This window comes from Apodemus sylvaticus, chromosome 12 (genome assembly GCF_947179515.1).
Source record: "Apodemus sylvaticus chromosome 12, mApoSyl1.1, whole genome shotgun sequence".
Taxonomy (NCBI): Eukaryota; Metazoa; Chordata; class Mammalia; order Rodentia; family Muridae; genus Apodemus; species Apodemus sylvaticus.
This window is the reverse complement of record NC_067483.1, coordinates 67,351,972-67,496,150: the sequence shown is the minus strand read 5'-3', so window position 1 is coordinate 67,496,150 and position 144,179 is coordinate 67,351,972. Positions and strand designations below refer to the sequence as shown.

The 144,179-nt window shown below is 44.1% G+C and overlaps 2 protein-coding genes across 8 annotated transcripts; one reads left to right on the top strand and one right to left on the bottom strand.

Annotated features, from left to right (window-relative positions):
* Positions 1-28,146: 28,146 nt before the first annotated feature.
* On the top strand, positions 28,147-99,353 carry Tnn (tenascin N). Of its 5 annotated transcripts, XM_052200620.1 has the most exons (22): positions 28,147-28,218; positions 38,083-38,524; positions 39,728-40,102; positions 40,747-41,010; positions 45,385-45,570; positions 46,770-46,859; positions 55,139-55,402; positions 57,136-57,399; positions 58,124-58,387; positions 60,988-61,251; positions 63,146-63,409; positions 65,252-65,515; positions 67,515-67,778; positions 69,046-69,309; positions 73,488-73,751; positions 76,872-77,002; positions 78,462-78,594; positions 79,025-79,176; positions 85,678-85,774; positions 86,656-86,823; positions 95,713-95,876; positions 98,277-99,353. In XM_052200620.1, exons 2-22 carry the CDS (start codon positions 38,116-38,118, stop codon positions 98,415-98,417), a joined length of 4,686 nt encoding a protein of 1,561 aa, XP_052056580.1. In that variant the 5' UTR covers positions 28,147-28,218; positions 38,083-38,115; the 3' UTR covers positions 98,418-99,353. The 5 variants fall into 5 exon arrangements, with proteins under 5 accessions (XP_052056580.1, XP_052056581.1, XP_052056583.1 ...); XM_052200621.1 differs by lacking the exon at positions 60,988-61,251; XM_052200623.1 differs by lacking the exons at positions 60,988-61,251; positions 63,146-63,409.
* A 6,119-nt stretch (positions 99,354-105,472) lies between these two features.
* On the bottom strand, positions 105,473-140,329 carry Kiaa0040 (KIAA0040 ortholog). 3 transcript variants are annotated; one of them, XM_052199887.1, is made up of 4 exons: positions 139,980-140,329; positions 137,540-137,590; positions 111,381-111,567; positions 105,473-108,967 (listed from the first exon to the last, which is right to left on the bottom strand). In XM_052199887.1, exon 4 carries the CDS (start codon positions 108,835-108,837, stop codon positions 108,535-108,537), a length of 303 nt encoding a protein of 100 aa, XP_052055847.1. In that variant the 5' UTR covers positions 108,838-108,967; positions 111,381-111,567; positions 137,540-137,590; positions 139,980-140,329; the 3' UTR covers positions 105,473-108,534. The 3 variants fall into 3 exon arrangements, with proteins under 3 accessions (XP_052055847.1, XP_052055846.1, XP_052055848.1); XM_052199886.1 differs by lacking the exon at positions 111,381-111,567; XM_052199888.1 differs by lacking the exons at positions 111,381-111,567; positions 137,540-137,590.
* Positions 140,330-144,179: the final 3,850 nt, after the last annotated feature.

Here is a 144,179-nt window from a genome sequence, read left to right as displayed (position 1 = left end):
GTCTGCTTTCTCCTTGCCTTGGGCCATTTTCTTTGTTTGTGGGACATTGTAATGGAAAGGTGAACAGACATTTTTCTGCTCTTGTCTGATGGCTTCTCTGGAATATAAACCAAAAGTCCCAGGATTCTCTGTGGCGCCAAGACTCCATGACAGAGGCTCCTCACAGAGGCTGTGGGAGAAGCTGCAATTGGTTTTGGACTTGGCTAGGCCAGCAGGATTCTTGGGGAGCCTGTCATTGTCACTGGCAACATGCTTATGAGAACTAAGCAAAAATAATGACAGCTCTTGAAATTCTGGGTTTTCCTTGCCAGCTTCTTCAAGTCAGTGGTGCTTGGGTTTAGGTGACATATGTCAGAGGCAAATATATCCATTCTTTTCAAAAAAAATTTTATTTATTTGTTTTTATATGTATAAGTGTTTTGCCTACATGTATGTTTGTGTACCACATGTGTGCCTGGTGCCCACAGAAGAGAGAAGAGGGCATTGGATTCCCTGTACCTGGAATTCTGGATGGTTTCTGACCTGCCACGTGGATGCTGAGGATTAACCCTAGGTCTTCTGGAAGAGCTGGGAGTGTTCTGAGCTGCCGAGCCCTCCTTCCAACCCCATGGTCTGGACACTTAAATGACCCATTTTGCTTCTAAATTCTCCTACAGGGTTAGGAGGCTCAGCTCACAAAATCCAGCACGTGTACAGCTGCTTTCACCAGTGATCACAGAGGAGGTGGAAACAGTTGATTTCTTTGTTTAACATTTAGTGACCTCCAAATTCTGGCTCTGATTTACCGTTTCAACATACTACTTCCCTTTAACTCTTGCTTTGATCAAAATACCTCTTTTGTCTTCAGATAATTTCCCAGCATTGTAATCTTTCTAACAGTATGCTCCCAGACTCTCCTTTCAGAAGTGTTCGTCTCCCAAAGACTCGGCTGTTCTGTCTGGTTTTCCTTTGCTGATTTTATGACTGTTCCTTATGCATTCTGATAGCTTCAGCTACACTGCTATGTCCGCATGTCTGTCTCCATTCACACATATCTCCTGAACTTCAATTTCTCGGCAACTACAGATCCTTAGCATCTCATTGCATATTTTGAGTGTATCAGACACATCAAACTGAATTCCAGACCGAACTGACTTTTGTCCTGGAGTCTCATCTACTGGCAGTACTTCTAGCTCAAGTGAATGAGTCCTAAGGGAGAGCTGGGGATTCACCATGGTATTACTTTCTCCCTTCACACCTGCCTTCTTATCTCAAGATCCCTTGCTCCAGTTGTTCGGGACCTACATGAAGACCAAGCTGCATATCTGTTACATATGTGTGGGGAGGCCTAGGTCCAGCTTGTATATGTTCTTTGGATGGTGGTTCAGTCTCTGAGAACCCAAGGGATCCAGGTTAGGTGTTCCTATCCCCTTAAGGACTGCAATCCTTCCTCCTATTCTTCCTAAGAGTCCCCAAGCTCCATTCACTGTTTGGCCATGGGTGTATACCTCTGTCTGACTCAGTTGGTGAGTGGATCCTATCAGAAGACAGCCATGGTAGACTCCTGTCTGCAAGCATAACAGAGTATCATTAATAGTGTCAGGGATTGGTGCTTTCCCATGGGATCGGTCTCAAGTTGGGCAGGTTATTGGTTGGCCATTCTCTTAATCTCTGCTCCATCCCCAATCCCTGAATTTCTTGTAGACAGGGTAAATTTTGGGTTGGAAGTTTTGTGGGTGGGTTGGTGTCCCTGTTGTTCTACTGGGGTTCCTTCCTGGACAAAGGAGATAGCCTTCTCAATGCTGTGAGTCACAGCTGGGACACCCCCATCGATTTTCGGGTGCCTCCCCAATCCCAGATGAACCTTCCCCTCCCCTCTGGATCCCCTCTCTTACCCAGTTCCCTCCTGCCATCTGCCTTCCACAACCATTCTATTCCCCCTTCCAAGTGAGGCTCAACACTTGTGCCCTCCTTCCTGTCCAGCCTCCTTGGGTCTATGTAGTATAATAATATGGGCATCCGTATTTTATGGCTAATGTCCACTTATAAGTGAACACATACTGGTGCATTTCCTTTTGGGACTAGGTTACTCCACTCAGAATAATATTCTCAAGATCCATCCATTTACCTGCAAAATTCATGATGCCTTTTTAGGAAAACTTTTTAAAATTCATGCTTGCATTTAATCCATTAGCAATCTCTAGTAGTTCTCCCTAGAGAATATGCCCCCATCTCTGCTTTTTTGTCAAAAGAATACAAGCAGTTACTGGGCTGTATAGATTCTATACCATATCGTCTCCATGCTCTTTTCCCTTCCCCATCACTCTTCCCTGCCTCATACATATCTCTGAGACCACATCTTCACTGATGTACCTCTCTCCAGACTCATGGCCTTTACCGCTGTCATAAATTCATCCCAACAGTGTTTGTCTGGCGGAGACAGCTGTGAACAAGGCAGATGTGCTGCCTGCCCTTGTGGGGCTTCCATTTTGCTAGATGGCTGGCTTCAGGTACTGTAAGAATGGCAAATGCGAGGAAAAGCCCAGGGAGGGAAGATGGAGGGAACTTCCTACACACAGTTCTGGGTTTGATCTTTCTGCCTTCTTTCTTGAGACTTTTTTTCTTCTCTGAGAAATGTAATGAACACCCACTGTGGGACATTTGAAAATACCGAGAAACAAGAAAAACAACAAAGAAAACAAAACATATACTTAGAGTCTCACCATCTTTCAGCACTGAGGTGTTAACCCTTTCAGCTCTGTCTACACATTTTCAAAATATTCCCCATCATGTAAGTGAAGTAAACCAGACTGAGAAAGACACATATTGCAAGCTTTCCTTCATATATAAAAACTATATCTGTGTCAGTGTGTGTCTATGTGTGTGTGTGTGTGTGTGTGTGTGAGTTGTAAAAGTAGAAGGAAGCCTATAAGCGGGGGAGGAAATGGCCTAAAGGAAGGGGAGAGGAGATAAAATATTACATATTTACTCATATATGACAGAATAAAAATATAATGAGGATTTAGAAGGGGAAGGAGACTCATGAGAGGGTGGAGGAGGGGTGGGTGGGGTAAATATGAGCAAAGTGGAATGATGTATGTGTGTGTGCAATGTCATAATGGGAACTAATATACTGTGTGCTAATTAAAAATTAATTTAAAAATCTTCCTACATTAAAAATATAATATGATTTGTTTTTTTAAAGAATCTTCAGTAACTTCCTGTTGTCTAAAATCCCATACTCTCAGCCCAATGTTTAGCAGTAGATATTAAATAGGACACTAAAGCTTCCAACTTGTGTGACAACATCTGTATTTAAGCACAGATTATATTAAGTCCTCGGTAAAGATAAAGCTGCTTTGGAATGTTGTTTTTCTTTCTTTTTTTTCATTTTAATATTTTTATTTTCTATATTCTTTGTTTACATTCCAAATGATTTCCCCTTTCCCAGATTCCCCCTCCCCATATGTCCCATAAACCTTCTTCTCTCCACCCATTCTCCAATCACCTCCCTCCTTATTCTCTGTCCTGATATTCCCCTCCAACACTAGATCAATCCTTTCCAGGATCAGTACCCTCTCCATACTTCTTCATGGGAGTCATTTGTTATGTGATTTGTGCCTTCTGTATTCAGAGCTTCTGGGCTAATTAATATCCACTTATCAGAGATTGCATTCCATGTATATTCTTTTGTGATTGGGTTACCTCACTTAGGATGATATTTTCCAGATCAAACCATTTGCCTAAAAATTTTGTGAATTCATTGTTTCTAATTGCTGAGTAGTATTCCATTGTGTAAATATACCACATTTTCTGTATCCATTCCTCCTTTGAGGGACATCTGGGTTCTTTCCAGCTTCTGGCTATTATAAATAAGGCTGCTATGAATATAATGGAGCATGTGTCTTTATTGCATGCTGGAGAATCCTTTGGGTATATGCCCAGGAGAGGTATAGCAGGGTCCTCCGGAAGTGTCATGTCCAGTTTTCTGAGGAACCGCCAGACTGATTTCCAAAGTGGTTGCACCATCTTACAGCCCCACCAGCAATGGAAGAGTGTTCCTCTTTCTCCACATCCTCACCAACACCTGCTGTCTCCTGAGTTTTTGACCTTAGCCATTCTGACTGGTGTAAGGTGAAATCTCAGGGTTGTTTTGATTTGCATTTCCCTAATGACTAATGATGTTGAGCACTTCTTAAGGTGCCTCTCAGCCATCTGAATTTCTTCAGGTGAAAATTCTTTGTTTAGATCTCTACCCCATTTTTTAATAGGGTTATTTGGTTCCCTGGGGTCTAACTTCTTGAGTAATATATTGGATATTAGCCCTCGTGTTTTTCTACGCTTACACTTTAAACTCTGTGGTGCTAAAATATCTAGTGACAACATCATGTCATCTCGATGCTGCCTTTCATTTATTTATTTTAATTACATCATCATCATCATTAGTATTGCATGTGGTGTGTGTTTGTGTGTATGAGTATATATGTGTGTACATACCACTGCATGTGTGTGAAGGTCAGAGGACAACGCACAGGAGTCTTTCTTCTTTGACATGGGGGTCTGTGTTCAAATTTAGAACTCAGACAGTTGGGCTTGACAGTCCTTAACATACTGAGCCACGTCACACCAGCAATCCCTCTACTCTGGCGCAGGTGGCTGAGAGCCAGGAGACTGCATTTCCTGAGCCCTTTGCAGTGATGCTCCTGTTTTGAAATTGATTATGAAAAAGCTGCTTTTGCTGAGAAGTCTCAAATTCACACTTAAACCCTTCCATTTGGCTCTTGGGTTATCAACTTTTCTTCACTTGCAAAATTGATGTATTTAATAGGAATGCAGAGTCTATGAAAGTTTGTACTATCCACCTATAGGAAGAATAGAATTATACACTTTGGCCAGTTGTGGCTTCCTGTGATGGTCTCTGTCTGCTGTAAAAAGAAGTTTTTTTTTTTTTGTTTTGTTTTGTTTTGGTTATGGGTGGGAGCTATAGTTAATTGTGGATATAAAGATAAGTATTTGGAAGCTATAATGGTTTAGTTAAATGACAGTAGTTGGTTCATCTCTGGGATCCCTGTTCTTACCAGCTACAGGTAGTGACTATGTTTCTATCATGCCTGTAATGAATTCCCCCCTATTGAGCAGGCCTCAAGTCCAATTAGGATGGCTATTGTTACCCACAGGATTTGAGTGCTGCTATTGTTCCCTTTAGAACATCTTGCTACTCTGGTCATTGTTGATGTTCACAGGACTATTGATTGCTTTTCTCCCTTAGCAGTTTGCGTGGCTCCTTCTGGTACCTGAGAACTTGTCCTCAAGGAGAATGCTTCCATGTCTGTTCCAGCTCAATTCCAAGTCCTCTGTCTGAAGTATGTAGTGTCTACAGTAACAGGGTTCTACAGTAACAGAATGCTATCTTCAATTTCTGTGTGACAACCAAGGGCTGTGGCAATAACTTACATTGGGTTTTTTTTTTTTTTTTTTTTTTTTTGGTGGGGTTTATCTTAGACTCCTCTGACCAAGAGCTTGAAAGGAGATTTTGCCTGTCCCAGCAGATCTATCTACAACACAACTTTTTTTTTTTAAACTTAAGGCTGAAGGAATTTTATAGAGGAGGGGCCAGAAAGACTATAAGAGCCAGAAGACTGGGACAGGACTTCTGCTGAGACATGGTGTCTTCTATCTATGACAGGGCTGCTATACACAGGAAGTCTCAACAATATGGTTGTCTAAACAGGCTTAAAAATGACATCACCAATTGACATGCTGGTATTGTTGGGGAATTCTCACAAGGCTTCTCTAGAAGAAGAGCTACAGGACTGGTGGTTTCTAAGAGAGGAAGAATAAGTCTTTTCTATGGATTAGCAGTCTTCTCACAGTCTCCTCTCTGATAGTTTAGCTAAGGTTAGCCCAAAAAGTCATCCTTAAACATGTATGAGCAACATTAAGTAATCTCAGCACGCTGTATATGTATACACACACACACATAATAAAAAGATAGGAGATGATGAATTTGAGAAGGAATGGAAGGGACACAGGAAGAATTAGAGGAAGGCAGAATGAATGATGCAACGACAATACTCAGTATAGAATCCTCAAAAAAGGAATTAAGCTTCTCAGGGTCCGAGAGGCAGCTTGACTCCCAAGAGCTTGGACACACCCAGGAGTTCAGGATCCCAGGATCCCAGGATCCTAGAATCACAGGACCACAGAGACAGGTTGACTCTGAGGAGTTCTGACACAACCCCGATAACAGGAAGGACAGGCTCCAGTCAGATATAGCAAGGGCAGGTAGCACTAGAAATAACCAGATGGCAGGAGGCAAGCATAAGAACATACGCAACAGAAACCAAGATTACTTGGCATCAACAGAACCCAATTCTCCCACCATAGCAAGTCCTATATATACCATCACACTGGAAAAGCAAGATTCGGATCTAAAATCACTTCTCATGATGATAATAGAGGACTTTAAGAAGGACATAAGTAACTTCCTTAAAGAAATACAGGAGAACACAGGTAAAGAGCTAGAAGCCCTTAAAGAGGAAACACAAAAATCCCTTAAAGAATTATAGGAAAACATAATCAAACAGGTGAGGAAAATGAACAAAACCATTCAGGGTCTAAAAATGGAACTAGAAACAATAAAGAAATGACAAAGTGAGACAACCCTGGGATTCGAAAACCTAGGAAAGAGATCGGGAGTCATAGATGCAATATCACCAACAGAATACAAGAGACAGAAGAGAGAATCTCAGGGGCAGAAGATACCATAGAAAATATTGACACAACAGTCAAAGAAAATGCAAAATGCAAAAAGCTCTTAATCCAAAACATCTAGGAAATCCAGGACACAGTGAGAAGACTATAGGTATAGAAGAGTGAAGATTCCCAACTTAAAGGGCTAGTAAATATCTTCAACTAAATTATAGAAGAAAACTTCCCTAACTTAAAGAAAGAGATGCCCATGAACATACAAGAATCCTACAGAACTTCAAATAGACTGGCCTAGAAAAGAAACTCCGGGATAAAGGCAGGTCTATCAGAATTACACAAAGACTTCTCACCAGAGACTATGAAAGCTAGAAGATCCTGGGCAGATGTCATACAGACCCTAAGAGAACACAAATGCCAGCCCAGGTTACTATACCCAGCAAAACTCTCAATTACCATAGACAGAGAAAACAAGATATTCCATGACAAAACCAAATTTACACAATATCTTTCCACAAATCCAGCCCTACAAACGATAATAGATGGAAACCGCTAACACAAGGAGGGAAACTACACCCTAGAAAAAGCAAGAAAGTAATTGTACTGGCTGGTTTTGTGTGTCAACTTGACACAGGCTGGACTTATCACAGAGAAAGGAGCTTCAGTTGGGGAAGTGCCTCCATGAGATCCAGCTGTGGGACATTTTCTCAATTAGTGATCAAGTGGAGAGGGCCCCTTGTGGGTGGTGCTATCCCTGGTCTGGTGTTCTTGGGTTCTATAAGAGAGCAGGCTGAGCAAGCCAGGGGAAGCAAGCCAGTAAGAAACATCCCTCCATGGCTTCTGCATCAGCTCCTATTTCCTGACCTGCTTGAGTTCCAGTCCTGACTTCCTTTAGTGATGAACTGCAATGTGGAAGTGTAAGCTCAATAAACCCTTTCCTCCCCAACTTGCTTCTTGGTCATGATGTTTGTGCAGGAATAGAAACCCTGACTAAGACAGTAATCTTTCAACAAACCCACACAAACATGATTCCACCTCTAACAACAAAAATAACAGGAAGTACTAAAATCAGGGACTAGACAGGGCTGCCCCCTTTCTCCTTATCTTTTCAATATTGTACTTGAGGTACTAGCTCGGGCAATTAGACAACATAAGGAAGTCAAAGGGATACAAATTGGAAAGGAAGAAGTCAAACTATCATTATTTGCAGATGATATGATAGTCTACCTAAGTGACCCAAAAAACTCCACTAGAGATATCCTACAGCTGATAAATAACTTCAGCAAAGTGGCAGGTTATAAAATCAACTCAAGCAAATCAGTAGCCTTCCTATACTAAAAGGTTAAGCAGGTTGAGAAAGAAATTAGGGAAATGACCCCTTTCACAATAGCCACAAACAGTATAAAGTACCTTGGGGTGACTCTTACCAAACATGTGAAAGATCTGTATGACAAGAACTTCAAGACTCTGAAGAAGGAAAAGATTAAAAATTCGGGAGACAGCAGGTGTTGGAGAGGGTGCGGAGAAAGAGGAACACTCCTCCACTGCTGGTGGGGTTGCAAATTGGTACAACCACTCTGGAAATCAGTCTGGCGGTTCCTCCGAAAACTGGGCACCTCACTTCCAGAAGATCCTGCTATACCACTCCTGGGAATATACCCAGAGGATTCCCAACCATGTAATAAGGATACATGCTCTACTATGTTCATAGTAGCCCTATTTATAATTGCCAGATGCTGGAAAGAACCCAGGTATCCCTCAACAGAAGAGTGGATACAAAAAATGTGGTATATCTACACAATGGAGTACTATTCAGCCATTAGAAACAATGAATTCATGAAATTCTTAGGCAAATGGATGGAGCTAGAGAACATCATACTAAGTGAGGTAACCCTGACTCAAAAGGTGAATCATGGTATTCACTCACTAATAAGTGGATATTAACCTAGAAAACTGGAATACCAAAACATAATCTACACATCAAATGAGGGACAAGAAGAAAGGAAGAGTGGCCCCTTGTTCTGGAAAGACTCAGTGAAGCAGTATTCGGCAAAACCAGAACGGGGAAGTGGGCAGGGGTGGGTGGGAGGACAGGGGGAGAGAAGGGGGCTTACGGGACTTTTGGGAAGTGGGGGGCTAGAAAAGGGGAAATCATTTGAAATGTAAATAAAAAATATATCGAATAAAAAAAATGAAGACCTCAAAAAATGGAAAAACCTCCCATGCTCATGGATCAGCAGGATTAATATAGTTAAAATGGCCATTTTGCCAAAAGCTATATACAGATTCAACGCTATACCCATCAAAATCCCAACTCAATTCTTCATATTAGAAAGAGCAATTCTCAAATTCATCTGGAATAACAAAAAACCCAGGATAGCTAAAACCATTCTCAACAACAAAAGAAATTCTGGGGGAATCAGTATTCCTGACCTCAAGCAATACTACCAAGCAATAGTGTTAAAAACTGCATGGTATTGGTACAGTGACAGGCAGGCGGATCAATGGAACAGGATTGAAGATCCAGAAATGAACCCACACACCTATGGCCACTTGATCCTTGGACAAAGAGTCTGAAAACATCCAATGGCAAAAAGATAGCCTTTTCAACAAATAGTGCTGGTTCAACTGGAGGTCAGCACGCAGAAGAATGGGAATTGATCCAATCTTGTATCCTTGTACTAAGCTCAACTCCAAATGGATCAAGGACCTCCACATAAAGCCAGACACTCTGAAGCTAATAGAAAAGACACTGGGGAAGACCCTTGAGGACATCGGTACAGGGGGAAAGTTCCTGAACAGAACACCAATAGCGTATTCTCTAAGATCAAGAATTGACAAATGGGACCTCAAAAATTACAAAGTTTCTGTAAAGCAAAGGACACCATCAAAAGGACAAATCGGCAACCAACAAATTGGGAAAAGATCTTCACCAACCCTACATCAGATAGAGGGCTAATATCCAATATATACCAAAAACTCAAGAAGTTGGACCCCAGAAAGCCAAATAACCCTATTAAAAATGGGATACAGGGCTGGAGAGATGGCTCAGCGGGTAAGAGCACTGACTGCTCTTCCAGAGGTCCTGAGTTCAAATCCCAGCAACCACATGGTGGCTCACAACCACCCACAATGAGATCTGACGCCCTCTTCTGGTGTATCTGAAGACAGCTACAGTGTACTTACACATAGTAAATAAATAAATCTTAAAAAAAAAATGGGATACAGATCTAAACAAAGAATTTTCACCTGAAGAAATTCGGATGGCCGAGAAGCACCTCAAGAAATGCTCAACATCATTAGTCATCAGGGAAATGCAAATCAAAACAACCCTGAGATTTCACCTTACACAGTCAGAATGGCTAAGATTAAAAACTCAGGAGCCAGTAGGTGTTGGCGAGGATGTGGAGAAAGAGGAACACTCCTCCACTGCTGGTGGGGTTGCAAATTCGTACAACCACTCTGGAAATCAGTCTGGCGGTTCCTCAGAAAACTGGGCACGTCACTTCCGAAAGATCCTGCTATACCACTCCTGGGCATATACCCAGAGGATTCCCCAGCATGTAATAAGGATATATGCTCCACTATGTTCATAGCAGCCCTATTTATAATAGCCAGAAGCTGGAAAGAACCCAGGTATCCCTCAACAGAAGAATGGATGCAAAAAATGTGGTATATATACACAATGGAGTACAATTCAGCCATTAGAAACAATGAATTCATGAAATTCTTAGGCAAATGGATGGAGCTGGAGAACATCGTACTAAGTGAGGTAACCCAGTCTCAAAAGAACACTCAAGGTATGCACTCACTGATAAGCAGATATTAGCCTAGAATCTTGGAATACCCAAGACATAATCCACACATCAAATGAGGTACAAGAAGAACGGAGGAGTGGCCCCTGGTTCTGGAAAGACTCACTGTAGCAGTATAAGGTAAAATCAGAACAGGGAAGTGGGAAGGGGTGGTTGGGAGTACAAGGGGAGGGAAGGGGGCTTATGTGACTTTCGGGGAGTGGGGGGGCCAGAAAAGGGGAAATCATTAGAAATGTAAATAAAAAATATATCGAATAAAAAAACAATAAAAAATGAATAAATAAAACAGATGGTGACAAAACTTAAAAAAAATAACAGGAAGTAACAATCACTTTCCATGAATATTGCTTAATATGAAAATTAATATTACCAACATATCCTAATTGATTGAAATTCAAAGACATGAGGGATTAGAAATCTGTTGGCTCTTACCTAGTGGTCTCTTTAATTTGGTAATTGGAGAAATATGTCCAATATTGTACAATTCATATACACTTTATGCTTGTTTGTACGTGACAATGTCTTTCTATGTACCACATGATGGTCTTGCAATCATGCTTCTATCTTAGTCTCTCTATTAGTAGGATTGCTTATTTGATTTTTTATACTATACTATGGTTTTTAGAACAGCTTACATATTTCAAAATTATTTACATAGCCAAAAGGAACCTAGACAATTAATTTGGGAGATGGCTTGTAAGAGAACAACAAAGAGTAAGACTGAATGTTTTGCTTGATATTTATAATTATTGTATCAATTTTGAAGAAGATGACCTTATAAGTTATTCTTTTTCTGAGATGAATGCTTTTCAAAATTATTACAGCCAATGAACTGGAATCTTATCCTCACCTAATGTCTGTGCCACCCTCCAAGCAGAACCATTGTTCATTGAAACAGCTGATGAATGACTTCTTGGATAGACCATCTTAATCCACACATCATTTCTTAAATGAATGTAACCTGTTCCCTCTGAGCTGAGAATGATGACAATCACTCAAGTCAAATAGCTTTGACCATAGCAGGAAGTCTGTATCCAAATAATTGTGCCTATGGAGGTAAAATCCTTTGGTAATGTGAGGGACATTGAAGTACAGCCTTATACCAAAAACTCCAATGTCTAAAAATTATTCTTATTTTGGGTTTGTACCACAGTAAGAGCCAAGATTTTAAGTTCTACTAAAAACAAAACAAACAAAAGACTATCTTTTTATGTTCATGTAATAACATTTCCATAATTTTTATGATATATATATATACTGTTGAATATAATAAAAAATAAAAATTAAAAAAATAAATTAAACAACAAGCATTTGAATTATGGACAAAGACCTTTCCCAGGCCCAGAAGAGACGGCAAACCTGCATCACCAACTCATTTACACCAACCATTTTCTTTTAGAATGCAAGAACTCTTAAACAATGCTTTTTTTTCTCTTCCAAGACTTAAATTTAACCAACCAATCAACCAACCAATCAACCAAATAAACAAAAACTAAGCCTGTTGGACACAACCTGGTGCCCAGGTCTAAATCCCCACCCCTACCAATTAGGACCAATTAGCTTATTTTACTGTTTACAGTTAAATTTACACATTTTCTGGTCTTTATAAGATGACTATGGGTTCAATGGGGAAGAAACTAAAAAATGCTTTCTTTGGATAAACTGAATATAAATCTACTTTTCCTTTCTTAGTGTCTGTTTCCTCACCTTTTAAAAACATAAAACCATGAGGTGAGCTTAATGAATCTACAGGTCCAGTAAGACATGTACCAATGAGAGACACTCATCTGAGCTTTGGAGTGAGGAGGGAGGCAGAAGAGCATCACTGGTCCTCTGATGTTGGAGGTACATGTGAGGCATGGTGTTCCTCTGAAGAACTTGCTGCTTTGATGCCACAGGCCGCAGGGATCAACAGCGCCTGCCTGCCACTCTGGAAGCTCAGGGTTTCCTGAAAGGTAGAGGCAGATCTGCATGTCGGCCTTTGGACCCTCTTGTCTTTGATCTGTGCCTTAGCTCTCTTGTGTCCCCCAATGGTTTTCTACATCCTGTCTGAGCTATGGCTGAGTCTTCTGCCTTTCATACCTTTGTACCTGGCTTCGTTTCTGGATCTATAGCTGCTGAGACAGACAGCAGCCTCTGACGCTTCATTACTTCAGGCAAGACATCTTATTCTGTGAACAGAGCTGTAATTTTTAGTGATTTAACTTTCTCCTGTACAGTGGTCTATTGACGATGCATGCAGTTACACGAATACAAGTGAGGATTACAAGACAGGTGCCTTAGTCAGGGTTTCTATTCCTGCACAAACATCATGACGAAGAAGCAAGTTGAGGAGGAAAGGGTTTATTCAGCTTACAGTTCCAAATTGCTGTTTATCACCAAAGAAGGTGAGGACTGGCACTCAAGCAGGTCAGGAAGCAGGAGCTGATGCAGAGGCCATGGAAGGATGCTTCTTGCTGGCTTGGTTCCCCTGGCTTGCTCAGCTTGCTTTCTTATAGAACCCAAGACTACCAGCCCAGGGATGGCACCACCCACAAGGGGCCCTCCATACTTGATCACTAATTGAGAAAATACCCCACAGCTGGATCTCATGGAGGCACTTCCCCAACTGAAACTCCTTTCTCTGTGATAACTCCAGCCTGTGTCAAGTTGCCACACAAAACCAGCCAGTACAACAGGAGAGTATCTGTAAGTAACTCAGCACATGAGAATTCCAGGGTCCCTGGTAACTGTTGTGTCTGCAGCTGCATGGATACTCGATGGAGTCATTTTTAGGTGAGGCTGTTCCCCACTCCATATTCTGCAAAATGATGGTTTTTCAGGCAGTATATTGCCTCAGGAGACTCCTTTTAATGAGGAGGTTTTAAAAATTATTTTATGTGTATGAATTTTTTGTATGTCTATGTGCCACATGCATGGCTGGTGCCTACAGATGTCAGAAAAGAATATCATATACCCTGGACCTGGAGTTACAGATGGATGCAAGCCACCATGTAGGTGATGGGAATTAAACCCTGGTTCTCTACAAGAGCAAAGAATACTCTTAACCCCTGAGCCAGCTCTCCAGCTAGCTGTGCGGGCAGCTTTTGACTCCATTTTGAGTACAAGCAGTGAGACAAGAAGACTGTGTGTTGGTGGGTACACAAGTGGCCCAGGCACCCTCTGCAAGACACAGAATGAGAAACAATTTAGTTCCAGAAGTAAATAGTGCCACCGAATAAACCTATCAAGGCAAACCAGGACCACATGGGTACATGGGCATATTGAGACAATTTCAGGAAAATGGTGCCCAAGACCTTACAAGTATACCAGACTACAGAAAGACTACAAGTCCCTCATCGACCCCATGAGGAGGAAAATTACTGAGTCGGTCAAAGCAATATCACTGGTGTACACATCAAGAGACTGGCAGTCCTGACCAGCCAGGGCCTTCAGTCCAGCTTAGGCCCCTCAGTTGACACTGACTAGTCAAATTGCTACCTGGCCACGTGCCTGCTCACCTGTCTGGACATGTCTCTTTTTTCTGTCCACTCATCCTCTGCAGACTTCTCAGCTTTGTACCTGCTTTGGCTGCTTGACTCAACCCTGGGGCCTAAAGCCCTGAGTTTGTAGATTTAAAAAGAAGAAACCAACCTCAGTCCCATGGCTACATCAGTGTTTCCTGATTTCCGTTTCAGACACTGGAGTATTTCACATCAGAGACTTTGAGATTAGGGAGACTCAACCAGCGATGTCTCTGGGAACATTCTGAATTTAAAAGCAATTCTGAATCACCCCTCCTCCAAGCATCTCAGGTAAGGGACCCTCAGCCCGCACCACAGGCCAAACAGCTTTCACAATCAGAGTTTGTTTTCTCACAGATTTACAGGGCTCAGGGTCAAGACCCAGGTCGATTCCTTCGGAGGTGCCTTCTGTCATTTACCGGTGGCCAGCTGCCTTCCGACTGTGACTGTACGGCCTTCCCTATGTGTTCCTTTACCTTATTTTCCTTTTCTTATAAGGACACCAGTTATGTCTGATTGGAACCTACCCCAGTGGCCTATTCAAATTAGCTATCTCTTTGAAGACCTCATCTCCAAATACAGTGACATTCTGCGGTACTTAGAGTTGGACTTCATTTCAACATATAGATGTTGGGAGCCCACAGCATTTTCTGAATTGAACCTCAAAGGATGAACTACTCCCAACAGTCCCAGTAAGGTCTTCCATAGAGTTTGGCTACCAGAAGATTGGACATACAGATTTAATATACGATAGAATAGTTTAGGCATTGTTGGATGCTAACCAAATAGACCAGTAGACCAGAGTGGAGAATGGAGAGGCTGAGCTATGTGTGTATGTGGCCTCGGAAAAGGAAAGGGGACGCGGAATACCAGAGGAGCAAATACATATTGTTCTTTACAGATGTCCAGTTCTTTTAGCATTATCTATAGTCTCTAGATATCCATTTGGAAAAAGTACTGGCAATTTTTGTTTTTAGCCTTGGATAAAAGTACATTTCAGACGTGTAATAGACCTACATGTGTTAAAATGCAATTTAAAAATCTCTGTAGAACAATATAAGCTGACAATCTTCATGACCTAAGGATTGGAAAATGCTTCTTAAATAAGCCACAAACAGAACAAACCATAAAAGGAAATGATGATAAAGTTGAGCAAAGGAAAATGAAAAACATCTGCATAATAAAATACTAGACAGAAAGGAACAGAGAAGTGCAAATAAGGAGAAGCCACCATGTGAAAATATATTATGCTCCATGCAAACAAATTAGCATGAGATGACACAGAAACCACCTGAAAATATAGCCAGTAGTTTGCTAGCACACGATGGATGGGTTTAAATACCAGTTCAGTATGATGAGAAAAATCATTTCAAACTTGTTATTTTCAAAATTAAAATGTTGGAGTATATGAAAATGAAATGTACATCAGAAAAGAGGTTGTATTTGAACTTTATATAGACTTGAAATAAAAATATAAAGAGAGCCAGGCATGATGGCCCAGGTCTGTAATCCTAGCATGCTTGACTAAGGTGGGAAAATTGCCTTGAGTTCAAGGCCAGCCTGGGACACACAATGAATTCTAAGCCACCTTGAGCTACAAAGTGAGACCTTTTGAGGGGAAAGTAAGAGAATAAATAATCCCATCCAGAACACAGTTTCTGCACCTGAATGCTCCAATGTGTACTTGTGCAAGTGTGTGGAGGCCTGGGGTCAACCTCTGGTGTCATTCCTCAGCCGCTGTCCCACTCATCCAAAAGCAAGCAAACCAAACCAACCAACCAACCAACCAACCAACCAACCAACCAACCAACCAACCACAGGAACTCTCACTGAGTTCATTGGCTGTCTTGCCTGCCAATCCCAGGGCTATTCCTGTCTTTGCCTCTTGACACTGGGATTTCGAGAAGGTGGCATCAAACCTGACTTTTCTTTTCCCCACATGGGTTCTAGGGATTGAACCAAAGTCCTTGTGTTTGCATGGCACACATGTTGTGGGACCCAGCTGCCCTCCAGCCCACACGCTTCTCTCTCGGAGGGGAGAAAGCATGAAGGATAAGACTGCACACATAGAGACGTTAATAGTGTTTCTATTTTACTTCTGAAGCTAGGCAAGGACATTAGTGTCTTTTATTCTCTTCAATATGTCTTTCCACGGGCTTAAGATATTCCACACCTTTTAAAGGGATCATCTTCAGCTTCAACATGTTGATAATGAATTTTGTCTACTTTTTGACACTTTTACAAATTCATATAGTAAGAGTTTTGATATCTGAAGGCAAGGATGGATATGGGACAAGCTGGAGCTAGAGGCAGATGGGAGGAGGCAAGGGTGGCAGTGTGTCAGTCTGCAGAGGTACCTGTTGGGCTCCTGTCCCTCAGTCACACATGGAACTGCTCCTGTACACAGATGGCCTTAGATGGGTGACCTCAGAAGTTCCACAGGAAAAGTCATGTGGCTTTGCCCTTATGTGGAATGGAACAGTTGCTATAGTGTGGCCTAGCTGTACAAAACAAGATGACAAACACTGGCTATTAGGGAATTAAGGTTGTCTTTTTCAAAAGCATGAACAGCATGCCTTGGAAGGAACATTAGAGTTGAGAGCCTGGGACTCAGTGGCTAAAAAAGATGATGGAATTTTCCTATTGTTATAGCTGTTAATCATCTTCAAGGAAGTATAGTGGAGTCTCTCATCTTTTTAATTTACATCCTTAAAGTTTGATAGCTATTGCTATACTTTGGTATAACCTGTTAAAAGAACTTTTGGTAAAAGTTCTTTTTACCCCTAGAACCAACTTAGAGGGGATTTCCACTAGTATTCAAATAATGATAAGCAGGCAGCCTTACAAAGGACGAAGGCTCTTTTACTGAATTCCACACTGTAAATATTCCCACAGTGGCCTGATTTTTACATGACATCTCTGAATATGGCTTTTGAAAGTCCAGCAGGCTGGCTTTGACACACTACATCAAAGTTCCTTTCAAGCAGAATGGTGAACCAGTGTCTCAGCTGTAGAGAGGAAGACCACCAGGGCCAAGGAGACCTCTGCATCCACAGACTCCTCCCATTGCCTTTCAATTAAAAGTATTGAGATTTCCTTGTTCCACTTAGAATATCAAAGCACTTCCTTCACAGCCAAGCATTTTTAGAGGATACCTAAACTCCATTTTTGTTTAGAAAGGAAGTAGAGGTTTGTTATCCCTCCTGAAGTCAGCAATGACCAGAACCGGTAACAAAATTTGCCTTATATCCAGGCCTTTACAAATCATCACCTGCCAAGAGGACATGTATCTTTGCAAAGCTCAGGGAATCTTCTAAGCTAAAGAGCTGTGCTGGTTAAAGTGACCCAAACACAGCTAACAAACACCCTGGCTCAATTTTCTTGTGAAACAAAGACAGAAATGACCATACATAATGAGAAACCTCAAGATAGGAAATTGCCAAGACTGATTAATTCAGGGGATCAAGAATGCCAGGAAGAATTCAGGTTCTCCCATGTTTCTGCCATGTTATCACCCTTTTCCTGTTTAGGACCACCCACAGCTGGAGGATGGCAGCCGTGCCTCCTTCAAGCAACCATGACAACACTATCTAAGAAAAGAATTAAAGCCATTTAAAAAAAATAAATTAGACCTTACAAAATAAAATAAATCTTTGTGCTCCAAAGAATGTTATCAAGAAAGTAAAAAGATAATCCAATAAATGAGAGTGGATATTTGTAAGTTATTTTCCTATTAAAAGTTTAGAAGCCAGGCATGGTAGTACCAAGTCTTGAAAGGCTGAGGCAGGAATGTATTGAGTTCAAGGTCAACCTGGGCTATGTAGCAAAACTGTGAAAACAGAAGACCAAAACAAAACCCTAGAATATTTAAAGAACTTTTGAAATTCAACAATGAAAATACAAATAACAAATTTAAAATGGGCAAATGATTTACAACATAATTTTCTAAAGAACATGCATTAACATCCAATTTACATAAGTAATGTTCAGTATCATTAATCATTGCACAATGAAAATCAAAACTACAAGATTTTGCTTTACATTTAGTAGAGTGTAAAATAATAATAAAAAAGGACAGAAAATATCAAGTACTATGGGTCTTGTAAAAATTAGAATTCTGGTAGTTTGCTGGTTGAATTATAAATGGTACAGCTATTGTAAAAGACATAGAATTAATATACATCCCAGAACAATTATATCCCAAGGTAAATAATGAAAATAGACAAAAATACATAGCCACACAAAACTATATACACAAATGTTCACATTTACATTATTTATAATAGCCCAAGTTGGAACTAGCAGAAGTATGCATTAACTAATTAATGGGCAAACAAAATGTGGTAATTTACAATATGGTATACAGTATATAATATAATAAATAACATAATATAATATTATTCAACCACAAGAAGGTTTGAAATTTCTATGTGTGCAATAAGAACAAAACTTGACAACTCTGCTAAATTTAAAAATCCAGACATAAAAGAACATGTACTCCATGATTCCATTTACATGAAGTGTCCAGAATAGGCAACTCCATAGGCATAACAGACTAGTAGTTGTGTTAGACAACAAGAATGAGACACAATTGCTAATGTGTTTGGGGTTTCTTCTGGGGTTTCTGACATGTTCTCAAATTAGCTAATGGTAATGGCCACGCAGCCCTATGGATGCACAATTGCTTCAAACCACTTATAGCACACGTTCCAAGATTAATGCAATAGCATATGAATTGTGCCCCAGTAAAAAACATTTACATGCCCATCACATGGCTTTGGGGGAAAACAGGACTGTCAATGGGATAACAAACATTTCGTTTTGTAAAATTTATAAAAGTATTTTGTGATTGTGACTCTTACTCATTTTAGTTGATGTCTTCCTGACTCTTGGTCTTATGACTTAACTGGGTCTAGGGATTCTCAGCCCAAAGGGTACATTTTAGAACCACAAAGGGAGCTCTTACAGAGCACTGTGCCTGGCTTCCATCCAAGCCCAGCTAGATGTTGGTGTCGGGTTTGCTACCCACACTGTTGCTGTCTACCTTGGTTAGAATCTCCCAGTGAGAGAGCTGGGGAGATAGCTCAGCGGTAAAGTGCTTGCCAAGCACATGTTTGCAATCCTGGTACAAGGGAAGTGGAGACAGAAGGATTCATGAAGCCTGCTGGCTGGCCGGCCTGGCCAAATCAGCGAGCCATGGATCCCGTTAAGAAGCTTTGTCTCAACAAAACATGGTGGTTAGATCTTGAGGAATGAAGACCTATGGCTTCTACACACACACACACACACACACACCTCTTATAATTATTCCTGTGTATTGATAAGACTTAGATAACCAAGGAGCATCCGAGAGTATAGGCAACTCTGGGGCAAATTGTATGGGGATCTTTTAATGAACACCTTCTTATTCTTAAGTCATGTTGTGATAATTTGAATGTGTTAAATTCTGTTTAAAGTATTCATTTAAAAATACTTATTTTCATTCATGTGCATGTGTGTTTTGGGTGCCTGCTATGTGTGTGTGGTGTGTGTGTGTGTGTATGCACATGCAACACATACATGTGCACATGTGCCCACAGAAACAAAAAGCCAGAAGAAGGTGTAAGATCCGGTGAAGCTGGAGTTACAGGTGATTGTGAATCACCCAGTGTCAATACAGGGATTGAAACTGTGTTTCTCTGGAAGAGCAGAGTCTTCTAGTCCATGGAGCCATCTCTCTAGCTCTTCAAGTATGTATTTTGATGAATCCTGACAGATAAACAGTTCTGTAATAACTTCTATGGTCAAGACACAGAGCATTTCCATACCCAACCCACATTTCTGTAGTCCTTTATAGTCATCTCTTTCTGCGATGTATTAGATATGCACTTGAGAATGTTAGGCAACATTAGAAAGCAAGTCTTGAAAATGTAGGTAAGAAAACAGAGGACAAAACTGTTATACAAAGAGTAAAAAAAAAAGCAAAAACTCCCATATACTGCAATGTTAATTTTTCTAGTCGTTGTTGAACATGTGCATAGATCTGTGTATTTCTCCATGCATGTATTCATTTGCAGGAAAAACATTAGTGATTATCTCTGATGTTGAGAATTATAGGAAATATTAATTTTCTTCTTTCTATTTTCTGCATTTCCTATTTAGACTATAGCAATAAATTGCATTTATAATGAAAAAATAATATTTAGAAAATAGCAATCACTGCACAAGTGATACACAAAGCACTTCCTGAGGGAAGCTGTCATCCCCACTGGGTTCCACACCCCTAGCTGTAAATCAGCTCTCTGGCCTCACACACCGCAGGCAACTGGCTTGTAGCAAGCACTATTGCCAAACGAAATTAATAAGAAGATATTGACTTCCAGTGGGATGGCTATCAAAATATATTGACCTAGGAGGAGAAAATATTGATGGGAAAAGAATCAAGGTCTTGCATTGCCTTGAAAAGAATAAGAAACCTTCCCACTCTGCTGAATTCCACGTTCTGTTCATTTTTACAGGCAATTGCACATTTCGAGTCAAAGATTGCCCATCCCGGGAAACACTGTGAGAAGCTCAAATTTAGGGTTTACTAGGCAGGAAACAAGGAAGAAAAAGACAATCTTGTAGGTACAGAATAAGTGTAATTTACAGAATGGGAGAGAGAACGTGTGCCAAGAAATCTTGACAATAGTCTGTTCAGCTTTGACTTCAGCTCTGTTGGGTTCAGTAGCACACTGCTTAAAGACGTTATACCTATAATATGAGATGGAGCACAGCAACCATTTCAGACAGACCAGCTTCAGCTTTCCATGTGAAACATAACTGATTTAGTCTCCCTCAAAGCCAGTGCACCAGTCTATTGTGTTGACGGTGATTTCTTAGGACAAATACAATGGGGAGATGACTGTAACTGGAATGCTTTCTTCTACATACTTTTCAAATAAAAGAGGATGATATAATAACATGTTGGTCTAGTCATTTGAACCAGAGATGTTTTTCCAGGTTCTTCTAGAATGAGCTGTATTTTAGTGCTGCTAGACAAAATGATGAGTTGAAATTCATTTCATGTTAAAGTAATCCCTGGTTGTATATTTTGTAGTAGCAGTTTAACATTTGTGTCGTTGTTGTAGTTTTGTGTTGTGTTGTTGTTGTTTGAGACAGGACACTATGTAGCCCATGCTGGCTTTCACTGTGCAATTCCCTTACTTCTGCTTTCTCATTGCTGTCATTACAAGTATGGGTCTCCAAGCCCAGCTTTCGGTATAGGTTCTGATGTCATTTTCCCATTGTTACATTGAAAATGTCTCTAAAATGTAGAAATTTCAAATAATCATCGCTTTCCCACGGTCCAGTGTTTGGTGGTTGGAGTCAGCTGAGCAGGGATTTTCCAGCAGGCACCAGCTGAGGTTCCTCAAATGTCTGGTGTTTCTGTGGGGATGGTCAGGTGCCCCTCCCCCATCTCATCCTCCAGAGGCGCTGTAATCTTCAGGGAATAACTGAACCTGTAGGGCCAAGGAGCATAAATCTTAGAGTTATAATATCTATCCTTTAGCTTCACTCTATTGAGAAAGAGAAGCCAACAGAGCTAATAATTCTGGCACAAGCAGTGGGTAAATAGACTCATTCTGTGTGAGGAGAAACAGTGGAGAGTTCATTTTCAGCCATTGTGAACTTAATTGCAGAGAACACAGTGGACTGATAGAACAATAAACTTTGGGATTGGACTTTGCTGTGTCTAAGTTATGGACTGCTACTAGATGTGACTCCATCTCCTCCTGAAGTCTATTCTATGCTCTTTGCAGCACACCAATAAACTCAGTTGCTAACAAAAAATGCAATTTTTTAAAATGTAAATCTTAGAAAAGTTGTACCTCTAAGAAACAAACTCCTGAATTCAGAAAATTCTGATATAGGGAAACACCAGGGGTCATTCATTTACTAGCTTGGCAATGTCGTCATTAAAACCCAGATCCCTTCTAGTTATTCCCTTCCCACTGTCTCTTTCCCTCCCTCCACCCTCTCTTCAACAGTGTCTCCTGAGTAAAGGCTGCCCTTGAACTCTTGGGTCTCCTTCTTTTACTTCCCAGCGGTGGCTGTGATTCCAAGAGTTCCTTCCTTGTTCTGTTCTGTCTCTCTTGACATTTTTTCTTTGTTTTGGCCAGTACTCTTTCTGGTCAGTAAGGTGATAGATATGCCACAACTTAAGGCAATTGGGAGTGTGTGTATGTGTGTGTTGCCAATATATTCTTCTTTATATCTAGTTTACTCTGAATGTATTTCATGTTCTTTTTAAAAAAATATTTATTTATTTATTTATTTATTTATTTATTTATTTAATGTATGTGAGTACACTGTAGCTGTACTGATGGTTGTGAGCCATCATGTGGTTGCTGGGAATTTGGATTCAGGACCTCTGCTCTCTGTGGTTGGCCCTGCTTGCTCTGGCTCAAAGATTTATTTATTATTCTAAGTACACTGTAGCTGTCTTCAGACACACCAGAAGAGGGCGTCAGATCTCATTAAGGATGGTTGTGAGCCACCATGTGGTTGCTGGGATTTGATCGCAGGACCTTTAGAAGAGCAGTCAGTGCTCTTAACTGCTGAACCATCTCTCCAGCCCAACCAACTGAGCCATCTCTCCAGCCCACATTTCATGTTCTTGACTGAACTAGTTGCTAGAAACTGCTGTGGAATTATCCTGGTTGGCTTAGAGGAGTAAAAAACAATTTCCTATTCTGCTTCTGCCTGTATCCAGATAGGAAGATTTACAGGTGCATGTGCCCATTGACAGGAACTCTGATATTCTCCTTCCCCATAGTGCTGAATCCTATCCTCTCAAACCACAAGCCAAAATACATTTCTCCTCCTCAAGTTCATCTTGTCAGGTGTTTAACCACAGCAAAGAGAACTAATAGTAATATAGAAAATTGGTCCTGAGAAATGGAGATATTTATGTGACAAACCTTTAGCATGTGATTCATAGGAATTCTGAACTGTTTTATGGAAGGAATGTTGAAAAGAGTTTGGAGCTGAGGGCATGAGAATATCTGGAATGAGGGGACTAGAGAGATGGCTTAGAGGTTAAGAGCACTGACTGCTCTTCAGAAGGTCTTGAGTTCAAATCCCAGCAACCACATGATGGCTCACAATCATCCATAATGAGATCTGACCCCCTCTTCTGGGGGTCTGAAGACAGCTACAGTGTACTTACATATAATAAATAAATCTTAAAAAAAAAGAAATTCTGGAATGCAATAAGCTGAACTCAATGGAGCCAATCATGGAAGTCTGAAAGACCAGAATGCCAATAGAAACACAAATACTAAAGACTGTGTTCATGTGGTTTCAGGGGATAGCAAGAACTCTACTGGGAACTGGATTCTAGACCATTTGTGTTATATTTGGCAAAGATGTTGGCTATGCTTTGTGTCCTGAACACATGATTGAGGCTGAATTAAAAACTAATGGACTAAGTTGTTTGGTGAGAGGAACTTTAAGACAATACAACCCCCAGGCCAGGAGTAGCTGTTGCTTGCTTTATTTGCCATAATTTACAGTGAGGTGGAGAAAGAGCAGAAAATGAGATAGAAAAATGAGCAGCTTAGCAAGGAAGAGTCCAAACCTAGGTTAAGTGGTGAACAGTATTTATTTGCCCAAGTGTCTATAATTGTTGAAGAGATTAATGCCAAGGAGAAACTTTGGACTTTGCACTGGGAAAATAAAAAAGGTGCCTTGAAGGCAAGACTCCACCCATTGAAAAAGTTTAGAGTTATCCTAATGCAAATTAATTTGAAAGAAGGATGTCTGAAAAGCTAGAGCCTTCAAGGTGCCCTGCTGGAACAGGAGAGGCAAGGTTGCTGGGTATATCATCTACTAGTGCCGACCACTGTGGCTTTGGCTCTGCTTGTCTGGTGTTTGAGGACTTTTCTTTGTTCTTGGGTATCTTAGGGAACAAATCTGACAAGATGTGATTATAGGTAACTGAATACATACATTGGATAAATGTTAAAGTAGTGAAGGAAAACAGGTTCCTCTTTCTTTTTTTGAAGAAACCTCTGCAGGGACAGACTCATCTAAGAGCCTTGGGCACGGAAAGTGTCTAAACGGGATTCTCAGAAGGAATCCTACAATGCAAAGGGCAATCAGGGTTAAATAAAATCAGGCCCAACCTCTATCTCACAGCCTTTGAGAAATCAAAGAATCCCCTCTCCCTACCTCTGTTACCAACTTCTGTAACTTCTGTCCTGGGCAGGGCAAATAGACTCTGAATTCTGTCACAGTGTCTTAATCATTTTGTCGCCTCCTGCCCTTTGGGCAGTGCTGACCATGACATGACCCAGTTCCCAGTTTGGTTTATTTATGTTCCTCAAAGGAATTGAAAAGTATTGGTGTGTATAGAAAATAACCAAAGTTTGGGGCAATGGAGAGAAACTTATATAAAATATAAGTAATCTAATACTGAAGAGGCATTCTTGTTCTAAAAGTAATTTGGCTTTTTGTATTTGTTTGTTTGTTGTTTGTTTTTCAAGACATGGTTTCTCAGTGTCACATTGGCTGTTGTCCTGGAACTTGTTCTGTAGACCAGGCTGGCCTTGAATTCACCGAGATCTGCCTGCCTCTGCCTCCTGAGTGCGGGGATTAAAGGTGTGCGCCACCATGATTGATTATATTAAAGGTTGTTCTTGATGACATCCTCCCGCCTAATAAACACAGACAGAGGGATCTGCATCAGCTGTCACCATGGCAACTGCTTCAGGTGGGAATCAGCAATAGTTAGCAAAAGCTATGTATGAAAGTTGAAGATGTGGGCTATTTAAAGGTTTCAAGATCTATAATTACAAAGGGACAAACATTCACCTTGGTGAAGCTTGGTGGAGACCACCTGAAGTAAGTGACCCGAGGTCAGACAGCCAAAAACAGAGTAGCCTGATATCAGGGCCTTCTGATATAACACGGCGAGGACTCCCAGCACACAGTCCAAACTGCAGCCTAACTCTAGGCATGAAGAAACATTAGCTAGAAGCAAACTGAGAATGTTCTGCTGAGTAACTGACCTCCACTCTCATAGCTCCATTACAGCTACCAAGGCTCTAATAGATAAAGGCAGAAGAATGACTCTAGGTTGAAGCAGGATGAATGCCATCCTGGATTGGGTCCTAGAACAAGAAAATCCAAAGCCCCATACCAAAAACCAAACATACAAACAAATCCCCCTCCATAACAAAACAAAACAAAAACCCCAACCAACCAACCAACCAACCAACCAACCAACCAACCAAAAAACCAAAAAACCAAATCAAACCAAATAAAAAACACTTAAAAATATATAAAGAACAGTAGAGAGAATGTATAATATATAATACAATGTATAAGACAGATAACCAACCCATTGTGTCAGTATCAACTCCTGATTTCTGTCATCATGAGGAAGTTATGGGAGAGTTTGTTTCAGCTCAGAGAAACTGCTATGCACTGAAATCATTTACAGTGAAGAAGCAAACCACACCCTTAACTTAGTCTCGAAAGCTTTAGAAGAACATGGGTAGATCAGAATTCATTATAATATTTTGCCATTTTCCCTTAATTCTGAAATGACTACATCATTTCAGATAAAGTAAAGATAAAGTAGTTCACTTGGGCATGCGATGGCTGTGCACTCCTTTGCTGCTGTGCCCCTGTCACCGTGGCTAACCGATGGCCCTAGCACTGCTCTACCTATCTAAATGGCCTTGTGCTATTGCATGAGATGAGCCTTCTGTCTTGTTAGGTTGCTGCAGTGGGGCACCAAGGAGCTTCCTTCACTGACTCACTCACATCTACTGAAGAAAGTAGAAGAATACAGAGAGAAGGAAGAGACTGCTTATGGCAGGGAGAACTAGCAAACGGAAATTAAGGATGAGAACGCCGTAAGGGGCATCTGGCAACAGGAGAACCTCCCTGAAGGTGGCTTGCAAAGTTAAGAAGTAGAAAAGAAGATCCAAGGGGGAAGAAAGATGTTTGGGAACGGGGAGCTTCCTGGCCATTTGCCATTTCACCACACTGGTCACTTTTGTGAATATCTGGTCCTTAGCCAGATAGCAGAACTGGTTGTGGTTGTCAGTGCAGAAGAGCAGGGAACACCTGGACTGAGATAGAGACCCTCGAAGGGTATGTAGTGGGATATACAAGGACCAAAATGGACAATAACCACAGTAGCAACAGCAGTGATATGGGAGGGAGCCTCATCTTGTCCTTTTGACTAGTCTACAACCTTAGTGTGTTTCATTTTGTTCCCTCTGCACAATATAATCAATGTTCCTATTTCAGAGTAAACTGAGGCACAATGAGGCCCAGCCAGGGGTCATCTGCCAGCTACAGAAACAAGTTTCAGACTCTAAACTGAAGCTCAGGGGAATCCTAAGTGACCCCTTCAGACTTAAGGCACACCCCTCACGTTTAGCTACTCACTTTTATGAGCAATTTTAGAGATTGTGTAGCTAAGGGATATATTGTTAATATCCAGATGTCTGTGCTGTGTTAGACAAAAGGGAAAACTTGCTTAAGTTCTTTATTTCAGAATTTGGAGGTCACGTTTGCTAGCTCAAATCGGTAGAAACTAGTAGTCCCTATCCCCCTGGGCCTGCGCAGAGTGAGACCCTTTGATGTCTGCTTTTTGATCTTACTTACGCCTTACGTACATACTTAACTTCAATTTCTGAACATGTGTCGCATGAAGAGCAAGCATGTTTGTTCTGCATATGTTGATCCCTGATTGCCTCACTTCTCCCGACCTCTAGCTAACCACCTTCCCCATGCCTCTTGCCTACTCTGCTTCTTTGAGGGATTCAGTAGGATTGCGGCTTCCTTTCTCAACTCCATCCTTACCTGTTGCACTAGTTATTTTCTCGTTGCTAGGACAATGTGCCTGAGAAGTGGGACTTAAAGGTGGATGAGTTTATTTTGGCTCTCAGTAGTAAAGCCCAGCATGGCCAGAGAGGTATGGCGGCAGGAGTCGATGGAGCCTGGTCACGTGGGGTCCTGTGATCAGGAAACAGAGAAAGACAAATGCTCTTGTTGCTCATTCAGTCTGGGACCCAAGTCCATGGACAGAGCCGCTCACATTCAGGGTGGGTCTTCCCTCTGCAGTTAAGCCTCTCTGAACACATCCTTACAGATCCACTAGGCTGTTCATCTCCAAGGTGCTTCGAAACCCCATCAAGTTTAAACGTTCAGACTGACTTTAGCATCAGCCCTTTCTCTTTTGAAACACGCCTTGCTTCAGTATAGCGCCCGGGTGGATGAGCAGACCGTCTCCGGGTCAATAACAGATCTAAAGATAACTCTTTGATCCCTTGTTTCTTTTGTTCTCATCCTTCTTCTTTCCCTCCAGCAATCTGTGCTGGCAGAATCAAAGACTGGAAAGCCCGGACCTTCTCCGTTGTGTGGTGGATCTGCCCCCCGGAATGGGCTCCGGGCAGGGCAGGAGAGGCCTGGCAGGGAGGACGAAGCAGGTTGGCCTGTGACCCACTGGAGCATCATGGGAAGGATGAAATTCTGAGTGTGTCTGATGGCAAGAGACAACTGTAGCTCAGAAGGGTGCTGCTCGCCTTCCCTGGTTAGAGTTCCCTTGTAGCCAGTGTGTGGGAGGCACTTGGGGAGGTGTATGGCAGAGTGGGCCCCACAGCCCCAGGTGGCTCTTCTGGTCCTCAGCCCTCTTCAGAGCCCTGCCTCTCACCTGTGAGGTGATGGCGAAGGAGGTTGGGGGTGAGTCAAAGCAGGGACTCCCTAGGGAGCCTCTGCAGACTTCTTTCTTATTTTAAGAGCAGTGGGCAGCAAGTTGCAGAATGTCTGAAACGTGAAAAAGAGACTCAATAAATATACTTTAAAACCCGAGACTCAGCTCCTGGCCAGGAGACATGCAAACGTTGTAATATCCTTGTTCTGCATTTACTTAAATGGAAACAGCCCCTGGTATTTTTAGCTGCTGTGTAATCAAAGTAAGAAGGAAAGGGGAATGTATACTTTTTTTCCTTCTCCTAGTTAGAATAAGAGAATGAATTGCTCAATTCTCAACAGAGTCCAGGAAGGGAGGAAAATCCCGGAGTCCCATTGATTGGCTCCTCCTCTGTGGTAGCCTTGATTTAAACCCAGGGAGGGAGAAGAAATTGAGGGACAGACCAGCACTGAAGTCTACAGTACCAGGACCAGCTCACGGGAGGCAGGAGGTTTAGAAGTGGTACCCAGCAGCCTCCCAGGTAAGAGAGCCAACTCCTGAGGATTTATCAGAGGTTGGGAGGGGGATGGCCAACATGGGGGAGACTGTAGACTGAAGTGCATGGTTGGAAATCCAGGCAAGGTAATATAGATTAGGTCCGATCTATCTCCCAGGACCTGTGAACCATGTCCTCAGCTGGTATCAGACTCTGCTCTTCCCAGGCCAGGAGGCGCCAGCCCCTTACCTGCCAAGCTCAGTATAGGGCACCAGATTCTACACAGAGCAGTGCATTTTAGATGAAGTGTTTTCTTTACGTCTACTTGTGTTTCGTCTTACACAGACCCCTTCTCTCCATCTTATTTCTTCCGTGGTATAGCTTGGTATTCTCTTAAAGCGGAGCTTTCACTTTGGTTGTGTTTGGGAAACTATATCCAGCTTTGCCGTCTTTGAGATGTTCATGATGCTTGTAGACTCCCACGAAGGGGCTCATTGAGTTGCATGTGTTTAAATCATTAACTGTGAGAGGAGACTTTCTCTCCCCCTACGTCTCATATGGTTACCCTCACAGCACCTCAGAGTGGGCATTTTCAATCACTTCAAGAGTGACATGGGAGACTGGCTTTTGAAGATCTGACTTTTTATTTGTAATTTTGTGGGGTGGGAGAAGGCTGGGTGAAGAGGGAGGAGGGAGACAGGTTTTCATCCCTAAGGATCAGATTAGCTTACATAAGCATTGACAGAATCATAACTTCAACATAGAAATAATAGATTATCCATATCTGCACAGGTGAGCCATGGCTCTGCCCTGGTGCAGACTCAGGGTGACAGTGACAGTATCAAGAGAAGACTCAAGAAGAGGTAGCAAGTATCAATACCAGGGTCCTCTCCCTCAGAAACAAAGGAGACACAGGGCCTAGATTTCTCTCATTCTACTCAGAATTCTTTTAATGTCTTCAAACGCATTGCTTCCCAAAGCAGGGAAACTGGGGCAGATGATTTCCATCCCATCTTGTGGCTTCTGGCTTTCATTCTGGTGCCGTGCTGTGGTTTGACATGTAGGGTAGACCAGCTCCTTTATGTGATGATGCCTGAGGAAATTATACCCAGGCCCATGGAAACTCTGCCCCTTCCAGAGCCCTGGCTCCCACAGGATTTGGCTGCAGACATGAGGTCATGATTTAGGTTCTGTTGGAGCATTTGGCACCACCAGTTTGCAAGCTGATGGTGTTGAGATATCAGGCCTGGCTCCTGATGGTCAGCAGCTTGGCCTGATTCCACCACAGACGACTCAGGCAGATGCCAACCAGCTGCCATCTAAATATGTGCATAGCCAATGTGGGTAGAACAGTGTAAATTCCTGGAAATTAGCATTGGCTATTCAGCTTGCTAGAAGGCTGGAACTCTAAAGTTGCTTCAATGTGTGGAAAACCACACTAAACTAAAGAAAGAAATTGTAACTTTTCCTTATGAGTCTCTCCTCATTAGCATTCACCAGAAGCAAGTGCCCATCGTGGCTCTGGAGAATAGTAATCATTGTAGATTAGCTGACACTTTATCATTTTGGGCACTTCGTTGGTAAAAGAAGTTTCCAAAATTTAGATTTCATGTCTATTTTATCTTCCCATTGTGGATGAGCCTGGTCCATGGAGGCTAACAGAAAACCTTTCTGTAAGAAATTAATTCATTTCCACAGGGATAAATGACCATCTTTGCCTATTGTTCACAGACAGCTTTTAAAGCTCTTGACATAGAAACTGGTATATAAGGAGTGTTTAGAAAATGGTAGCTATGATTATCATCATTCTTTGGGCCCTTTGCAAAAGGCAGATTAAGATTTAGTTGATAAAAGAAAATGAGCCTGTCGAAACTCCTGAAAAAGTAGTTGAGCTCCAGGACTGAGCTGGGTGTTTCATTTGTTGTCTTTTCTGGTGGGTAGGCAATGTATATAGACAGAGGGCTTGTTGGATAACAGGTGAGGAGGACTCTTATAATCACTTCCTAGGGACTCATTCAATGGACCCAGCGAACCAGGAGCACAGCAGCACACAGCCTGGAATGTGCTATCATATAGAGCCACATCTTCATCTTTGAGCTGTCACTCATCCTGTGCAGAGTCACAACTAAGAATGTTTGTATGCATTTGGCTCAACTGGAGACAGACCAAGAAGGAATAGTGTTGCCTCGGATACTAGATTCTCTTGCAAACTGGAGAATGGGAAATGGGGACATTGGTTGTCTGAGGTCTCACATCCAGGATGGGTCATTCCACAGTAGTTGTTCAGCTCCCCGAGAACGTGATTTTCTAGACCAAGTATTCTAGTCACAAGACTCAGAACTACTCAGAGGCCAGGCTGTAGAGCGCTGGCAAACTGTTCAAGAAGAGTAAAGGAAGGAGTGAAGGTTGCCAATGATATTTGTGACATCAGGACATCCTTAGTCACCCACTCCTTCATTTGTCTTCATTGTTTAACTAGATCTACCCTATTATTTGGGGGAGAGAATATCTTCTTAGTGACTCTACTGGAAATCCACCGTAATATAGCTTTTCTAAGACCCAAAGCAGCACACTCATTTGCTTGTGGTTAACCATTAGGCAGGATGAGGTCATGAAGGAACAGAGAAAAGCCTGAATTTAAGTGCAAAGCTTTTCGCCAGTGGCTAGAAGCTGGCAACTGCTCTGTTTGAGGTAAGTAGTATTTTTTTCCTGACTCAGTGTGTGTCTTTCTTTGGAGAGAATGAGGTGACACAAAGGCCACACAGCCCTAATGAGAAGTCCTTGGGAACTGAGAAACATTCTCTCCTGCTAAGGCTTGGTTGACATATGCCCTAATGGACAGAGGCCTTGATATTCTCTGCTGTTTCCTGCCATGTGGTGGGAAGTGGCAGGACGTAACCTCCCCGTGAGGAAAACACAATTCGTCTTCTCAAGCATCAGCCTGCTCTGGCCAAAGGCCAAGCGAGTCCAGGTTTCCGTTCCTGATTTATTAATGTTTTGTTGAATACCTGGTATGCCTTGGCTTTCCTTTCCTTTCAGAGCCCCTCTCTTGGAGGAAATATAGCAGGAAAGAGGATATTTGGTGTTTTTCTTTCCACATCTACAGTTTATATTGCAGAAAGATGAAGAATCCAGACATGAGTGGACAGACCTGGAGTGTGATTCCAGCTCTGTTGCTTAACTAGTTGAATGCCATGACCAAATTATTTAGCATTTTGAGTACTCATGACAAATAATATTGTTGATTGACTGCCATCATTTTGAGGAGTAATTCAAGTTAATGATTTTCAATTGTTTGACCCAGTACCCACCATCTAATAATCACACACAAATCTATTGTGCCGTATTATGTAACTCACAAACTATTTGGCCAGAGCTATGCTATGTGGCTAGGAAAACACGAGGGACATGTGCCATCCCAGCCACTGCCACCCATGAGCTGACATCGTCCTAGCCATCTATGAGTGACAGGCATTTTGGGCTGGGAACAGACTTGGATTTGGCTGTGATCTATTTTGGCTAGAAATTAAAGCCACCGGAGTAGCTGCAGGTACTAATATGAAAGAGCATAGAACCCTGTGATGCTAGTGTGTCTCAGGCAGATGCAGGGGACCATCCATCTAGGTGATGCTGAGCAGTAAATCCTGAGCAAGGCCTTTCTCATGGTGGCCACAGTGGCAGCATTTATTCTTGCCATTGTCTCTGTCCTCCTCACTCCTCAGTGCTCCTCCTGCAATGATGCTGAGCCTCAGTGAGACAGTCATTCCTGGGGGAACCCTGGTTTCCATGGTTTCCTGTGTATAAATGCCCTTTGCCTCACGAATTCCTCCAGCATCTCCCCTGCCTTCCTATGTCACAAACAATCATCTTTATTCAGAAGTGTCTCAACTGCTGTTTTTCTTGGTGAACCGTCTGTGGTGTTCCATGAATATTCATACAGAGGATGAAGTCATGCCTTCCTCGTGCTGTTCAGTAAGGAGAGGCTCTCTCCTGCCCCACTTGGGCTCCCTTCTTGCTCACACTTCCTAGTGCTAGACTGAGGATTTCCCCTGCTCATCTTCTTTCGAGCAATCACTCTGCCCAGGAAAATCTGAGTTCAACATGTGCAATCTGAGAGGCTGTGACTAGCAAGGACATCTTGTTGCAATTCAGGACAGGGCGACATGGAGGGCTCCTGCAAGAGCTTCTGGGCCTTCTCATATTCCAGGCTTCAAAAACAAACAATGTAAGACAGGGTTTTGGACAGCCTTGCTGTGGTTTATGGCAGGAGTTCCCCATTTTTTGTTTTTTTTTTTTCATTTGTTAGGAACTTCTTTAGGGAAAAAAAAAAAAAAAACATCTGATTCCATTTAGGGCTCAGGAGCAGTGAGCATGCGGAGGAAGGTGGCCCTGGATGGTAGGAGTGAGCAGAGGAGTTGATGTTGTTGGCTCTGTGTTGCCCAGAGGGGATTTGCAGTAGTACAGATCATGCCTTGCTATACCCACAGTAGGTGCTTGAGTGGACACAGCAGGTCCCAGAAGCGAAGGCTCCATTGCTCTCTGGGTCCAAATCTGTGGCCTTGCACTTGGTAGAAACTTAACCAGCAGCAGGTTGTTATGGCCACCACTGCTCAGATCCCGGCTCCAGAGTCAAGTGGACAACTTGTGTTTGGTTGCTTTATCACTGGGGTAAACTTCTGAATGAATCTCTGTTTTCTATTTCTGTTTCACACCTACCCTCCATCTCATTTTGCTGGCTCTCCTGAGCCCACCTTTTCAGTCACAGAGGGCTCAAGCAGAGTTCCAGGCTTTCCTATTAAATCACTTTGATGAATTCAAATCCTTTTTCTTTACAGAGCCGTCATCTACTCCCGTGCACAGCCTTTCTTCTCCCTGGCTCAGGTTGCTAGGATCCACATAGTATGAACGTCTGTGATGGGTTTATGTGTACCTGGATGTAGCTCTTTCTCTTCTCTCAACTTGTACAACTGTTCTGGCTTTTCCAAGCTGCTTTCTGAGGTGTATTGTTATGTGGGGAATAGGACACCTTTCTACCAAAACTCTATCATTAAATTGCCCCTGGCTAGTCAGGTACCCATCTTTTTGTCTGCCATCCAATTCCCTTCATCCTGGCCTCACCAACCTTCCAAACTTTCAGTAGATGCATAGATGCTTGCTACGTACTCATTAATAGAATCCCTGCAGTAAAAGATATCCTTTGACCATTCCATTTCATCTGGAGAGGGTCCCAATGCCTGAAATATAGAAAGAGTTTGGAAATGGTGAACTCAAATTTCACTGCTATTAATAACCCGTGCCTCAAATGGCAGGCAGGACTGAGAGTAAGGACTGAGTAGCACACGCGAGTCATATGAAGACCCCTCCTTTGCAACATAACTAAATGTAAATGAAATCCCCATCACACCAAAATAGCTATAGTTTAAGGATATGGAAGTGTTTCCGTCCTCCATTGGATCATTACACACTGTACACATGTGTTGAATTACCACACTATGCCCCACAAAGAAGTTACAGATATGACAGCAAAAGAGCACCAGCTGGGTGCCATTCTGGTTAGTTCTCTGTTGGTGACATATCCCTTCAGTACTTCTGATCAAATGAGGACAGCATGTGGGGATGGAGGTGTCTGCATCCGCAATGCATGTGGATGTAGACCAAGCACATGAGTGCACTCCAGCTCCAGGGGTGAGAGAGGGCAACAGAGAGGGCTTGAAGGTGAGGTAATCTCCTTAGAAAATCTTAGTCTCTGGGGGTTGGAAGGCAGGGATCTTGAGCAGGAACTGGGCAATCTCTGCACTTCCTAGCTGTGGTACCCAGGACAACTTTCTCAACCTTTCTTTATTTGTGCACAAAAACATGGCGTGATGGTGTGCAAGGGTCTGAAAGTCAGATGGCTCAGGTCCAAATCCTCCCACTGGGCTGGAGAGAGATATAACTTAGTGATAGAAATTTACAAAGTAAGTGACAGACCCTCTTCTTTTTTTTTTCTTTTTTTTTTATTCGATATAATTTATTTACATTTCAAATGATTTCCCCTTTTCTAGCCCCCCCCCACACTCCCCGAAAGTCCCGTAAGCCCCCTTCTCTTCCCCTGTCCTCCCTCCCACCCCTTCCCAGTTCCCCGTTCTGGTTTTGCCAAATACTGTTTCACTGAGTCTTTCCAGAACCAGGGACCACTCCTGCTTTCTTCTTGTATCTCATTTGATGTGTGGATTATGTTTTGGGTATTCCAGTTTTCTAGGTTAATAACCACTTATTAGTGAGTGCATACCATGATTCACCTTTTGAGTCTGGGTTACCTCACTTAGTATGATGTTCTCTAGCTCCATCCATTTGCCTAAGAATTTCATGAATTCATTGTTTCTAATGGCTGAATAGTACTCCATTGTGTATATATACCACATTTTTTGCATCCACTCTTCTGTTGAGGGATACCTGGGTTCTTTCCAGCATCTGGCAATTATAAATAGGGCTGCTATGAACATAGTAGAGCATGTATCCTTATTACATGGTGGGGAATCCTCTGGGTGTATGCCCAGGAGTGGTATAGCAGGATCTTCTGGAAGTGAGGTGCCCAGTTTTCGGAGGAACCGCCAGACTGATTTCCAGAGTGGTTGTACCAATTTGCAACCCCACCAGCAGTGGAGGAGTGTTCCTCTTTCTCCGCACCCTCTCCAACACCTACTGTCTCCTGAATTTTTAATCTTAGCCATTCTGACTGGTGTAAGATGAAATCTTAGGGTTGTTTTGATTTGCATTTCCCTAATGACTAATGAAGTTGAGCATTTTTTAAGATGCTTCTCCGCCATCCGAAGTTCTTCAGGTGAGAATTCTTTGTTTAACTCTGTACCCCATTTTTTAATAGGGTTGTTCGGTTTTCTGGAGTCTAACTTCTTGAGTTCTTTATATATATTGGATATTAGCCCTCTATCTGATGTAGGATTGGTGAAGATCTTTTCCCAATTTGTTGGTTGCCGATCTGTCCTCTTGATGGTGTCCTTTGCCTTACAGAAACTCTGTAACCTTATGAGGTCCCATTTGTCAATTCTTGCTCTTAGAGCATACGCTATTGGTGTTCTGTTCAGAAACTTTCTCCCTGTACCGATGTCCTCAAGGGTCTTCCCCAGTTTCTTTTCTATTAGCTTCAGAGTGTCTGGCTTTATGTGGAGGTCCTTGATCCATTTGGATTTGAGCTTAGTACAAGGAGACAAGGATGGATCAATTCGCATTCTTCTGCATGCTGACCTCCAGTTGAACCAGCACCATTTGTTGAAAAGGCTATCTTTTTTCCATTGGATGTTTTCAGCCTCTTTGTCGAGGATCAAGTGGCCATAGGTGTGTGGGTTCATTTCTGGATCTTCAATCCTGTTCCATTGATCCTCCTGCCTGTCACTGTACCAATACCATGCAGTTTTTAACACTATTGCTCTGTAGTATTGCTTGAGGTCAGGGATACTGATTCCCCCAGATTTTCTTTTGTTGCTGAGAATAGTTTTAGCTATCCTGGGTTTTTTGTTGTTCCAGATGAATTTGATAATTGCTCTTTCTAACTCTGTGAAGAATTGAGTTGGGATTTTGATGGGTATTGCATTGAATCTGTAGATTACTTTTGGCAAAATGGCCATTTTAACTATATTGATTCTACGGATCCATGAGCATGGGAGGTTTTCCCATTTTTTGAGGTCTTCTTCCATTTCCTTCTTCAGAGTCTTGAAGTTCTTGTCATACAGATCTTTCGCATGTTTGGTAAGAGTCACCCCAAGATACTTTATACTGTTTGTGGCTATTGTGAAGGGGGTCATTTCCCTAATTTCTTTCTCAGCCTGCTTATCCTTTGAGTATAGGAAGGCCACTGATTTGCTTGAGTTGATTTTATAACCTGCCACTTTGCTGAAGTTGTTTATCAGCTGTAGAAGCTCTCTAGTGGAGTTTTTTGGGTCACTTAGGTAGACTATCATGTCGTCTGCAAATAATGATAGTTTGACTTCCTCCTTTCCAATTTGTATCCCTTTAACCTCCTTATGTTGTCGAATTGCCCGAGCTAGTACCTCAAGTACAATATTGAAAAGATAAGGAGAAAGGGGGCAGCCTTGTCTGGTCCCTGATTTCAGTGGGATTGCTTCAAGTTTCTCTCCATTTAGTTTGATGCTGGCTACCGGTTTGCTGTATATTGCTTTTACTATGTTTAGGTATGGGCCTTGAATTCCTGTTCTCTCCAAGACTTTAAGCATGAAAGGATGCTGAATTTTGTCAAATGCTTTTTCAGCATCCAATGAAATGACCATGTGGTTTTGTTCTTTGAGTTTGTTTATGTAGTGGATTGTATTGATGGATTTCCGTATATTGAACCAACCCTGCATTCCCGGGATAAAGCCTACTTGATCATGATGGATGATCGTTTTGATGTGTTCTTGGATTCGGTTGGCAAGAATTTTATTGAGTATTTTTGCATCGATGTTCATAAGGGAAATTGGTCTGAAGTTCTCTTTCTTTGTTGGATCTTTGTGTGGCTTTGGTATCAGCGTAATTGTGGCTTCGTAGAAGGAATTGGGTAGTGTTCCTTCTGTTTCTATTTTGTGGATTGTTTGAAGAGTATTGGTGTTAACTCTTCTTTGAAGGTCTGGTAGAATTCTGCACTGAAACCATCTGGTCCTGTGCTTTTTTTGGTTGGAAGACTTTCTATGACTCCTTCTATTTCTTTAGGCTTTATGGGACTGTTCAGATGGTCTAGTTGGTCCTGATTTAATTTTGGTATTTGGTATCTGTCAAGGAAATTGTCCATTTCCTCCAGATTCTCCAGTTGTGTTGAGTACACGCTCTTGTAGTAGGATCTGATGATTTTTTGGATTTCCTCAGTTTCCGTTGTTATGCCTCCCTTTTCATTTCTAAGTTTGTTAATTTGGATACTTTCTCTGTGCCCTTTGGTCAGTCTGGCTAAGGGTTTATCTATCTTGTTGATTTTCTCAAAGAACCAGCTCCTGGTTTTGTTGATTTTTTGTATGGTTCTCTTTGTTTCTACTTGATTGATTTCGGCCCTGAGTTTGATGATTTCCTGCCTTCTACTCCTCCTGGGTGAAATAGCTTCTTTTTGTTCTAGGGCTTTCAGGTGTGTCATTAAGTTCGTAATGTATGCTCTCTCCATTTTCTTTTTGGAGGCACTCAGGGCTATGAGTTTTCCTCTTAGCACTGCTTTCATTGTGTCCCATAGATTTGGGTATGTTGTGTTTTCATTTTCATTGTGTTCTAAAAAGTCTTTAATTTCTTTCTTTATTTCTTCCTTGACCAAGGTATTATTGAGTAGAGTATTGTTCAATTTCCACGTGTATGTGGGTTTTCTGTTGTTTCTGTTGCTATTGAAGACCACTTTTATTCCATAGTGATCAGATAGGAGGCATGGGATTAGTTCTATCTTCTTATATTTGTTGAGGGACAGACCCTCTTCTAAGCATTGATAGAAACACTGCAACCCTCTCAACTGTGTGCCTACGAGTGTGCTTCAGTCTTCCTGTCTTTAAATAGGGGTTAAAAATAAAATGTCAGTATAGCTCACCTTGAGGGCAGTAGCCTAGCACATGCAATGTCAAGGCCAATGCTCAGACTTGAAAACTTAATGGGGTCAACAGTGGGGCTGTTGTGATGACTGAACCAGTTAGGGGATGTGAATAGTTCCTGTCTCAGAGCAAGCATTCTATGTGCAGCTATTACTATTGATCAAAGAAGCACTTGGTATTCAGGCTCCTATAAACACCAGGGATACTAAGAAATAAAAGGCTGGCGCAGGTGAATGTGAGTAGGAGCCCTTCCTGATACTGTGGACAGTGTGTGGACTCTTAGAATCTGCTAAAAAGGGGTAAGTTCCTTTCAGCCAGCCTCCATGACTTTCTTCATTTTTTTCCCCTCTGGATCTAGGCTTCCTGGAGTGTCTGATCCCTTTCTCCAAGAATGGGTCTCTGGGGGATGCTTGCCTTCCCCCTGGGATTCCTGCTTGCTTCCCTGCTGCTGGTGGCTTCGGCCCCAGCCACTCCGGAGTCTCCGAGCTGCAGCAACAAAGAGCAGCAGGTCACTGTGAGCCACACCTACAAGATCGATGTGCCCAAGTCTGCTCTGGTTCAAGTAGAGACTGACCCACAGTCGCTCAGCGATGATGGGACATCACTCTTGGCTCCCGGGGAGGATGGGGAGGAGCAGAACATTATCTTCAGGCACAACATCCGTCTTCAGACACCACAGAAGAACTGTGACTTGACAGACAGTGTCCAGGACCTGCTAGCCCGGGTGAAAAAGCTGGAGGAAGAGATGGCAGAGATGAAGGAGCAGTGTAGTGCCAACCGCTGCTGCCAGGGAGCTGCTGGTGAGACTACCATCTGGTATTCAGTCCACAAACATTTAGTGTGTGCTATGTGCTGGGTCCTACACTAGACTCATGGGGCTGTGAGATCCTGGTGCGTGCTCCTTTCACACTCGACTTTTTAAAGGTACAGGCCATACCCCTCCTGCTTTTTCTCTGATACAGCGCTAGGGGCATCTGGAAGCCAAGGCAGGGAGGGCTCAGCAAGCTGGGCTCCTGGACTAAAAACGCGAGATGGGAAAGCTCCCAGGGCTGTTCTGCTGACAGGCCAAATTGCTATCGAGGAGGGAAGGGACGGTATAGAAAGGAGAGACAGGAAGCCAAATGTGATGTTGAGGAATTCCCGAAGTTTCTTCAACTGTCCAACAAGGCTGGTTTTATCAGCTAGCACAGTTCTGTGACCTAGAGAAGGTGTATGTTAGAGTCTTGGTTCATAGTAAGTATCCAGAAAACTGTAAAGGTTGTATTAGTAACAAAGTACAAAGAACGCCTTTTTTTTTTCTCAGCTCCATTGTTTAAAAACATATCTGCCCTTGGGACAATGAGTGGTGCTTTTTATTGTTTTAGTTAAGAGTACCCCTAAATGCCAGGTGTAAAACTAGGGACCAGGAACAACACCATTGTGAAGAAGGCAGCATGATAATCCCCCTGCCCCAACCCCTGCCAGTAGTCCCACGTTGGAAGTTTCCATAGGAAGGGAAGGCGACATTCCAAGAGGCAGAAGGCACTGCATTGGCTGGCCTGGCTTCCAGCTCCCTGAGCTGTGTAGGAGAGCCCTGGTCAAATGCCCTGGCTCGCCCTCACTCGCCCTCACTGAGCCTGGGCTACCCTGCAGCTTCTGTAGACTCAGGTCACAACCAGCAGTGCTGGGTCCAGCTCCATTCACCAGGATAAGATAAAGTCCCCTGCCTCTCTCTCTGGAGCACTGCCCCTTGAGGCTGGAGCCCACAACCAATGAGGACCATTTGAACATTTGAAGCCCCTTTATAGAAAAAAACAAAAACAAACAAACAAAAAGCTAGTCACCACTATCCACGAGGAAGGAACCCTCTTTTAGGTAAACAAAAGAGAAGCTGAGATTTGACTCAAGAAGAAAACATTTTCCTCACAGAGAACCCCACAAAATCCAGAAACTGTCAGTCCTCTCTGACTAGTCTCCAAGGAAGGAAACCTCCACTCCTCACCCGTGTCTTCTTTTCCTGGCAGATCTGAACCGTCACTGCAGTGGCCACGGGACCTTCTTCCCTGAGACCTGCAGCTGCCACTGTGACCAGGGCTGGGCCGGCGCTGACTGTGAGCAGCCCACCTGTCCTGGGGCTTGTAGCGGCCACGGGCGCTGCGTGGATGGGCAATGTGTGTGTGACCAGCCCTATGTGGGGATCGACTGCGCCTACGCCGCCTGTCCCCAGGACTGCAGTGGGCATGGCGTGTGCGTGCAGGGTGTCTGCCAGTGTCATGAGGACTTCACAGCGGAGGACTGCAGCGAGCAGCGCTGTCCTGGCGACTGTAGCGGCAACGGTTTCTGTGACACTGGCGAGTGTTACTGTGAGATGGGCTTTACTGGCCCCGACTGCTCCCAGGGTGAGAGCCAAGATGCCCGTTGAGGGCCACCCTTCCTACCCTTCACGATCTCAGTTGCACTAAGTCTATTACGCGTTGTCTTACTCAGGAGTCTTACCCTTTACCCTAAATCATGATCCAATTGGTGGGTCTACCAATAGAGCTGGCTGGTGGGTAAGGGAGGCCCCAGTTCTCACCAATCCCTGCTTGATGAACCATGCAATTGATGGCGGCTGAGTGTGACTTCTAGTGGGTTGCCCACTCGTCAGTGGCCAGGCCACATACCCAAGTGCAAACAGGAAGCACTAACTGGATTAGTCAAGTATATGCAAAAGGAAAGAAGGGAGGCAGCAGCGGTGGGGAGGGCAGGAAGGGGAAAGGGAAGCGGGAAGGAAGTACAAACAGCTGAGAAGGAGGGGAGGAATGAGGGGTAGATATGATCGAGATACATTGTATCCTTGTATGACATTTCCACTGCCAGAGCTTGCCACATAGAGGTTCCTGGGAGGGCTCTGAAAATACGCATTTGCACATATTCCTGACTCTGATGGGATGCTCCGGCCACCAACATAGCATTAAGTGCATAGTAGGTGCTGGAGATTATTCACTTGGCCACCAAGTCTCACCGTCCCCGCCCTCACCTCCCGCTCCTCTTCTGCCCTCAGTGGTGCCTCCTCAGGGCCTGCAGTTGCTCAAGAGCACAGAGAACTCCCTGCTGGTGAGCTGGGAGCCCTCCAGTGAGGTGGACCACTACCTGCTCAGTTACTACCCCCTGGGAAAGGAGCACGCTACAAAACAGGTCCCGGTGCCCAAGGAGCAGCACACCTACGACATCACCGGCTTGCTGCCTGGCACCAAATACATCGTCACCCTGCGTAACGTGAAGAAGGGCATTTCCAGCAGTCCCCAGCACCTGCTCGCCACCACAGGTGAGGAGCCTCCAGATAGAGGCTGTGTGCCTCACCCCTGCATGGGGAGTAAAGACCCGTGGCAGGACCTCTCCCCTGTTCTCTGATCTATTGCTGGCACCTTCTGGCTGAACCTAAGGAGGGCCTGGCAGACTTAATTCACAGAGTCCCCAAACCTTGGATGCAGAACAGGGTGGAGGATGCAGGAGCCTGGCGAGACTGGCTTGCGGGGCACAGTCTCTGCCGCATCATTAGACAACACCAGACTGACAGGGAGAATCAACGTCACTGCTTATGTCACTAATGCAACAGCTTCATGTCTCCGTGAACATCCAGGGAATTAAAAGAGTAGTGAGGGGTTGACGACTTGCATCAAATAAGGAAAGCCCTGGGAATAACTCTTGAAGCAGTGTTCTTCTCCAAACAAAGAAAGCAGGGGTTAGGGTGGGGCACTTATATTCAGAAACTTATGTAGATTGCTCCATCACACACAAGTAATGACAGCCTGACATTCCTGAGCATGGAAAAAATAAAACAAAACAAACAAACAAACAAACAAACAAAAAATCGGCTAGGGACTTGGGAGTCCTTAGAAACCATGTTAAAAAATGGTTTCTATGCAAGCACTTATAATCCGAGCACTGGGAAGGGGGAGCCGGGTGGATCAGTGGCCAGCCAGCCAGCCAGCCAGCCTCCTCAGAGAGTGCAAAACCAGTGTGAGGCCCTGTCTCAAAAACCAAGGCAGACCGTTCTTGAGAAAGAATCTCTGAAGTTTTCCTCTGTGTAAAGAACCTGGAATTATAATGCAAACAATGATTCAGGGTGACTGGACCATCCTGACTGGTTCCTTGTTAGTTGCTTTAAAGGCCTTTAGCTCCAAAACCACTACACCAATACCAGCACCATCACCACCTGCAGCTGTAGCGGTGTCTGTAATCCTAGCCCTTAGGAGGAAAGTACAGAAAGCTCACAGGTTCCAGGTCAGCTTGAGCTACCCTGTGAGACCCTGTCAGTAAATTAAGTCATTTTAAAAGGTGATTTTTATTCCTCTAGGTATGGGGAGGAGCTACACTATGTAGCTGTCTAGCAGCTAACACATTAGAAATCCGGTTTTTTATGAATATTCTTTTTTTTTAAAGTTTCTATTATTACTATATCATCATCATCATCATCATTTAATCTTTTATTTATAGTCAGTCACTATTCTCTCCCAGTCAGTCCTCTGACTGTTCCTTGTCCCATTCTCCCCCTTCTCCAAGGGGATGTCCCTACCTCCCCATACCCACCCATCCTTGGGGCCTCAAGTCTCTAGAGGGTTAGGTATGTCTTCTCTCACTGAGGCCAGACCAGGCAGTCCTCTGCTGTATGCGTGTCAGGGCCTCTTATCAGCTAGTATATGCTGCCTGGTTGGTGGCTCAGTGTCTGAGAGATCTCGGGGTCCAGGTCAGTTGAGACTGCTAGTCTTCTTATAGGGTTGCCCTCCTCCTCAGCTTCTTCCAGCCCTTCCCTGATTCAACCCCAGGAGTCCCCAGCTTCGGTCCATTGGTTGGGTGTAAGTATCTGCATCTGACTCTTCCAGCTGCTTGTTGGGCCTCTCAGAGGGCAGCCATGCTAGGCTCCTGTCTGTAAGCACACCATAGCATCTGTAACAGTGTCAGGCCTTGAAGCCTCCCCTTGAGCTGGATCCCAATTTGGGATGGTCACTGGACCTCCTTTCCCTGAGTCTCTTCTCCATTTTTAGACAGTTCTTTTAGACAGGAACAATTCTGGGTCAGAGTTTTTGACTGTGATACGGCAACTCCATCCCTCCACTTGATACCCTGCCTTTCTACTGGAGGTGGACTCTACAAGTTCCCTCTCCCCACTGTAGGGTATTTTGTCTAAGCAGCTTTGACTTTTGAGAGTTTGGACTAGTCTAGTTGTCTGAGTGACTGATTCCCTCCATTACCCAACACCAGGTGCCAGGTGCTGTTCTAGGTGCTGATAAAAATGCACCATCTTATCCTACTCTAAATTCCTGGGAAAGATCTGGACTGGTAGGATGTTGGCCTGTAGTCGTCTTTATGGAAACCAAAGGCTGCCTCATCTGTATTAGTAGGAATATGGTGAACTATAGTGGATCAGTGTCATAAGGGCTTTGAGGGGCGTGGCAGCTTTAGGGCAGGCTTTTGCTAGTAATCACTAGAAACACTCCTATAGCTGAATAAGTTAGTTCATTTTATCCTAGGAAAACATACATCATGGGGGAACTCCAGGGGTGTCTCAGTGAGAATGTAAGGAAGGGCTGGTTCTAGAAGATGGGGTTCAATTAGATAATCTGGGGGAACAGGGATTTGCTTTGATTGGGATAGTGTCTAGAAGTTTGTGTTGGGGGGAGAAGGGGACAACTGTGCTTGGGCATCTTAGGGACTCTTCTCTAAAAAGAGGGCCCACTAGAAGCAGCCAAAGCTGTGGTTGTAAAGAAGTAATCACCTTGCCTGTTAGTCAGGAGAGGGGACATTTTGTCATTTCTGTGAACAATAGTCTTGCTTTTGTCTGTGTTCAGACACGGTCATAGAATGGTTTTGTTTTTGTCTCAGTCTTGCATGTTTGCAGAGTGTCCTTGGCTAATGCTAATGTTCTGTGGAATGACTTATGAGCACGGGAGAATACTAAGCATAGCTGTGAGAGCCAGGCCTACTTCTGAGCAGAAGGGGCTGCTTTTGTCTGTAGCTACATCTGCTACAGACGGGATAGTGCTGAGACTCCCAGGGAAGGGCTGGAACATCTGTTTGAAAGCCTCAGCAACTCTTCTCAGAGCCTTCCTCTGAGGATTTGTAAAATCTTGCTACTGTGAAGTTTGTCTTTCTGTCTAAACAGATTCAAGTTCAAATCTATCTCCCCGGCACCTTAGGGAGCTTTAGACCTATAGGTTCTTATTCCCATCTTGAACATTCTCCTTAATCCCTTGCTTTAAAAAAAAAAGTGCGACTATTTCCCAATTCTTTTAAGCCATGTAGGACCTCTTCCACAGTCCTGGACTCACCTTCATTAACTTCCTATTGGCCTTTCACTTGGGGAATTCTGTCTTTGAAAGGAGTCTCAAAGCAGAGCCTGGGCCTAGCAGGTAGGAGCCGCAGGTGAGAAGAAAGGCTCGGAGAGGTTCTTGTCTATAGAAGAGAGAACCAGAGATACTCAGAGCAGAGGGACCCTGGGATAACTGAGTTCATACGCTGCCATTATGAAAGTTCTTTGTCATACATCCTTGACAAGTGGTCAGCCACAGTGGGTGGGAGTGCCTCCAAGGTAAAGGTGACAAGGCCTTGGAAGGGGGCAAGGCTGGGAGTAGTCTTGGAAACTAACTTTCTTTCTTTCTTTCTTTCTTTCTTTCTTTCTTTCTTTCTTTCTTTCTTTCTTTCTTTCTTTCTTTCTTTCTTTCTTTCTTTCTCCCCCCCCTTCTCTCTACCTCATACTTTAAGAGCAAACTCTATCATCCTGGGATATAGCTATTGCTATTCTAAGTGTTCAAAAAAGCCCTCAGTTGACCCCTTCCAAAAGTTTTCCCCTTAGAATGCCATTCATTTGAATTAAAATTTTAGGGTCATTTTCCATTTGGATAGGGTAAATGTTTAACCCTATTTGTTTTACTGTGAACAAAGGCATATGTTGAGTGTCCTTTATGAGACAGAGCAACGGGGCAGCGGGAATACACTGGGGACCTTGTGGAAGTATTATAAGTTGATAGAAGGTTCGGGGAAGATGAAGAGTAAGAACAAGTTAAAAATAATCTGCTTTGCATTTTTGTTTTGGGTTAATGTACAGAGCATATGAGCACCATGAACTTGTTATATTGTGCACACCTGTTATCCCAGCACTCGGGAGGCAGAGGCAGGCAGATTTCTGAGTTTGAGGCCAGCCTGGTCTACAGAGTGAGTTCCAGGACAGCCAGGGCTACTCAGAGAAACTCTGTCTCGAAAAAAAATGTTATATTTTGAAAAGTTGAAATGTATTGCCTTAGTTTTACATGCACCTATTCCCACAGCTATTGCCAAGGACAGGGACTCTGTTGCTAAAGGGAATACCTGTTAAGAGCAGCTGAGCCTTGGACTGGGAATCTTGGGTACTGACCCAAGAGAGCAGCTCCAGCTTGGCCAGAGTCTGTATGGAAGGATGGGATTCACAGTGCATAGTGGGATGAGGAATGGAGTCTTTCTAGGAAGAGTCTGCCTTCTGTGGAGATTGCCAAGAGCAACAACCAGCCATTACCTGGGGGAGCTCCAAGACTAAATCCTTAACTGAAGCCAGCTCTCAGTGTGCCAAGAAAGGGAGCTGACTTAGTGGCCAATGGACTGTTTCAGACCTTTGTGACCTCTGCATTCAACCATTTTCTCTTGTCTTCTCTGATCGCTGCTCTAGATCTTGCTGTGGTGGGCACAGCCTGGGTAAATGAAGAGACGGAGACATCCCTTGATGTGGAGTGGGAGAACCCTCTGACTGAGGTGGACTATTACAAGCTTCGGTATGGCCCCTTAACAGGGCAGGAAGTGACAGAGGTCACTGTGCCCAAGAGCCGTGATCCCAAGAGTAGATATGACATCACTGGTAAGAGTCTACATTGGGGGATTCCAGATGTCAGCTGCAGAAGCAAAGGTGGAGGGGACAGTGTACACAGGGCCTTAGGAACCACACTTGATTCCAGACACCTAGATATAAGCCTGCTCTGGTGGCCGATGTCTCTGTGCCAGCATTTAAGGGCTGCAATCCCAGGACACTTCATTTACAGTATATGTCTCAAGTGTCCTTCCAAGTCAGCATATTTTTTGAGGCCCTATGTATATTTTAGGATGTATTTGATGGTGTATACATACTTCTTTTGGAGGAATGTTGGGATAGGGTGGGGAGGGAGGAATATATTATATATATATACATATATATATTATATATATAATCATATATCATATATGATATTATATATTATATATATATATATTATATATATATATTTAGTTGATTTGGTGAGAATCATGCCAAGAAGGGTTGTGTTAGCCCCAGGGTAGGGAATCCCTTCTTAGATGACTGAACTAGCTCTACTAAGACCTGGAACTCAGGAAATAGTCGGGCAGTGTATAGAGATGCAAGGATAAACTAAGTTTTGTAATACTCGAAGTTTCTATACTTTAAAGGTCTTCTGTTAGAAAAGTGGTCCACATATGCAGTCACGAATACCACAGGCCACTAGAAGAAGCCATCTGATGAAAGGCCCTCAGGCTCAGCCTCATGGTGCACTCTCCAGGTCCTCACTCTGCTGCCCACTTCTTCAACTCTGCTTTGAGGGAAGAGCTTGCAGCTCTCCATGTTTGTGGAGAGGAGAGAGTGTGGGCTTCATAGATGCGACTGTCTGTTTTCATTTTGCTAGTGGAGTCTGAATAGTTGTACCATGAGGAAAAACCACTCAAGTTGTTTCCACAGGGAGATGACTTAGCCCAGATTCCCTTCTTTCTTCTATTATAAGAAAGAAGTTTTGAGTGAATCTGGTTGTTAGGAGCTGGAAAACTTTTGGACTACAAATAAAATTGGGAAATAAGTACTCAACAGCCAACAAATGGCAGGAGCCCCAAGGACCCAGGCCATCTGTTCCCCACCATGTCACATTCTACTGATCCCAAGGCGAGTTACCTGCCTTGACTGTTAGCTTCGGGGTTAGCATAAATCTTACCCTTCACAGGAGAAACCAGATAGAAGCTGAGTCGGGCGGGATCTGAAGCCTGTTTTCACACTCATGCTGGCTGCTTTTCTTCTAGGTCTGCAGCCTGGAACGGAATATAAAATCACAGTTGTGCCCATCCGAGGTGATCTGGAGGGAAAGCCCATTCTCCTGAATGGCAGGACAGGTATGGAGGTTTTATTTTCTTCACATTTTCAAATTTTTCTCTGGATGACAGTTCCAGGATTTCCATGGAGAGGTGGTGCTACGGCTCCCTGGATGGGCATCTATACTGAGGGACAGAAGAACAGTAGCAAATCTCTCCCATTTCATTTCTTTTCTTGTCCTGGGAAAAACTTTTCTGGGATCTTGGAGTCAAGGGGAGATGCTATCCCTGATGCCTTTCTTCTAACTTGAATTGTTTCAATCAATGAATCATTATCATCTCAAGGCACTTAGTAGGCATACATACCTGCATTCCTTGGGGACAGATGAGCTGGACTTCTTGTCATGCTGTATTTGTTCCTAATGTCCACACTCAAGTAGTCTGTTCTGAAATGGGAGATGATGCTTAGGACCCTCACATGGGAGTCGTGGTATGGTTAGCATTTGTCTATCAAGAATACTTACAAAATGTAGTGCAGCAGTAATTTGTCAAATAACAACCAGAATGGAAACATTACAGACTTAAATGCATATTGAACTGTGTACATCCTGCATAGAGAATAATGCTGCTCCCTACACACAAATTGGGACCTGGAAGAGGCTGGTAATTAGAGCCTGCAAAGCAGGAATCTTTAAATTTTGCATTTTTCTTAAAGGGTGGCTTCATTCTTTCCAGTTCAGTCTTAGAAGTAGCTAAGTAGGCTGATATAGTAATGAGGCTGAATGGTTGGAGTTAGAGAGCTGGGTAATTATAATGAAGAGTTGCAATTTAATTTATGATCCAGACAAGAATGTACTGGGTAGTCTGCCTAAATGGTTGATGAGACATTTGAGTGAGTCAGAAAATGGCAAGTACTTCCCCTGCTTCCGAAAGCTTTCTCTCTGGCTTGATTGAGAGGTTATAGATCAACTGAAAAGTTGCTACATGCCAGGCAGCAAATTCCCTCAGCATTTTTCATGAGTTTTTGTCATTTAGTTCTCACAGTTGGTCTATGGATGAGCTACTACAATTATTTCTAGGTTATAAGCATATGAAAATTGAGACTTGAAAAAGTGAGGGTCAACATCACCCAGCCAGGAAATGGCAGAGCTGAGTTGAAAGAAGGCTGCTCACCTCTAAGCCTTCGTGCTTAGCCATGGAAGCAACCTGCTTCTCAGTTGGTCCTTCTGTTGAGAGATGAATGTTTTCTCCTCTTACACGATCAACACAACACACAACAGTTGGTCACTACTGTGTGTGTGTGTGTGTGTATTATTCCTCATATATCCAGCAATTCTCCATCAGACACCAATTGGGTGTCATACAAGTCAACTCACTTCTAATAGCACCAACTACAAATACTATTAGATTTGGACTGAAGGGTCAGAATTTAAAAATGGGTTCAGGAAGAAACTGGAGGACTGCCTTATTAGAATTTGAAACAACATCAAGAGGGAGGCCAGTTGTAAACGTCAACAGCCGTGGGAAGAGGCGGATGGAGAAGAGGAAGAGAGCCTTTGAGCTGGCATATTTATCAGTGCAAGCTGGCAAGCAGCTGCATGATTGAAAGGGAGAGGTGCTTCAGAGGAACAGTGAGAAAGCCCAGAATGTCAGACGTTGGTTGGTATTAAAAACTAATTAAAAAAGGAAAGAACAAACGAATGAATGAACAAAAGAGGGAAAGTTTTTCTTTTCTTAGTCTGAACTCAAAAAGCAGGCAGAGGTTTAGCAGAGGCTGTTCCTCTCCTCATCTTATCATGTGTTTGGCTGAATCAGCTTTCCTGCAGGCTAAACTCTTGGTCAGGAGATCTATCCAGCTCAGTGGATTAACATTTAGGGGAGAAACAATAGCATGCTCTCATCTTTCCAGCCCATAAGAATGCCAGTCTCCACCTAGAACACCCAGGAAAAGAGGTAAAACTCAGCTTCCATTCTTTGACCAGGCTATGCTTGCCCTTCGTAGGATTTAGGAAGCCCCGATACCTCCATCTTCTCATGTGTTATTTTAAATCCACCCCAAGGAGGTTCATTGTGACGCTTCCCTTCCTAATGTTACCCAGGGGAAACAGGATGTAAACTCCAAAGCATGATCAGGAGGGAAAATCCACCCTCATTGTCCTACACCACAACTAATCCTGGTAACACTACTTCTACTTCTTGACAAAAGCCTTTTATAGTCACATTAAATGTCACAGCCTCTGAGTTCTTGCAGCAATTAATTGCATGTGCCATTGAATTGGTAGTTAACCTTTCAAGTATATTATCCCAACTAGACTGTTAGCATCTCAGAAGTGTTTTTATTGTCAATTATATTCTAACATCAGGATGAGATACTTTACTGGATTTCAAATAAATCTATGAGGTGTGCACTACTAAAATAATAATGAAAAAAGATATTAGAGTTTCTGAGGTCAGGCCACATCTGGCTGAGACTATGGGTTAATTCAGGAGGTAAAAAATTTGTTTTCTCTATGTATTTTGTTTCTTACAAGATGAAAAAGTGTACCAGGATTTAAGAGGTATATGCGTATGCAGGAAGGGAAGAATGTAGTTCAGTTATTTTCCATTTAACAAGTCAACCAGTGAAACTTGGTAAAGCAAAACTCTTAAAACTGAAGGGTCTCCACATAAAAGAGTTTATTGAGCTGTTACAGCTGCTAGACAGAAACAAAATAAAACAAAACAAAACCCTGACCAGGTTCTTGGACAAGTTCCTTTGACTATTGGCAACAGGGCTAAATAGTAATTGAAAATATGTGAGTGGGACATAGAGCGCCAAGAATATATTTACAAAATTGTGGGAAGGAACACGGATGTGCTTAACACTGAGTCTACCCTGACAATAGATAAGAGAGATTGGATTATCATGGGCAGCAGGAAATGGAATTCCACACTGATAGCTGTGCAGCTTGAGTTCTTCCAAGAACCCCTGCTCCTTCTGCTACAACTAGGACCTTGAATTATGCTGGAGAAAAAAGAAATTTGAGGACAAAACAATGACGCAAACTAGGCTTTATTAAGGAAAGGATAGAACATAGTAAAGGGATAGGTATAGGCTTCTCAAGAGACAGAGAATAACAAGTATTTAACAATATCTACAAAGGATTTTGAGATCAGAATGGTCAAAGAACATGATCTGTATTTAAATATACAAATCTAAAATTAAAACATTGGATTAAAATGCTCTAGTATACTTATTTTTTTAATTCAAGAATTATTTTATCTGTCAGTGAGTTATAAGATGTTTTATGAGTGTATTCTACAGGTTTATAAATGAGCTAAGGGAGTGCTGAGAAGAAAAGTTTAAGTCAAAAAGGTCAAAGAAATTATTGCTGTACCTTAGAGCAAAATGAAATCATGACCTTTTAATTGTAAACTGTTTACAACTTTTTTGAGAGGTTTGTTTTTTTTCAGAAAAATAAACAAAAAAACCAAACCCTCAGGTTTACAGATAATGAACAACTGGATATGGCTGAAGTCAAAGGCCACTAACCTTTTGTCCTTAAATGTGGTTCATCAGTTGTTTTAACTCTCCAGTTTCATATATCTCTCAGGAAAAGTGATGTTGTCTCCCTGCAGGCAGGGAGACATTGTTTGTCCCCCCTTTACAAACAATGGGGGTGTGTGGTGACTGTGCCTTTCCCTTCTCCCATCCCCATCAGTTTTTCTGATTCTCTGTCCTGCTTTGGGATTATTCAGAGTTGAAAAAACTTTGGAGTAAGAGAGCAATGTTTGTTGCTCCGAATTAGTCAGTTTTAACACATCTGAAAGCTTTCAAGTAGACAGGATGTAGTGGCTCTGGTCAGTGACTATAGTTAAGTCAAGGTTTCTATGTGGCATTCAAGATTAGGGAGAGATCTCACTGTTAGTTTCACCCACAGTTGTTAACAAATCACTTCCTTTACCATCTTTCTCCCTCCTCCTCTCCAGTCATCCCTTTATCAAATTAATATCACAAAAAGCTGATAGAGGTCAATGAGGCCCACCAGTGTGTGGCAGGCAGGAAGTTGTTGGTGAAGGAGGACTCTGGGGCCAGGTTGGAGAGATCAAGTTTTGTACATGAGGCTACAGCTGTAGTCCATCTACGATTTGGCACACCACCACAGCTACTGGAAGATTTTGTTGCATGGAAAAACGACTTAATGTTCCCCACATCCCCTCCTGGCAGACAGGGAGGCTTTGGTCTTGCAGGGCTGGCTTCATGCAATTATGTGAGTGTGTGGGGTCCACCCATGGGGTCTGCTTCTCATTCTTGGATGTCAGTTTCTGATTGCTATCTTTGTTTCACCTGTGAATGATCAGAGATCACAGCTCTGTGAGGATCACCGGTGACGATCCCCCTTCTAGTCTATGCTGGTAAAGAGTTGAGAGAAAGGGGTGGGGTGGGGAAGAGGCAGAAATCACTGAGTTCTAGGTTGGTTCTGTCCCTGGCAGGACTTCTGTGGTTTAACTTCTAGATCTAGAGCAGTTACAGATATAGAACTAGATTGGTTTTTCTTTCCTGATGTTCACAACCAAGATTTATTTATTTATTTAGACTTTAAACTCTAGTGTTCCTGGTGTTCACAACCAAGATTTATTTATTTATTTATTTATTTATTTATTTATTTATTTACTTATTTAGACTTTAGCCTCTAGTGTTCCTGGTGTTCACAACCAAGATTTATTTATTTATTTAGACTTTAAACTCTAGTGTTCCCTACTCAGGTATGGAAGCTCACCCCACAGAAAACCCAATGTTGGGGAGATTGGTACTACAGTGAAAGAAACACTTTTTTCAGAGACTGAAGGATAAGGAAATGGGAGCTTTTACTTGAAAATCACCCAGGAGGCTAGGGAGTTGAGGAGTTTCAGACAGGGCCAGACCAATGAGGGAGAGACTCCCTCTCCAATGAAGGAGAGGCTACTGTCTTTTCTCTGAACAAGAAGAGCTCTTCCAGAAATTCAGATGTCTCCTCTTTCACACTCTTGTTTTCATGTGTCATCTGATAGTTTTTTTTTTTTTTTTTAAACCTGGAAGGAGAAAGAGAGACTTAGCAAGGTCTATCTGGGTCAAGTTAATCCTGCATTATAACTTTAGGCAAAGCATTTCTCAAATGATCAACAAGTCTACATGCAGAGTGGAGTAGAATCCGCGAAAAAAGAGGACAGACATAGGATGAAGGCAGAGATAGCAAGACTCTCCACCCCACATCAGTCACCCCACATCAGTCACCCCTCAGACACGTGTGCAGAAAAGCAGAGAGTCGGCGTTCCCAGCAAAGTGTCCCTCAAGTCCTTGAAAGGCAACCTAGGCTACCGTTGGCATTACAACAAGGCACCGAATGTTTTCTACAGCAAAGCAAATGGAAAACTGCAGTGTCTTTAGCTTGACTATGTGACTTACAATGTTAGTGATTTTTAAATGAAGGCCAAATGATTCTAAAGGGTTTGCTTAGGTTTTTTCTTGGCAACTACTCCATCTCTTCAGTGTTCTGAGGCTGCTGAGGGAACACAAGCTCCAGGGCTGGCCAGGGTGGATCTTTCGGTGCACACAGACAGTTTTGATCCTACCAGCCCACTATGCAGAGTGGCAGGATGCTGCAGACTAAGTACTGACTGGGACAAGGTGCCAGAGTGAGAGGCGCTGCTAGGATGTGGGACTTGTAGGTGTGGGCGGGTCGCTTTGGAGAGGGTGAGAGTCAGGGCCTTCAGGAGCAGGACTGCACTCCTCTCTCTCTGTCCTTAATCTTCTTTTCTCCTTTCCTCCCTATTGCCCAGACCAAGCTATGGCCTTGGGGGAAGGGGTCTGCATCGATACTTAGCAAGCACAGAGACATTGGGGTAAGGGGTCAGAGAGGGAATCCTCTCTGTTGTGTGCATGTCTTCTTCTGAACAATCGCTCAGAACCTCCTGACGTTGGCATTGGAGTTCTGCAGGCTTCTGCATCCAGATTCCCCTCTCTCATGCCCTGGAACTCCCTTTGCCCGTGAGACATGTCTAGCACTCCAACAGCCCAAGGCTATTTTCTCTCCTTAGTATTCTCCCAAAGTTCTAATCAACTACTCCTGTGTTATTTCAGGTTACAGTAGCCTTTCAGAGCATATTTCATTCCACCCACAATTGTTAGTGGTTATTCCACATAGACCGAGGAGCTGCCAGTCACATTGGTTTGGATCCACCCAAATGACTCCATTTTAACTTCATTATCTCTGAGAAGATTGTTTAAAACCAGTAAGGTTCTATCCTGAGGTGCACGGCACAACACTTTGGCATGTTGTATTGGAGCAGGAGAACTGGCCACAATTTAACATATGCCACTACTGATCCTCAGCTGCAAGTAGACAAGATTGTTAGTGTTGTGACAGTCACTAATATTTATTACTGTCAGAAGTTAGCTAACCTGTCTGGGCCTAGCATATACTTACTGTTCTAAGAGGGGAAGACTTTATTTGTTTTCCTAACTTGTGAGGCACCAGATGAATGCTTTGTGCTTTTACCATGGGATTTGGTAACTAATGTATGAAAAGCACCATTGGTGCTTTTGAGCCTTGGTGTGTGCTTAGAAGATGGCAGTTGACTTACTAAATGAAATATGAACTGCCTCTGGTAATGGAGCACATTTCGTGCGAATCAAACACTGCCCTTATGTTTGATAAAGGTGCACTGTAGCTAAGGTTGAAAAATGGGTCTATGTGAAATTGTAACTTCTCTCGGAAAAATCCTTGGCTGAAAAACCAAGAATAGATTGGGTGGGAAGGGAGGAGAAGAATGTAGTTGCCTTAGACCAAGAAGTTGTTCTGTGGCTTTTCCAGTTAAAAAGATGTAGATTCACATACAGAGGACATTCTAGGGTCATGTCTTAGCCTTGTTCTATTTGACATCTTTATCAGTGGCCTTGACCGTGTCAGGAAGATGGACAGAAATGTGAGCATATTGGACAAAAGACTAAATTATAAATGGAACTTTAAGAAGGCAAAACTGATAAGTATAAATGTTGGCTAGAGACATTATTAAGCATGCATAGATTGGTCATGGAAGTCCTCATTCTTTGATGTATATCAGAGTCACTTAAGAATTTTGTTTATGTGTTTACTAAATTATTATGTTTTTAGATAAGGCTTTACTCAGTGGTTCAGTCTGGTGTTGAACTTCATGTATAGCCCAGGTTTATTTTGAACTCATGATTCTTCTGCTTCATGCTTCTAAGTGCAGGAATTATAGGCATGTCTTTCTGCAGCCAGGGAGGTATGTGTATATATGGTGATACTTGCTTCTAATTCTAGCATTCAGAAAGCTGGGATATAAGGATTGTGAGTTCAAGCCAGGCTGGGCTATATAGTAAGATTCTCTTTTTAAAGAACTCTATTAAATCCCCAAGCATAAAACAAAACCAATCAACCAACCAGCTAACCAACCAGCTAACCAACCAACCAACCAACCAACCAAACAAACAACCAACCAACCAACCAACCAACCAACCAACCAAACAAACAAACAAACAAACAAACGTCCCTGAAAGAAGCTAAGAGATCCTAGGGCTTATTTTACACTTCCTGAAGTGGACTCTCTACTGGTTGTACTTGGCAGGGACCTAGTGTTGGCGGAATTCAAGGGCCCCTAGACAGGGGGCTTCCTGAGGCCACAGGTACAGGGTGTGTTGTTGAGAAGCATGTGTGTGTCCAGGATACAGTTGGAAAATTGTTTTGAATACCACTGATCTCAACAAAGACTCCTGGTTGTTTTGTTTATTGATAACTGTTGAATGCCATCCTATTCCCTGTGACATACATTGTTGCAGAGTAAATAAGTTACATTTTTGGCATTTTTATTTCAGAAAAGAAAGAAGGAAACATTGTATAGATGGATGATAAATGCCTGGTCAAGAAACTTTAATTTAAAGGAGTAGATAGACAACGAGGTTAGTTTTGATTTCAGGGGAACTGAGAAGGGAATCACTGTTCTTGAATAGCTGCTGTATGGCCTCCTGAAAGGGACTCACAGGCATCCACCAGTACTTACAGGAGACATGTTAAAGGAGTTATATTTCTCAGAAACTACATGTCAGTGATAGCGATAGCATTGATTACTTCCTAGTTTGTTTATCAGCTGTACCTAATGGAGTTTCCTCTAATGTAATCAGTGATTTGAAACTAGAACTTACTTGTTTCTTAATCTACAGGGGCTCAGCTTAAGGTTAAGGCAGAGGCTAGATACTTGCTTATCATGGTTGAAAGAAAGACCCTTTTGTATTGTTGAGAGACCATTGACCTAGACCTTAAAGTGACTGTGAATTTTACCAGGCAACTGGTTTCTCTAATTTTCATTTCTTATGTATGCAGAAATCGATGGACCGACCAATGTGGTCACAAATCAGGTAACAGAAGACACAGCATCTGTTTCCTGGGATCCAGTGAGAGCTGACATAGACAAGTATGTGGTGCGCTATATCGCCCCTGATGGGGAGACCAAGGAGAAGGCAGTACCCAAGGACCAGAGCAGCACCGTTCTCACAGGCCTGAAGCCAGGAGAGGCCTACAAAGTCTTTGTGTGGGCTGAGAGGGGTAACCAAGGCAGCAAGAAGGCAGACACCAAGGCTCTCACAGGTACCAGGAGAATGGGAGGTGGTAGGTTTCCTCAGGGTAAGGCGGAAGTTGCTTTTGAAGGTGAAGATTATTGCCTCTTGTCATCAGCTCCTGTATTGGTGGGGTTGGAGAATATTTACAAAAGCAATTTGAAAAGAGCTTTATTATTTTTTAAATTTTTATACAATATATTTTGATTTTATTTGATGATATTGTTTTCCCTTCCCAACTACTCTCAGATAACCACCTCACCACCCTACTCAATTTCATGCTCTTTCTCTCTCTCCAAAAAGTCCCCACAAAACTAATAAAACAAAACAAAAACCCTAAAACATCAAAAATCAAAACAAACTAAAAATTATATTACAAAGCTCATACACAAAAAACAAAATAAACCTTGGGGTTCAATGTTCTCTCCTCTCAGATGATTTTAGCTTATGTCAAGTTGACATGAAACTGTCCAGCCCAGTAAGCTGATTCCTAGAAAGCAACTGATGCACATCAAGTGTCCCTCCCAGTTTGCTTTCTGTGGCTGTGATAAAACACTGACCAAAGCCAACTTGGGGAGGAAAGTGTTTAAGAAGGGACCTTGCAGGGAGCCTGGAAGGACAGGTGGGAGCTAACAGGTAGTCACATGTGCAAGGCCTCAGGTATGAGAGGGAGCCGTTGGTATTCTCAAGTGGTGTTTAGGGTAGGCATGTCTGTGAAGTGGTACAACAGCAGGGATGGGGCTGGGACATTCAAGTGTCCTAGGAGTTAGACCCTTTATTGTTGATGACAGATAACAGTGATGTAGTCCCATCTCTGTGCTTCCTAAGGTCAGTTGTCTCTTGGGACTGCTTGTCGCAGCTAGGCCTGGCCCGCTGTGGTGTGCAGGTTAAAATGGTCTTTCTTTCTGGGAACACTCTTCAGGAACTGGCTCCTAGAGCGGGGCCATCAAGCCATCGTGTTTAGGAAAGCTCTTTTGCTTGTACCGTATTGTTTGGAGTTTTGACTCTAAGGCCTTAGATTGTGAGGAAGAAGGGATATCCCATACTTTATATGTCATTCTTAATAGCAAGCCTTACAAGCACACACGATGTAGTAGTTCACCTATGAGGGAGGACGGCTCCTTCCTTCTTTGTAGAGGGGCAGAGACAGAAACTTAAGCTATGCAGTTTGTCCTAAGTGAGGAACCATGCAAACCAGGGCCCAGAGGATCTCACACAGATACTGGGGCAGATTCTACCAGGATCCTTCTCTCGTGCCCACACCTCAGTTCTGCCAGTTTAAAAGCTCACCCCATTCCCTCCCTGGTCACACACATAATATTCTCTGTAGAAAGCCCTGACAGCTCCCTCTTCTAGAACATTTTTCATCCAAAGGAACATAGCAGAGCGGGGGAGAGTAGAGAAGATTATTGAAATATACTTACTAAGAAGGTAGGTACAAGGGGTCAGGGAACTGCAAAAGAGTGCTATGTAATTTATGGTAAATTGCATATAAATGGAATATGAAAGGCATTTCTTTAAAGAAAGAAAAGTTTATAGAATTGATCTATCTATTGGCGCGGTCTGAACTCTTGCTTTCAGTCATGCTGGCAGCTTGCTCTTAGAATACCTGACACTTGTCTACTTAAAGCCTTACGATCTCTCAATCCCCAGCATATAGCTGACTGTGGAGTTAACTGACATCATTATTCTGGCTATGACTTTGGCCTTTTAGGAACTAGAGAGTAATAAAGTTTACCCTCCTCCTTTGTATCTTCCTTAAAGAAATTGACAGTCCAGAAAACCTGGTGACTGACCGGGTGACAGAGAACAGTCTCTCTGTCTCATGGGACCCAGTGGAGGCTGAAATCGACAGGTACGTGGTAAGCTACACTTCCGTGGATGGAGAGACGAAGCAGGTTCCAGTGAGGAAGGACCAGAGGAGCACCGTCCTCACCGGCCTGAGTCCAGGTGTGGAGTACAAAGTTTACGTGTGGGCAGAGAAAGGCGATCGGGAGAGCAAGAAGGCCAACACCAAGGCCCCCACAGGCAAGCGGGGAGAGATGCACGGGTTGGAATGAAGTGTGAACATGTGGCTTTGAGTGTGCACCATGCCACAGGTTGGGGTCTGAGACCAGAGACTACAACTAGAATGTTAAGATGCGTGAGATGTAGCTCAGCCGGTGGAGTGCTTGGGCACAATCCAAGTCTGATCCCTTGCAAAAGCTGGATGTGGGAGCACACACACTTGTGATTCCAGCTCTCGGGAGGCTCCCAGAGGTGCCATCCCTGGGGCTCCCTGGTCAGCCAGCCTACCCTAGTGAGCTAGCCTGAGCACTCTGTGAGAGAAGTAAGATTGCATAGGGGTGATGCTTTTAGCAGACTCAGTGCTTGTGTGTAGAAGGTCTGGTTTTGGAAATACTTGTCACAATACCCTCAGAGTGCTCACTGGAGAAGCAGCCCTTGATAAAATGATAAATTAGGTATCCTGACAGTGACAGTGTGGCAGGTGTTTGGCTGTCTCGATGTACTATGTGTTACTGTAAGGATATTGCTCCTGCTACATTTTAGGGAGCCGGAAGTCAAGAAAACAGGTATAGTTAGACTGACGTTGAAACTGAGACTCAGAAACTGCTTTCCCCCTTGACTCCCAGCAGAGACTTGGCATGGTAACCCATTGCCTTGTGCTGAATGTTCTGGAAGATAAAAAGCAAGATAAGGGGGTGTGGCTTCCACTGTTACAGCTTAGACTTTTCAAACATTTTCCTTTCAGACATCGACAGCCCCAAAAACTTGGTGACTGACCAGGTGACAGAGAACACTCTCAGTGTCTCCTGGGACCCTGTTCAGGCTACCATCGACAGGTATATGGTGAGCTACACTTCTGCTGATGGAGAGACCAGGGAGGTCCCAGTGTCTAAGGAGAAGAGCAGTACCATCCTGACTGGCCTAAAGCCAGGCATGGAGTACAAGGTCCATGTGTGGGCCCAGAAGGGGACCCAGGAGAGCAGGAAGGCCAACACCAAGGCCCCCACAGGTAATGGAGTATGCGTTGCGCTTTGTCGTTATAAGTGCATGAGATGGCTAAGTTGACTTTTCCCTCTCTGACTTTGGGAGGCAGGAAGATTTTGCTGATGAGAGGTGATGATGCTCTTCAGGAATTGTATACCTCCTTCTCTTACAATGCATGTCTCATACTGTAGTCTCCAAAGTGTCCTCTTTATAAAGACCGGTGTCTACTTCTTACAGCCTACCCTCCCCCCCCTCCTGCCTCTTCCTCTGTCTGGGAATCTTATTTGTTAGTAAAACTGAGTGCTTCACTTCGACAAGAAGCAAATATGAAGGAAGCACAAGCAACCGTCAGGCTGAGAGAGCCAGCCTTGTAAGGTTGTGAACCACAGACAACTTTCCCTCTTTAAAAATTCTGCACTTGTTCAGACCCTTCCAGTGAAGTTGGTTCTTGTTTCTGCCCTTCGGATGAATGTTTTAGGCAGGAATAATTGCGGTGTTTTGTTATCTACAAACAAGCCAGTGACTAGTCCCCCTGTGTTGACTGTTTTAGTAATGAAAATGTCCATGTGCATGTCCCGGCCCATCCTTCATTTGCGGTTAGCCGTTCGCATGCTAACTGCTTGCCCTGGGAAGCCGTAGGGCTCAGCTTTTCTTCTCTTTTCCTCCCTGAACTTTAGGTCCTGTTCTTTCAGCCGGCTAACTATCTTTTTTTTCCCCACCTGACCTGTTACGACTCCTTCCTCCTAATCCCCTAGCACCCTTCCTTTAGGGGTTGGTTGACCAAGGTTGGTTAGCTGAGGATCCCCAGACTGCTCCGATGGCCAAGTCACCACACCCCTCTAGCTCGTCCTCCAGGACAGCTCTTGACACAACCCCATGCACTTTCTCAACTGATGTTTAGTTCATGAGAACTACATCCCTCTTGCTCTTTGTGAGAGCAGCCCGCCATTTTTTCACCGATGAAGAATTTTAGCCACATGTCAAACACCTGCTGACATGTTCCCCATGCTTTAGAAAGGGCTTCTCAACTTCAGCACTGCTGACATTTGAGCAGGACAATCCTTTGTTACAGGGCTCTTCTTTTTGGATTGGGGAATGCTTAGCACAGCCCTATGCCTCTGTCCCCTATGCTGAGTTATGGCAGTCAGAATGTCTTAGACATTCCTTATCAACCCTGCTGAGGTCTTTTGCTCCATATCAAACACCAGGGACCCAGTGAAACAGATTAAAGTTCAGACCTCACCCAAGGTACACAAAGTCTTTTCAGATAATTCCATTCTCTGAGTCTTAACACACTGGCCTCTCCAACTTCCTTAATAATCTGGACATGTTTGGTCAGCCAATCATCCTAAAACTATTGATCCCTCCTTACCTGTGGGCATCCAGGTGGGAAGTTAGATATCAATTTTCTTGAGGTCACAGCCTAAAGTAACATATGAAATAGAACCTTTGAACAAATGACCTTAGGAAAATGGCTTTTGCAATGAAATGTTTTAAAGGACTTATTTATTTATTATATGGGGGTACACTGTAGCTCTCTTTAGACAACTCAGAAGAGGGCATCAGATCTCATTACAGATGATTGTGAGCTACCATGTGGTTGCTGGGATTTGAACTCAGGCCTTTGGAAGAGTAGTCAGTACTCTTATCCACTGAGCCAACTCTCTAGCCACTGCAGTGAACGTCTTTAAAAAAAGAAAATATTACTAGTTTATTGATAAAATATATTTTCAATTACTTTCTGTTATGTAGGATAGAGGACAATCATATCTTGGATTTATAATGTGTCAATGGATTGATTTCATCATAGTAATGATAGTTGAAGGTTTGCACATCTACTTGGTGCTAAGAACAGTCTAGAATGTTATTAAGTCATAGAATGTAACACTATGTTATAACACCTTCACAAGATATAAATCAATATCCCCCATACCCCATTTTTGTTTCCTCTGTAGAAGAAATTGAGGCACAAGGGCTGGAATGCCTTTTATTAAGTTTTGAATCTCAGAATGAATCTTCTGTGTACCTGAAGCTGTAAACACTGTTTTTGTCCTAGTTGACAGAGCTAGCCACACACACACACACACACACACACACACACACACACACTTTCTATTTTACAAATGTAGAACACAGTAAGGCAACTTGCCTAAGTATTAAAACCAAGTTAATAATTGATGTAAGTAGACAGACGTGTTGAATATTAGTGCCTCAAGGTCTAGAGAAGAGTCTATATATAGTTTTAGAGGCCAGGAAGCAAAGCTCAGAGACAGGCAGCTGAGTTGCCTGAAGCTGGCTACCAACAGTTGGATGATGGCAGAGCTGAGATAACATTCTTGGTCTGCTGGTTGGAACACAAGGGGCTCCCTGCCCCTCAGCCCTGCCTTTTAAGATAGAACACAGTCTTCTCAGATGTAGTAGTGGATGTTCATTCCACTGTCCTGTTCTGTCCCCCTGAGGCTCTGAGTTCAGCTGTGGAGACAAGGGCTCTGTCCGTGAAGCACTGAATATATATATACAACATGGGGAAACCTTAAGAACTGGAAACTCTGCCAGCCCAGGCCAAGTGGTCTCATTCTCTGGTGCCTGTTACTAGCATTTATTGACCAACTCTTTCTCTTTTAGATATTGATGGCCCCAAAAACCTGGTGACTGACCAGGTGACCGAGACCACCCTTAGTGTCTCCTGGGACCCAGTAGAGGCTAACATCGATAGGTACATGGTACGCTACACCTCTCCTGATGGAGAGACCAAGGAGGTGCCTGTGTCAAAGGATAAGAGCAGCACAGTCCTGAGAGGCCTGAGGCCAGGTGTGGAGTACAAGGTGGATGTGTGGTCCCAGAAGGGGGCCCAGGACAGCCGGAAGGCCAACACCAAGGCCCCCACAGGTATGAGCATCGTAGCCTGAGGATGTGACATATTTCATGGTAAGCTTTAGGGGGGATGCTTGCTGTTCCTTCTCTGATCCTGGAAGAAACCAGTGATCACAGAAGACCAGCGTGGTACAGTTTTTTCAGAACACCCCCACCATCCCCACATGACATTTACATTTAATCCAGAAATATGGACTCATGCTTTGGTCTTACAAAGGTTAGTGATTGTTTATATCAGCACACTGGTCTTCGCATTGTGTATTTCCATCACTGTCAAACACTGAATTATTTCACCTTGAAGATAAAATGACAACAAGAAGCATATGCTTTAGGATCCAGGAGCTAAGTGCTTTAGGGAAATCGTCCTTGATGGGCTTTCCTTGGAGCAGGAGAATTTATTGTTCTGTCAGTAGATTCTCTTGTGAGTACTGTGTTCTACTCTCATAGTCCTAGAGTTGCAGTACATACGTAGCATACATAGCATCAGTTGATAATTTCAAGGCTTTCCAGGTTTTGTTTCATTTGCAAAGACTAGCCTTATGAAGATGTGTGTGATATAACATTCAGTCTTTACAGTATGCAGCTCAGCATTTAGTATTACATACTGACAATGTTGCCCAACAATTAGCACTAGTTAGAACATGGTCATCGCAATAAGGAGCATGACCTGCATTAGCATTTATTGCATGTCCTCTTTCCCCTCCCATCAATAGCAACAGCTGTCTGTCCTAGATTTCTCTGTTCTGGACAGTTGTAATGCATAGAGTAACAGAGCAGGTGGCATTTTGTGATTTACTACTTTCATAAAACATAGTTTTCAGGTTCATCTGTGTTATAACATATATTGACATTTTTATTAACATTAACGTTTCCTTGTATGGATATACACATTTGTTTACTATTTTTGTCTCAGTGGCTATTTGGTTTGTTTCTACATTTTAACCATCATAAATAATCATACTGGGGCATTCATTTCTCTTTGGTAGATGTATTAGAAATGGATTGTTAATCTTATGTGTTTAATATTGAGTTCCTGCCAAAGTAATCTCCAAAGTGGTTGTGCCCTTTTACACACCCACAAGCAAAAATAAGGGCAAATGTCTTCATTTACTTGGTCCTGAGAAGAAATTGTTGTGTTGGTAGAGCAGGAGTCCATGCTCCCATTCACAGATGAGAATCCTCAATCTAGTGGAGTAAATGATTTCTATAATTCACATAAAGTAGGATTTTTATTGTCTGACTCATGAAATACTCATGGAATATTGTAGCATCTTACTGTATGTGTATCTAAAAGGTGAGGAGACTGAGGTTTAGTTAGAAGTTGAAGTCTTCAAGGCTACTGGGTTGGGAAGGTTTTCATTGTCCTGGACTACTTCCTTGAGGATCCAAGAGACTAGTTGTGGAGATAAGATCTCTGTCCATGAATCAACACCAGTATAGGAAATGAGAGAAACTGTAAGAATACAAATGAATGCTCAGTCCAGACTTAATGATGTCTGGTGTGTGCATGTGCGTATGTGATGTGTGATGTGTGATGTGTGTGTGTGTGTGTGTTTAGACCAGTGGTTTTCAACCTTCCTAATGCACATTTTAATACATTTCCTCATGTTTTGGTGATACACACAACCATAAAATTATTTCTGGTGCTACTTTATAACTTAATTTTGCTACCGTTATGAATTGTAATGTAAATATCTGGGTTTTCCGATGGCCTTAGACAACTCCTGTGAAAGGTTGTTCAATTCCCAAAGGGATTGTGACCCACAGGTTTAAAATCACTGGTTTAGACAGAGTCTTGTTGGGCAGCCTATTCTGATCTCAAATTCATGATCTTCTGAGTACTGGGACTACAGACACGAGACACCACACTCAGTTTACTAGCAGTTATTTATCAAGCTTTTCCTTTTAGATATTGACAGCCCTAAAAACCTGGTGACTGAGCAGGTGACAGAGAGCACTGCCACCCTGTCCTGGGACCCAGTAGAGGCTGATATCGACAGGTACGTGGTACGCTACATCTCTGTTGACGGCGAGACCAGGGAACTTCTCGTTGGGAAGGATCAAACAAGCACCATCCTGACAGGCATGAGACCAGGTGTGGAGTATCAGGTTGACGTGTGGGCCCAGAAGGGGACACGGGAGAGCAGGAAGACCAGCACCAAAGCCCCAACAGGTAATGGACATTGTTCCTTGAGAAGGTTGCAGTTATCATCTTGCACCTACGGGAAGTCATGGTTGGGTTTCCTTCGCTGCTATGATAATCAATGGTTTTGAGAGAATCAGAGTGGTATAGCATGCAGCATCTCTAAGTGCCTTTGACACAGGTTTCTTAATAAGAACCTCATGTTCAGCCTTGCACTCATAGAGGCTGATGGTGAGCTGTGAATATAAGTCAGTAATAAATGCTTGGACAACATCATGAACAAGGCCCCAGGTTTGATCTCCTGCTGAAAAATAAAAGGGCCAACAGTGGTAGGTGGCTTCTGCCCAGTGTTCTTTCAATTGTGTTTTCCCCTTGTGTTCAAATGCAAAATATTTCTCTTTGTGAAGAGATAGAAAGGAGATGTATGTTAGGGTGTGTGGGATAAGTATTTAGGAATATGGCTTTCACTGTGATCACTTTGGAGCAAGGAGATGATGCTTTTAGTGATAAATCCTCTCCTGAGAGCTGTGCTTCATTCTGTGGATCTTACCATTGTTATTTCATAAAACATTTGATAATTGTAAGGCCTTCTCATCTGTGCTTACACATTTTGTGAGAGCAATTGTATTAGCGGATATTTACATATTGAAATTCATCTTTTAATATGTATGCTTTGATTAATTTAGACTACTTACGGAGTTCTGTAACTACTACTATAGTCTATTCTCACCACCATAAAGAACTAAGCTCAGACTCACAGCCTTTGCCAGTCAATCTCTAGCCTCACTACCTCCAATGCTATTAACAATAGCTTTCTGTTTCTATAGCTCTCTGTTCTGGACATTGTTTATAATGGATTTATCATTTATATGGCCTCTGGAGAGAACTCATTCATTTAGGTTTCTTTGTATTGTAACACATATAAGTATGTAAATTAGTATTTCATAGTACATGTGAGCCCATTTGATTTTCAGTGTGCTACTTGTTTGATATTTGAATTACTTTAACTTTTGAAACTCTGTGATGAATAATGTTATAAGGACATTTGTATATATTTTTTTGTGTGTAATGCTGGGGATCAAAACTAGGACCTGGTCCATGCTAGGCCACAGTGCTTTGCTATATTCCCATCCCCCTGTGTACATATGCCATCACTTTACTTAGTTATAAAACTAAGAGTGCAATTACAGGATCATCTGGCAAATCTAATTCTAATTTCTTTCTTTTCTTTCTTTCTTTCTTTCTTTTTTTTTTGGTTTTTTTTTTTTTTTTTTTTTTTTTTTTGTTTTTTTTTGTTTTTTGAGATAGGGTTTCTCTGTATAGTCCTGGCTGTCCTGGAACTCACTCTGTAGACCAGGCTGGCCTTGAACTCAGAAATCCACCTGCCTCTGCCCTCCAAGTGCTGGGATTCAAGGCATGCGCCACCACTGCCTGGCTAATACCCTGGGTTTCATTTCACAAGTACGCACAGAACACTGAGGTATCTTATAATTTATTAACCCCAGGCCCACATATACAAATGAGAAAATTAGTCAGGCTATTACCCAGTTACCCAGACTGATGGCAGAGCTGAGATAAAGTTCTTGGTCTGCTGATTGGAACACAAGGGGCTCCCTGCCCCTCAGCTCTGCCTTTTAAGATAGAACACAGTCTTCTCGGATGTAGTAGTGGATGTTCATTCCACTGTCCTGTTCTGTACCCCTGAGGCTCTGAGTTCAGCTGTGGAGACAAGGACTCTGTCCATGGAGCACTGAAAATATATATACAATATGGGGAAACCTTAAGAACTGGAAACTCTGCCAGCCCAGGCCAAATGGTCTCATTCTCTGGTGCCTGTTACTAGCATTTATTGACCAACTCTTTCTCTTTTAGATATTGATGGCCCCAAAAACCTGGTGATTGACCAGGTGACCGAGACCACCCTTAGTGTCTCCTGGGACCCAGTGGAGGCTGACATCGATAGGTACATGGTACGCTACACCTCTCCTGATGGAGAGACCAAGGAGGTGCCTGTGTCAAAGGATAAGAGCAGCACAGTCCTGAGAGGCCTGAGGCCAGGTGTGGAGTACAAGGTGGATGTGTGGTCCCAGAAGGGGGCCCAGGACAGCCGGAAGGCCAACACCAAGGCCCCCACAGGTATGAGTATCGTAGCCTGAGGATGTGACATATTTCATGGTAAGCTTTAGGGGGGATGCTTGCTGTTCCTTCTCTGATCCTGGAAGAAACCAGTGATCACAGAAGACCAGGGTGGTATACTTTTTTCAGAACACCCACACCATCTCTCCATGCTATTTAACATGTTAGTTCAGAGTAAGGTCCCTATATTCTCCTCTTCTTTTGTCTCTTGAAGGTCAATGATGATTGACACATCCACCCACTGTTTATCAAGATGTGTATTTCCTTTGTGGTCAGTCTCAAAAGGATCCTCTTGGAAAGAAAGAACATATGCTAGGATCCGTGAGCCATATACTTTATTGAAATAAACGGCTTTTGCTGTGCTCTCTTTGGGACAGAGAAAGACATTGCTTTCTTAGAAAAGAAGCCCTCTTGAGTACTGTGTTTTGTCCTCTGAAGATCCTGTGACTAATTATACCTATGAACAGCTGATAATTCTAAAGCTTTTCCATCTGTGTTTCCTCTTTATCAAGAGCAGCCTTCCCAAGATACCTTTCCACACTACAATTGACCCTCTTGAAGAGTCCAGTTCAGGAGATATAGTATGTTCTTAACAGAGTCCCAGAATTGCACAATGACTGCCACTGTCTCAGTGACATCACCAGCAAGAGAAACCTCCTGTCCCTTCCCAGCAGCTCCCCATCCCAGCCCCTGCAGCCTTAAGTAACAAGTGCTGTCTGTCCCAGGGGAGGTCTCTGCTCTGGAAGTATCTTTTAAAATAAAAGTCTATTTTGTTAATTATTGAGAATTTCACAATGCACACAATGCATTGTGATCATTCCCTACTTTCCCCACCTCCTCCCAAGATGGGTTGTTGTCTCTCCCTTCTTCTTTATAACTCATGAAATCCACTTTATCTTACCCTCATATTCATGGGTGTGGGGTCATCCATGGTTGACCCATCACACTCCTAAAGTCCCTTTTCCAGAATCTATTAATTGTCAATAGCTTCTCAGCTGGGGGTGGGGGTTGAGGGGGTTCCCTGACCTCCTCTTCCATTCATGCTGCTGGACGTTCATGATTACAGCGGTCCGGTCATGTCCACAAGACTCTGCTTTTTGTGCAGACCCTCTCCAACACTGGCTCTTACAATCTTACTGTCTCTTCTTTATCAATGGTCCCCAAGCCAGGGTGTGTGGGCTATAGATGTCATATCTATAGCTGATCCCTCCACAGACATTAGGTCTCGGAACTATGACCAGTTGTCAGTTTCTGCATCAACTTCCGTTCACTCCACAAAGAAGCTCTTCTGGTTTGTTGTAGATATATGCCATATTTCATGTGGTCTTTAGTGATTTACTTTTCTTATGAAGCACTATTCATCAGGATTTTTCCCATTGTAGCATGAATCCATTCTAAATTTTATGGTCAGTGAGTGTTTCCTTGTATGGCTATATGACAATTTGTTTCTCCATTTGTCAGTTGTGAAATTGTGCTTTGTGCCATAGCATTTGAGTGTTAATTTATTTCTAGGACATAAATGCTTAGTAGTAGAATTTCTGGACCACTCTCTAATTAAGTCCTTTATTTTTCACTATATTATATATACCAGTATATTTCCACAGTGTTTGCACCACTTTATATACCCATTAGAGGGAATAAAGGTTTCCTTCCTTTCCTCAGAGAAATTTGTTGAGTTGAAAGCACCCTGTTTTACAATTAAAAATCCTCAAACCAGTGAAATCTTTGAATAACCAAGATATATAGAGAGCTGATGAAGGTGGAATTTGATTTATGAAATATACACAGAATATTGACCTATCTTATAACCTAGTCTAAGGGTCACATTTATGCACAATGGCCACAATGGTGGCCATCTCATTGTCCCGTTCTTTCTCTCTGTCTATAAGACCACATACTGACAATACACATGTGGGGTAGAAACTCTAAGGTCACACAATGGCCTTAGTCTTTGTGTCTATTCTAGTTAGTGTTTATTGACCAGTACTTTTCCTTTCAGATATTGATAGTCCCAAAAACTTGGTGATTAACCAGGTGACAGAGACCACTCTCAGTGTCTCCTGGGAGCCAGTACAGGCTGACATTGACAGGTATGTGGTGCGCTACACCTCTGCTGATGGAGAATCCAAAGAATTCCTGATTGGAAAGGAACAGAAGAGCACTGTGCTGACAGGCTTGAGGCCAGGTGTCGAGTACAAGGTTGAAGTGTGGGCCCAGAAAGGAGCCCGGGAGAGCAAGAAAGCCAACACTGAAGGTCACACAGGTAAGAACAGCATGGTTTAGCAGTATGATGACTGCCATGCTGAGCTTAGGGGAGGTCAAGTTTTAATTTCTTCCTGTGACACAGATGGGTATTGATGGTTTTTGGAAGAGCAGCTTGATTTCTCTAATGATCAACTTCACACACCACCCCTTACTCCTTTCAACTGGTTTCCTTATGAGCTAGACCAGTGGTTCTCAACATTCCTAATGCTGCAACCCTTTAACACAGTTCTTCATATTGTAGTGATCTTCAATCATAAAATTATTTTTGTTGCTACTTCATAGCTATAATTTTGCTACTGTTATGAATTATAATATAAATATCTGTTTTTCCCCAATGGTCTTAGGTGACCCCTGCAAAAGAATTAAACCCACAAGTTGAGAACCATTGGGCTATGTTCTCTCCAAACAGTTCCCAAACTTCTCAACTGAATGTGTATGTGATTCCTCTTCTAAGTGCTGGGATCTCTTGCCAGACATATTATTTTCATGAATAAGACCAAAAAAATGAAAAAAAAATCAAAATTTACTTTATGCATTCCTAGATTTTCCATCTTCTGTCACAAGTAAAGGTTTGGTTCTCTACATCCAAATATTTTGTCCATCCAAAACAAATTTGTCACTGTAAATGATAAGTCCTATGAGAGAGCTTTACTGTCATGCTAATGGACACAAACTTGTTTGAAAAACCAAGGTCTCCAATTCAAATCTCTGCATGTTGCCTGCAGCATGCCTTGCATATAGAGCAAGGCTTGATAGCCCTTACTAAATGAATGAGAAATTAGTTTTTTTGAACTTTAAGTAGAAGTCATACTCTAGGTTTTTTGATTTTGGTTGGTTGGGGTCTCCTCTTGGAAAGGGAAGCATTCCTGGGAAGAAATAGTGCATGAATGAAGACAAATAAGAAACAGCAAATGAACAAATACCCACCAAAACAGAGTGTGTGAGATAGAAAATGACAGAAAATGAAAACACACACTAGTCACCATAGCTATCAGTTTCTGTACCCTGGGCCTGTTAAGGATGCATATTGATTTCTTGTTGTTGCCATCATCAATTATATGCATGTGTGTGTGTGCATGTGTTTACACATAGGCACACATAGGACATGGTGTATATGTGGAAATCAGAGGATAATTTTTAGAGTTAGTTCTTTCCTACAGTTTCAGGGACCATAGTCAGGTTGCGACACTTGTGCAAGCATCTTTACTGACTGAGCCATCTTGCTGACCCAATAGCACATATTGACTAAGACCTTTTTCTTGTAGACATTGACAGCCCCAAAAACCTGGTGACCAATCAGGTGACCGAAAATACAGCCACCATCTCTTGGGACCCGGTGCAGGCTGATATTGACAGGTACATGGTGCGCTACACATCTGCTGATGGAGAGACCAGGGAGATTCCAGTGAGGAAGGAGAAGAGCAGCACTGTCCTCACAGGCCTGAGACCAGGTGTAGAGTACACCGTCCAAGTGTGGGCTCAGAAGGGGGCCCGGGAGAGCAAGAAGGCCAAAACCAAGGCCCCCACAGGTAACAGATGTTGTTCATTGGGAAGACCAAGCCTGTCACAGAAAAGCAAACATTCTTTTCCTTTTCTTACATTGATGTGAAAGAGGAGGTAAAGAATGAACAGGCTGGGTTAATAATAGAGATTCACTTATTACTGCTGTGTGATGGCACTGGGGTTTTGAGGTCTGTGACCTCAGAGACTAGACTGTTTCAGGAGGGCAGTTTAGCCCATTTTCTCCAACATACATAGTGCCTGTCAGAGACAATGTAAAATTGTAAACAACAAACTTATTTGTTTATTTATAGTTGTAGAGAAGAATCCCTAGTGTCTGGGTTGTATCATAGCACACATGGAAAAATGAACATGTAAGACTGAGAGAAGGCAAGGTCTTGAACTTAAGCCCAGATCTGAGCTGACTTGCCCACTCCTGAGAAGGTGCCAGTCCCGTAGTGAGGGCTCTGCTCTCGAAAGTTCTACTTCTTAAAACCTTACTGAGGGTTTTGATGTACAAAAGAAAGAAAGAAAGGAAGAAAGAAAGAAAGAAAGAAAGAAAGAAAGAAAGAAAGAAAGAAAGAAAGAAAGAAAGAAAGAAAGGAAAGGAAAGGAAAGGAAAGGAAAGGAAAGGAAAGGAAAGGAAAGGAAAGGAAAGGAAAGGAAAGGAAAGGAAAGGAAAGGAAAGACACCCAAACCCAAACCTTCCATTCCCTTTCAGAGAGAACAAAGCACAGTACCAGAACCTCTTGTGAATGGTCCCCTAACGCCTTGGAGCTTTTCCCGAAGCATGTGCCCTTAATTGTTAATGTTCCCAGCTACTGAAGATTTTAGGAACTAATGTGAAATTAATATAAAAGTTGTAAAATTTCTGGGTTAAAGAACTGTTTTGAGACAAGCTGTTCCATGTAGACTTGACCTAATAGAAACCATGTGGTATAAAGTTATAAATGTCACCCTGGGAAGCAGAAGAGCATCATGTCTAGTACAAAGATAACTTTTCATCACCATCTCTTAAGGGCATGATGGACCTAGGAATGAAGTGACAAACAACTAAGTATGATCAGTGCTCTCCTGACATGCAGTGGGAGAGGCAGGCAATAGATAAAAAGGAAAATATATAGCTGTAAATGATGGTACATTCTATGAAGGACATGAAGATGGTGTAGGTCAAGAGAAGCGTGGGATGGAAGGTGTAGTGATCAGATGGGATGAGGTGGTCATAGGGTGCACATTGTCAGATGCACCAGAGAAATGACTGTTAATGCAATTTATACAGAAAAACAGAGTGTAAGTGCTCAGGGCTGACATGGGAGCTCCTTCAGTGCAGGAGACCCAGGCTCCTCATCTGTTGTGTGTCTGTCACCCTTAGAGAACTTCATTTGCTTACTTGGTGAACATACATCTGCATTCCAGCCTGTAAAGAGGCCCTGGAAAGGGCAGGGCACGACTGGAATATTCCATGCATCAGTTCTCAGAATTCTTTCTAAGATCCAAGACACAGTGCCTGGCCTCAGTAATAGGCAGCTTGAAGAATGAGGTCCTCAGCTGGATGGGCACACGCTCAGCTTTAACTCTGCTACACTGTCCTGTTAAATTGTCCTTGAAAACTTAAACAAAACAAAACAACCCCCCAAACCCAACTACTTTAATTAGATAAATAGAAGTAAAATAAATTATTTTACTTATAAATGTGGTTATCAGACTAACCACATTTCATGTTGTAGACTTCTGACTGATGGCTCAGTGCTGGGTTGGACAATCTGGAGGAGAGGCTGGCCATTTCTAGTATAAGTAATTTCAGGACTGTAATCTATAATGAGATGATTCAGAAATGGGGAGAGGTAGGTATCATTGGAGTGAGAGGGGAGAGTGCAGTTGCCCTGAGATGAGGTGGGAAGGAACAAGTCATCAGGTTACCCAGGAGCTCTTGGTGCCTACCGGAGAAACTGTGCCACAGCTGTAGATTAGAGACACAGCACGACATTCATCTGAAAACAGTTTTCAGGACACAGTGAGAATAAGTTGAAGATTTGACAAGGTAAGAAATAGATCAGTAAAGGAGTTGCTATTAAAATCTGGTTAGTGACAGCAATAGGAATACAGAGAAGGAGATGGCTGACAACATATTTTGGAGATACAAGCAATAGTATTTGATTTATAAGACATGGAATAAGGAAAATAAAGAATCAAGTATGATTGTCTGCTTCGAGCAATATGGAAGAGTGCAGTACTATTTTTTTTTTTTTTTGAGAAAGGAGTCTGGGAAATGTTTCTCTCTTCAGGGAGGCAATGAAGATTTAAATATTTAAATTTGAAACACCCGTGAGATTCTTTGGCTAAATACATGGTTTGCTTTTATTAGTTTCACAAATACATACTGGGGATGAGCCAGGCTTTGTAGAGGATCTGCAGTAGTGCACACAAACCAGGGCCTTAGAATTGTTCTCTTGTTCCACAGGAAAGCCAGGAAATATTTCAAAGCACAGATATGATAGGATCATATTTGTGACATATGGGGAGGGAGGAAAGATGAGAGAGAGGGAGAGAAGGAAGACGCAAGAAAGGGTGAAAGAGAAGGAGGGAGAGAACAAGAGGAGGAGGGAGAAGAGAAGAAGGGGGAAAGACAGGGTGAGAAGCAGAGGGAGAGGGAGAGGGAGAAGAGGGGAAAGGGAGGGGGAGGGGGAAAGGGAGAGGACAGGGAGAGGGAGGGGAGGGAGAGGGGGAGAGGGAGAGGGAGGGGAGGGGGAGAGGGAGAGGGAGGGAGGAGGGAAGGGAGGGGGAGGGAGAGGGAGAGGGAGGGGGAGAAGGAGAGGGAAAGGAGGGGGAGAGGGAGAGGGAAAGGAGGGGGAGAGGGAGAGGGAGGAGGGAAGGGAGGGGGAAGGAGAGGGGGAGAGGGAGAGGGAGGAGGGAAGGGAGGGGGAAGGAGAGGGGGGAGAGGGAGAGGGAGGGGAGGGGGAGAGGGAGAGGGAGGGGGGAGAGGGAGAGGGAGAGGGAGAGGAAGTGAGAGAGGGAGAGGGAGAAGGAAGGGGAGGGGGAGGGGAAGAGGGAGAGGGAGAGAATATGAGAGAACATACAGTCCAATCTTTAGATGTTTCAGTGGATGCAGGTTACACTCAAAGGGCTGAAGAGGCAAGGCAGAGGTGCCAATGTATCAAGAACACTGGAAAAGTATGAAACTATGGAAGCCAAGAACTGAGAGTTTTCTAAGAATGGAATGGATCTATTCTGTACAATGTCACTCAAAGATTGAGTAAATTAAAACAAACAAACAATAAAACAAAAAGACTGAGTAAACTGGGGGATGTCCATGTCCACTAGACAGTTGCCCATACAGAACATTTTAGTGACCTACACTAGCAGATTTGGTGGCGTGGTGCAGGGCCGTGATGGAGCTGAGCTTGAATGTGAGGTGAGTGATGTTGAAATACACAGATCCTTCTCTGGTTTATAGTGAAATGGCATGAAATGTGAAAAGAAGGGAGATCCTTGATATTGATTTTCTGAGACTGAAGATGGAGGGGAAAATACTAATGATCAAGATAGAGAGAGGAAAAGAAGAATGCCCTGGGGATGGTGGGAGATTTCAAAATTCAGAGCCGAGAGGTCTTTGTCTGAAAACAAGAAACAGGGATGAGAGTCTTTATTGCTCTTTTTTTGTAAGCCAAGGGGCTGCAGAATATTTGGTGAAGCACAGTAGGTACAATGGATTGTTCCAATGATGGTTTCAGTGACTTAGCTAGTTCTGATTTCCACAGTGCTGCTGATGAGAATGGAAAGGACAGAACATTTCCAGAGGGACAAATGTAGAGAAGACATGGCGCTGTTGGTTGTAACATCCAGTGTCTGTTTCCCTGGAAAATGGAAACTGGGGGATTCTCATATCCTCCCTCCTCCCTCCTTTTCTCCCTTCCTTGCTTTCCTCCCTCCCTCCTTTCTTTCTTTTAATTTCTGAAATAGTTCCTTACAATGTAGCCCCATCTGTCCTTGGATTTGTACTCCTCTGGCCTCAAAATTGTTAGGATTGCAGGAATGGGCCACTATATCTGCTTTGTTTCTGTATTTATAGCATTGCTAGTGATAAAATTGTACCAGTAATAATTATACTATTATTAGCTCTCTTGAATGGAGGAAAACTCTTGTGGAGGGGGTGGTGAGATGCTTTTCCATGGTTCTAAACTCAACTGTTTATAAATCTTAAAAAAAGAAATTGACAGCCCTAAGAACTTGGTGACCAACCGAGTGACAGAGAATACAGCCACCATCTCCTGGGACCCAGTGAGAGCCAACATTGACAGGTACATGGTTCGCTACACTTCTGCGGATGGAGAGACCAAGGAGATTCCAGTGTCAAAGGATCAGAGCAGCACCATCCTGACAGGCCTGAAGCCAGGCATGGAATATACCATTCATGTGTGGGCCCAGAAGGGGGCCCGGGAGAGCAAGAAGGCTGACACCAAGGCCCTAACAGGTACTGATACTTCACTCTTTCCAAGAGTGAGTCTTCCTTTATAAAAAGGGTGAGGAGGGAAGGAGGAGGGATGGTTGCTTTATCTGAAGATGTTTTCCAAAGTGGTTTTCCATTAACCCTGTTTGTGTGTGTTTTATGTGTTTACATGTTCATGTGCATGTATGCATGTGTTCATGGGCACGGAGTTCAGAGGTTACATGAGGTGTCTTACTCAGTTGCAATTCATATTGTTTTTTGATGGTCTCTCTTTGTCTTGGCTAGGCTGTCTGGTCAGTAAAGCTCAATGGACCTTGCCTGTCTCTGCCTCCTCTGTCCTGGTATTACAGACATGTGTTACTGCCTCTGGCTTTTTATATGGGTGGTAAGGGTCTGAACTTAGATTCTCATGCATGCATGTGAAGCACTTTATCCTCTGAGACTTCTCTTTAACCACATAGTTCTCTTTCTGAGGTGGTGCTTTGACAGGTCAGATAGGCCTAAGGGCACACGGTATATATTGGATATGTTATTCTTCCCCAGCCTATGGGCTGGGGGCAGATGCTAGGATCTCTGTCCTGGTTTGTGTTAGAAGCTGGCTGGGTCTCAGCTCCTGTTGGGAGAAGAAAGAATCAGGAACTGACTGGGCCTCCATGGGACCCAAAGTCTGTGGTCCCTTCAGGCATTCTGAACAAGGTCCATTTATCTCCTCTATGGTCCTTAAATTTCTTGATAGTTTTTATTAGTTAAAATTAGCTAGCATTACAGCCCCCCCCCCCATGTTAAAATATACTAAGAACAACAAAAAAAAACACATTAGAAACATGTGTAAAAGAAAAATTAAAAACCAAACTCCAGATGCCTTTCTCCCTAGTTCCAGACTCCTTAGACCTTGTGTGGCTCCTAGAGGCCATGGATGGCCACTGTCCACCTCTCCATTCCCTCATTACTCTTCCTCCTCCCGACTCCTCTCCTCTCCCCCATTTATGTTCTCGTTTCTTTACGTTCCCTGATTTAAATCAATCAAATTACATTTCTCTCTCCTTCCTTTCTCCCCATCTCTCCCTCCTCTTCATTTCCTCCTTCCACCTCCTCTCTCTCTCTCTCTCTCTCTCTCTCTCTCTCTCTCTCTCTCTCTCTGTGTGTGTGTGTGTGTGTGTGTGTGTGTACACACGTTTGCGCATGAGCATGTCACAGCACACTTGTGGAAGTCAGAGAACAATGTTCAGGAGTTGTTTCTCCCCTTCCTTCACATGGGTTCTGGGATCAAACTCACAATGTTAGGCTCAGTGGCAATCACCTGCTGGCAGAGTCATCTTGCTAGCCCCACTTTTCCAAAATTTAAAGACAACAACAAGTTATCATCTTCCCGCTTCATAGAAACAGGAAATTAACCAAGTCAGACATCCCAAGTCCACAGCCAGGGGACGGTGGTTAATCAAAGAGGAGGCAGAAAATGCCTCAAAATATGTTAATAGCTATGTGCTGATTTGATTCTGAAGGAAATTCGGGCTCTCTGTGTGATGGATAGCGAATGATCCATGCCAGATGTTATACTTTGAAAATCAAACCAAGCTGATATTACAGAGACTCAAAATTTGTCAAAACAACCTAATTCAAAACAACAGCTGTCTGATTTCTATTAAAATACTACAATTCAGCTCTCAGCTGAAATGCTACTGGGTAGAAAATAGCCTGGAGATGTCTTTTTGGGAAGTTCTAAATTAGAATCGCCTTTTATGATTTTTTTCCCTTCAAAACGGAAATTTCCATTCATATCGTATTTGCTTAAAAATATGAACATTCTGACTAGCCTTGGTGGGAATCAGCATTTCTGCTCAGGTTTTATTTTCCTAGTCTACAGTACATGCTCACACACCCATGCACACCCTCTGCTGTGTGCTCACACCCCCATGCACACCCTCTGCTGTGTGCTCACACCCCCATGCACACCCTCTGGTGTGTGCTCACACACCCATGCATGCCCTCTGGTGTCTGCTCATACCCCCATTCACACCCTCTGGTGTGTGCTCTCATCCCCATGCACACCCTCTGGTGTGTGCTCACACCCCCATGCACACCCTCTGGTATCTGCTCACACCCCCATGCACACCATCTGGGGGTCTTCTCACACACCCATGCACACCCTCTGGTGTGTGCTCACACCCCCATGCACACCCTCTGGTGTGTGCTCACACACCCATGCACACCCTCTGGTTTCTGCTCTCACCCCCATGCACACCCTCTGGGGTCTGCTCACACCCCCATGCACACCCTCTGGTGTCTGCTCACACCCCCATGCACACCCTCTGGGGTCTGCTCACACCCCCAGGCCCACCTCAGATGTGTGCTCACACGCCTGTGAATTCCCTCTGGTCTTGTCTATACCCTTCTTAGCCACCAGCCCTCCCCCTGTTTCTGAGAAAGAGTCTCACAGGAAGGTCTCTGGCATTTGAAATCCTCCTGGCTCAGTCTCTTGAGTGCTGGTATAGTAGCTATGAGTGACCACACCCACTTTCTTTTTAAATATATAAAAACTATCTCTTATTTCTGTACTGGGTATGTATTGAAGGTCATACACTTAGATGTTTAAAAAAAAATAACATTTTTTATGTTTGTATTAACTTAAATTTATCCCAAGTCCCCTTATACATTATGGTTCCTAATCTCAGTATACAAGTCTTTGGGGGTCTGTCAGTGCTAGGCATTAGAAGCATGCCAGTTTTTCATTGCCTCTCCAGACAGGTAGGTGACTTTGAGTGATCCCTGGGTTCTCTGGACAGGGCCCTTTGTGATCTGTGACTCTCATCTTTCCAAATCAGTCAAGAAGCTCAACCGCCACAGAGAACCTGTGTGCCAACTTAGACTGCTCATATTTAGCTCCGGGAATCCACTGGGAAAACGAGGCCCAGAGTTCCTCCCTCTGGAGACTACTCGATGCCACCTTCCTAGGTCCTCTTGAACCCCACCGGTCCGGTCCGTACTTCTAGAGGCAGAGCTGGGGAGACTCCGAGCAGGAACAGACTTGCCAGCGGCTTGGAGGCTGGATGAGAAATGGGACAGCACGCAGGAGGAAAAGAAAACCAGATGGCTTAGAGCTGGGCGTGGTTTAGGAACAATAATTACATGGCTTCTCATTTACAGAAATCGACCCCCCCAAAAACCTTCGTCCCTTTGGCGTGACACATTCCGGTGGGGTTTTGACCTGGCTGCCCCCCTCTGCTCAGATTGACGGCTACATTTTGACCTACCAGTTCCCAAATGGCACCGTGAAGGTATGAGGACTTCTCGTATTTCTCTTGGTGCCTTCTCTTCGCAGCCTCCCTGCAGAACAACTGGTTGGCTTGGCCTGTGGATCTGCTGCCTGCTAAGCACAGTTATTTGTGAGCGCTGCGTTCTCAGTGTAAGGACTGACCTCTGTGCCTGCTCCCAGCTGACTTTACACATTTGCTGGCTCTGTGTATTCTCCATTTTATCATTCACTTTTTTTTTTTTTACTGCTTATCTTGAATTTCTATCTTGAGCTCAAACTCAAGGGCTTGTGCATACTAAGGCAAACTCTGTATCACAAGCCCCACCATCAGCTCTGCTATTTCCTGCTTCCTCCTGCTCCTCCTGCACTTCTGCCTGTACTTCCTCCTGCACCAGCTCCTCCTGTATCTCCTGCACTTCTTCCTGCTGCACCAACTCTCTCTGCTATAGCTCCTCCTCCTGCTTGTTTTGCTCCTCCTCTTTCTCCTTCTCCTCCACACTTCCTTCCCCCTCCACCTTTTCTGTAAATCGTTGGGCCTGTTTAATATATTTAGGTTCCAGGAGGACTGAGAAGTTTTTGGTTTCTTTGAATCTAAGGCATTTAGGATAGTGCTTAGCATGCGGATATTTTCTTTTGTTTTAGTCTTTGGCAACAGTGAGGATTGAACTCAGGGTCATACATGTTAGACAAGTGCTCTATGCCTGACCTATGTCCCTAGCCCTTTTCAGTATTTTTCTTTTGTGACAAGGTCTCACTAAATTGCTGAGGCTGACTTCAAGCTTGAACTCTTCTTGCTTCGGTCTGGAAAGCTGCTAGGGTCAGAGGTGTGGGCAGCCACATACAAGGCCACTGATAAAAATCCACTGAATAAATAGATGACCAGTAGTTTAAGGGCTAGCCTTCCTCAGGAATCTCTGAAGTCCAGCAAACTTGGCCAGTAGAAAATTGTTGTTCTCTTTGTGGCAATAAGTAAACCAAACAGATAAAAAAGAAATAAGAAGGAAAAAAAAGAACACTTTGACTTACTCATTATTACAACAAATGCATCTGACTGTCTGGCTTGGAGAGTTTAGTCCAATGTTTATAGAGTGAGTGAGGCATATTCAGGGTTTCTTGAAATACCAACTACCTCTGTGTCTCACAGTTAGGATGGCCAGTTTGCTGTCTTTCTAAAAACATGTTCTTAGTCAAACATTGTCAGCCTGCTGCTGATTGCAGTTGCTATAGTTAGTGCCTCTCCGGGTATCTGCTGTGGTGGCCATGCATAGCCTCAGTTCTCAGCTAGCCTTTCTAGCAGTGTGGACTCTTCATGGCATGGCCCTGCAGGAAAGTAACCAATACTCACTGGGATTCTGGGCTGCCGCTGAGTGCTCACTCTCTAGGAGAGTGTCTAATGTCCGACTTGTAAATCCCGCTAAAGCCCAGGGTGCTTGGGAAGAGAGCCTGTGTTGCTCACTGCCTATAATCGCTTTTGTTTATAGGAGGTGGAGCTCCAAAGAGGCCAGCAGAGATTTGAATTGCAAGACCTGGAACAGGGTGTTACCTATCCTGTCTCCTTGGTTGCCTTTAAAGGTAATCAGCGGAGCCGGAGTGTGTCTACCACCCTCTCTACAGGTAACGTGGAATCTAGCCCTTTAAGTGACAATAAATAAGAGAGGTATTAGAGTGGCCAGGGAGGGGCATGGAGTTATGGAGAAGTAAAAATGGGGTTCCGGTTTGTAAACAAATCCACCCCACAGTGATGGGACTAAAGAGGGCAGTGGGGAGAGTTGAGTCCTGTACCTAGGAGAGCAGACCTAGGACACGGAGGGACATAAGCCTAACTTACGTGCATTTGCAGAGTTTTATGGGAACAGAGTGGTGACCAGCTTGCCTTCCGTCTAAAACCATGTTCCACGACCAATATGTGAGCTAAGAATTGGGAAAAGCAAAGTCATTTAGGAGGCTATGAAATAATTTCCATTGAATTGCCTCATCATGGGGAAAGCCACAATGTCTCTTCTTCTTTCCCTTCTAACAAAACTGCCCTTCTGCTTGGTCTCAGTGGACGCCCGATTTCCACAACCCTCAGACTGCAGTCAGGTTCAGCAGAACACCAACGCTGCCAGTGGCCTCTACACCATCTACCTCAACGGCGATGCCAGCCGGCCCATGCAGGTGTACTGCGACATGGACACTGATGGAGGCGGCTGGATTGTGAGTCCTAATGGTGCCCAGAGGAGCTCTGTGGAACACCTTGTTTCTTAGCCCAGGGATACGGTCACAGCTGTTCCGTGGAGGTCCTATTTCTTTTCTGCCCATGGGGGAAGGGACTTTGATGGCTTGTAACTGTGTGGAGAGAGATCTTGTCACAGTGCAATGAGAGTATTTAGGGCTTAACACTCGTCACAGAACAGGCTTGGTTTAACTAATGACTATGAGTTTGGCATCATCTAATAATGCCAGATATGTGTATTGTTCCTAAATTCTACCCTCTTCAAAGCACTTTGAAAAACACGACCTTCACAAGAATCTGCAGTCTGAGAGGATTATCATTCTCGTTTTGCAAAGAGGAAGGCTGAAGCTCACAGAGAAAAGATCTTTGGTTGAGTCAGTCACACGTGCCAGTGACATTGCTGGAGCCGCATTCCAGGGTCACGCCCACTAGATCCTTGATCTTCCTGATGGCTCGTGTCAGTGTCAGGTCATGCAAGATGGAAATGCACGACTTCTTTGCAGGAATCAGTCCTCTGAACTAGGTCCTCAGATTTTTTTTTGGTCTACACCTTGGCTCTGTAGGACAGAAACAAAATATTAGGGCTTTGATTGGAAAGAGTAAGGCCAGAGCTAGGGAATCTTGGGCTGTGTCTAAGCTGTCCCTGTCTGCCAGGAAGTTTTACTTTCTTGGGCCATTGACTCCTTACGCTCTGAGAGTTCTTTCATTGCTTGCTGATTCTGTTCGATGATAAATCTTTGAAGATTGCAGGTGGATTATTCATTCTTTCTCTCTCACTTGGCTTCTCCCTGGGTCTGAGCCAATTGAGGGTCTTATTTCCTCTAATGATGGGTAGCTTTCGCCTGCTGAACATTGGAACCGACTGTGGGAGAGAGAGCATGGTCTCATAGTGTCCAGCCATGTTCATTCACGCCGTTGCTCAGGGCTCTGGGAAGCCAGATAGCTTTTGAGCAGTCACAGGTAAAATGATATCATCTGATGAGCAGCAGTGAAGATCACATAGTGTCTGCCCAGTGGCGAAGAATGGCGGAAAGTCTGTTTCATCCAACAATTGGTCGGATGGGAGAAACTCTTGATTTATAAAATAACACAACAGATTGTAACGTGGGAGGTCTCCCACCTAAGCAGCCCCATAGGTCTGTGCCTGCTGCTTTTCATCAGCACCATTGTACCTGAGCATCAGTTCCCTCAGGCCCACAGCCCAATTTACCACAGTTGTGCCTGTAATTGACCACTGGCAGGATGTCTGAACTGTTTAATGTGGCTCCTTTTGAAAGTGAAGCTTGTACAGGGAAGGAACCATTTATCTAGGGCAGGAGAGAGACAGACAGACAGACAGAGAGAGACAGAGAGAAAGAGACACACAGAGAGAGGTATAGAGAGACAGAGAGATCGACACAGAGACACAGATACAGAGAGAGACAAGGAGACAGGGAGAGATGGAGGGAGAGATAGAGGGAGGGAGAGGTGGTGATGGTTTGTCTCTCTGGACAATCCATGATATAGTGTACAAATATTTATTGAGTACCTACTGTGTGTCAGACATAGACTAACAATCCAGGAATGAACAAATGAGACAAATCTCTGACTTCAAGGGACTTGCTTTCTATGTACCCATACAAATGAGCCTGCCTTAAACACTATCAGTTATAGAACTACTGAATCCCCTCAGCACTGTAACCAGTATCAATCCCATCCCCACACCATCTCCTGTTATTTGCTCCAGCCTCCAGTAGGTAATATATGTAGACTACACAGAGGCTTCCTCTAAGCCAGGGGCTCTGTAAGATATATAGAGTCCTAAAAACTTCTACTATATATTTCACTTACTGTTTTGGGGGTTTTTATTTGGTTCAAGGGTCTTCTGTCTCTTAAAGATAACCCAGGCTTCTATTGAGCTTTTAAAATCCTTTTATGGAAGTTGTTCTCTGGTCCAGGCAGCAGGCACCTAATTTGATGAACAGGCAGAAGGACTTTGCCCCCAAGTCAACTCAGATGGCCAGGAGGAGGCTGGAAAGAACATCAGGGAACACTTAAAGTTTCTAATCTTTCCATCTTGGAAGTCTAAGGGCTGTACCAGAGGCTCTTTGTGCAGACAGTTCAAGGCCAGTTTGACTTTCCCCTCTTGATTTAGTCATTCACGACAGTGAGTAACTTCTTAAGGACAATGACAGTGCTGGATTGTAGAACCCAACATAGATATTTTACCACCTCATAAGATTTATTTCCTTTTACTATTTTTTGAATAGTTCATTGTAGAGCATTTAAATATCAAAATTGATTAAAAGCCTCAATCAAAGTCATCTGATCAAGATGGGTAAATTACCTGTGTAGGTCATTATACTTAAATATGATATAATACAATGCAAATTATTAAGACATAATGGCAATTTATTATGTGCCAGACTCTGCTACTGTATGACTTGCTGACCTTGCTGAAGACTTCATTTAAGCTCTGAGGTCCTGGGGCCTAGTTAAACCTTGACCTGACAGTTTAAAGAAGTGAAACTTGGGCTGTGGTTGTGGCTCAGTTGGTAAAGTGCCCGCCTAGCATATCAAAGCCCTTGGGATTATTCTCTGGTACCTCTGAAAACTGGATGTGATGGTACGCGACTGTAATGCTAGCACATGGAGGCAAAGTGATTAGAAGTTCAAGATGGTCCTTGGCTATGCATGAGTTTGAGACCAGCCTAGACATACTGGGGCATTTAAAAAAAACAGAACAACAAAACCCTGAGCCCCAAACATGCTCATTGGAGATAGAGAAATTGATACTGCATATTTCATTAGAAAGGCAGGCTCAAAAACAATCCCAGCCTTGTAGTGGGGATGCTATTTAACCCAGTGGACAGACATGTAAGGAATGTCAGTGACATGTCCTACCTAGGATTCCACTGCGAAACAAGAAGAAATCTGAGAGCAGGTTGACACAGGCTCCTTACTAGGAAACATATCTTCCAAGTCTAGAAATACTACCGAGGAAATAGATCTGGGGGAGCTAGATTCTCAAACTTTCTGGCCAAAAGTCTGGACTGTGTATTCTTGTTTGAACCTCTAAATGGTTGTGTGGATAGGGCTAATTTTCTTGGATTTTGCCATCTGTAAAATGGCATTGCTATTTTTTTCCTCAGAGTCAACATTCATTAGATGTCCAGTAAATGGTTGTTATGTTTAGTACGCAAATAGGATGAAGGATGAAGGGGAAAAAAGCCAACCAACCAAACAGAAAAAAACCCAAACCAAGTGAGGAAAGCTTTAACAAATGGGCAATGGAGAAAAGGAGATAAGAACAGCATGCTAATTAGCAGCGTTACTTCCGTGTGTAATGTCTTGCTGTGATTTTCCCTGAATTCTTCTCATCAGCTTGTGCCCATTTATGGGACATTTTTGGAGGACATGTACCATTCCATCTAGCCTTCCCAGAATCAGTGTGGCAGACTTCTCTTCCCCACTCCTCTCTGCTTTCCAGAGAACTGGCTGAGATCAGAAACCCAAATGACTGACTCACTATCCCTCATGCCAGGAAGTGTCTGTGGCTGACTTGGAGCCTGGAACATTCTCTTCCTATGGTGTCTTTATTCATCACCTCCTCAGCCACAAAGCTGTAGCGGTGCTGAAGGGAGTTAGTGGTGAGCGGTCACGTGCGTCTTCAGCTCTTCTTACCTCTAGAGGAAAATGTCAAGATCGCACAACCATTAGGTTTACTTTACCAAATTCAAGATAATAGAGTTTCATGTTGGGGCTTCTTTCTCTAGATCAGTACAAGGGAAATAAACATAGGTAGACATACAATTCTAGACTTTGGTAAGTGCTTGCTAGTCACCACCAAGTGGACCTCAATGGCTTTTAGTTTGGTCTCAAGTTCAAGTGGAATAATACGGATTACTCTTTTCAATCCAGTATGCAGGTGTGTTTGGGTTTAGGAAAGTTTTTGAGTCTATCTCATATAAAGGAGTCTGATTTACTCTAAGGGGGAAGCGGCCTTCTCTCTTTTTGTATACAAAGCAGCTCATTTTTCTGAAACAGAACCAAAATCTCTATTTCTTATTTTCCTTACTCCTCAGCCCATCCAGTCCGGCTTCTTGCCTCTCTCTAACACAGCCCTTGCTGCAATATCTGGGGATTTCCGTGTCATTAAAGCCCAGGGAGTTTTGATCTTACATCCCTTCACCCCTCCTCGGTACTGGATACTTCTGACCGTTATTTCCCTGTGATTACACATAGTATTTTAGTTTTCTTTCTATGTCCCTAACTGCTTCTTCTCTCCCTAATGAAATCATCCATGCCTGTGAGCATGGATCGGAGGTCTTCAAGGATTGCTTCCACGCCCCTCTCTCCTCAGCTCTGACGTTCTTTGTATTTGGCAGCATCTTCCCCCGTGCCTTCACCCTTCACTTTGAGTCTCAGTGGATCTCTATGTTCATTAGGACATCACAGTTCTACTGTAGTGACAGTGACAAGCCACCCTCCCACTCTGACACTCTAATAACACACATGCAGTCACTTCCGAGTGCTGTCTCAGCAGTTCAGGTTGCTTCTAATTTGTGGCTGGGCTATCGCCACATGTGGCTTTTTAACCACTGTACATGTCGGTGGAAGACAGCGTGGAGAACCCCACCTACTCTAGTCCTCCTGCTTACAGCCTTTGGCCTAGAAATAGTCACAACCTCTTTACTTAACGGCAAAAGCTGAAAAACGTTCTATGTTTTTGGGACAAGGAGAGTGAAATAGGACTTGGTGAACCTCTGCCATTTCCCCCAGATACACTTCCACCTTAGAGACCAAGCCTAGGTCTCTCATCAGCACCCTAACCCGTTCTGCTGGTTACCTGAGACCCTTCTTCACCAGGAAACAGCAGAGAGAATTAATACTGGACCTGGGTTGTGACTCAGTAGTAGAGTACTTGCTTAGCATGCACAAGACCCTACATTTGATTCTCAGCGGAGCTAAAAAGAAAGGAGAACAAACTCCCAACTCACACAGTGTTCCCAAGTGAGCTTGATATGGTCACAAAAGCTGTCCCTCTCAGAATCTTCCTTCTGCAAGAACATCTGAGTAAAGACTTATCCAGTTCTACAGTCCAAACTCCTACAGAACAGGACAACCCTGGTGGGGTTGTGTAGTTTCTCAAGTCCTAAAAACATGGACTGGAATTCCAATAACCAATCAACTTATGTATGTGTGAACTCTCAGCGGGGACTGCCTTTGTCACCATGACTGTCAAGTTCACCTTCTGCCGACATCTATCTTCAGGGTAGCTTCTTGTCTGACTTACCATCCCCTGTGACCAGCACAGTGCAGTGGTCTCCAACTTGGTCACCATGCCTTCCACTCTTACCACTGGCCAGGCTCTCCTCCTCTCTGCAGGCAGAGGGATCTGGGGAAAACTCTGTTTCTTTTTTAGAGTTTTCCAAATTTACCATTGCTTTTTTTTTACAGTGGACCAACATCTCCAACCAAATAGACTCCCACCAAGGCTGACCTGTGCCTGCTTTCCAGCCTCCTCCCCCAGTCCCTTGTGATGAGCACCCAGAGCCAGGGTCAGCAGCCTTCCTTTCGCTTCCTGTTGCTCCTGCTTACTCTGCAAGCTTCTGGTACTTCCCAGGAGAGTCCTGTTGGCTCTTGCTTAGGTGCCGCCCCACTGTATCTTTTCCTCATAGCTCTTATTGTTGATTTAACTGAATTCTTACTTATTCGGTGACTTAATTCGTGTCTATCTTATTTACTGGAACGTTTGTTCCATTCGGACAGGAGCCATTTACATTTTATTCATTTTGGCCATCACCTTGCGTGTTTTCTACTATATAAGACATGCTCAATAAATATTTGTTGGGTGAACTCCTGTGGTCCCATAAATACTAAATACTTGCTATGTTAGGATTCTTGAGAATTAAAATAATTCCTGCTTTCAAACTATTTAAGTGGGAGATAAATGACAGCACACACGCACACACACACAGACACACACACACACACACACACACACACACATATATATATCCATACACACACACACACACACACATACACATACACACACATATATATGTTTGTATATATATCATGCTCTGATTGAGTTGAATGGTTGATAGTTATTCGCCATACACAGCAAAGATATGGAATCTTCTGTCCTACACTACCAACCACCAGCAATATATCACCAGCTCTCCCAAGTTTTTCTATGCTCTAGGATTGAAATTTCTTAAGGGTGAAAGTGTTCCTTGTTAGGTGCTATACATTTTCACACCTGGAATATATTTTTACCTAAAATTCTTATTAATGTAACAGACAGTATATTCAATATGCTGAGATATAAATAGAAATTGCTTCTACAGAATTAAGATGTACTATTGCAGGGTCAGTGTATGTGTCCATAGTGATCTCTTGCTTCCCAGGGCCACCTGCAAAACACAACTAGCATTTCTCTGCCCCTCAGTAATATCTGCTCAATGGCAGAACAAAGCATTCATTTCCTTTCTCAGGTCTTCCAGAGACGGAACACTGGGCAGCTGGATTTCTTCAAGCGTTGGCGGAGTTATGTAGAAGGTTTTGGGGATCCCATGAAGGAGTTCTGGCTTGGTATGACCTCTGAGAATCAGGAATGTGGAATTGTGGGAGGATAGTATCCCTCTTAATAAAGCTGGTCAGGCCATTTAAGGAAGCTCCCCATTTTCAAGAAGCAGTCCAAGGGTCGGGGACACTGTGTTGTGTGGCCATGCTGTTGGGAAGGTACTTGCACAACAGGGGTGGGTGAAGAGATAAGATTGCCTGAAGTGCCTTTTATTCCACACCTAAGCTCTACAGAATCTATTCAGAGCCTGGATTTCATATAACTGTGGTAGAAAGACAGTTGACTGATTTGGATCCCAGGATCTCATTAAGAGGATGTGCTAGCAGTTCCTGTAATTCTGCTGGTACAGCCAGACATTAAGGGCCTTAGTTTTGCCCATTTTCCCTCTGCTCTCTTTTGGAGCAGATGTTCACAGAGAGTTAAATAGCCAATAAAATGCCTACTGGGAAATACAAAATTAAAAAAAAAAAGAATCTGGGTATTCAGTACCTACTAGAGTAGATGATGTTTGTGCTTAGCTAGGTACAGAGTCCCCTTTGAAATCTGAGGATGAGTAGTTACTTGATCTATTCTTTTACTTATGAGATGTGTAGACAGAAAAAAAAAAAAAGGCCTGCTTCTGCTTTGGAGAGGTAGAGCCATTGGGCAGATTCCCCCAATATATACTCTGTCTTACCTAATGGCATTTCATGAAGTCATTAGCATTGCCATGCTAAAGAAATAAGGGTGAGAATAGTAGCACCCCAAGAGAAAGAGTTGGGAAAGCTCTTTATTAGCAGAGAAGATTAAATACTAAAATGACTTTTATCTCTGGATGTCTCAGATGAAGACAGTGAGAGCGCTCACACATGAGTTGATTGGTTATTTGAATTCCATTCCATGTTTTTAGGACTTGATAAACTACATAATCTCACCACTGGCACTACCACTCGGTATGAGGTGAGGGCAGACTTACAGACTGTCAATGAATCCGCCTACGCTGTATATGACTTCTTCCAAGTGGCATCCAACAAGGAGCGGTACAAGCTGTCGGTTGGGAAGTACAGAGGCACAGCAGGTAAGAGAGATGTCTCACTCTGGGAGTCTCCTTGTTATCGTCATCTAAGGATTGGTTGCCATGTGCCACGGATGTGGGCTGTGGGATACTGGTATGCGGAGGTTGGGTGTCTTCGCTAACAATGGAGGTCATGCTCTCCGAAGGCACTTGAGGGTAAAGGAAGTAAGAACAATCTTTAAACATAAAACTGGATTTTTTTTGTATGTTCTCTCCTCTGTACCTGACTCTCCTTTTAGTCTTTCCTGGTTTAGGCTATTTATACATTTTTGAATAATTTTATTCTGAGCCTTTCAGTGAACTTCCATAGACAGTGTGACTGTTATGCTTGTTTTTTTAATGTGTGTGTGTGTGTGTGTGTGGTGTATTATTGTAATGCTTTGTGGTATTTTGATGTGAATTAAGACAGAAAAAAAATGAAAGTACTAAGTCAAGCAGTAAGAACTGTAGATCTCATTAACTTACACAACAGGAACAACACAGAGATGAGTAGTTTAGCCAAAAGCAGGGACTCTTTTAGCCTGTTAGCTGCTCACTGGATTCTGGCCAGTGGGTGGTGTATTCAGTTGTACAGCAAAAGGCACACAATTAAGCATCATGACTGAACTGCTAGGATTATACTGACAGATATTTTAAGCAGGGATGGTGTGGTTGTGGTGGTTGCTTTAATACTGATATTTTAAAGATGATATTTTTGGCTTCTCTGCCTTTGGTCTGATTCCAACTTTGCTATAGCCTTGCCGAAATGTGTTACTGGCAAAATTAGCTGACTGTAGAGGCAGCACATGGACAGAGAAGAATAACTTTTGCAGACCACGTGATATGGTAAATAAAGAGCTAAAGAATGTGGATGGTGGGTACATCAAGGACCTGAGTGGCTAGGGGAAGCTTGCAGGAGGACATGGGGGGTGGGGATTGGCTCAGACAGAGGGCCAAACACACACGGGAGGAAAGGAGAGGCTTTTCATACATGAGGGTACCCAGGAAGGTTAGAGGACTAACCCAAGGCAAACAGATTGCTGTGTGCTCCAAAAGATCTGTAGGGCGTGTCAAAATTGTGTCCTCAAGAATCTCTGAGGTCTGGGGTTATGATCTGAAATGGTCAACTATGAATGGAAAATGTTGAGGTTTGGTCCTTTCCTATGTATTGTAATGCTAAATACTGGCCCTCAAGGCCTGCTTGACCCTAGGGATGAGAGTCTGCATGTAGACCCAAGTGTCACATACAGCCTTGCCCCCCAGCCCAAGTTATCCCTGATTGGCAAATACAGATACCTACGGCCTATAGCTGGGCAGAAGATAGGTGGTTTTGGGTTTCTGGGCTTGGGGCTTGCTGTTGGGGGCAGGGACCATGAAGGAGAGAGAAAGAGGGTAGGGGAGATGCCATGGGGTAGAGAGTTATTATTCATGGCTATGAGTGCTGGTGATTGGAGTAAAGAGTGGCCCAGGTGCAACATGACAAGTTAATACAGTTATTGATAAAGTAGATACCAATAACGGAGAGGGCAGATATCTGTCCATCTCTAGTGCATAAGGCTTATTATAAATATAAAGGTTGTATGTATTTTATCTGGGCACTGAATGGTCAAAGGTAGGATAGAAACCACTGATTGAGATGAAATACTTTCTACAATAGCAAAATTTCTTTGAGTTCTATAATTTCATTTCTTAAAACCAGGATATAATTTTGCTCATTTCATAGTATCTATCACAAAGGCTGGTACAGAGTTAATGAGCTTTAAAACAATGAAATTTCCAGCAGGATTTCTCTGTCTAATCTCACAGATACGTAATACCTTAATAGGAATAGATCCTGAGTTAGTTTGACAAGGGACTGTGGGAGCAGGTGGGTGCCCGCCACCAAGGTGGTTGCACTTGGCCAAGTTGGAACTGTCCAAGGATTCTAAGCAGGGATTACGTGGGAAAGAGTGTGTGGTGAATTGTTTCTGGGGAAAATAATTGCAGTGAAAGGCACCACAGCAACCAAGGCCCAGCTTACTTCAGATTCAGCCCTTCCTTCCTTAGAGGGTCTGTATCTCTGTGGGCTAGAGATGGTCTGCACGGCATGCATTCTAAATGTCACACAAACCATGGGAGTCAGCTCTGAACGTCAGGCTACTGGGAAAGGGAGTGGAAGGAGTCAACATGTTCTAAATTAATTGACTCTCCCCAGGTACATTATCTATATTTTACCTAACTCTGACTAGGTGATAGCTCCTATTCTAAAGTTACTCAGGCCAATGAGTCCAGTCAGTGAGGATTTTTCTGGTTTTGTTTTGGTTTTTTGTTTTTAATTCAAGGAGGAAGAGGCAGCTCGGATCCCACTGGGAAACACAGATGGGCCTTTATTCCTGTGATTATCAGGGTGGCTACAGAATGACTTAGATGATCGTAATGGTTATTTATTTTTAAGACAGGCCTTGATTATGTATCTCAGGCTAGCATGCAACTTGTAGTCTTCCTGCCCTGGCCTCTTGAGCGCTGGGATTAAGGAATATACTATCACACATGGTGATCATAATCATTTAATACTAAAATAACATAGATTCATTATCTCAGAGGACTGAGCTCATTATGTAACTCTTGCCTCATCTTCAAATAAGATCGGGTTGCATTTTTGATGGCTTCAATCTCTCCAACCATTTAGAATGATAAAGGACCTGCAGGCCAGTCCTTAGTTTCCCATCTGGGCTCCTCCTGCTCCTGTCTTAGTGTACCTGTAGTCTACCTGACTATCTTTCATGCTGTCAGTGAGACTTAGGCTTTCCCTCTCAGGTTAGAGTCTCAGTTTTTACCTACCTCATACCTGAGATCTTCCTGGACACGTTTGAAGTCAGGCATTTCTCTTCAGCTCCTGTGCCTCCTGTTTCCCCCAAACCTGGCGTCCTTCCTGGCTTCTTGGTTGAGACTTCATTAAGACCCATCTTTTTTTTTTTTTTTTTTTTTTTTTTTTGCCTTTTTTTTCTAAATTCTTTGTTTACATTCCAAAACGCTTTCCCCTTTCCAAGTTCCCCCCTCCCCATATGTCCCATAAGCTTTCTCTACACCCATACTCCAATCACCTCCCTCCTTTTTCTCTGTCCTGACAGAGACAGGTATTTCCCTACAATGCTGGATTAGGCCTTCCCAGGATCAGGGCCCTCTCCTTACTTCTTCATGGGAGTCATTTGATATGCTACTTGTATCTTGGGTATTCAGAGCTTCTGGGCTAGTTAATATCCACTTATCAGAGATTGTATTGTGTATGTGTATTCTTTTGTGACTGTCTTACCTCACTTAGGATGATATTTTCCAGTTCCAACCATTTGCCTACAAATTTCATGAATTCATTGTTTTTAATTGCTGAGTAGTATTCCATTGTGTAAATATACCACATTTTCTGTATCCATTCCTCCATTGAGGGACATCTGGGTTCTTTCCAGCTTCTGGCTATTATAAATAAGGCTGCTATGAACATAGTGGAGCATGTGTCCTTATTACATGCTGGGGAATTCTCTGGGTATATACCCAGGAGTGGTATAGCAGGGTCCTCCGGTAGTGTCCCGTTCAGTTTTCTGAGGAACCACCAGGCTGATTTCCAGAGTGGTTGCACCATCTTGCAATCCCACCAGGAGTGGAGGAGTGTTCCTCTTTCTCTACATCCTTGCCAACACCTGTTGTCTCTTGAGTTTTTAACCTTAGCCATTCTGACTGGTGTGAGGTGAAATCTCAGGGTTGTTTTTATTTGCATTTCCCTAATGACTAATGATGTTGAGCATTTCTTGAGGTGCTTCTCAGCCATCCGAATTTCTTCAGGTGAAAATTCTTTGTTTAGATCTGCACCCCATTTTTTAATAGGGTTATTTGGTTCCCTGGGGTCTAACTTCTTGAGTTCCTTGTATATACTGGATATTAGCCCTCTGTCAGATGTAGGGTTGGTGAAGATCTTTTCCCAGTTTGTTGGTTGCCGTTTTGTCCTTTTGACAGTGTCCTTTGCCTTACAGAAACTTTGTAATTTTATGAGGTCCCATTTGTCAATTCTTGATCTTAGAGCATAAACTATTGGTGTTCTGTTCAGGAACTTTTCCCCTGTGCCCATGTCCTCAAGGGTTTTCCCCAGTAGGGACAAACTGAAAAGATGGATCTTATTTCAATCATATAATTGGTCACAAGACAGAAATAAGACCCATCTTTTTAGTTTGTCCCTTTCTTTCCCTTTCCTTTCTTAGACCATTAAACATTGCCTTTTCTGAGCCCAGTTAACATAATTCAGCAAATGAGCTGATGCTAATGGGAAAGGGAGTCAACATATTCTTAAATTAATGCAATTCTCCTCCCAGGTACCTTATTTGCATTTTAACTATGACTAGGGGGTAATTCCATTCTAAGGTTGTTCAAGCCAATAGGGCCAGCCAGTGGAGGATGTCATTTCTTTTTAATAGGAAGCCTTGGGAGACTCTCAAATCACATAGCACTTAGGCAGCCATCTAGTCTTCCTGTGTGTATTCCTACCTTTATGTCCTGCATTACAATGGTGGGTCAGTGGCATTTTAGCTTTTCTTGTCTGTGCTTTGGTTCAGATGAGGGTTTTAAAATCTGGGAAGCTTTTTGGCTATGATGACTTCTACAGGGTAGAAGATCGATATTCCAATGGAAGGTGAAGGTCTCATTTCTATGTGTGCCGTCTATGCCTGTGTCTAGCTTCATTGATGCTTTTATTACAGCAGAGATGCACAGCCCTGGTGGAAAGGCGAGGCTTCAAGCTTGCCTCTGCCTCAGATTGTCCAGCAGGACAGAGAGCTTCTCACTTCCACTGAAATCATACTGCGTTTGCTTGCTTCTGCTTCTGCTCTCTCCCTTCTATCCTTGTCCTTGTCCTCCTCTCTTCTTCTGCTCCTCCTCCTTTTCCACCTCCTCTCTTCTGCTTCTCCTCTTCCTTCTCCTTCCTCCTCTTCTTCTTCCTCCTTCTCCCCCTCCTTCTTCTTCCAAAGGAAACTTCAGCAAGGCAACAGAATGTTAGCTTAATTTTCTGATGCTGAATCATACAGGCTTTCCTATGAGTCCTGCTATTGAGATGTTTATGTAGAGATTGCAAACTTGAACATATTCTGCCAGAATTCCTGTTGGGCTACTCAACTATTTACAGCTTCTCTCATGCCCCTCTTGCACGGGGCTCCCCTATTCTGGGGTGCTTAAGGGATGGGTCCTCCTCCTGGGGACACTTGGCAATGTGACTGAGGATCTCTAACAATACTTAGTACTCCAGCAATGACACTGTCTCTACAGAGTCGTCGTAACCCAAAGCCACTGTTTTCCTATATTTTGAAAAAGATTTTTAAAGGCTGGAATTTGAGAAAAAAATAATTAATAGATTCACAGAGAAAAATAAAAGCTAGATATGGTCACCACTGCTCTTTCCTTGTTATGTTCAATTTCAGAAAGCAGATATCTAAGGTCTAGTCTCACAGCCCTTTGTCTGAATGTGACTCACAGGGACTATGATGTTTATGGCTTCTCCGGGTCTTAGGTCTTAGGTGGAGGCTGCAGAATCATTCTTTCTGCACTATAAAGCACTGGAGGAGAGTGGAACTCGGAGTGACATTTTGCTGAGATGGGCAGTCACCAGCTCAGTGGCTGGTTTTATGGATCAACTTGACACAAGCTGGAGTCATCACAGAGAAAGGAGCCTCCCTTGAGGGAATGCCTCCATGAGTTCCAACTACAATGCATTTTCTCAATTAGTGATCATGGGGAAGGGCCCAGCCCATTGTGGGTGGTGCCATCCCTGGGCTGATGGTCCTGGGATCTATAAAGAGACAGACAGAGCAAGGCAGAGGAATCAGCCAGTAAGCAGCACCCTCCATGGTCTTTGCATCAGCTGCTGCCTTCAGCTTCCAGCCCTGCTCGAGTTCCTGTCCTGATGAACTCAAGTCCACTGATGAACTATTATCTGGCAGTGTAAGCCAATAGATCCTTTCCTTTCTAACTTGCTTTTTGGCCACGGTGTTTTGTTGCAGCAATGGAAATCCCCAATTAAGACAGTGGCTATTCCTTGAATGTGAGTTTAGACCTTCTGTGAATCTTCTGTACCTCTCCCAGCCCACACCTAAGTATAGTTTCCAGCAAAGCCCAAGAACAGGTGTTTTGAATAGGGCTCATTAGCAGTTTCTTCTGACACTAATGTGAGGGAGTCTAAGCATGATTGACTTAGCTAATTTTTAATTCATTATTTCTGAGCCCCTATGTAGTCCAGTCTGGCCTCAAACTTGCAGTTCTCATGCCTTAGCTTCCAGAGTTCTGGGGCTAAGGAGTTATCACCTAGATTAACTTGGTATGAGTTAGGGAAAATAAACTCATTGATTCAGAATAATACCTCAGCTAGGGCCAGCTGTTTTCTGATTCATGAGCATAGTCATTTTTTATCCCCTGAACAATAATTTGGTTTCAGTTTCTCGAAGGTAGAAAATCCATATGCAGAAATAATAATAATAATAATAATAATAATAATAATAATAATAATAATTAATAATAAAAATATCCCAAGCACACCAAAGCTCACTTCCTTTTTCTAGTCCAGGGTCCAAGGTTAGATAACTAAGAAATCTTTGAGAAAGCATTTGTCTGGGTCTTGGAAAATTAGCTCTAGGAACTTCATATTCAATCTAAGAAAGCTGTGCTTATTAAAAGAATGTTACTAGGGGAGCCATTGTGTGTTATTTCAAGCTGTAGTTAACTGTCTGCGGGAAATCTAGAGGGAGGAGAAAATGTAAACAAAGCAACAGCCTGTCTTTTTCTTTGACTGGAAGAAACTCATGGAGGTGTGGCTATCTTGTTGTAGAAGCACCAAAGGATCCTGGGGAATGAAGGGATCACTGTTGAGTTTACAGACTTGGAAGGACAGATAGCTAGCTACCTTCCTGCCTTAGCGTTTCCATAGCTGAGAAAAGATATCATGCCCAAGGCAACTCTTATAAAGGACAACATTTAATTATGGCTGGTTTACAGGTTCAGAGGTTCAGTCCATCATCATCATCTCAGAAAGCATGGTAGCACCCAGGCAGGCATGGCACTGGAGGAGTTGGGAGTTCTACATCTTGTTTCAAAGGCAGCTAGGAGAAGACTGGCTCTTCCACTGGCTCTTCAAGGCCCACCCCCACTTCCTCCAACAAGGCCACACCTCCTAACAGCACTGCTCCCTGAGCCAAACACGCAAACCACCATATTTGCCTTTGCACAAGGGGCTATTCAACTTTCCAGAGGGGCAGGGGATGCTGGAGACTGAACTGGGGGCTTTGAACTTCCTAAGTGTACATTACCTCTGTGCTCATGTCCCCAGCTCCTATGAACTCTTTCCATACTGGCTCTAACTCACCCTAACGGAGTTTTCAAGAACAAGAACCTCTTCTGCTTTGTATTGCCAGGGCCTAGTTTGGGGCTCACCCATCCCAGGGAAGTGTGTGTTCTCTGATTAAGTATGTGGATGAAGCTGCAGCTGTGCCAGGACCACACAAAGGGCTGTTGAAGTACACATGGCATGCTCCCACCCTATGTATATTTCCAGTTCTGTATGCCTGGGGTAAACCTAGAGTTTTCATTTTTAGTAGGTTCTCAGGTGATGCTGGTGAGATAGGTTTTGGGGACTGCCTCCAGAACTACTGTCAAAGGCTATCAGAGATAGACTGCACTTACTAGGAGGAATGAAGCCCTCTGTGGGAGTGAGGAGACCCCAGGGAATCTGCGTTTCAGAAAGAATTGTCATTTTAGAATCTGAGGACCAACAGTTGAGTCTTGGCAATCTCAGAGTCTTGGTGTCTAGGACCTTAGGTTGCCGTAGGTGAATCCCTGGGATTTTATTTCCATATGGAGTTCAGAAAAGCCCAGATCATCTGCAGGCCTGTGACAGTCATAGCAATTAGATGTAAATGTGAGTGTCATTGTTGCAGGAGGGGAACTTGATTAAGCCTGTGATTGAAATGGGCGCTTATTGCCTTTTATGAGCTGAAAAAGCAAGTAAACTTCTAAATGGATGACGAATGTGGTAGGGAAAGAGGCACCATATGAGTGAAGTAATTGAAACAGATTCCAGACAAGACGTAACAAAGCATTAAATTGTACATAAGTCCCCAGAAGAGCTCTCGAAGTTCAGGTGTGTGTGTGTGTGTGTGTGTGTGTGTGTGTGCTGGGGTAGGATGGGATGGAGGGGGAGGATGACGAGGAGAATCTTTAGTAGTAGAGTTGAGCTAGACTGTAAAGGAGGTGAGGTTTTGAACAATGGAGGGCAGAGGGCAAATGGGCCTGCTCACCACACTAGTAGAGACAGTGGGGTCGGAGGCAGCCCAGTGACAAGCCTGCACAGCAAGCAGGATGCATCATCCTTTCCATGGTAGAAGGTAGGATGCTAAGCCTAAGACAGTGAAATGGGTACTTCCACGGGGCTGGGAGGTGGAGCGAGATCCCAGAAGCTTGTTGAGTGAATACAGGCCCTCAGAGATGAAAAGAGGCCTGGGTGGCCGCTGCGTAGAGGCAAGAAGGGTGATTTGAGAAAGTAGGGTTAGATCAAGGGTATGCTATCAAACAAAGTGCATGGATTTTGGGTCAGGGTGGCAGGGAGAATGGTTACCATGGTACCTTCAGAAGGACACAGAGTGTTTATTGTTTAGCGAAGGGTGGTGAAACCCTTGATGTGATGGTAGAACTTCCAAGTGAAAATGCCATCGAGGTTGATGGAGAAACAGGTCTGGTGTTAGTGTCAGGCCAGCAAGGAGAACCTGTTCATCTACACCATGTTCCATTCTGAGTTAGTTGTGACTACCTGTGATACACAACTGGATCCTTGGTGGTTTGGTCCTAGATATTTCCTGTTGGGGCCTCTTTTTCTCATAGCTCTTGACTCCCTTCTTATCTCTCCTGCAGGGGATGCTCTTACCTACCACAATGGATGGAAGTTCACAACGTTTGACAGAGACAATGATATTGCCCTCAGCAACTGTGCACTGACACATCATGGTGGCTGGTGGTATAAGAACTGCCATTTGGCCAACCCGAATGGCAAATATGGGGAGACCAAGCACAGTGAGGTAAGTGGCAGGTGAACAGCTTTTCTGTCACAAGCTTTGCCTGTCTCTCCTCCATCCAGGTTAGAGTGGTAGTTCCCCCTCTGTCTGACCAGTCAGGTCAGGAGGCTGTGCCTCAGGCTTCATGGTGTAGCCAGATGATGGATACTACGTGGTGTGCATCACACTATCACACATCCATTCAGTTGCACGTGGGTGATTCATTGTCACAGACCCATGGTGTGAATCACATGCCGTCTCACCTCATTTTTAAGTTTCTTTTGTAATATTTTTGAGCCAGGGTGGGTCTCGTGTAGCCCAGCCTGACCTCACACTTGCCTTGTAGCTGAGGATGGCCACAAACTCATGATTCTCCTGCTTTTGCTTTTTAAATTCTGGGATTATTATAGGCATCTGTCACCACATCTGGATAAATTGTTGTTGTTGTTTTTCATCTGTTTGTTTGTTTGTTTATTTATTTTTGAGATAGGGTTTCTCTGTATAGTCCTGGCTGTCCTGGAACTCACTCTGTAGACCAGGCGGGCCTCAAACTCAGAGATCTGCCTGCCTCTGCCTCCCAAGTGCTGGGATTAAAGGTGTGCACCACTACTGCCCAGTCTGTTCATCTGTTTATACAGACACTTGCTATATAGCCTGGGCTGGTCTTAGACTCTGAAACTTCCTGCCTTATGCTCCTGAGGGTTGGGGTTGCAGGTGTGGGCCCCCATACCTAGCTATCAATGTACCTTACTAATTCATAATCATACCCTATTATAGATTAGGTTGTGATAACGAACTACCACAGGTTAGGTGGTTTAAAAACAGACTTGTATATCTTACAGTTCTAGAGTTTCCTAATCCAAGACCATGGTGCCAGCAGATTCATTTTTGATAGAGCCTTGCTACTTGGCATGGAGACAGACACCTTTTAGATTAATCTCCACATGACAGAGAAAGGCCATCTGAGCTCCTCAATGACCTGCCAGAGAGCTGCCCCTGAATACTACCAAATTGAGTCAATAAAATTTCAATATGCAGAATTCAGGGAGAACACAGACATTAAATCCAAAACCAGACACTTGGTTGTCTTTTCTGGTTGCCTCTCCATTGCAACAGAGCTGTTCCTCTTGGTCCCTGGATCACTAGGTAAGCAGGCTCGACTTTGGGTCAGCCTCAGCCTCAGCTCCTCTTTAACCTGAGCCACCAAGAGTCTACTGCACCCTGTTTTTGTCCCTCTGTCAGGACAGTGGTCAGGGCTCAGTGTATGCGAGGGCTCCTCTCTTGCAAACTTTCCTGTCTGTATTTTCTGGGACCTCCATGGCCCTTGTATATCATGGTGACTCTTTGCCGGCTATAGGACATCTGTAACCCCTCCTGGCTTCCTGAAAATTACACTTTTCTTCTATTCACAATCAATCTCCTGTCCTCCATAAACCTGCCTTGGGTCTCTAATTTCCAATCCTAGGTCCTGATCCTGGCCTCCAGGAAGCCACCTCTCCCCAGAACTCACACATAGCAATATTGCTATAAATATTAGCACTCCTCAAATCCAGGTACATTGTTATTACTTTGGTTCTTATCACACAGCCAGGACTCCCAATCCTTATGTGATTTTTTTTTTTAAGGGAAGAAGAAATTTGCCCCTAGGGCATAAGGAAGGTTGGCCCAATGAATCATGGTGGCAGCGTGTGGGCTGACCAGGGAAGCCAGTGATCAGAGATCAAATATTTGAAATGAGCAGCCAGCATGCCCTAAACCATCCCTGCATTTGCTAATAAAAGACATTCATCTGGTTAATGTGCTTTTCTCGGTCTGCAAGCCATTTAGCTTCTTGTTTATTATTTACCTCACAAATTAAAATACATAAAATTGGCCACTTGGGCTCTTTATTGGCCAGGTTGCAAGGTTATTAAGTGAATTAAATATTATTGTGCTCACCAGTCAAAAGACATAAAATGAAATTTAGTTTTCAGCAGGCCGTTTGTTACCCCAGCGCTAATATCTAAACAGTCTAAATTGAAAATGATTTTACACAATTGGCTAATTAATATGTTTATTTTTGCCTTTTATTTTATTTTGGAAAATAACAGTGTATAGCAATGGCTGATTTGCTGCTCTCTGCCTAAGTTGACCCCCTTGTCAGCCCTGTGCTCTGGCCTCCCTTACATCTGGAGCTCACACCCACCTCCCCACCACAGAGGCTTCCTTCTCTGTCCACTCAGCTTGTCGGGTTCCTGGAGAGGGTACACGATCTAGCCCTCTTATTTTGGCTCATAACCCATTACTACTAGAACTTTCTCTTCTTTTTCTTCCTCCATCAGAGACAGGGTGATTTCTTATTCTCTAGGATCCCCCGACCCGCAACACACAAACCACCTAACTCTTCTCCCAGATGCTTTTTCTTGATGTGTGTTTGTTTTACAGGGGGTGAACTGGGAGCCTTGGAAAGGCCATGAGTTCTCCATTCCTTACGTGGAGCTGAAGATCCGCCCCTTCGGCTACAGCAGAGACCGTTTCTCTGGCAGAAAGAAGCGCTCTGTAGGAGGAAAGGCGAGACTGTTCTGAGGGCCTGTCTGAGCTGTCTTCACTGGGGACAAGAGACGTGGGGGTGGGAGCTGAAGTTTGAGGGATGCTAATAGCCTCTACCTTCTTAGATTGCTGGGATGACATCACAGTGCTAGTGATGTCATCACACGTCAACCTTTAGAGGTTCCTTCCATGTCATCTGCATGCTTGCCCATCTCTACTGAGGGTCCCTGAAAGCCAACAATGTTGTAACTGAACAGTACCTATGGAAAGGACACAGTGTTGGGACTACAAGGTTTTTCAGCCCATCCTTAATGACAGATGTATTGAATTAGGGAAAAAAGGTGAATCAACCTGTAGACCATCAATTGGAAATCTTTAGAAATTGGTAGAGATCTCTGTATCCATCTGATAATATAGATCTTTGTAAAAAAAAAAAAAATCAAGTGAGGTTCTGATCCCCCAAGGGTCAGAGCTGAGGCAACCTGCTATTTGTTGTCTCCTGGTATGCCTGTTTTTTGAGGGAAAAGTATAAATTTTACTCCTTTTAAACTTCCTGTGTGATGAAGAATGAAGAGACTACAAGGGGCCGCGAGGCAGTCATAGTTAAGTTCTGACTAGTCTCTAGCATTCTGGAGACCAAAGCTCCCATTTTATTGCTATTTTTAACTGCCCCCTTTCCAGACATTTGCATAACCGCTTTCATAGAGATCTGCATATGTTGTAAATAAATTTGCAGTCATTTCAACTTTACACAACCCATCTCTCTAAATAACTGGTACCCTCAGCTTTCCCAGACTAACCTCCATAGTCCCCTCCCCCTCCCCCTTCCCTGCTCCCCACACTGGAAGCTTCCTCATATCATCCTTATGGTGTGTTTGGTATCATTTTGGAAGGTTTTCTGTAGCCAAGTCAGTGACCGTTGAAGTAACTTAAATTCCTACTCAAGAAAACAAAAATAAACCGTTTGATGTTTTAAAAGACGTCTTGTGTTATTTGATCTCTTTGAATTTTAAATTAAGTGCGACTGAAGTGCTAATTTGAGCATTACACTGGAGTTTGGTCGGCTGTGGCCTTACCTGTGTGCAGGTAGACATGCAGTGTTCTTTGGATTGCAGCAGAGGTACGGGAGTGGGAAGGAGGGCAAGTGTTCTAGAATCTGCACTTCTAGGGTGTGTGTGGTTGCTTAGCTTTCCCAGGTCTCACCTCTGGGGCCAAGTCATACACCAGAAACCACTTGTGTCAACCTCTCAGGTTTTCAGGATTCCCTGCCCCAGCCAGGCAAACACATCTAGCAAGGCCACAGCGATGGCTGGATCTGACCATGAGAGGACTAAGTGAAGTTCACTCAGCACCGGGGCTAATCATTTAAAAGACTGCACACACACTGTTCATTGAGTCAAGAATCTAGGAAGTGGTGGCCTGCTAGGGAAACAGACAGACAAACAAATCATTCAGTCCTGGTGCTGACGGACCTTGTTCGCTCTCCTTGGTTCATCTGTTCATTTATTCAACACTTAATGCGTGTACCAAGTTCTGCTCTCAGTGCTGAACCTATCCACATAAACGGAGCATTCACTTTCATATCTTGTTCTATATATGCCAGGCAAAGGCTGATAATAAACAAGATATGCTTCTACCCCAGAGGTGGAGGTGGTCAGTAAATAACAAATCGGCTCTAGTGTTGGAGACTGACCATGAGAAATAAATTAGCTTATAACTTCAAGAAGTGACGGCTGCTGAGGGGAGCTGCAGAGGTGGTGGTGGTGGTGGTGGTAGCAGAGATGGGCAGTGGGAAGACTTTCCTGGAGGAGAGATATTCTCAGAGACAGATTCTCTGAGTCTTGATGCACTTTTGTTGGGACTTAAAGCCCTAGGTGATTTCCTCCTCTGTCTTGGGCACTTTTGTAGCACCTTCTACCTCCACGTCTCCTCAGATTCCCTTCTTCCCGGTTCTATACTTATACAAATGGGCCTCATCTCTGCAAATAAGGGTCCTTGGGATCATCATGATCAGGTCAAACCTATTAGCAAGAAACTGCTTCCCAGACAAAGGATTCAATTCCCAGCACTAGCCCAGAGTCAGAGAGATGGCCTACAGTAGCTCTCAACTTTTATCAGGCTTCCTCAGTGTGCTTAAGACATTGTCTTGGTCAGTGTTCTATTGCTGTGAAGAGATACCATGACCACAGCACCTCTTACAAAGAAAAGCGTGTAATTGGGGTTGGCTTACGGTTTCAGAGGCTTAGTGCATTGTCATCACAGCAGAAAGCATGGCAGGCACACAGGCAGATGTGGTACTGAAGAGGTAGCAGAGAGTTCCACATCCAGATGCACAGGCAACAGGGAGAGAGAGAGAGAGAGACTGAGCCTAGCTTGGGCTATTGAAACCTTAAAGTCCACCCCCCAGTGACATACTTCCTCCAATAAGGCTACGCCCTGCTTCAACAAGGCCACACCTTCTAATCCTTTTCAAGTAGTGCCACTCCTTGACAATCAAACCTTCAAATATGTAAGCCTACGTGGGCCATTCCTATTCAAACCATCACACACTAGATTGGTGGACTCCCTCTTCAGATGTTAAGACTCGTTATAACGGCTCCTAGGATCGCTGGCCTCTCTATGTCTGTAGACAAATCTATACCCAAGTCAGTGACCCATAGCTGTTGTTCCAGAGGAGGGTTTGATGTCACCAGATGCCACCATGCCTGTCTCAGGTTCATTGACCCCAGGGTTTGGCCACTGAACTGACCTGTGTGGGAGACTGAAGTTGTTTTAGCTTCCTATTGTATATAGGTCCTTTGTTGCCACAGAGAAATATTCAGCTGACCTTCAAATAGTTTACTCTGAGCAGAAAAGGAAATCTGGGAGGTCCATTTCAGAGTGTTTATAGAGTGGGCAACATCCCACCCCCAACTTTACTGCTTTTTCCCCTCTTGCTTTAATATGGCCCACCTAGCAGTTCATTCCAGTCATGGAATATGGGCCAATGGAATGGGTTTCTGGGGGAGATCTCCTTTTCACGGAGGTTCAAACGCTTTCTTAGAGCCAGGTTACAGATCCTCAAAAATTTGAGGCTTAAAGGAGGCCATCCCATGCCTCAGAAAATGACCCAAAGCGAAAAGTAACTGAGAAGTGGAGCACACTAGAAGCCACGGGCAGAGCATAGGCTGGGACATTCGTCCCATAAACAGTGGTAAAGTTTCCAAAGTGTTATCTATTCTGTGCATGCGCATGAGCTAGCAGGCTGCTGACCCTTGTCAACTCTTAGAACTATCAGAAGACAGGAAAACAAATCAGCGTGCGCTTGTGTGTGTGTGTGTGTGTCTGATCTCACCACAAAGGTTCTAGGGGGCTGTAGTGATGGCATCCGATCTAGAAAGACAGACTGGACTGCACATGGATGGCGTGAGGGAGGCAAAGTGGCTTCGCAGGGGTTGAGGAGCCCAGGGAGCCAGTGGGAGGGACAGGCAGGGGGTCATTGCTGCAATGGACGTCAGGTCACGTTGCTATTCAGAGCCAGCGTGAGCTTTGATGCGTGCCCTTCTGTTCATCGCCCCTCCAGAGACCCCACGCCAGTGGCTCGCAGGTGAGTTCTATGCACCCGAGCTTCTCAAAGCTTCCCAGGGGCCTCTCACATCAACCCAACGGTGAGAGCCACTGTCCCCACGTGAACTTTAGAACAGTGGAGAGCTCTCAGAGGCTGCGAAACCTTGGAGTGGCACGGCAGGCTTGTATTTTGGAAATATTAGCTTGGTGACAGGTTGGAGAGGGCAACATAGTGGGGGATTTTGAAAACTACTTAGAAAATTGTGTATGTGTGTGTGCATGCATGTATATGTATGTGTGTTAACATGTGTAGACATGCGTGTGTATAGCACATTACCCTGGGTCTCCCTTGGCTACATTCTACTTCATTTCCAAAGACAGGCTGTCATCCTGAAACCAGAACTCGCCGATATGGCCAGTCTAGCCAGCCAGTTTGATCTGTCTCCAGAGTACAAGAATTTACTTCAGGTGGGCTGCCACGCCCAACCAGCATTTACCTCAAGTCCTCACACGTGAGCAGCAATCACTTTATCCGTGGAGCTATCTCCCGGTCCTTGTGTTATCTTTGATTGACACATGTCTGTGGGGTAAAGCAAGCCATTTCAGTGTACAATGTAAAGTGGTCAGTGCAGGTGACAGGTATCTCCATCCCTTCTGAATTTACCATACCTCAGTGTTGCGGTCACGCACAGACCTCTCTACTCATTACTCTGGAGGAATACACAGTTCACCCTCATCAGCCAGAGTTACTCCACTGTGATACAGAAAGTCAGAAGTCATTCCTTTCATCTGTGCGCCTCACCCATCCACAAGGGGTGTGGTCTAGGGAAAGGGGAGGCTCTCAGACCAGCTCACAGCTGCTGTAATAGTTCTCCAAGAGGTACCGAGTCTCTTTGTCAGAAAGAGAGCTATAGGATCAGCAGGATTGAAGGAGGACTAGCTTCAAAGGCCAGCCCGTGACCACAGAGCTTGAAGATATGTGTTACGGCTGCTTCCTCTGGAAATGTGTTGGCATTTATGTTTGTCGAGTTCGGAGTGTTCTGTCTTATAACTTCTAATTATTGGGGATTCAAGGATTACAGAAGCTAGAATACACTTCAGGGGACAGTGAGGGAGGGGGAAGAAGAGATAAACAGAAGAAAACAGAGAAAGAGAGAGAGGCAGAGACAGACAGACAGACAGACACAGTTCAGGTGTGTGCTGTGCAGAGAGAGAACATGCAGACAAGGAGGCAAAGGACTAAAAGAAAAGATGATGAAAAGCTGCTGGTGTAACTTAGTTACTAGGAAAGATTCCATTTTAAAAAACAACAACAACAACAAAAAAAACAAAAACAAAAACCTTACAAGTCTTCACTGCTTTAAGCCTTCCACCAGGGTCAAGGAGAGAATCAACAAGTATTGATGGGAGCCAATTGGCTGAGACTGCAGTCAGGGGCAAGCGGCCTGCTATACCTACTCCTGCCAGTAGATGGCAGTGTTGTCTTACCAGGTGCGTCTCAATTCAAGAGCCACTCAGGGAAGTTCTGGAGGTTTCCCCACTTCCTGGGTAACACTGTCTTGAGAGCGAGCCAGAGGGGCCTGGTCAGCATCCAAGCTGCACTTAGTGGTTTTCAGACAGTGCTTTCCGTTGGATTAACACACAGGTAAGCAGGCACCCTCTGGAAGGGACTGTCTTCTACCCGGCAACCCCTCTACCTCTGTGTAATGGGCTGGGCAGTGGGTGGAAAGTTTCAGAGGTATTTCAAAACTCTTGCGAAAGTGCTCCTGGGAGTGGATTGTTTCTGTGGGTGCTTTGAGTTCCAGTTCCAGTGTTATATAAATAAGTAAGTTTCCCAGGTTAGCTCATAAAATTCTGCTCATTATAGAACATAAACTTCTGTCCCTAAGCCAGGCTCAGTGCTAAGCATTTTTAAAATGCATTTCTCCATTTACTTTTTGAAGATAAGTCTTAATATGGAGGTAACATCACAGGCATAAATTACATGACCGGTGAGAACTGGTGCGGGCCCCAGCATCTGGACTGTCCTCGTCCTGAGTGCCAGCCACAGTGTTCAGGGACTCTGGTCCATTCTGCCACTGGTGGCCTTCTCTCTCAGCTCACCCAGTGCGACACTTTGTCAGCCTGACTTGATGCCAGTCTTGCTGTGTGTGTCCCTCTGAGAAATCGACAAACACATTATATTGTTGTGGTTCGTTCCTTTAGGCCAGTTGTGACCCCTCAGGACAAATACTCTGGTATGGGATCAGTGGACTTGGCACCTAGTAAGAGCTAAAATACTTTGATATGTAGGCACTGCCCTTACTGAATAAATGGTGATGCTTGTCCCCATGGGGACTCTGAAAACATTTCAATAAGTTGAACCTATGACAGAGCCAGTAAGTTGTCCGAAGGGATTTTTGTTGCTGATGCTGTTCAGTTTTGTATGGCTGAGACTTTGAATTCAAGAATAATCTTAAGGCCAAAGGGCAAGCATCCAGCCGAGTGCTCCAGTGGGTTGAGAATGCTAATGGATAAGTGCATTGTGCCACTCTGGCAGGCAGAGCAGAGGGACCAGTGAAGGCGGTGAGCCTGTGAGGTGCCTGGGAGTCACACTACCCTCTGGGCAGCCCCTCCTCTCCATTGGAAAGTTTTGCAATGTCCTGGAGACAAGAATATAGGCTGAATGAAAAGACTCTGCCCCCTGGTTGCCAAGGCTGTATAGTGATAGAAGAAAGTTGAAGGATCCACTGAAACCCTGAAACAGCCTGCCGTGGGCCAGACAGGAAGTTGTGGCCGCATCATGGGTCTTCCTTCTCAGCCTCTATTAAAACAACACAGCTGTTCACCAACATTGGACTACTCTCTCCACAAGATGCTAGCCTGTGCCATTTGGGGTGGTGTTCCCAGCCAAAGCCCTAAGGTGGCTATTGAGTGCCTGAAATATGGATGGCATCATTGGGCTCTGGACTTTTAATCTAATATAATTTTAATGAACTAAGCCGTATGTGGCTAATAGTACCAGATTGGGCAGTGCAGGTTGAGACCATTTCACCATCTTGCTCCGGTTGGCCCGTACTCTAGGTAGCACCTACTAAGTATTGTTGGGAGAGAGATCAAGAGTTTCTGGGTCATTTTATTTTCTAACTAACACAAAGTTATGGTTGACTTAGAAAAGGGTTATATGTGCTTATATAAATGCATGCACATAGACACGGGTATCTGGGTCCCTCATAGCTACTGCCGTGGTCCTTGGTCCTTTGTTTCTTTACCTCAGAATAACCCCAAAGGTTATTTCATCCTTTTCCTATAAAAAGACACTGGCTGACTTTACTGGAGAGATGCTTTCTATATCAGTATGTTTTCTGCAGCCACTGGTGCTCAGTTCAGCTTCCAAAGTTGCCTGCTTTGCATGGAAAGGAGAGATGTGACAGTCCTGGTCCTCAGACCTGAGATTCTAGGAGGGCAGTGACCAGGCAAGGAGAGCCAGCCCTGCATCTGTCAATTCTGTGTGAGAATAATATCTCAGTGGTAAGCCAGTGACTCAATCCAACATGCAAGGAGGATTTCATTTTCAAAATATTTATTTAAATAAACTTTTATATGTATTTGAATTTTACAGACAACAAAACACAAATACTGTACAGCTTTGAGCATTTATATATTCTTTTCGAAAAAGTGACTGCCTTTTCTTTACATTTTCCTGCTCTTTTTCCTCCTCCCAAGAAATCAAAAAAGGCCATAGAACAATGGATAAAGACCCTTCTGACTGTTTCTGAGTATGACCAAGGCAGGACAGAAATTCACCGTGGGTGGGGACAACCCCCACGCCCAAGCCCATGCCAGCTGAGAAGGTCTCTTCTTTATGGTCCCTCTTTTTAAGTTTTTGAAGGAGCTTTATTCTATGTGATGAGTGCTTTGTCGCCATGCACACATGTGTACCACATGCACGCCTGGGACCTGGGTCTTCTACAAAAGCAACTCTTAACTGCGGAGCCATTCCTCCAGCCCCAGGGGACCTCTTATGTTCCCCATTAGCTTACCATCCCCAGATGAATCGGGTAGGCACAGGTCCCGAGCACCTTACCCTAGGACCGTATCCGTGGCAACTCTGGCATAGACCAAGGGGAAAGTGTTGAGTCATAAAGGAATGGACTGGCATGATGCAAGGAGAAGCAGCAATACAGGGAGAATTGGAAGAGTTAGGCAGGGAGACGGGACACTAAGCACTACTTTGGGCTTCTGCTCCCCCAGGGTCTATGGGAGGGCCTATCCTATCATGGGCCCTGTGCCATCCTACTTCCTCTCTAAAGGCTGTCAGAGAGTCTGTGACAGGAAGCAGTGTTCCAGCCAGGATTGGGATTCCTGGGTTCCAGGATATAGAAGCAACTGGGAATCACTGCAGTTGGCAGGCACACTGTGCCAGGAGACAGAGGCTTTGTTATGGCAATCGGGGCGACAACTGACTGCTGTCTAAATTCAAACTGGCAGCCAGTTGTCACGGAAACCATGTAATTTGTATCAGTAATTTGTATGGTCCCTGATCCTGGTGATCCATCCTTGCAGACCATATCTGACATCCCATCTCTGTTGTGTCTCCATCTCTAACCCCCAAGTCTTCTGTCTTAGGGGGACTGAGAGAAGTGGGAAGGGCATCTGGTGGGTACCTTGGCAGAGAAGGGGAGAAGACTGATCATTCTGTGGACAGCCAGGTAATCCACACCCAGCTCCCTATGTGACAAGGGGGGGCAGAGAATCAGGAAGTGTTGCTTTGGTCTGAGAGGTGGAAGGCCTGGGTGTCTAGTGACATTGAGGTTATGTAGGTATTGAGCGAGTGGATGTGACTGCTCTGTCCGTTAGAAGACCCAGGTATCCACCACTAGGTCGCTACCCTCCAAGGCCCTGGAGCACATCCGGGGTAGAGCCATGAGTACCAGGTAGCCCAACTGACCAAGTAGAGTACAACTTTCCATTCCTACAGTCTCATCAATTTCAGGAATATTTTTTCTTGCTGCCGTAATGTCATAATTTGGCTATGTCACTAATTAGACAGTGATTTTTCTATGTCTATAATGGTCTCCATGGGGACAGTGTTTATAGAGCTCCCCAGTAGATGTGCAAATGAGCTGTTAGGGTATAATCACTTTCAAGCTGGGAATTGTCTGCCTTTGTAACATGGCCACAATACAATCAAAATGCCACACCATTTGTTTTCTTAGCCTTTGTCTGGGGAGGAAAGGCTCTCCTCCACTTAGAATATGGCATGATGTTAGGTACCACAGGGCACATGTGTCAATCAACCCTGGTCTCAATGCTTTGTCTCACCTTCTGTAGCAGTTAATGGGGTCTCTTAAAAGAGTAGGTCACTCGGGGGAATCATGAGGTATTACAAGTTTATCCTTAGCATTATTGTATATCCACCCACAGTTATAAGTACCTACTGTGTACAAGATATTTGCCTGAGCATCAGCATAAATAGCAACAAATATCTTTATGGCTTTATCTTTCACTTAAACTATGGCTTCTACCTCCCATCCACAACACATCATGCACTGCTACAAACACAGGGGATTGCTCTGTGTGTGTGTGTGTGTGTGTGTGTGTGTGCTGGTTGTGAGACTTGACTCAGGATGATCTTACTTGTTTTCTTTCTGAAAGCCCTTGCTCACACATTATAGCTAGCTCATGTGGGGCATCTCTTTACCCTTTCTGTCTTTCTATACATCTCATGGGTACACACCTGCAGTCCAATGAAGGGAGTACGTGGATTTCCATAGCTTTCTCATAGTCACTGCTAAGAGCTGATCATCACTGCTTAGAAAAGGGCACCTTGCTGAGTAGTTATGGGGTAATGTCCCCGAGAGGTCTCAGACCACATTAAACATCTGTCAGAGGTAATCAAGACCTTGTTGTGAATTACAAGCAAAGAGCTTTGAGTGTATCTGGAGCCATACTTTAAACTCTTAGGTACAGGCAAAAGGTCAGAAGCATATAGAAACCACTAGTTATGTCTGTATCAATATATACCGAAGTGGGGACTGTACCAGGTTCTTAGAATGTCCAAATGTATTTCCAGTAAAATACTATGTAGGTATAGGAATAGGAAGCGCCCATCTCCAACCTGCATGACATACAGACAGTGCATAGGGCCTTGCATCATGGCTACTTAATTGTGCATATATATGTGCCTAAATCTGGACATGGCTTCCCATAAGACATCTCTGCAAGCATGTATATTTGAGCAAAATACATATTACATGGCCATGTGATAAATGAGTATCCCGTCCCATGTACCTGTTGTCCAAATGTGCATACATACGATACATACGAAGTTGAATGCCATCTAAGATGCACGTATACATGTTTTCTGTGCTTTTGTGGTAGAGTATACCGGAAACTGCAGTCCATGCTTGGGGGGGGTACAACAGAGAGCACTGATATTGGACACATAGCTGCCAAGACAGTGTAAGAATTGTCTACATGCTCCCAATCATTGGGATGCTTAGTCTGAAATTTGTCGCTCGGTTGAATAATCTGTGGGAGTGAATGCATCACTTTAAAGGCTTCTCTACGTCTCTGTGGCTGGAAGGAGGCTCGGCTCAAGGGGAGGACACTGCCTCCTTGCTCACTAGACGGGCAGTGATGGCCTCTTCTCCATCTGGAGGAGCTTAGGCTGAGCAGAGATCCAGAGGTCTTCATCTTTCTTTTTCTTCTTCTTTTTCTTCTTTTTCTTCTTGTTCTGGTCTGGCTGTTGGTTGCTCTTAGGTGGCCGGCTACAGCAGCAGTGGCAACAGACGAAGAAGAGGGTGAGAACTACCACCAGGGGCAGCCCCAGGACCACAGCCAGGCAGACGGTGTTGAAGACACCTCTTTCATGTCTGGTCTGGATGGTTTCCCAGATAGAGTTGAAGAAGGAACTGTTTCTATCCATGGTGCTGGGCTAGCGTGGGGCCAGAGGATCCCAATTATCTCACAGGCCCTGGGCTTCCCAGAACACAGTGCTAGCCACTGGGAATTTATTTTTCTTTCAGCTTCACATTTGGGCATGCTACCAGGAGCACCTGAAAAAAGTAAAATGGACAATTCAAGAGACATGCAGTAGTGATGGTCCATCATTTTCAACTTGGTGTCAGTGGCTTTATGCTTAGAAAAGAGAAGGAATCAATGACTTGTGGAGTTTTCTGAAACTGTATTAACACTCAATAAACAAAGTGCATGCAATGAGTCAATAACCTTTATGTACACATGTGATATTGTGTACACATGTGATATTGGGCTTAGGATAAAAGAGTTACTATTACCACTCCTGGGCATATACCCAGAGGATTCCCCAGCATGTAATAAGGATACATGCTTCACTATGTTCATAGCAGCCCTATTTATAATATCCAGAAGCTGGAAAGAACCCAGGTATCCCTCAACAAAAGAGTGGATGCAAAAAATGTGGTATATATACACAATGGAGTACTATTCAGCCATTAGAAACAATGGATTCATGAAATTCTTAGGCAAATGGATGGAGCTGGAGAACATCATACTAAGTGAGGTAACCCAGTCTCAAAAGATCAATCATGGTATGCACTCACTGATAAGTGAATAATAACCTAGAAACCTGGAATACCCAAAACATAATCCACACATCAAATGAGGTACAAGAAGAATGGAGGAGTGGCCCCTGGTTCTGGAAAGATTCAGTGAAGCAGTATAGGGCAAAACCAGTACGGGAAGTGGGAAGGGGTGGGTGGGAGAACGGGGAGGGAAGGGGGCTTATGGGACTTTTGGGGAGTGGGGGGTTAGAAAAGGGGAAATCATTTGAAATGTAAATAAAAAATATATCAAATAAAAAAAAAAGAGTTACTATTAGGTCAGACCTGGTACACACTAGGTGATCAGCAGTTGTTGAATAAATGAATCAGTGTGTATATCATGTGCTTTCTGGTTAATTTTCCTCCTGTACCCTAGCTCACCAGGCAGGCGATAAACATGTATTTCCCATATGGCAGCCCCTTGTCTGAGGCCCTAGGAACACAGCTTATCATTTTTGATATTTACTGAAGCTTCAGCACAAGATGAGATGGGCTCTTCGTGGCTAAGAGGTCATCAGTCTTCATCTTGTCACATGCCTGCTACCTCACTGGGTGCTTGCTCTCTTCCCAACACCCCCCCCCCACCCCCTTACACTTCACGCTTGTAAAGTCCTCTCTGCTTCCTACCTTCTTCCTCTTCGTCACCTCATTGGCTGCTTCCAAGCAAAAACTTCCTGGTCCCTTTTCTAACTGTTTTTTTTTTTTTTTTCTCTCAGGGGAAAGAAACCTAACACCCCTTGGGAACTGATGCTTGGGAATAGGCATGGGGAGCCCTGCTTTGAGCTCAGTGGACAGTGGGCATCCTCGTATTCTTGTACAAGTAGCTTTTCTTCTGCCACTGCTCCACCTCTCCACATATATCTTGGGGATCAGCTCTCAGGTGGAAAGTCTCTGAGGGCCCTGTGAATCCTGCAATCCTTGTGTCCAAAGACGACTTCGGGAACAAACGTGATCCAGACAAGTTTCAGAAATCTCTCGCTGTGTAATACATTACCTACCCTGGACTCAAATAGAGAGAGTAACTGATTTTCTGGCTGGAGACTTCTGGCCAGCTGTTTTACTTAAAAGTGACAAATATGAGGTCTACTGTGGGGAAGAGGGATGTCCGAGGCTGCACGGAGTTGCAGCAAGCACCCAGAGTTTTGGATAATGAACCCAATGTTCTCCTAAGGATGCTGACAGCCAGGGAGAATGATGTCAATTATATTGCAGTACTTGGTACTTTCTGACCAACAGGGTCTCCATAGGTGAACGAGGTTAGGCTTGAACATAAAATCACCCAGCTACAGGCTCCTGAGTGGTTGGGATATTTTGTCTTTTAAGTGAGCAGTAGCATGGTGCTGTGAACTTTGTGCCGAGAGGCCTGTGTGTAGCCTGGGCTCAGAATTTCAGATTAGTTCCCATTTAATCCTATTGCCTAGAGGTTATAGCTGTGCTGCACACACAGTGGTAGGTTACATGGGGCCCTAGAGGCTGTTCTAGAGGAGGTTTGGTTCCTTGAATCACATGCGTGATAACTGTCCTGTGTACTCACTGGCCATATATCCATCTCAGCTCCACCTGGCCTGGTCTGTTGATGTGTGGCCCCAATCCTAATGGTATTATTTGCACAGTCCTTACAGCTGCACAGACTGGCACCTAGCACTGTACCCCTTGGTCCACAGGACCTAAAGCAATGCTGTAAAAGCACAATGATGGCTTTAGCTTATGTTTCTAAAGCACCTATGATACGCCAGGCACTGGCCTAGGCACTTTCTCCTTATTAAGTCACTTCACACCCACTGACTAATTCTTGCCATACACAGCAGTGGGTACTATTATTCTTCATCCTTCAGCTAGAGGTGGAAGCACAAGTCACAAGACACGTGAGTAGCAGGGCTGGACTTACTCATTCTGGGGAGTCTGGCTCCAGATCTCGAATGTATGAACTGTTCACAGGCATTGCTCTGGCCCTCCTAGTCCTTTGTACAGAATTAACCATTTTTGGCAAGCAGCCCAGGATTTGCAGAATCTTGCAATCGTTGGCTATTCCACAGGCTGATTCAAGCATTTATCCCAGTCTACCTTAGAGCAGTCTGCAAAGAGATTGACGGCTCATTATGAGATACTTCCCAAAAGAAACAGGACAAAACCCAACTCCTTCCTCAGTGCAGGTTTACAGAAAAACTAAGCCCAAACTAAAATTCAACAGGGCAACAAAGAAGAGTACGCTCTTGGGGGGACATATCCTCTTACTGGAGGCATGGCTTGGGCCCCTAGGAGGGCTGGAGACATCCTGCATAACATGAATCTACCTGGCTTCATTCCAAATCCAAGATTCCAGGCTCTCCGAAGAGACAAGTAATCATCGGTGCAGCCAGAGCTCTGTAGGCCCCATCCCCCACAGAAGGTCTTTTCCTTCTTTGAATTTCCCAACGCTTTTTGCCACGACCCCTTGCTTTGCCTCAGTCTTACATAAGAGTATTTGTGGTTCACTTGGAGCAAGTTTCCCGTTCTGTTGTGGGAAGATTCAGGGGGTGTCCTCTCACTTGATCACCCGCATGACCATATTGGGACAAAGGGCTCTTAGCACAGTACTTGGGATTCACATTCAGTGAAACCCACACCACCCTGTTCTGCATTAGGTGGGCTCTGCAGGCAGGAGAAGGGCACCAGGCAGAGAGGAAGGACACTGAGCTCCTGGGATCGAGAACTTTGGGCAAAAATGATATTTAAACATCTCATGCAGAGCAATTTCTAGGACAGAAATGGGACAGCATGGTGCCTTCCAACGAACTTGAACTTGAAGCTCAGGGTGGGAGAGGAGGAGTCTGGAAGAGGAATGAGAAGGGTGACCGGTGGCTGGGGTGGAGCTGGGTCGTACGTGGGAGCTTTGCAACTGTCACTGTGATCTGAGCTGACCTTTAGGAAAAGATCACAGATCTCAAAAGCTCTGGAAAATATTGTAAGAAAGTCCTTTATCCACTTAACAAATATTTATTGGACATTTGATTTGTGCCAGAGTCTGTGCTGGCCATAGGGGATTCAGTAATGAATGATAAAGTTATAATCTCTGACACCAGCTTTTAGAGTCCAAGGCAATTATTATTATTGAAGGTTGTGTCATAAAAGACAAATATAATAAGCACATTTCAACTTAGATTGCTTAGTTGGCTGAAATAGAGGCATGCATTTGAATTATGTGTTTATCACAACGTCCCAGGCTTCCCTCCCACCTTTGTCTTAAACACGTCCATCCCGAGGCACCTAAAATAGCCTTTGAATAAATAGATTTCTTCTCAACTAAAACTAAGTCAATAACTCACTTCTGCATTCTTAAAGGTACTTATTAGAGTCAGCTCTCCACACAGCCAGAAAGAGTACTCATTAACATTTGGGAACCCAGTCTGGGGGAAATTCGATTACAAAGTATTCTTTATATTTTTTTAATCTACGAAATTCTTGTCTAGGCTCCCTGGGTTGCTTGCTGAGCTCTGCTAATCTATAGCGTTTCATTAGTATTTATGAGCTTTGTGTTATTAGCATTTCCAGGAAACAAATATCTCCTTAGTAGGGCTTCCATGGGATAGTTTGCAAAAGGGGCTGAATATACTCTGGGAAGACCCTATACTTTTGTGGCTTTCAAGTGTCACTGACACAGAAATGTCATTCATCGAGTCTCGTAAACAATAGGTGCTGATCATTCTTTGTGATCAGCTGTGCTTGAGGCTGTAGCTTTGAAAGAGAGAATGGGGAAAGTTACCTTCAGTTCCGTAGAAACAAAATATTATTGAGCTCTACAATCCTCTGTATGTGTAGTTGGAGAAAACGTCATTCATTCACTGTTGTTTGTCCACAAGCTTCTCTCTGCCTGGGTATGAGGTGGTGGAGTGGAACAGTACAAGAGCCAGGAGACAAGGGTTTGGGCCTCAGAAGAACCTGTCTGACCCTGGCCCGATCCTGAACCTTAACTACAGAACGAAGCTGACCAGCTTCTCTATGATGTTGTAAGGACCAAACGGCCCAGTTTATTTTGTGCACTCTCTAAACGATAAAATATACAAATATGATCTATAAAACAACAGGTTGGTTGGAGAGGTGGCTCAGCAGTTAAGAGCACTGACTGCTTTCCTAAAGGTCCTGAGTTTAATTCCCACCAACCATATGGTGGCTCACAACCATCTGTAATGGAATCCGATGCCCTCTTCTAGTGTGTCTGAAGAAAGTAACAGTGTACTCATATACATAAAATAAATAAATCTTTCAAAAAAAAAAACCCAGGTTATCTCCAGTAGCAACAGATTAATTCTAGCTTTGAGCTTTTGCTTCTCATCCCTTACGTTTCAGCCCAGTTCTCACTGTTAAAGAACCACCACCCCAGCCAGGTGGGGTGCAGGACTCTAATTTCAGCACTCAGGAGGCAGAGGCAGAGGCAGAGGCAGGTGGATCTCTTTGAGTTCAGGTCTAGCCTGATCTACAGAGAAAGTTCTAAGACAGCCAAGGCTACATGGAAACATCTTGTCTTAAAAAAAACAAAACAAAACAAAACCCAAAACTAACTAACCTAACAAAAAAACCTACCACCATACATTCCTCAGGGAGAAATCTCTCAGTTCAGCTCCGGCTCAGGGCTTCTGGATTCTGTGTCTGAAGTGCACGGTGTCTTCAGCAATAGGAACTAACCTTACAGCTCTGAGAGGTAACCAAGGGCAAGCAATCCGCTATGTCTGAGGAATCTCTTGGACAGATTTGACCAACAGCTCAAAAGAGGGATTTTAATGCCCGGTATTGGGGTATTTGTTAGGTGGTCTTTGGCTTTTAGAAGGAGCATTGTCAATCCTGATGGAAATTTTTCATTTAAATCATAAATGCATACTTGTATACAGATTTGTGTATTATGGGTTTTTTTTTTTGTAGATTGTTACTTGTATGATTACTTGTGACTTTTCCAGACATCATTATTGTTATTTTACCCTCCTGTATTGATTTTCCTCTCCATTCCTAATTACTACTCCCTCCATTTTCTCTTTCCACCATCACATCATTTATTAGTACGCTGCTATCCCCACTTTATTGCTCCTACCCCAGAAATGGTACCGTTTTAGGTTTAAGGTTTCTGCAGTCACTCTTGGCGAGGTACTCACATATGAAGATGTGAAGTTAGGAACCTCAGATGAGAGAGAACATGTGACATTTGTCTTCCTGTGCCTGTGTTACCTCACTGGATACGATCTTGTCCAGTTTTATTCATTTCCCGTAATGTTCATGATTTAACTTTTCCTTATAGCTGAGTAGTTTTCCATATGCATGACAGCATAATGCGTGCTAACATGCATGACCAGCGTGCTAACCCTAAGGGTGCAGTAGTGGCACACATACCTTCCTGGCAACCAACAGTTTGCTAAATTGGACTTAAGCCCCATTCAACAGGAGGGGAAACCATGCCTGGCATTGGAAACCTAGCTAACCACCCAGGATTGGTGAACTCATCGATTCTGGAGAGGAACCTACAAGTGCTACTTTATTAATAATTCTTAACAGAAACATCAATGACCTAATAACCTTAAGAGGGTCAAGAAACATTGGATAGGAAAATTGACAAATAATACCTATGGACTGTCTGGATCTGGGAGGCTCCTGATAAGGGAGTCCAAAGGATGGTGTGGCCTTCTAATCTAAGGACTTTCCCTTTGTCCAGAAAGCATCTCACCTTGATAAAACCAACACACCAGCCTTCTTTGGTAATTATCACTTTGAGACTGCAGGGGAACTGACTTGAAGATGGAATCTTCCATTTTCAAAGTCCCCCATTTGTAAATCCCAAGACCCTGCACTGTATGCACTGGGTCTCCACTCCCAATCACTCTGGTAGAAGAACAACCTGCTTCTGGAGAGGTTTTATTCTTTCTTTTATTTCCACATCATCTTAATCAATCCCCGTTCAACACTAACTGTATTAGAATCATTTGTCCTTATACCCACAGGGAAGTGTAGTCCTCACCCTCAATAAAAACAAACAAAAACAAACAAACAAACAAACCCTGCTCTTTGCAACAGGTGGCGACCATTACAAAATACCACAACCAATCAAAATGTAGAGTTGTGGAGCCCAGTTCCAATGAATACATCTACAGTATAACTCCTACATCTAGGGCTCAGGGATTCTTGTGGAAGAGGTGTGGAAAGGTTGTAAGTGACAGAGGATCAGACAGTTTGCTGTGAGATTGTGCCTTTAGGAATGTCAGAAGCTGCACACACAAAGTCTCACCAACGTGACTTTGTAAACATGAGCCGAGCAGGGACGACAAGAGCAGACATCCTAAAGTGGATGAGGAAAGCCCACGAGAGCTCGATTGTACACAAAGAACTGCAGGAATGCTGAGAGCAGGAGAAACAGTCTTCCCCAGGGAAGAGCACACCAGTTGGTTATCCAGTGCCAAACACTCATACATGAACACATCCATACAAACAACATTATAGAGATGAACATGTTGTACTTATGTATTAGGAATATTTATGTATACATATATGTTATGCATATATGCATAAAATCAATGAATGAAAAGAGAGGCCATGAATTAGAAAGAAATCAAAGAGGTGGATATTTATAAATACATAAATGATGTAATTATAATCTCAAGGATGAAAAAAACATTTACAAAAAGATCTCCTCAACACCATCAGGTTAAAGGGGGCTTTCGTGAGCAGCCTTTCTGCTTGTAGCCAGCCTGCATGTCTGTGACTTTAATTTTAGACTCTTGGCATCCAGAGACAAGAGAGAAATAGGTCACCTGAAGAACATGTTTAGAGGACTATTGAGCATGTCATAGATGAGACTTCAGAAGAATGACTGGCTATTTGCAGGCTCAAGCCTTACTCTCAGGCTTTGGGACCTGTGGGAGTCAGTGCGCAGGCATGTTCATTCTGCAGAGAGGGAGGATCAAATCTCTGAGAGCCAAAAGCTCTCATGGCTGTGCTCAGGCCTGATGCATGTCCTGAGAGCCTTGGGGTTTTAGGTAAGGAGAGACTATAATCAACGTGTACTCCACCTCCGTAAGGAAGCTGTCACCCAGACAGCTGTGAGAAAACAGACTGGAGAGGCAGAGGAGAGGAGGATGTTCCAGTCATTCCAGTTGTTTAGAAAGAATGGCATCAGTAGAGAGGGTAACAGTGGTGGAGAGGGTGGGACTCAAGGCCTAGTCTGGCTAGGATGTTCTTCAGATGTGAGCAGAACTTGTCAGACATGAGGAACTGTTTCTGGGCTCTACTTCTTTTCGTCTAGCTCTGGTCTCCCATGAGAAGTCTGAATGAATGCACGAGCGTGTGTGTGTGTGTGTGTGTGTGTGAAGTATATAAATATACATTTTCTTTTATCTGCAAAGAACCCCATTGAGCCGTTCCTGACTCCCACCATCTCTAATACCTTGCCCCATTCTGGCTGCCCAAACCTTGCCTGCCTCAGCTCTCAAACCACCCACCTTGCAAAATCCCCGAGGTTATGATATCACAAAGTTTACAAAACAAGCTTCTCCGGCTGTGAGGGCTCAGTGCAGAGCCTTAGCCAGCGGTTGTTGACTCTGCTGATCTGTGTTGTATTTTAGTTACAGCTCTTACCCTGCTAATCTGCAACATACAGGTTTCCTCTTGTTAAGAACTGCATTGTACAAAGCCTGCTGGATCGTGGCAAATTATCTGCTTGTGGAACATTATATTTGCTTCTGAAACCCAGCTCTGGACATTATAAAAGTAAGGTATTTCCCCAATTTAAGTAATTGCTTCATATAGCTAGTTATAATAAAGGATGGAGGCTCATTCTTACCCTAAAGCACACATATATGATATATGACTAGAATTTGATTGTTGAAAGAAAATAGCTGGTATTTTCCTCCAGAATCAATGCTGCAATTATGTTTACAGTTTTGAACAAAAATATAAATTGATCATCAATATTGAAATGATTAAGGTACCTAGAGTTCTTAAAAATAACTGTGGTGGTTTGAATATGCTTGGCCAAGGGAGTGGCACTATCCGGAGGTATGGCCTTGTTGGAAAAAGTGTGTCACACTGGAAAAAGTGTGTACTTTAAGACCCTTGTATTTCTTCCCGGAAGCCAGTCTTCCTGTAGTGGCCTTCAGATGAAGATGTAGATTCTCAGCTCCTCCTGCACCATGCCTGCTTGGATGCTGCTGCAAGCCAGCCCCAATTAAATGTTGTCCTTTTAAGAATTGCCTTGGTCATGGTATCTATTCACAACAGTAAAACCCTAACTAAGATAATAACCAAAGTTTGCTTTATTATAATACACTTCTTAGATTAGAAGATCCTTGAGGTGGGCTGCTGGTGTGACTCCTTTAGTTTGTTAGTGAAGGTCTAGAGTCTATTTTGCTGGAGGTCAACCCCTAAAAACTGTTGCAGTCAGGACCAGAGCCAGTTCTTGCTCTCAGCTTACCTTCTTAGCAGGCTTTCTCTAAAGAAGACCTTAAAAAGTGACACGTAGGTGGTACATTGTGTAAAATGTTAAGGTCCTCGGTGTTCTGCTTATTCATATGACCAGGGAAGGACTTGCAACAGCCTGGTGACCACAGAGATGAAGATGTCTCTGAATCAGTATGGGGCAGAACTCAAATGAATATACTTTTGTTGTGGGAAGGTACTGAGTTCAGTTTTCTACCTCCCAGCCCCTGCCAGCAGCAGTTAGCTGATCACCAAGCTTACATTGATACCTCTTACAACACGTTGTGTGAAGAGTTCTACAGTGCTCCTTGATGGTGACTTTGATTCAAGAACAGTGCTTTAGAGAGGTGATTCTGAGACCAGATATCCTGATCTGAATTCTGGCTCTTCTACAAGTATAGCACATGTCAGAGCAGACCTCTCTCTCTCTCTCATTCTCTCTCTCTCTCTCTCTCTCTCTCTCTCTCTCTCTCTCTCTCTCTCTCTCTCAAAATATTCTCACTTGTAAAATAGAACTGACAGTAGGAGAGTGTTGGGTCAGGGGACTGTCTTAGAGTCTAGCTAGGCAATAAATATGATGATTTGATCATGGACATAAAGGCTTGCTGGCTAAAATAAATGGCCCCCAGCTCCTCAGCTAATGATGATTTGGTTTGCCTTTTTAAAATTTTCTGATTTCATAATATTGATATGCCTCTAAAAGGGACACTCTTCCTCTCCCTAGCTTTCCTGGAGCATCGAGACTCTCTCTAAATATCTCACTCACTGTTGTTTTTCTAACCAATGATTCCAGAAAGGTGAATGGACATCATTTCCAGGCAGAAATATATCACTTCATCCTCTCTCCATAGACTGGCCTGACTGTGTGGAGTGCTACCTAAGTCTGCTTTGTCACCTCCATGTCATACTACCCTTCATCTCCTCTTCCTGTCCCTTTTTTCTTCTCCCAGTATACTTAACCAGCTGCGTGTACACGCAGATTTGCACTGCTGAATAAGAAAGGTGTGGCCAAGCAACGTACTCTCTACGAGGAGGACAGTAGACAAGTCAGCAGAGATTAAAGCCGGATGTGTCCTCACTTCTCTAAATGAAGTGATTACAACGGGCTCTGCAGAGGTGACTCACGGGATGACAAGGATCCATGTACGCACAGAGGTATGGACAGGGACCCTCAGAAGGCAGAAGCAGCAATTGCAGAGCATAGCTGAGAAAACAGGGGTGTCCAGGAATGAGTGAGGGAGCACATGTGTCAAAGGTGAGAATCAAAGTCGAAGCAGGGCTTAGAGAGCGGGCTCAGGCTCTGTGGGTGGGGAGAGAAATGTGAGGGAAATGGTCCTGAGAAGAGGAGGTGCCCTATTCAAATCCGTGGCTGTTGTATTCGGCCAAGTGCTCCAACCAGTCTTGGTCTCCAGGTTTTTTTCTTTCTTTAACTTTTCTAGACTCTCACTGTGACTTGTACCCACTGCTTGACCCATGGTGATATGGGGATCTCAATTCCTTAGCACGGACGGCCAGTCTCCTATGACTGCTCCTCTTATCACCCCAGCCCCATCTACCTTACTGCTATCCTCTGTTTGTTACTAAGTTTTCACAGCTCTTCCCTCCATCTACTCCTCAGGAGGACTCCTGGCTATTCAGGCCTCCCCTTGAGGCGTGACTCCAGATCTCCTGTCCCCCACCAACTGATTGCTTTTCCTTCTGAGTTTTCATGGAGGCAATCCCATTTGAGAGCTCAGATCTCAGTACACTGTAATTTTGTTTTCTTTAAGAAATTACAAAAATTCAGAAAAATTGAAAGGGCTATGTAAGTCTCAACCACTATTGTGTTTGATGACTTGTTTTCTGTACTTATGTCAGGCCCTTCAAAGCAGCGATTCTTACTCCTCTGTGTGACCTGAAGATCTAGTGTTGTGGTTATCACATAATAGGTGACAATGAATATTTGATATATAAATGGATTCTGTTAACATTTAAGCTGAGCAAAGTAATGACCCCATCATCTGAGTTCTAACTCCAAAATACCTTTCAAACCCCTCCATGTTTCTTCACTTCCAAGGCTAGGTCACTGCTCCCTGTTGGTTGGGTTACTGCCGAAGTCTCCTTTCCAGTCTTTCTGGTTCCATGTTTCTCTTGCTCTTGGTCATGTACCGACATGAACAGGCCACTGTGCTCCCAGCCCTAGCTTATGCTCCATGTCAGCCCATCACATAAAGTGTAAAAGATAAATGCTATATCAGATTCCACAAATCTGTTCCCATCATCTCCCTGTCTCCATCATCTGGTCCTGCCTTCATCATAACTATCCTGGCTGCATCATTTGGTTGCTGTCTCCATCATGTGGTTCTGCCTTCATCACATCTACCCCGGCTGCATCATCGGGTCCATGCCTTTATCATATCTACCATGACTGCATCATTTGGTCCCTGTCTCCATCATCCGTTCCTGTTACTGTTTCTGACATTGTATTGCATTCCTTTCTATTTTATTCATTGTGTCCTATCCCGGGACTCTCTACTGACTCAAAACTTCATTTACCTCTTTGTTTGGCCCATGTAATCTCAGAGCTTCATACAAATGTTATAATATTCAGGTCTTAGCACAAATGAATTTCGATTTTCCTGTAATGATACCTCAGCAAGGGCCTCTCTTGCCATCTTGTCTCATGGCCTTTATGGTATGTCTTACTTTGAAATTTGTTGTTAATTCTGATTCTCCTTCTTCCTTCCCTTCCTTTTCTTCTTTTTCTTCCTCTTCTCCTCCTCTTCCTCATGCTCTTCTTTTTCCTTCTCCTCTTCCTCTTCTTTTGTCCTCTTCCTCCTTGTTCTTCCTCCCCTCTCATTCTTTCTTTCCTTTTCTCTTCTCATCCCTAACTACATGGTTCCCTGCTGGTGGAGATGTACATGTTCGAAGCCTTACTTCCTCTTCCCAAATATATATGAGAACAGGGTCTTTGGCCGACTGTTCTGTTTGAATGCCCAGATTTGGGCAGGTAGCTATGTGAATGAATAAAGTTAACCCAGGGGTTTTGAAAAAGTACGTGAGAACCTGACTGGACAGGAGCCAGTCATTTGGGTCACTGGGAGGAAGTACTGAATGGAGAGTATAAAAGGTGAGCACTGCTCACAGCTGGAGCTGAGCCTTGATGATAATTGACCACCCATTTAGCACTGTCCAGCCACAAAATTCATTTGAGAGGGAAATAATGACCATGAAAATCCCATTATCAGGAAAGCAGTAGGGAGTGGTGTATGTTTTATCAGCTCCTAAATAATCACCTACCTTCCATGTGCTCAGTTACAAAGAGCCCATTGTAGCTGGGACTTCCAGATAACAAGGGATCCTTTCCTAATTACTATATGCTCCATTTCAGGTTCAGCAGAAAAGAAAATTAAAAAGCTCTATTTCACTTCAGGTTCAAAGGAGTCAATCTCTCAATCAATCAGGTATTAATTAAGCTATGCTAGGACTTACAGGAAAAGTCAGAGATAGCCTCTTCTTGAAGATGATACCAGAGAAATAATTAGTGAATGATTTAGGAACAAAGGAAAGAGTTTAAAATGGGTTTTATTTGGACTTTCTTTGATTTTTCTATTATGCAAAAACCGAAGGTCTGAAGTCTCCAATTCCTTGAGTTTTCTTTATTTCTCTCTGTCTTGATCCCCCCTTTTCTCTGCTCATCCTGATTGTATTATCTCCAAAGGGTTTGTGCCTTAGACCCGGAGGAAAACAGCTCGTCCTTGTTGGTCTGCTCTCAGGCACACTTCCTGGAAAGCACGTCTCTCTGATTCCTTGAAATGTCCAGCTGTGCTCATGTGGAGAACACAGCATCTCCAGCTCAGAGCAAGTTATGCGGAAGATGCTCCTAACCATTCTTCTCATAAGCCAGAAAATGTACAGGCAAGGACTCTGTCTCTGCTGCCAACATGGTAGAGGGTCTGGGAGCCTTCATGCCCTGCTTTAGGTTCAGATTATCCCCCTGGCACCTGCCAGGTGTGTTAGAGGGTGAGGCGTGTATCCGGTGTGCTACAGTATTTGGCCCCAAGGTCTGGCACAGTGCCTGGTGGAATGTGGACTGCCTGCATCTTCTGAGTGGCTTACCAGAGAACACACTCTAGGTGAAAGGAGTCGGATGATGTGTGAAGCACGTACTACACCTCACGCAGCAGGGGCCTTAAAATTACCTTGAGTAACACAAAGCAACATAGTATTTATGGCTCCCTTTTATTAGGAAATCATTCTGTTCAGATGCCTATTTGATCTGTTTTTCGCTGAATCGGTTTAAAGGGTGCATTAAGCAGCTCTCAGGAAACCAGGGCAGGTACAGCTGGCTCTTTCTCTCCGCTCTTTTGCTGCCTTTATTTCTATCCATCCCTGATTCTGTTCCCTCCCTCAACCCTCCTCAGCACCAGGATCACTTTTCTTGGGGGTTGGCTTGGTACATCACTATCAGCCTTTCTCTTCTTCGTTTCAGCCAGGATACCTACTTTTTTTCACTTGACCCAGCTTCTGACTTGGATACGTCAGAAGGCCAAAGCCTCCAAACAGAGGTCTGGCAAATGTCTTAGTACCTCAGGAGGACAGGTGGTCTGTGGGATCAGATGCCACCATTTGTTGAGTTCTTGCTAAGTGCACAGCTCTCTCCTCCCCATCTCTGTGTGTATTGTGTTTTCAAGCTTTTATATTAAGGTTTATTTCCACAACTCACGGTAATCCTTTTTATCTTCATCAAGGGAACTGAGGCCATCAGAGATTAGGAAATATGTCCAAAGCCTTGGAGCTACCAAAGCAAAATGAGGTTTCAATCTAATCCCAGCAGAAGGCAAATGTTCTGCTATAGCTCCTCTGTTATGTGATCACCATTCTCAGGAGACCAAGGATGTCAGTTTCTGGACCTGTTTTGTTAGGATGATGGGTTCTCACCCAATAATTCCCTGGAACCTGTGAGAACTCCCGCATGTGCCACATCCTGTGAAAACTCCTGATATGCATGTTGTGATTTTAAAGAGTTCACACTTTCAATATTTTTATTTATGTATTTGTGCATTTGCTTACTTATCTGTGTGCCATGCACTTGCAGTGCCCACAGAGGCCAGAAGGGGGCATCAGATCTATTGGAATAGGAGTCACAGGTGGTTGCGAACCACCTGAGGTAGGTACTAAGAACTGAATTTAGGTTTGGTCTCCTCAAGAGAAATGAGTACTCTTTACCTCTGCACAATCTCTTTAGCCCTAAACTATACATCAGTAGGGGGGACCGGGATTTGAGCCAGAGCCTTTCTAATGCTCTATGCCTGATCTATACCTCCAGAGGGGCTTGGTTTTTTTTAACAAGACTACCCGTGGCATGAGGGAAGCAAAACCCACCACCACATATGTCAGAAGACAATACTTCTCCAAGGCATGAGACTCTGTGACAGGCATAATAGCCACTTGCGTTCCAAGAGCTATACCCAGCACACCTATGCCTCATGATGAAGATGACTAATCACTTTTCCTTTTCTTTTATATAAAATCCTCAACTTTTAGCTAGGCTTAATTTTGAGCTGCGCTAATTTCTCAGTCTGTGGAGCTTTAAAAAGGCCAGAGTTTTCTCTGATACCTGTTTCATCTATTCCTGTTCACTACCTGGTCCCTGGAGGCCTTTAAACTTGCAACCTGAATTATAAAATTCCCGGAGTAGGAATTACACTACATATCCTCTGTGCTATTATCTCTGTCGAGAGAACCACGAAGCAGCAGGGAAATACAGATGGGGACAAAAGGCCAGCCCGTCTCAGCAGCTGGCACCTCCTCACTGGCTGAGCTTGGTCTCTGGTTAATCAAACGAATGATAAAGCTGAGGAACATTTGCAGAAGACTTAGCACATATGGAGATATCCTCAGGCTCAGTGCGCAATGCTGGTAGCAGGGCAAAGTACAGAGAATGCTAAGTTAGGAGCCAGAGGAGCCAGGTCTGCTTCCAGTTCTGTTGCCCTCCACGTCTTTGACTGTGGACAACATCCGCTATGCTTTCTGGAGCTCCCAAAGGACAAAATGAGGTTTCAATCTAATCCCAGCCTTTCCCTTGTCTAAGAAATGAGATTATTACCTGCCCTGGATATTCCTCAAGACTCTTGTGAAGAACAGACAAGACATGCAAGAGAAGACCAAGAAGGGGGGGGGGAACCCCATAATCTAAATACCACGAAATGGAATTTTAAGCAACTGCATTTATAAGATGGGATTAAATGTAGAATTAGAACCCTGAGCAGGGCAGGGACTTCTCCCTTGCCCCCGGCACCCCTCCCAGGTCTCTAAGAATCTCAGTCATCAGGAGCTGTGCCTCCAAAGTCGAGGGCCCTTGAGTGCACATGGGCACCACTCATGCTTCTGTACATCCAATCTGATCACATCCTTGTTTGAGTCCTCCAAAAATCTGTAGTCATGGTTACAGTGAAAGACCTCAGTCACTCAGCTCTCATTTTTATGATTCACAAGTGTTTGGAGCCAGTTTTTGTGGGTGTGGTCAAGTAGCTAGGTGAGGTTTTATTTTTGGAAGGCTCAAGCCTCTGAGGTCTTGTGTGAGTTAGGCGTGGCTAGGGCGGGATGGTGAAGTTTTCCATTCCACAAATAAAGGGAGAGCTCAGCTCCTGGGTGACTCCAGCCACTGCTGCTTGTCTTCCAACATAATATCCTTTAGGAGGGAAGAGCGCTTTCCAGAAAAAGCAAGAGGATGGCCAAACATTTACGTGATTCAAGGCTCCTACACAGGTGGCAATTAAGAGATAGACCTTAAATTAAAAAGTTATATAATTCTTCTTAATACCAGAGTATTTAGAGTTCTGCAAACCGCTGCATTAACAGAATGACAAACTGATTTCTTTTTCTCCGTGGTGATGGGGGAAGGGCTTACAGGCTGGAAACTAATGGTGTGGCAAAAATGTACAATTATGTGACTTGAAAGCAGTACAGATAGGGTTCTATTTTCCTTCCCATTTCCTCCCTTCATTTAATGTTAACAGAAGTTCAAGGCAATTAAAAGTCAAATGCTACCTTATTACAGTGTTAAGGCTTAAAATGTCCATGCCAAATCAGGGGGAATGAGCAGAAATATTGTCATTTTAATAACAACTCACCCCTGTGGAATGTGTAGCAGGGGGTGACGTTTCTGAGTCACCAGGATTTGGGTCACAGCCTCTGAGGACGAGTCCTCACCTGTTCTCAGCATGGGTGTAAATCGTTTCTAACAGCACATGGAGACGGTTTCCTTTTGATCGTCTTAGTAAGTAATTGTCGATAAACACAAATGACATATATTATTGAGTTAAGATGTTGAATACCACCAAGTGCCAGACAAAAAGCATTTTTTGCCCTACCTTTCTGGTATCCTTTCTTCTAAAGATATGATACTTCTTTAGTCTCAAATGTAGCTGCCTCTTTGCTACCTCTACCAGCTTAACCCCTTCCCTGATCTACTCTGTATATCAAACACGTGCTCCTCATGTCCCAAGTGCCTTTTCCAAAAATGAACACAGTAACAGGAGTCCTCCTTCACCCAAGGCCTCACTTTCCTCAGCTCTAAAACCATTCCATAAACAAACAAACAAACAAACAAACAATAAATAAAAACATTAGTGAGAAAGTTACAGAAATATACAATTTACAATTTAAGCTGTGCACCATTCTGAGGATTGTCACAACAGCTTGCCCTGGCCAGTTTGTACTGCTCAGGATATGAACATTGTATATATTGCCTATCTGTTACTCCCTTAGTAGCTTCTTGGGTTACAAGATTGACTGCCCAGGTACAGTGATGTTATGTTCAGATAATGTTCACTTAATAATGGACTCATATAACAAAGCTACTGAAGCTTGCAATTTTTACTGTAATAAATTAAATTATTTTGGTATATTATGATTACTCTACTTTATTATTTTTACTGTCAATGTTTTTCCATGAGTAATTTATAAACTAAAATTGATTGCAGGTATAGATGGATAGACAGAAGATAGATTAAAAACAGGTGCACACACTTATCCTCTCCTTCATCTCCTCACCTACCACTTATTACAGATGTTTCAGGTGGTAGGGGAGGCTAGGGACCTCAGATCTTATTATCTCTGGGCATTCTGTGGTGTGACTACAAGGGTGGCCTTTCTGCAGGCTGCATATCAGCTGCTAGATTTTATCTCTTTGGCACTCAGAAGCATGGCTTATTAGATCAGCTGTCATGCTGTTGGGTCTTGAAGGAATAGAGGAACATGGGAACATTTAATAGAGGAGAATAGCACACACTGTGGGTCTGTTCCTCCTGTCAGAAGGCAGGAATGGCTCCTGGGGACGAGGCTTGGTTTAGAGCAGCCAGGGAGGAAAATGTTTTGTGTGCTTAACAAGGCAAGCAGTCAGCTCCGTGGTGGGACGGACATCTGTGGGGTCCAGGCCTCCAGCTTGGATTTTGATTTTCCCCAGGTTTTATTAACTCATATTCCTGTGAATTTTTATGAGTCAAAATCAAAGTCAAACTAATGAACAGCTTAAGAGCTGCAAACTCACAGACTGATGCATGAAGAGGGGGTAAGACTTACTACGTATGTGTTGTGAGGCAACCACCAGTCGCTCTGGGCCTTGGTTTCCTTATCCATCAAGGGGATAATCTAGAGCACTCGGAAGTCAGAGTAGGCATCGCTTCTTTAGAAGATGACTAGGGACACAGGCTGACTTTCCTCTCAGTCCTTTGGAGTGATACTTGTGTACTCCCTGAAAACAGACACTATAAGCTGGATGTGAGGACCTTCTCACAGGGTCCTTCAGGGGAAGCAGGTAATGCATATGATGGACACCTCAGCTTCTAAATATTGAGTCAGAATTGGCATCATTCAGGTGGAGAAAGGCACATGACAAACAGCAGTGGCAGGAATAAGGACAACAGCAACAGCTACAACGGCAGCAACAACAGTGACAGCAGCAACAACAGCAACAGCAGGAACAACAGCAGCAGGAACAACAGCAGCAGGAGCAGCAGCAGCAACAACAACAACAACAACAACAGTCACTCCTTGGTTCTGCCCAGGGCCAGAGCAGCCTAGAGTTCCTGGGAAATTGATGCCCAGGTGGGAGAATCATTCCCCCCCTCCCCACACATTCTGAGAAGAATGCACGGGTAGGTAGGCATCAGTCTGCTTCATTCCAGGGACGTTCTTTCTGCCAGGGTAGTGGAGCTGAGGCCTACTTGGTGTCTAGGTGATGGGAATTTGGGTCCCCAGGTGCACAATGACTCTTGTGTTTTCAAGGACTAACGGAGCATGTCCACCTTGTCGAACAGGTTCTGACATGCACATTCCGTCCATTACTGAGAGGCAGTGGAGCTGCTCACGTGAGCAGACGGACTGCACTGGTGGCTGCCCTCTGGCTGATCTCTAATGTCTGTGGGTTAGAGAATACTTACAAGTCTACCTTAGGCTGTTCACTGAGTCCCTAGAATAGGAATGACACTACAGGTTCCATTCTTTATGCTTGAAGAAGCTCATAGTGCCAATACTGACTCGTGTCAATGCAGTATGCCATTTGAATGATTTCCTTGTCAGTGCATATGTCAAGCAGGGTTAGTTAAGTATCTCCTATGTGATTGGCACATGCTAAAGAGCTATGACATGTTTGTTATCATTAGGTTTATCTTCATAAACCTTAGAACACTGCAAATTCTTGTTGTGCTTCGCCAGAGGGTAGGTCAAGTCCCGCTGCCTCATAAGCCTCATGTTTCTTATCACTATCAAGGAAGATAATCACAGCATTGGCCTCACTCATTGCTCACTAATCCCCAAGCCCAGACAGTAATGTACGTGTGAGCTCTGTGTGATTGGAAAATGTCCTGCAGAGTAGGTTTGGCTGTTTGGAGCCAGAGTTCTTCTGTATCCCAGGCTGGCTTCGAACTTGGTACTTAGCAGAGGATGAACTTGAGCTTCTGACCTTGCTGCCTCTACTCTATGCCACCACTCTTCCCAAACCCAGTGAGTGTTTTAGTCTATTCATCTTCTAAGCCTCAGTGAAAACCTTGTTCCTCTTGGGAAACTTCCCAGGCTGTATTACAGGTCGGAGCCCTTCCCGGCTCTGTGCCCTTTATCATCCCGATATTCTTGCTACAGTCCATGTCAGCATCTGGGTGGCTTCTTATTCCTCCTTTCCACACAGACTATACTCCCATCATGGGATCCTCATTATTTCCCTTCCTGAGCACTGGGATTACACGTGTGTGGCATCATGTCAGCTCAGAGCAATCAAACTTATTAACTTTGTGGATGGACGCTAGGCAGGCATGCTACTCACGGGGCTGGCTCCATCCTCGGTTCCCCAACAAGGAGTGTCTAAATGCCTTAGTGTGAGTTCTATCAGATCAGAGAGACAGATGTGGGCTTGGTTTCTAAAGTGGGATGGCCTCCAGTTGAACCAGGAGGTTGAGCTGCCCATGTTTGAATTTAGTCTTTACACGAGGGTTGAGAACGCTGATGACGGCAGGGGCCCTGGGGTGAATTAAGGCTCCGTGGGACCATTGTGGCAGACAGACAGGGTGGTGAGCGAAGAGTCTGAGTCTGAGCTAGCATAGAGGAAACATGAAAGTGTGGGAAACGACACTGAAAAGACCTTGAGTGCTTGAGGCGGGCTCAGTGCAGTCAGCCTCGCAAAGGTTCCAGAAGCTGTGGGCAGAGGGGTCCTGATAATACAAATGCTTCTGTTGTCATATCTAGTGTCCCTCATCAATGAAAGGACAGCTTGTCAGAATTCAGGATAACCAGCATTAACAAATCACCTCTGGGGGCCAACGGCAGTCTGACCTAACCACCAGGTAGGCAGAGTAATTACATATGTTACAATGAAGAAAAAAAAACTTTTATTAATTGCATATTTTCTCTCTAAGACAAGAATATGATTATGATCTGAAATGAAATATCACAAAAGAAATAAGAAAGATGCTGTTATTTATCTCCTGGTTACTTGGATAAAGGGGTGGGAGCTAAGACCACCGGTAAGCTTACATCTCATCTTTGAACTGACCCCCAAATGAGCTGGGGTTTATTTATGATTAAATTAAGTTCTATTAAGACCTTACACTTACAATATTTGGAATTTTGGGTGCTGGGGGAATGTTCTCATCACCTAGCTCAGCCTGGCCTCAACCTGGAACTCCTCCTGCCTCAACGTCCTTAGTGGTGGAATTGTACTCCGACACTATCACGCCCAGCTCAGGGATGCCTTAATGGATCTTGTAAACATTTTTGTTCCTTTGGTGCACAGTAAAGTAGAAAAGAAAGGACTTACTCTCCCTGTTTCCCAGGTGAATAAAGAACAACGGTTTGCTCAGAACTATAAAGCTGTTGTATCGAAACAGGAAGACAGGTTATAATTTGCGTGTTCCTGTGAGATGCTCTCCTCGCTACACCCCTGAGAAGCATCAATAAGGGGAACAGGCATCGGCCACCAATCACTTTGGAAGTTTACAAACACTGAGACCTGGCTTCCCTTCCTGCCTTGTAGGCTCATACAAGCATCTGTATCTGGTACGTCACCACTCTTCCCAAACCCACCAACTTTCTTATCCACTCTCTTCTAATCCTCAGATCAAACCTTATTCCTCTTAAGAAAACTTTCTGGGCCACATGAAAGGTTAGAATCCCTGCTCTATACTCTCTTCTGTCCTTATATGCTTGCCCATGTCAATATTGGGGTAGTTTCTTATCCAATCATCTTTCCTCCTTCCCGCACGGAATCCACTCCCATCATGGGATTCCCAGTATCTGGAACCTATTTTGTTACCAAGTCAATGAATGGACATGGCTTATTGAAATTAAACATCTTGTCCAAGGTCTCACAACTATCAAAGATACTATGACAAAATTCGTACCTATGAATATACCCGGAACCCTTGCTCAGCCACACTGATGTCTGGGTACACACACAAAACTGTGGCCAAAGAAAAGAAAATATTTAGAAAACAAAAACCAAAAATTGCTATATCAATATTCTGCATTTGGAGGATTCAGCCTGGCTACTGCTCAGATCCAAGATGGCCCTGGGATTCTCAGAGTAGACATACTCTGAAAGCATAGGTGATTGGCCTCAATGGGCATTTGCTTTCTCATGGGACCCATGTGGCACGTTAAGATGATGTCACTTGAAGGGGGGCTGTTCCCATGTTGTTGGACAGCCCTGCCTGCTCATGTTCTGGACATATCTGTGTTCTTGAACTGATGACATTTCACATAGTGGCTCCAGCTGACACACAAACTAAGTCCGGTATGCGTGTGTGTCTGCGCGCTCATGTGTGCATACATGTGAGAGTGCGTGTGTATATGTGTGTATGTACTATCTCACTACCCCATTGCTGTTACTACAAAGTGTCAGCTCCCATTCTTCCCAGAGTGACTGTCTCTGCTGTCTTCTGTCCCCCATCACTGAGCCCGTGTTGTTGACATCACTGTGACTGAAGAAGCCAAGAGCTGCCTTTTCTGTTCCCTGTGGTACAGCGGTTTGTTTCAGTTTCATCTTGCCACCCGCTATATACATGAAGCACGACTCTCTTTTCTAAGACTTCCCAGGAAGTGCTACATGATAACAAATAAACCTCCTGCCAGCTCTCTGGGTAAAAGATTCAAAACTGAACTGAAGATAGACAATGTTTAAACACTTGTTTCTTATTGGGGAACTGGGTGAGCACAGGGGGAGCACCCTAAGGGAGGATTAGTTATGTGTCTTGAAGGGGGATTTAAACAAAAGGTTATAGGCACAAAAAGGCAGGATGAGGTAATCTCTGTGAAGAGAGTATGGAAGGATCCAGGCGGGTGAGCTTCGAGTGGGCACCTGTAAGACAACGAGGCACCAAGAATGGGAAGGAAAGACTAAGACAGGCTGCTCAAGAAGAGTGGTGACCCCGAGGAAGAATCCAATTAGGGCAACTCAGGCTCCAGCTCAGATCTGGAGGCTTCCAACCTCCCTGTTACCATGACAATACTCAAGGGCTTCCTCCTCAAACTCTCCCTCTTCCTGGCCCTTTCTCCAGCTGCTTTAAATACCCAAGGCATTCTGGGGAGTAGCCCGGCACGAGGCAGAAATTCCTTGGAGCTATGGCTTATGAAGGAGACTTGCTGGGAAACTTTCTTTCCCTTCATATGTCTTGAGGTGTCGGATGAGGGATCACCACTGACACACGAAGCCTGAAAACCTTCAAATATTTTTCATGTTTGATCAAGGAAGTAGACTGCTGGAAAAAAGCCTGAGTGAACGGTGGTTGGTTTCTATGTCCTCCCATCCCCCCACCCAACCATGCTTTATCTCTTTGTACATCTTCAAGTTTGATGTAACCCTGATTTTAGATCAGCCACAGAGTTGTGGGCAACTAATGCTGGTTTGGTTCAAAGGGGTTCTCATCCTCTCCCTCCATACACACAGAGACACATACCTCCCCACCCTCCCTACCCCTACCTCCTTAAACACACATATACCCCCTACCCGAACACACACACATACCACACACAGAGGGTATGGGAGAGGGAAAGAGAGAGACAGAGGGTCACAGAGAGAGGGATGGAAAGAGTAGAGGGACAAGGGGGAGAAGAGAGGAGAGAAAGAGGAGAGAGAGAGAGAGAGAGAGAGAGAGAGAGAGAGAGAGAGAGAGAGAGAGAGACTGCATAGAAACATTGCCAATATTTAGCATAAGTTGTGGAAACTAAATGAGGTTTTGGGGAATACCTGGACTGGTCTGTGGGTGTGAGCTGAGAGACAGGAAGTGTGTAAGATGGGTGTGCCCGGCAAAGGGGGTTTCTGTGACTCTCACTTCCAGCTCTTCAGTTAGTACACTGCCCTGTTTGTTATCCTACAGAGCTGAGTTTCTCTTTCAGTGAGGACAGCCTAGGTCAGGCATGTTAGCCCCAACTCTAGTTATCTGAACATGAAATATCCATTGATGCCCCCCATGCCCCTGGCTGCTGGCCCTGCTTTTCAGCTATACAAGGAGGCTAAAGGTAGCTGCTGTGTCTTAGTATTGTTGTGAGAGCAGATAAGTTAAGTACAAACACTAGAGTTAAAATGGTGCTGGCAAGGGGCAAATGTTCAGTGACTGTTAGCTTTGCCCGTCTGTTTCCCAGCAGGATTTGTTCTGTGAGCTGTGCTGTGGTCCTGGGGCAGGGAGTCGAGTGTACAGATGGGACCACAGAGGTGACTCCTGGGTGTGTCAGGAAAGATGGCTTTCACATTTCAGATCCAGGGAGGAATGTAGCGAAGACTGACACTTGTAAAGCTCCCACCAGGGCAGGGGAAGATCAGGAAGATTTGGTGGCTTCATTTTGCTTTTGGAATCTTGTACAACACAGGGATCGTGCTAGTTGAGACCCTCCTTGCCACCATGCCACCTCTCTAACAATGCCCGGATGATGGAGGCTTTTCTGGAAGCACCGGCGTTGCTCTCATCTTTCCCCTGCTCAGCAGTGAACTTTTCCCCTCAGCATCTAATGCCCAGTTTGGTACTAGCACGTGCAAGATGCTCACAAATGCATTGTTGTTGAGAAGTGGATTGACTAACCCTTTAGAGTTTGGGGAGATGAGGATTTTGTTGCTGTCACTGGAGCTAGGACGCTCACACTGGACAGTGAGCACCCAGTCCGTGTACACCTTTGCAGCTTCTGCACGCATGGGGTGAGAGATCACAGATAGGACGAGGGTCCAAGAGGAGCAAGCAAGCCTTGGAGTAAGTGGATCTTTCTGTTGCAGCCCAAAGCAGCAGCAAGGAAAGTGGTTAGCTGTGGGGAGCTGGCCTGGTGGGAAAAAGAAGCTGGTGGCAGAAGTTCCAGAAAGGCACCTGGACACTTGGGAACATGGAGACAAGGCAACAGGGTCAGAGGCAGCTCCTCCTAGGGAAGATGCTCTCTCAGCTCTACAAGAGCTTCTTTCCTTCTTCCTTTCTCGCCTCCCCTCGACTCCCCTCCCATCCCCTCGCCTCCCCTCCTCTCTCCTCCCCTCCCCTCCTCTCCCCTCCCCTCCCCTCGCCTCGCCTCCTCTCCCCTCCCCTCCTCTCCCTTCTTCTCCCCTCCCCTCTCCTCCCTTCCCCTCCCCTCCCCTTCCGTCCTCTACTCTCTCTCTCTCTCTCTCTCTCTCTCTCTCTCTCTCTCTCTCTCTGACAGGCTCACTGTGTATGGTGGCACATGGCTTTATGGCCATCACTTCAGAGGCAGAGGCTGGTAGATTTAGGTGAGTTTGAGTCCAGCCTGGTCTACACAGTAAGTTCCAGGAAGTTTGAGGGACCCATTTTCAAACATCACGTCCCTACACCATCAGGGGATGAGCGGGGAAGACAGGCTCTCACTATGTAGCTCTGTCAGGCTTGGAACTCAATAGGTGGATTGGGCTCGCCTCAAACTCACAGAGAGGACTCTACCTACTTCTGATTCCTCAATTGTAGGATTAAAGGTGTGTGCCACCATGCCTAGTGACACTTTTGGGAGACACTCGAGGCCTCCCATAAAGCTAGTGCCTCCCATACCTGCTGGATGAGGAGCATATGCCCGTGCAGTCATAAACTAGGAGTCCAAACAACTCTGAAATTTCTAGAACAGAGGGTTTAAAAAGCTCTTGCTGAAATTTAAGCTCAAAGGCGTTGAGTAAGGGATCAGGCATGGGAACTTAAGCCACATACGACGGTACACTTCGGCACACAGGAAATTTGTAAGGATGTAGCCAAAATCATGGAGAAAAGGAAAGTAGTTTGTCTCGAATTATCTTGAAAAAGTTAAACATAGAATTATCATATGATTCAGCAAGCCTACACCCGCATAGAGCTGCAAACAGGTGTTCAAGGAAATCCTTCTAGGTACATATTCCCAGCAGTCTTGTCCACGATAATCAAAACTCAAATGTCCACAAACTGGTGGTGTGTATGTATAACAGAATAAGGTTGGGATATAAAAAGGATGGGGTACCAGTAGAGGCCACAGCACAGCTGGATTTTAAGAACATGCCAAGGGAAAAATGTCAGTCATATGCTACATATATGGAATTACTGGAACAGGTAAGTCCACAGAGGTGGGACATAGGCTGGTGGCTTTTCAGAGACTGGGAGCATCAAGCAACAGCGAGAAGCTGCTTAGTGGGTGTCCTCTGGGGACACTGAAGACACTTTGGACGTAGCTAGGAGTGGTCGGTTGTATGACACTAAGTGCCTGTGATCTGCTCACTTTATAACAGTTAATTGCACATGCCACTCATTTAATTCCACTACAAGACACAGGGGATGATACACAAGGTCGTGAAGACAAATGGTCGTACAGCTACTATTCTTGATCATTTGAAAAGTGTAAAGTATTAGAGATCTCCCAGTATATTCACGCAATATCAGATGCTGGGCATATTAGTAACACTTTCCCTTCACTCTTGAGCCTGTCTTGAAGGAATGATATTTTCAAAACACTAAACTCTTGTTCCTGGAAAATGTCAGTCAGGACCATCTGACCTTCCCTGTGTGGCACATGTCCCGTAACTGTCTCCTCCCTTGGCCCAGGCAGTCTGAAAGAGAGGTATTCTTTCCCTGGGAAAGTGGCGCCATCCATCCACTATAAATTCTTCAGAGAGGCCAGGGAAATAATCCTCCTGTTGAGAAAATGCAGTCATTGGATGTCGGCTTGTATGTTGCACCAGCCGGCAGGGCATTGCTTTCTTCCTGACCCAGAGAAGGCTTTGGCCCAAATATCCCACAGGGCAGAGTCTGATTTTCCAATTTGGAAGCCAGGATATCTCCGAACAGTCTGTGTCTAGGTGGGGTGGCAGGTTAACACGCCTCCTTTCCCGGTGAAGGCTTCATTTCTGGGTGGTGGGGGTCACCCATGTGACCAGCCTGGTGGCTTTCATCTAGGCCGCTCTGTGCTAAGCTGGCAACTGCTGCCCCGCAGACTGCAGGCCTCGGGCAGCTGGTAATGTTTTAGGTTAGCAGTGAAAAGTACACAGAGTGGCGAGAAAGCCAAGAGGTGAGCCTGCAGGACTAGGTTTAAGAGTGATGGTTCATTTCGGAATTCTTCCCTACTGTGAGGCTGAAGAACGGAAATATATCGTGAGGTGTTATTAGGTCATCTGGAGGGCAGGACACAGTGATGGCTGTTATCTTTGAGCACCTCAAACTCAAAATCAGGATCCCCTATTGAGAGGGGAACTATTGAGAGGTTGGTATGCACCCAGAAGCTCTGTGGAGCCCCGAGAGATTGGGTTTATTCCAGTTTCTGTGGGAAGGTCACTCCAACTACATCTAGTTCCTGTGTGGCTTAAGGTGAGTGCGTATGAGTGGCTGTGGAGCTTGCAGGCCTCGATCCAGGCTTTGGGTGTCTGAGGACCACAGGCAGAAAGGATATTGAAAGCCTGTACTTCGTGCCGCTCATAGATCTACACCTGAGCCTAAGATGAGGAAGCAGAGGATGAGGGACACAGATTTGATGTGTGACTTGGGTTGTGGAGAAGACAAGGATGCTTCTGACTCAGACTGCTGCCTTCTCTTATTCACAGCTGTCACTGTCACATGTCGTTTAGGTTCATATGATCATGTGCCTTGTGCCATTTTGCTCCATTTTGTGAACGCTGAAGGAACTTGTCAGTTCCCACTGCTTCCCTCCCTGCCTTTAGGCCTAGTCTCTCTCCCATCTCTATATCTATGGCCCCTGACCTTTCCCTGTTTGAATAATCTGAAGACGGAAAGTTCCCTTATATACACTGTCCTCTCATAGTTATCCAAGTATTTTTCTATCTTCTGCCAACTTTCTTTTACTAATAGCAAAAACAGAAACACCCTAAAAATAATAGTTGCTTATGGGCTTTCTTTAAGCCATCTTGAAATGAGAGTCTTGGGAGAGTAATAAACTCAGCTGAAAAAGACTGTATAGAGAAGTTTCCAAGTGAGGAGTGAGTACAGGCCAGGCGTGGGTTATAAGCACACCATCTCTTCAAGTTTAAGTCAAGAAATGTAGAGGTGGGTTATGGCTTCTTTCTTAGAGACAAACTACAGGGTCAGCTTGTATACAATAATGGAAGCAAGTGCCCGTTCAGGCATGAGGACTGGGCCTGGACACTGCCATGGTCCCCTGAGACCTTCCCATGACAAAGAAAGCCCATGTTTGTGTGCAGTTCCTTTTAGAGCTCAGTCTCCCCTTCCAGTCTCCACTGAACGACTACTCCACCACCCCAGAGGGTGTTCTGTTCAGACAGCACTGGACAAGGTTGGGGAAAGACACCTGAGCTGGCTTGTAGCCCTAGGGATTGTCCTGCAGAGAGTCGGCTGTAGATTGTCCCTTTGGCGATTCAAGAGGGAAAAGGTCTCTCTAGTCACAGTCCTTATCTCTCTCATTGTAACCAGGATCAGTGTTGTGCTATGGTTAGTCACCTGAAACCTTTCCCACCAAACAAATGAATTGTATGTTGGTGTCTGATAAGGAAGGAAAACTTCTTGTTGGTCTCTGAACATACACTAATCGCTGAGAACAGTTTTTTTGATTATTTGAGAAACCCTTGAGGGGTTTTAGTTACTTAAGGTACCACAAGTATGTAGTCTCCCTGCACAAGTAGTGTTTGGGAACTCCCAAGGAAAGTTAAAAGATTGAGGTTGTAGAAGCAGAAAAGAGGGGGATAGTTTGGATATTGTCATAAAAGAGAAGGCCCAGCTGACTCTCTTCAAGAGCTAGAGTTTGTCCCAGAAGCCACTCTAAGAAGATTCAGCCTTGAACTGTTATCTTGTCATTTTACCTTTGCCATCATTTGAGTGCTGTGCTTGGTCCTTGCATATAAAAGTCCAGATGACACCGACCTCAGATGATACTGGGTATTCAAGTGGTGCTTGGGTTCTGGTCCCTCCACTATCCAGCTGTATGACTGTGGCACCCACTTCCCCTCCCTAAACCCCAGTCTGCTCATCTTTGAAGTAAAAGGGCAGGGTTGGTTCATCTCTAGGGTTTTTTTTTTCCTTTTTCTTTTTCCACTTGAAATCTCTGACTCTGTTACTTCCTCTTCATCAACAGCCTCTCTTCACATAAAAGTTTTGGTGCTGACATAATATTCAAACTCTACTAAGTTGGAATATGAGACACACCTGAATCTCTACAGGATACAGGCTCTGCTGATCAAGATGAGAGAAAATCACAAATATACCCGAGCTATAACTGCGGTCCAGATTTAGAACTACCACCAATTAAATTGATATCTCCGTAAGATTAGAATAGTCACCTGTGGCTTGACTCAGCTGCAAGTCTGGGACGTCAGTGGCCTATCAGATAGAATTCTGGCTACTTTTAGTCCCATGAGCCTCAGAAGTTCCTGTGTAGTGCATGCACATACATTACCACAATTTTGCTTCTTAAGGCGCTGGCCCTTTAAGCTGAGCAGTAGGAAAGAAGACGGATTAGGTGAGGCTAAACTATGCATAGCACTGATAAGACAAAGAGACTCTTGTCATTACTGCCTTAAAATGGTTTATTAAAAAAGCACTGTCTACCCATGATGCTGTTATGTCCTGAGCGCACACACACCATGTGGTGTTAGGTAGCTTCAAGAGGTAATAATAATAAACCCTCACATTTTATAGAGCCTTAAATTTTATGTAGCATATTAAATGTACTTACTTTTTCAATTGGATTCTGATTCTAACCACCGCCCTGGTGTGTAATGATTATCTGTTTTAAATACAAAGGAAACGAAGTTAAGTGAGTCAAAGACGTGTTCAAGGGCGGTTGATAAATGGTCAGGTCAGGTACTGAACAAACACCCATGTCTGGCTCCATCAAGCTGTTTTTGTTTTGTTTGTGTTTGTTTTTTGTTTGTGTTTGTTTTGTTTGTTCTTTTTTGATTTTTTTTCCTCCATGCCAGTACCTAGATCCAGATCTGGAAGTAACTCTGCTAGGGTATGCAGTCTCTCACACAGGTCTGGTAACTAACATTCTGGAGAGGTGTTAGCAGATCTTACAGCTGAACTAAACATTCCTCCTTCTCCTTTTCAAGCGAGGGGTGATTCCTAGAGATCCACTCACCTAGTTAAATGGATAGGGCATACTTGTGCATTAACCCAGAATTACTTCACAACGTTAGGGATCCCTCTGTCAGGCATACCAGGAAAGCCTTACCCTAAGCTATCTCCCTAGCTCACATTCCTCAGTCTCCTTAACCCATGTCTCCATATAGCTCCCCTGCTTCTCTTCTTCCCTCATCTGGCCAGTAATTCTTTGTCCAAGCACAAATCTGAGAGGACCTTTCCACTACCTAACAATGGCTTAGTACAGCTGGAAAAAGACATCCTGCTCTTGGCAGGCAAGGATAGATCCCCATTCCATGCTATTCCTCAACCTGCGTTGACTTGGGGAAGGCCTTTTCCTTTGCCCACAGTACCTCTTGCCTGGGAAATGCTAGTCCTTTTCAAGCTCCTGATCATGCACCACTTCTGAAGTGCTGTCTTCCCAGACTGCTCCGTCCTTTGTATGGTTTCATTGTTACTATTATATGATGTACATTGTTGTGAGCTGCAGTTTGTTTCTTCGCATCTGTTTGTCAGTCTGGGGGCTCTTTGACAGCAGAAACTGCATCATCGCCTTAGATTCCACAGCCCTGGCACATTGCCCAGCACATAGTAGGTACAGTAATGTTTAGTTAATGCGTGTGCCCACTCTATGTTAAAACTGGCTCAGTATCATGCTGACTGTTTATTATCTTCTTGGGTTTGAGCCTGTGGCTTTCGCCTCTTTTGATTCGATAGGCAGAATGCTGGCAGTGCCCAAAACGTTTGTAACAGGCCTCTTTCCTAGAACTGTGTCATGGGTAAAGAAGGGGAGGCAGAACTTCAGAAGATGGGAGGCACTGGGGCCAAGGGAAGACACATCAAATTAAGTGGTTGGTAGAACTGAATTTTAGCTCAAAGGTAGGAGAGACCCTTGCAAAACTACCTCCACCCATAACCATAAAATATGAATGTTTAATTAGGAAAAAATAATGTAAAAACAAGGCAAGACGCAGCTGCATTTAATGTGGCACACCTTTCGTCACAGGGTCCTTTAGGTGCTGTTGGTAAACTTTATAAAAGGGTTAAGAACAAGATGCACCCGTGTACATTTAAGACTTGTTCTTGGTCCCCAACAGTACTTCAGAAAGAAGATTCCCTAAAATTAGCTTCAGGTTCTTAATCTCTTCCCGATAGTGGATATAGCAGAAAGGCTTTGGCAGGCAAGAGCTTGGAGTGGCTTGGGTGCTGCACTCCTATCCTTCTGCATTGAGCCGACTGGGCAGAGCAGGCTTGCTGGTTCTCATGGCCGGCGGGCTGCTGTTCTGTTACATTAGGGCAAGTGCTGGACACTGCTTTGGGTTTCCTTTCAGATAGGCAGGACCGGTGTTCAAAACAACAGCTACTGGGCTATCATTTACTTAACTACTATTACACAAATCATTCCTACAAAGCCCTTCAAAACGCAGGGAAACAGGACCTGCTGCGTGTTCCAACCCACCTTTATGGGTGGGAAGAAGATCAAGGACCATTTAGAGCGTTAGAAAAATTCAGAAAAAAAAATAGTGCAACACAAATTCTCTGGAGACTCAGAACAGCATACAGATCGCACTCCACCCCTTGGCTCCGGGCCACATTTTCAGTTTGGTCAGTTTTTTTAGCCCCATTGAAATTAGAGTTTCCTTTAGAATGATTTTTTTTTTTTAATTCCCAGCCAATATGATTTTAGGAGCATCTCAAATCCCCTGACTTTGCCCGTTGAGACAGTGTCCATCTGCTCCTTTTCAAGTGGCTCCTATCTGCAGCTGGTGTCAAGTGGAGCTGAAAACTCCACCCCAAACTCCAGAGGAGCCCATGTGGCAGGCCAGGAGCTGAGAGAAGTTGAGAGACCTCTAGGAGGAAAGTAACCGAAAACAACTGTGCAAGAGGCTTCTTAGAAATAACCCCTTTATCTCACTTCTCTCTGGGGCGGATTTCACTCTTCTGCGGAAAGTCCCCTTCCACAGCAGGGGCAGCTCCCAAATGTATTTTTGAAAACAACAGCACAAAGCAATACAGAAAGTTTTGAAACTCACCTTTGGGTCGGCTGGAAGGCTTCCTGCTGGCGGGACCGCTGGATCTGTTCCGGTGTTGTCTGAAGTGACTTGGGCACCAGGGTGAGGTCTGGGTCCCTCCTCCAGCCCCTCCCTCCCTCCCACTGCCAGGTCCCGGGAGAGAGGCGGCGCTGCGGGTCAGTGGGTGCCACCCGTGCAGTGTGGAGGAAAGCGCCCCCTGCGTCCCTGGCTGAGGTTTCAGGGCGCCCAGCTCTGCTCCTGAGGTCAGGAACTCTTCCTGAATCTGACCGGCTGGCTCCGTTCCTCCTCAGCCCAACTCACACCTTAAACTAGGGCGCACAAGCCACAGGCGCAGCGGGTGTCCTTCCTCCGGGTCTCCGGGCCAGTGTCCCCACTCCGCCCCGCTGTGACGTTCTTTTGCCCCTCCGCCCCGAGCACGCCTCCTTCAGGACGCCAGAGCCAGCTTTGCTCACAGATGTACCAGTGTTCCCAGAGACGTGGGGTGTAAACTCCCAACCCTGGCCTAAGGAAAAAATAACAGCCCCGTGCTGTGGAAAAAAGCCACCTTCCAGGAAAGGGGTTGGGTGTCTGAAGGGTGAGTAAGCCGCGAGCAAGCCGTGGTGCCTCATTCTGACAAGGTATCTTTGTGTGTATGCACCATGGGTGTTACCTGGAGATGTCAGGAGCACAGGAGAAGGGGACAACTAACTTCAAAACATCCTCAAAACGAGTTCTCCCTTTTCATTTTATTTATCCTTGTGGGCTTATAGTCAGATCTCTTGTTTGTCCAACTCCGCCCCCAAAGTAAAGGTGGGATGGTAGAGAGCTAGCTCGGTGCCTCCAAGGCTTCTGGAGGCAAGTTGGGAAGTCGTGAGGGCAGAAGTGGCTGTGGAGTATCTTGGGGCTTCCCCAGAATCACCTTGGGAGATCTTGCCACGGTAAGGAGATGAGATTCTACCCACTGGATGTGGGTGTCAGGTGCGGACCAGGAGCTTGCTTTCCAGTGGCAGGGCCTAAACCATAGGGTCCTATGGCCTTTAGGTGCCTGAATTAAAATGATTGGTGAAACCAACTGTTGTCACAGTCTAGAAACAAGAGTGTTCCCGTTTATTCAAAGAAGCCAGCTGGCTCGGGGTAAAAGGCCAAAGAGAAAACCCAGCACTCCTCCAGAAATGCCAAGAATAGTTAGGTGGTACTACGGTCTTCTTTCAAAGGCAGATTAATTAGAGATTTTCCCCAGAAATCCCAGAGAGAACTTGATCTAGATCTGTTGCTCTTCCTTTGAAACCAAGTCTCACATAGAGCCCTGGCAGGCCTGGAACTTACGATGTAGAAACAGGTTGGCCTCACAGAAATCTACTGGTCTATGTCTCTTGATTGCTGGGGTTAGAGACATGTTTCATTATGTCTTGCAGAGATCTAGATTTGAATGATAAGAAGAAGAGTGGTCCAAAAGATCTGCTGTCAGGGGTGTGAGCATGGCCAAGTTAAGTGGCTGGGTGAGTGGGGGAAGTCAGGCTCTGAAAGAAGACAGTTTTAGCAAGAGACAGCTATGCATGGATTCCACCAGCAACTTAACTGTGGATGGAAGTCTCCCCTGGTGTGTCAGATCTGAAGCAGGGGTCTAGGGTCTGATGAAGCAGGGAGCTGGAGGAAGACAGGCTTGGGGAAAGACAGGAAACCGGAAGTACAAACCTGGTGATTGGAGACTGACACCTGACCTGGGAGAGAGGTGATTTGCCCCGGCCCCCTTGAGGATGGTAAGTAACTTTCTTCTGCAAGGTCATGGCTCACGCATAGTGGATCTGAGATCTGAGTCTGAGCAGTTCTAGTCCAGCCTATTCCTCATCACCATTTCATCAGGAGAGGGAATGGCTTCTGTGGACAATGTCTGTCCTGATGAGGAAGTCTGTGTTAACACCCGCTAAGCGGGGAGAAGAGAGTGGAAGATACTTTCACTGAGACGAAGGTCGCATTGCTTTTCAGAATCACCACCACCACCACCACCACCACCACCACTACCACTACCACCACTACCACTACCACCACCACCACCACTACCACCACCACCACCACCACCACCACCACCAACAACAACAACAACAACAATAACATAGAGAAATGAAGAACCCAAGGCAGCTATTATAAGCTCAGTGCTTCAAGAGTGTGACTCTTACTTATGGGAGAAAAAATGGATGCTTATCTGTAGGACAGCATCTTAGTGCTGTCTTAGTTCACAGGAAGGAAGATCCAGTTAAAGTCTAGAAGCCATTGAGTGCCAGTGGCTTTGAGGCAGCCAAATTGAGGACCTCCTAGATGACAAGACGGTAGGTTTGCCATCATCGAATCGCCAAGGCTACAGGGTCTACTGAGGTTCTGACACAAAGAGGACGGAATCATCTCAGGCAGGAACAAAGGGGTGTGCAACTGGCCAGCAGGTTTTCCTTCTGGGTGGATGGATGCTGCATCCCCTATGAAAAGGCAAGTTAGAGAACCCACCTACTGTTTCTCCCCTTTGGCGGTGAAATCTCAACTCCTAGGAACTCACGAATGGCCCCAGGCAACCAACCACAGTGCTGTTGCAGTCTTTAAAATCCTCATTAGTTTTCTTGTTTGGGTAAGGATCTTTGAAGGTAGTCAAGAGGTGAGTGGACTCTTAGTGGAGTGAAACGGAGCATTAACACATCTAATTAAGAAACAGAAAGGCCCCAAATAGCAGATTTGTGAGCCAAGATTGGAAATTTAAAAGCCCTTTTGTGGATAACTCCCCAGCCCCCTCACTAGCTTTAGCACCTGATGAGCTCTGGTTCCATATTAGAGTGTTTCGGAAAAAGCCTGTGGGTTCCCTCCCTGGTGTGTGGGAACTGACAGGCTGTTAAACACTGAGTTTCAGCCTGCATTGAAGGTGAAGACTAACTATACTTGTTCTCTCTTGGTAATGTCCTATTTCTGACAGGTCAATGGCAGTGTTGGCCAGCCCGGATTCATCTGTGCAAGCCACCCGTGGGGGACAGTTTCCGATCAGGTCACACACTCTGAGCGCAGAAATCAGAACAGTGTCGTGCAGCAACAACAAAAGGGGGTGCCTTTATCCGTGTGGGGAATATTTAATGGAGAAAATTACATTATCACCTAAAATGGGTGCATTCTTGCCTGCAGTGCTCTGTGAGGCTCAGGCATGTCCAGCCTCTATAAATGCCATCTATAACATTCACAAAAAGACTGAAATAAAAACACCCACGCCTCTCAGTGTTTTAAGCAGTTTATGATTTTGTGCTGCTCTGCGTGTAGAGCTACTTGGCCACATATGGTTCTGGGGCAGTTCCTTAGGAGAGACGAAAGCAGGCCCAGGGGAAGAAGGCAGAAGGGCTGCTGGCCAGACAAAGGCTGTTAGTAGAAATGGTGAAACCATCAGATGAGCACAGACTTGTTCCTCAGATCCTGAAATGCAGCAGCCTGAGAAAGGCAAGTTCAGGACAAGTTGGTGGAAAACTGCTTCACACAGTGGGTAATGAATTTGTGGAATGGATTATCTCCCAGAGGTGACCCAAGGGGCAATGGAAGTGAATTGTCGAAAGCTTTGGACAGACGTGTGAATGGTGGAGCTGTAAGAGTGAGCTGAGGACAGCAGAGAGGTAGACCAAGGTCTTGGCAGTGCACGGTGGACCCACAGTATGGACCTCTGGTCTTTGTAGCCAAAGGAGTCCTGGCCTCTCAAGCGCTTAGATTTAAGCCAATGGGTGGCCCCAATACTCCCTCCCTGTTTTACAGTTTCTGTCGCCTCTGCTCATTTACCCATGTCTTTTTTTGTTGTTTTGTTTTGTTTTTTGTTTTTCGAGACAGGGTTTCTCTGTATAGCCCTGGCTGTCCTGGAACTCACTTTGTAGCCCAGGCTGGCCTTGAACTCAGAAATTCACCTGCATCTGCCTCCCAAGTGCTGGAATTAAAGGTATGCGCCACTACTGCCCGGCTTTTACCTATATCTTATTCATTTAAAATATGTCGTTCTTTCATTTTGACTATCAGCTTCTGAAAAGATTTTTGAATATGCCTCTAGACTCTTTATTGTATATATGTCTGGCAATTATATTTCTATTAGACTTTCCTTCTAAATTATCGAATTTGGATACAAATGGCTGGAATTTTGAAAGCTCCTCTGAAGAAAAACACTTAAGAATATACTTTTCTTGGGAATAGCTCGTAGTGTGTCATGCAGTTGTC

What these genes read in the sequence shown, in the direction of transcription:
- Tnn (XM_052200620.1), top strand. Translation starts at nt 38,116, where the DNA reads ATGGGTCTCTGGGGGATGCTTGCCTTCCCCCTGGGATTCCTGCTTGCT. An exon ending in TCTCCTGAATGGCAGGACAG is followed by an intron (nt 46,860 to 55,138) that starts GTATGGAGGTTT and finishes TTATGTATGCAG; the next exon opens with AAATCGATGGACCGACCAAT. An exon ending in TGACACCAAGGCCCTAACAG is followed by an intron (nt 73,752 to 76,871) that starts GTACTGATACTT and finishes TCTCATTTACAG; the next exon opens with AAATCGACCCCCCCAAAAAC.
- Kiaa0040 (XM_052199887.1), bottom strand. Translation starts at nt 108,837, where the DNA reads ATGGATAGAAACAGTTCCTTCTTCAACTCTATCTGGGAAACCATCCAG.